At 39.0% G+C, this 132,739-nt stretch overlaps 3 protein-coding genes across 6 annotated transcripts; 2 read left to right on the plus strand and 1 right to left on the minus strand.

The window, feature by feature from the left end:
- Positions 1–9,254: 9,254 nt before the first annotated feature.
- sla1a (Src like adaptor 1a) lies at positions 9,255–18,004 on the plus strand. Its single transcript, XM_047384672.1, has 8 exons — positions 9,255–9,402; positions 9,853–9,946; positions 10,720–10,819; positions 10,983–11,069; positions 11,219–11,322; positions 13,659–13,790; positions 14,158–14,287; positions 14,758–18,004. Exons 2-8 carry the CDS (start codon positions 9,877–9,879, stop codon positions 14,957–14,959), a joined length of 825 nt encoding a protein of 274 aa, XP_047240628.1. The 5' UTR covers positions 9,255–9,402; positions 9,853–9,876; the 3' UTR covers positions 14,960–18,004.
- Positions 18,005–31,094: 13,090 nt separating this feature from the next.
- abitram (actin binding transcription modulator) lies at positions 31,095–35,988 on the plus strand. 2 transcript variants are annotated; one of them, XM_047383845.1, is made up of 8 exons: positions 31,095–31,241; positions 32,898–32,996; positions 33,240–33,334; positions 33,421–33,472; positions 34,963–35,092; positions 35,190–35,266; positions 35,346–35,415; positions 35,634–35,988. In XM_047383845.1, the coding sequence occupies exons 3-8, from the start codon at positions 33,253–33,255 to the stop codon at positions 35,763–35,765; spliced, it is 543 nt and encodes a 180-aa protein (XP_047239801.1). In that variant the 5' UTR covers positions 31,095–31,241; positions 32,898–32,996; positions 33,240–33,252; the 3' UTR covers positions 35,766–35,988. The 2 variants fall into 2 exon arrangements, with proteins under 2 accessions (XP_047239801.1, XP_047239800.1); XM_047383844.1 differs by lacking the exon at positions 32,898–32,996 and having other exon boundaries at positions 31,109–31,241.
- Positions 35,989–36,058: 70 nt separating this feature from the next.
- ctnnal1 (catenin (cadherin-associated protein), alpha-like 1) lies at positions 36,059–115,108 on the minus strand. 3 transcript variants are annotated; one of them, XM_047383842.1, is made up of 19 exons: positions 114,712–115,108; positions 67,375–67,564; positions 60,547–60,737; positions 58,957–59,076; positions 57,648–57,737; positions 57,272–57,442; positions 53,785–53,985; positions 51,182–51,268; positions 50,815–50,973; positions 49,934–50,026; positions 47,523–47,673; positions 45,492–45,529; positions 45,347–45,397; positions 44,920–45,074; positions 43,941–43,989; positions 43,334–43,390; positions 39,968–40,087; positions 38,889–38,972; positions 36,059–38,070 (listed from the first exon to the last, which is right to left on the minus strand). In XM_047383842.1, the coding sequence occupies exons 1-19, from the start codon at positions 114,805–114,807 to the stop codon at positions 37,900–37,902; spliced, it is 2,274 nt and encodes a 757-aa protein (XP_047239798.1). In that variant the 5' UTR covers positions 114,808–115,108; the 3' UTR covers positions 36,059–37,899. The 3 variants fall into 3 exon arrangements, with proteins under 3 accessions (XP_047239798.1, XP_047239797.1, XP_047239799.1); XM_047383841.1 differs by having other exon boundaries at positions 51,182–51,271; XM_047383843.1 differs by lacking the exon at positions 67,375–67,564 and having other exon boundaries at positions 51,182–51,271; positions 114,712–115,107.
- Positions 115,109–132,739: the final 17,631 nt, after the last annotated feature.

Raw genomic sequence — 132,739 nt, forward strand, 5'->3', positions numbered from 1 at the left:
GAATAGAAAATTAGATATAGGTTTGTAATTTTTCAAATCATCTCGATCAAGTGAAGGTTTTTTAAGTAAAGGTTTAATTACAACTACCTTAAAAGCCTGTGGTACATATCCATTTATTAAGGATAGATTAATCATATCTAAAATGGGGCTGGTAATCAGAAGGAACACTTCCTTAAATAATTTGGTTGGGATTGGGTCTAAAATACAAGTTGAAGGTTTAGATGAAGCTAATATTTCTGATAACTCAGGAAGCTCCACAGGATCAAAGAAGTCCAAACGCAGATCAAGTTCTACAGTTGCTTCCAATGTTTTCTCACTTGCTGAGGATGAAGTAATCATCTTTGGGAGTATTTCAAAGATTTTATTTTCAATAGAATCAATTTTATTTAAAAAGTATCCCATAATGTCATGACTGCTGAGAGCTAAGGGAATGGATGGCTCAACAGAGCTATGACTCTGTGTAAGTTTAGCAACTGTACTAAAGAGAAACCTAGGATTATTTTTGTTCTCTTCTATTAATGATAAGAAATAAGCTGTTCTGGCTTGGCGAAGTGTCTTTTTATACAACAGTAGGCTATTTTTCCAGATTAAGTTGGAATCCTCTAGGTGTGTAGAGCGTTATTTTCTCTCCAATTTTCTAAAATTGTGCTTTAAAGTACGCAGCTCTGAATTAAATCAGGGAGCCAACCTCCTATGAATAATTACCTTCTTTTTCAAGGGGGCTGCATTGTCTAATGCATCAAGCAATGATGAAGTAACACTATGAACAAGAGAATCAATTTGTGAAGGGGAAGAAACAAAATGATTGCCCTCCACTGTGTTTTTCTGTGATAATGAGGAAATTAAAAGTGGAACAGATTTTTTAATGGTTGTTACAGCATCGCCTGATAATGATCTATTATAATGAAATTTTCTTGTGGTGTACTCGGTTAAATTAAACTTAAAGGTTATTAAAGTTATTAAAAAATGGTCAGACCGGACAGGGTTATGAGAAAATATTGTTATGTCTTTACACTCAACGCCATATGTCAGCACAAAGTCCAGAGAGTGAAGACAAAGGTGGGTAGGTTTGTTAATATTTTGAGCAAAGCCAATTGAGTCTAAGATAGTATTAAAGACTATATTTAGGCTATCACTTTCAGTGTCAACATGAATGTTAAAATCCCCCACTATAATAACCTTATCTGTATTTAACACTAAATCAGATAAAAGGTCTGAAAACTGATCTACAAATTGAGAGTAAGGGCCTGGTGGATGGTACAAAACAACAAACAGAAGTGGTTTTAGTAATTTGCAATTTGGATGAGGAAAATTAAGGATTAAATATTCAAAAGAGTTGTAGCTATTGATTGGTCTGGGACAAATCAATAAATCGGACTGAAAGATGGTTGCTACTCCTCCTCGCCCAGTATATTGAGCAATGCGAAAATTTAAATAATTAGTAGGAGTTGACTCAGAAAGAGATCTTATGTTCAGTAAGCCACATTTAATTGTTTTGTTTTATTTTTTTATCTGAGTTGTGTTTATTTTTATGAGATTTTCATGATTTCCTCCTTTTAGATTATCTTTTAATCTATTCAATATTGGCCATGGGCGAGACACTGTCTTAATAGTGTAATGGGTGGGTAGCAGTACAGAAGCTGCAGAGAGGAGTGTTAAACTATGACCCTGCTTCTTGGTCTGAACCCAGGGTTGTCAGAGGTTTTAGAGAACTAATAAATTCGTCCAGATTCCTAGAAAGAAGAGCTGCTCCATCCAAAGTGGGATGGATGCCGTCTCTCCGGATCAGACCAAAAAAAAAAAGCTCTAAAAAGTTTGTCAGCAGAAAGAAGCATGAGGTGATCTAAAATTTCTTGCTGGATGGCTGTGTTTACTGTGAAGTTCAGAAAACACAGTGGACCAACACCAGCAGATAATATGGCACCTCAAATCATCACTGACTGTAGAAACTTCTCACTGGACATTAGGCAACATAGATTCTTTGATTCTCCATTTTTCCTCCGGACATTGATTTCCAAATGAAATACAAACTTCACTTTCATCTTAAAAGAGAGCAGTCCAGTTCTTTTACTCCTTTACCCAGGTTAAACGCTTCTAATGTTGTCTTTGGTTCATTTGTACATAGTGACTCTTGATGCACAGACTACTGCCTCAATCCACTGCTTGTGAAGCTTCTTGAATGGATTTTGTTTGACAACCCTCTCAAGACTAAGATTATCTTTGTTTCTGTTGGAAAAATGTATAAAAATTATCATTGTTTAGTTTAAACCAGGTTTATGTTTGAAGTTCTACTCTAGTTAAGATGATTCCTGAGATAGTTTTTTAGTGTGAAAAAGCATTTGTGGAAGGTTAAGGAATGTGGTCTGGAGTGGATCAATCCCTCGACATGACATGCTTATACCATATATGGGAATGACTACTCTGTTAAGTTGAAATCTCTGTAAGAATTGGCTGAACCAATTCCCGCTTTTTACTTGTAGGAATGTGAGTTGTAAATAAAAGGCTGGTGCAAGGATTTCTCCCTTTGTGAGAAGGAAGTCGCTGTGCTGGCAGAGGACTGTCTCACCCTTGCAAGTCAAACTTACTTGGTTCACTTGTGTCTTATTTTACACTTGTCTGTATTTATCAGCTTTCTAACTCTAACAGTTGCTAATGCACCTTTTCCTACAACACTTTTTCCTTCCACTGTACTTTCTTTGAATATGCTTGGATACAGCACTCTGTGAACAAATATCTTCTTTAGCAATGATGTAGTGGCTTTGTGGAGGGTGTTAATGATTGTCTTCTGGACATCTGTCAAGTCAGCAGTCTTCCCAATGACTAGGTAGTCTATTGACCTAGACGTAGAGCCCATTTAGAGGCTCAGGAAATCTTTGCAGGTCTTTTGAGTTTATTAGCTGATTAGACTGTGACACCATAAGTTTCCAATATTTACCTGTTTTGCAATTTTCAGATTTTCTGAGACAGTGAATTTTGGGTTTTCATTCTCAGTAAGCTATAGTCCTCAAAATTATGAAATATTTCACTCTATGTGTAATGAGTCTATATAAGTTTCACTTTCTGAAATCATTGACAAAAATATTGAACTTTGTCATGATATTTTAATTCACAGTAAAAGTTCAATTAAATTCAATTCAGTTTTATTTATATAGCGCCAATTCACAACACATGTTGTCTCAAGGCACTTCACAACAGTCAGGTACATACATTCCAATTAATCCTAACAATTGAACAGTGCAGTCGGAGTTAGCTTTTTATTCAAATTGGATAAAAAGTTTTTCTATCTAAGGAAACCCAGCAGATTGCATCCAGTCAGTGACTTGCAGCATTCACTCCTCGTGGATGAGCATGTAGAGACAGTGGACAGTCACTGGCGTTGACTTTGCAGCAATCCCTCATACTGAGCATGCATGTAGCGACAGCGGAGAGGAAAAACTCCCTTTTAACAGGAAGAAACCTCCAGCAGAACCAGGCTCAGTGTGAGCGGCCATCTGCCACGACCGACTGGGGGTTTGAGAGAGCAGAGCAGAGACACAAAAAGAACACAGAAGCACTGATCCAGGAGTACTTTCTATGGGAAGGAAAAGTAAATGTTAATGGATGTAGCTCCTTTAGTCGTTTCACCTAGAAAGAAAGAACAGATAAACTCTGAGCCAGTTTTCAAGGTTAGAGTCTGAAAGAGAGCACATATAATTAGTTACAGTAAAAGCTCAGTCAATTTCCATGTCTAGGAGAGAGAAAGGGTTAAACACTAAAAGACAGGGCTATGTGGATCATCGGTAGAGGGTGAGCATTAAGTTGTTGCCAGCAGAAGCTCGGACAATTCCCCTCTACAGAAAGGTGTCACAGGCAGACACAGAGCCAGGCCAGGTGTAGCTTCTAGGAAGAGAAAAGAGAGAACAAGGTTAAAAGCTGCAATAACAGCAAACAATGCAAAATTGGAGAGTAGTGTGAGAATGTAGCAAAGAGGGTGAAAGTGGTCGTTATGTCCTTCAGCAGCCTAAGCCTATAGCAGCATAACTACACAGATAGTTTCAGTTCAGATTATTTAGTTAAACGGCGCTTATTTACAACAATGTCGTCTCAAGGCACCCCACAAAGGGTCCCACTGATGGTCATTGTTATACTAAAAACCACAATGATTGGGATACCTCCCTCTGTCAGACTGATTATATTCATTGGAAACGAGAAGGGGTCATACAGGTAGCAGAAATGGAGGGTGTGTTTGCACCTCAACCATAACTGAGCCAGTTTAGGCTAAACCTGACTCCCCCTTACTCCAACCAACAGGGAGGGAAGAAGACGGAGGTAAAAAATAAGGAAGATAGCTCAGGATAAACTAAGCCACTCTAACTATAAGCTTTATCAAAAAGGAAAGTTTTAAGCCTAGCCTTAAAAGTAGACAGGGTGTCTGCCTCACGGACTAAAACTGGGAGCTGGTTCCACAGGAGAGGAGCCTGATAACTAAAGGATCTGCCTCCCATTCTACTTCTAGAGACACTAGGAACCACCAGTAAACCTGCAGTCTGAGAACGAAGTGCTCTGTTGGGAACATATGGAACAATCAGATCTCTGATGTATGATGGAGCTAGATCATTAAGGGCTTTATATGTAAGGAGGAGAATTTTAAATTCTATTCTGGATTTAACAGGGAGCCAATGAAGGGAAGCTAAAATAGGAGAAATATGATCTCTCTTTTTAATTTTCCTCAGAACTCTTGCTGCAGCATTTTGAATCAGCTGAAGGCTTTTAACTGCATTTTGTGGACATCCTGATAGTAACGAATTACAATAATCCAGCCTTGAAGTAACAAATGCATAGACTAGTTTTTCAGTGTCACTCCTAGATAGGATATTTCTAATTTTGGCAATGTTCCGGAGATGAAAGAAGGAAATCCTAGAAACCTGTTTAATATGGGATTTAAATGACATGTCAGTGTGTGAAATCAAAGCAATACATACCAATTTCTCTTTGAGCCCCTCCATGTCAATAAAAGGTGTTCTGCAAGGATCAATCCTTGGTCCCATCCTTTTCTACATCAACATTTATAATACAGCAAATTTTATAGTGGATTCATTCATTCATTTAGATACTGGTCCCTCCACAGATATATTAGCTCAACAACTTCAGCTAAGTTTTAGTAGACTTCAGCAGGCCCTGTTCAAATTCCATACTAAGGTCATTTGTTAAGAAAGGTGGTGTTTTAAAAAAAAACGAAAAAACAACAATGCCTTTTCAACGCACACAGATAAGCTATAGTCTTAACACTGAGAAGAAATTTGGTTTCTGCTATACAAATGTGATTCTCTTTCACTTGTGCTAAATTAACACTTGTTCAATGACTATCCTTCCCATATTTGGTTATGGTGATTTCATTTATAGAATGCCATGTGAAGACATGCTCCAAAAGCTTGATGTCCTGTGTCACTCTGCCATCTGGCTTGTAACAAATGCTAACTTCAGAACACACCGCTGCTTTCTACATTCCTCTCTTAATTGGCCATTATGGTGTTTGTATATGTTTACTTCTTTTAGTGTTTGTACTGTTTTTGTTTCCTCATCTGAGGGGCACATGAAATTTGATGGTCTGTAGCTATTGACTCTGCAGAATGTTGGCAGCCTCGGCACACTATGCGCCTAAGGATCCACTGTCCCCACTTTACACGGCCTACCACTTTGTTGCTGTTGTTTCCAAGTGCCGCCACTTAAAACTAACACTTGACTGTGGAATATGTAGTACCGAGGAGTACTACATACTACACGGCATCATATCCTGGTACCACATTGAAATTCCCTTCTTTCACAAATATTTGTAAAAGCAGTCTGCATGCTTAGGTGCTGGATTTTGTACTCCTGTAACCATAAAAAAGATTGGAACATCTAAATTCAAAGATTTGAAGGGGTGACCCAGTACTTTTGGCAACATAATGCATCATAAATATTTTCACTAGAATGCCCAACCATCTAAATTCACATTCTAGCCTCTAAACAGGTTTAAACCTAACAGTATAATTTATTATTCTTTCTAAAAACATGCTATTTTTTTCTGAATATTGCTTCTATAAAGTTTATCTTTTCAAGACAGACACTAATTAACAATCTAAACAAATAGACTTTGTTGTATTATTAGGATATGATATATTATTAGCAAGATGTAAATGAAAAAGCTTTCATCAAATGAATTGGAATCATTTTATTTGGTTTTCTTTTGGTATGTTAGGTAAGGAAGATGTACATGTATGAACGTATGATACAGTACAAGTAAATGAAGCACAGGTTATTTGAGTTTTTTTTTTTTTTTAACTAGCCACAGGAAACTTACTAAATACCACAGAAGAAACATGTTGACTGTGGATTTATTTTAATCTGACAACTTCCTTCCTGGCAGTCACACAGTCAGTCCTGGCGTTTGAAACTGGCCACTGGCAGTCAAACCACAAGGACTGTTTCTGTAGCTTCACATGCTAACCTGTTTAGTTTAGAAATAATGTGATGCACAACTCTGTCGAGTATGTCTTGGGAAAATTTGTTCTCAAAAAAGATTCTCTTTCTCTCCCTTTTTCACAGGCACACGCATAAACACATGAGTACACATAACTCACATTGAGGCCAATTAAAGGAGCTGCTCAGTGTTTTCTTGCAATAAAACCACATAAAAATGATATGCTTGAAGTATGCCTGAAGTATGGTTGTAGCAGCATTATAATGTGGGGATACGTTTCTTCAGCAGTGACAGGGAATCAGTGCATTGTTGATGGGAAATTAGATGAAGTTATAAACAGGAGAATTCTAGAAAAATAAAGTTCTAGAGGCTGCAAAACTGTCCCAGATGTTTACCTTCCAGCAGACAATAACCCAAACATATAGCCAGAGCTACAATGGAATGGTTACAACAAAACATCTTCATGTATTTGAATGGTCCCGTCATAGTTCAAACCTAAATCCAATTGAGAATATGTGATTACCAGTGCTCTCTCCATGTAATCTGACTGAGCCTGAAGTATTTTACCACAAAAGAATGGGCATAGATTTTAGCCTCTATATATGCAAAGCTGGTAGAAACATACCCCAAAACACTTGTAGCTGTATATACAGCAAGTTATGGTTGTATAAATATTGATACAGGAGGGCCGAATACAAATGTTTTCAGATTTTTACATGTAAAATATTTTAAGAGCTTGTATTTTCCCTCCATTTCAAACTTAAGGGTTACTTTGTGTCATTAATCACATAAAACTCCAATAAAATAGATTAAAATTTGTGGTGTAACTTGATGAAATGTGAAAAAATATTAGTTTACAGTTTCTTTAAGCACTTAAACTGTTACAGGCGGGGCATTTTACATTCTGACCGAATGTCATAAAAGTAGTTTTAGATACTCCTGTTGCAACCACTTCAACGGAAGCAACATCATGTCACTTACAATGACTCTGACAGTGAGGAAGATGAACAAAGGCAGAGCAGAGGACAACAATGTGGAAGCTAACAAAAGAAAAAAGTTTGTGTCTTTCGTGGAGGATTTGAGACAGGCTATGGGTGACCAGGAGGTGCTTCCAGATAGGGTGATGAGAGAGGAACTGTGGTATTGTATGAGGAAGTCTGGAATAGCAGGGAAGTATGGCAGAGTGGTGCAGGAAATGACCGAGTGCCGTAAGACAGCGGTGAGGTGTGCTGTAGGTGTGACAGAGGAGTTCAAGGTGGAAATGGGAATGCATCAAGGAGCCCGTTCTTGTTTGCTGTGGCGATGGACAGATTAACAGATGAGGATAGACACGAATCTCCACAGACTTTGATGTGTGCAGATGACACTGTGATCTGTGGTGAGAGCAGGGAACAGGTGGAGGAAAATCTAGAGAGATGGAGGAACGAAGGTTAGACAGAGCAAGCCATAATACATGTGTGTGAATGAGAGGGACCCAAGTGGAGCTGCAAATAAATGCAGTGAGGCGTCTAAACATGGTGAAGGCAACTTGGTGAAGTTCCAATTGAGCTATAAAATTGGAAATAAGGGGGATTTAATAGACTTTGAATATATTGTTGTTAGTATCACACAACCTGGTCGTAGTATTTCAGAAACTGCTGGTTTAGTTCAATTTTGTACACAACTATCTCTGAGATTGAGATTGGTCTGAATAAGAGAAAATATCCAGTGAATCACGATTGTGTTGAGTAAAATGCCCCTGTGTATGTCAAGAAATAATAGTATAATAGTAAGAGGTTATAGAAAGTCAGGGTTAGCTGAAATAACCACACCTTACAACCAAGGAATGCAGAATACCATGTATGGATGCACAATTAAAGCAAACAGACTACGGCAACAGAAGACCACACCAAAAGTGGACATTAACAGATTGGAGAAATATCCAACAGTGAGTCTCAATTTCAGCTGCGACCTCATTCTGCCTTGTATCAATGGTGGTATAATGATGTGTTATGCTTTCTTTGCCCTGTGGGCCCATTACCACTTGAGTATTATTTAAATGCTACAGCCTACCTGAATAATTTTCCTGTACCCACCTACAAATGGCTTCGTTTAGTAGGATGATGCACCATGTCACAGAGCTCAAATCATTTCAAACTGCTTTCTTGACATGACATGGTCTTCATAGTCACCAGATCTTAATCCAATCCACCAGATCTTAATCCAATCCACCTTTGGGATGTGGTGAAAGGGAAATGGAGAAACACGTCGTGGATGCTCAGCTGACAGCAACTGCAAGATGATAATGTCAATTTGGATCAAAATCTCTGAGGAATGTTTGCCATATCTTGTTGTATCTATGAAAAAGAGTTAAGCAGTGCTGAAGGCAAATTGGGTACATCACAATACTGGCAAGGTGTACCCAAATAAAAAGCCCAGCAAGTGTAAGTCTATATTTGATATTTGATAGAGAAGCTGGATTGCCTCTGGGCCCCACCAGCACAACATACTGTTTAAAGAGAAGTGTCTTCAGCCTATGACTTCTTAAATTGTACTGCATCAAACTCATGTTCAACTACAAAACATAAATTAAAGTATTGATAAATTTTTATTCTGTTCCACAAAATTTGTCGGTTTATATTTGTGATCAGTTAAAAAATTTAAACATTCTAAAACGTGTGGTTTTACTTATTCCAAACAACCACATCAGGGCGACTGCTGTGAACTGTGCTCTAGCATGTTTTCTGGTACGTCTTTACCAAACACATTTGTCTTCTCTCTTCCTCATTTCATTACAGGAAGTAAGTTTGCAGTGTTATGCAGGGCTGTCACCGCACACTACATCTCATTCTGGTAAAGTCTTGCTAACATGAAACAGCTCTAGTACCAGTTTCTACAGCTGCTACCACCGTGGCCCTGTTTGGACGATGATTTTGTATGGCCACATTTGAAACGCCTGCAATGAACTACTAATTCTATGGGTAGGGTGTCTACTTTTCACATCTCCTGCTTAGTTTGTTTACAGGCGGAGTAGTTACTTCTTGATACGATATAAAGAAACCCTGTTCAATGTAACTATCGATCAAATATGCAGGATCTGCCAAGATTTATATATATACAGAGAGAGTTTCAACTCATCATTAGGTAAATTACACAAAACATGTTGATTTTGTGGTTTGAAAGGTTGGATTTTGTAAAATGTTACTTCACTTTGCTGCTATCAGTTGACTCTACAACAAACTGGATGCTGCAATGGAAAATTCTGCCTGATAGCATCTAGCCTCAGCTTCCCCATTCTGAACTTAGAGTTTTAATGAGATTGCTAAATGGTCAGCACACAGTATGATGCAGAATTCAAAAGGCATGGCACCAGAGAAACTTTAAGCAGCAAAAAAGAAGAAAATTTGTGCATGGCTCTCTTTTAACTTCAGGCTGGAGTCTGGCCCCCCTGGAGGATGGGGAATGTGATGCGAGGCGGGAGTTCCAACAAGGTCAACACTGAAAACCCTGACAGTGCTGTGAAGGGTAAGGTCACCCCTAAATACCTCAAAATGTAGGAGGATACTTTTAAAGTCACTTTATGTAACCGAACAAAGTAACACCCTTTATTGCTGCTATCAGTTATATAGTTTGTGCAATTACAAGCAACATGAAACAATGCAAAATCTTGGTCTGTGCATGTTTTGGTTATTAGATTGTCTTATCAGTAACCAAACAGAAATAAATGCGCTAAAAATAAACGGAACGGTGAGCTATGCATTTCAAAATCTAAATTAGATTTTTTTTCATGTTTAAAAAATCAAACATCCTCATTGTCTGACACCTTGCACTAGTAAAGCAAAAGCTTCATCCCACGACATCATAGACCGTGTATGGTATAGGTGAGTATTTTCGACATCACCTTCTTGTTTCTCTCTGTTGGTAATTTTTGATTGTTATTATTTTAAACATGAAAGAAATTCTATATTCAAATCTATGCTCATCTATTTTAACAACAACAAAAGAAAACAACTTGTATTTCAATAGAAAATGTTGTATTTTAAAAGGAAATTTAAATAATCGCTCTCTTTTTGTTGGTTTTTCATTGTCAAAACATGCACGGAGCAACCCTGAAAATATTTTACATGATGTTTTTAGTTAGCCTCTGAACAAAATATGAGGGACATTTTCAAAAAAAAGTAAAAGACATTAGGGTTATTATGGGCGAACAGCTGGTAATGTATATTTTTGGTAATTAGACCTGTGCAATGGCATTAAGCTTTATTTGTAACTTCCATAAATATCCTCCCTTTTGCCAGGTTCTGATGATGACATAGTAGTTGTGATCGAGGATTACCCCTCTGTGGAAATCAGCGAGCCCATCTACAGAAAAGGGGAGAAGCTCAGAGTCATTGCACAGTATGGCTTTTGTTTTCTTTATTTCAAATTCTCAGAACATTTAAAATGGATATGCGAACATAGAGTCCGAAAAATAGTGACTTAATGTTGTAAGATCTCATTATGGAGAAGTGCTCACAAGAAAGGTCAGCTGTTAATTCCTCTTTCTGTTCACTGTGGTCAGGGAAGCTTACTGGTGGAGAGTTCGTGCTGTTGAGACAGGGAAGGAGAACTATATACCCAACAGCCATGTAGTGAGGGTTTATCATGGGTGAGTAGAACTATATGTTCCTCCTAAACTTAGTTAACATGCAATAGCTTCTTTTTTATTACAACACCTCTATCTACTTCTGTATAATGTCAGTTACAGATTGAAACAGTTTTGTGTTGTTTTGTTGATCATACTTGTTGTGTTGTCAGGTGGCTATTTGAGGGGGTGGGGAGGCAGAAAGCTGAAGAGCTGCTTCTTCTACCTGTGAACAGAGTGGGCTCCTTTCTGGTGCGGGAAAGCACTAGAGAGAGAGGTAGGAACATGTACCAATGCTGACGTTTGATGAGGATAGTATGGCTCACCACCCAAGGGTGGCATGACCTGAGTATCTACTGGTCATTTCTTTCCTACTGCTTGTCTGCACATCCATTTAGCAGGGAGGCAGTGTCCTATTGCAGCAGGAGCCTTGGGGAGATTGTGTCTATGTTACAGAGGGATTGGAAAGAGGGGAGTTCAAACATAGCATTTTACAGATTTCTGAAGGATATCACTCTAAAACATTTTAATTCACTGGATATCAAGCAAGATCACAAAAATGTAATCTTATCTTAAAAACAAAGCTATTTCCTACCTCTGACCTCACCGTCAACCTCAAGCATGTCAAGCACAACAACAGACTGACAACAGTCATTTTTTGTGTAGTTCAGTTGCTGCATTACATTGTCAAATACAAGCCTTGTATGGTTAATACATTATTTGGGGTAATTTTCTTGTATAAAGATATTTTATATAAATGTTTTTTGTTTTTTTGTTTTTAGAAAGGATAGTTTTCACTAAAGAACTTCAGGAACTTCAACTAGCCCTGAAGTGAAACACTCAAGAAGGAAGGAACTAAAAAAGGAAATTTCTAAAGAAACTTATTCATTTTCTTTTCTACATATAACAGTAAAACTGTTGTTTTAGTGGTGCTTCACTAAAAGCAAGCCACTGGCCTTTTACTTCTGCATTTTGTTTTGTGCCAACATTTTCAGTTTGACTGGATCTTAGAATCTAAACATTAGAGGTACTAAAGGGCGGATGAATGGGTGGTTGACTGTTTGTAGTTTACAGCGCTTTGGGATCCTCGGACTTAATAAAGCGCGATACAAGTACAGGAATTTTAACAATTACTGTTAAAGAAAAGAAAAAGGGCTGCACAGCGGAACAGAGGTTAGCACTTTGGTATTGATGCTAGAAACTACTGGGTTGAGTCTGCATCTTTACCGCATGCATGTGTGTGTTTCCTCCAGGTACTAAACCCTAATCCTACAAACCAAAAACATGCATAGTGGCTCTAAATTTCCCTCAAGTGCAAGCATGCGCAAACCCGCAAGAATAAGCTGGATATGAAACCTAAATGAATGGAACAAAAAATAAAATAAGTTTGAAACAAGTAAATATATTAATCATAATGAAGTAATGATAACAAAGTAATAATTATGGGAAGAAAATGCAATAATTACATTAAATGTTAAAAAACAAGTAAAAATGTATTTAGTTCCAAACTAAATAAAGGAACTGTAATAGCATGGCATTTTTCAGCATCAACTCAGTTTTGGTTTAGATAATTGAGGCAGTTGTCAAATTAAATAAAATCATCATCTGTATATTGAGAAAGAAAGTGTAGGAAATTTAACAGATTTTTCTGCATTAAACAAATAGTTTAGCATTTTTAAACAAAGTTCTGTTAGAAGGTTTTAAGCAGTTCATATAATTTGTATAATACTGATTAGTTGATTTTAGAGGCTAAAGCTAACAGCTAGTTCAAAAGTCTCTAGACTCCTTCTATGAGTCTTAAAACAACTCCAATCTCAAAAACATCATAGCGATTTAAGTGAATGTTATTTTACAGAAGCCAATGATAATTTAAACAAGTTAAGGAGGTGTGAAGTAGGTGCACCACCAACCATCATCCTGTGTAAAACATGTTCTGAGAAAAGAACATGTGAAGTGTCAGAGTAACTATCTGATATAAAATAAAGTTGTCTAAAAACTAAATGTATCGGTTAAAGTGAATGTCATTTTATGAATTTTACACAGCCCTACGATTCCCTTGAATTCATTTCATAATATCACTGATTAGAAACACTATAAGCTTTCTGTTTTAAGGATGTTTCACATAGGAAGATCGCTGGTGGCACACTGTCTCCTACCTCCATTAAATGTGTAAATAACCACGTGTAAAAATCACCCATCGCAAATTCGGCCATATTGTTTTAAATATTGAAGCTCTTTTAGGATGGTTGAAGTCGGCTGTGGTCTTTTACACTCTTGGACTAAAACCATTTGAATCAGCCATCTGGACCAACTAATCTTGATTTATACTAAATGAAGAGACCAAGAGAGTTATTAACAGTAGGTAAGATATTAACAACTCACAACCTTTTAATAACACCTCCCTTAAACAAAAAAATCCTGAATTATCCCTTTATGGTGTTACTTCATACTGTATTTTGTATCTTGGTTGAGAGCAGTTAAAAAGGCAATTAACTTGTCAAAAACATCTGTTTGCAGTAACATAGTACACAATATCATTTCTTATCATTTTGCCTTTCTTATCTTTTTGATATGTACAATTATCTACAAATTAACTCTGTGTGACATCCTCAGGTCTGTATTCGCTCTCAGTGAAGCACAGGACAGTAAAGCACTATCAAATCTTCCGACTGGACAACAGCTGGTACTACATCTCCCCGAAGCTCACTTTCCAATGCCTTGAAGATATGATCAATCATTATTCTGGTAGGCAGATGCAATTAAAACCCATGTACCAAAATGTGTTTAAATGGGGTGACTGACAATAACATTCATGCTCTCAGAATAGAAATATTTCCTATCAGTCTCAACTTTAGATACATATATACTTCCTGCACTAAAAGAACATGTTTGGAACAAAAAGGAAATTAGTGTTTGATAATCACCAGCCCTACACAAACTGTGAGACCGTACAATCTTTACGGTCAGCATGAATCCCCAATCTTTCACAGGTCGGTTTGAGTGGTATTTGCTTGAGCAATGGAGTGTGTAAAGACAGAATGCAAATAGTGCGACCTAAAATTGGTTTGTTTGTAAATGCTGCATTTTATTTCCACTCTTTCTTCCTCTTTAGACTCTGCAGATGGACTGTGCTGCACGCTAACCACTCCATGTCTATCAGGAACAGCTGAGATGTCAGATACGAACCCTGGACTGCCACCCGTGGTCATGCGACGACACTTTGATTGGAAGAAAGTAGACAGGTACAGAAGAGACATTAAAATACCATGAAACTAGTTTATTCATGTTAGGGTGAAAAAACAAATGCAGATCAAGAGTTTGATGCAGAAATGAGCTGAGGTACTTTAAGAAAAACAAAATGGACACAATGTCAAAACTGAGAACGAAAATTATGCAACACCTTTTCAATAAGCAACAAGCTTGTGACATGGCATGAAATATCTGCAAACTGCAAAATCACAAGAACGAAATGCAAATATACTTAAGAAATAACAGAACATGCAAAAAAATGCACTCATAGACATATCATTATATTCAAAAGGCATTGTGACTCTTACATAATGGAAAACTGTGGGATTGTATCTAGATCAAGAATGAAAAAAGGCAGTAAGGCAGCAAATTTTCAAAAAGTACAAAAATAAGATTACTCTGGTCGTTTCAAACATTTTATTCTAATTAAGTTTGTGGGGTTCTTTGTCTGTGGGTTTAACAGGAAACAGCTGGTCAGCACAGACAGCCACAGTGACAACATGGTGAGCTACGGAGTGAGAAACAGCATTGCTGCTTATCTGTCCTTTTCTGGCCAAGAAGATCCTCAACAGCAGCGAGCCGAACGCAGGAAGAAAAAATCTAGATCTGTGTATGCGATCCCTGAAAGTGATAATGCAAACACTGAGTATGATGAAGACTTCTAGAGACAGCACCAGTTCGATTCAAGAGAAAAATGCTTGAACTTAAAAAACGCTTAAGTGGAGAGCTGCAGAGACTCCCTGATATCTACTACAGCTTCTAAACGTCAACTGAGGAATCCTCTGGCCCAGATGTGGTCAGAGTACCTTAATCATGAAAGTAAGTTTAACAGCACTTTGCAAACTTTTGGCAGTAAGTTACATGAGTATTCACACTTGAAAGCAAATATAAAAATTAATAATGCTTTTATGTGAACAATGTGAGTGTGTGAATGGGTCTAATGTGTGGATGCTGCACATGGCTTCAATAATAAAGCCAAGCATTATTCAAATACAAAGTATTATCGGGATATCAAAATATTGTCGGGATAAATAATCTAGAATACTAGTACTGCTGGTTCAAACTATTTACCTTTGCCAGTTAGAGTTGAATGTAGAGTTGAATATACACAATGTGATCATCAGCTAAGTCACGTTGCAATGTAGGTTTTTAGGTTTTAGACCATCATGGTATTTTTAGCAAAATGTAAAATAAAAATGGATAACATGACATAATGGCATTTGTCAGAACAGAAATCAACTATTCTACCTAATATTGCAAAAATATCATATATAGTGTATTACAGATACAATAAATTTATTTTAAAAAATGCCCTTTTGCATAAGCTTAGAAATGTTTTAACTGCAAGTTCAAAACATTGGTTAAGAAGTGGGTTGCTCTCCTCTAGCTTTACCACCCTGACTGTCTCTGTTCTTTCCAATGGGAAATATTTCCAAACCTCTAAGTGAGAAAAAAAAGTAGAGGCCTTCTTTCAGCCTGCTGGTGAGCAGTGCAAAGCAAGACGTGAACTTCATTTTTCAGTGCACCATACAATCGGAGAAAACTGGCACTTTTACTGGTATCTTATTTTAAGACCTGTAGAAACAGTGTGACAGGAATTTTTTTGCATTTCTTTAAAAAAAAATGTCCATCATACCAGTAACCAGCCCATGCCTGACTGCAAATATGCATCTCTGGTATTGAATTTACATATGTGCAACTGAAATAATGCTGCTATGCCCCAAAAAAAACGTACTAAATGCTATGCTGTGAAATGCACACACTCTGTACCGATGAAGAGTCCATCATCCTGGCATCCCAAATGCATCATGTGGCTTCAACAAGAGGGCTGTTTGACCCATTTTCTAATTAATTGGAATGCATACAACTTCAGCCTGATATGCTTAGGTGTTCATTGCAGAAAAAGAAAAAAGGAAAGCAATACTGTTGTCATGGCAACAAGTAACTTAGTGGGCTTGCTTACGTAGCACTTGGTAAAGTAGAGTTGGTGTTTCTCAAAATGTGTTTCATTTCATTTGTGCGTGGACCAATGTAACAAAAAAACCTTTTTAAAAAACACCGACATACATGGCTAGCTAAGAGCCAGCAGTTTAGGGACATTCATAATTTTTTTTCTTTGATAAATAAGATGCTACGAAATCTGCAACATTATGCACCTTTATAGCAATAGAAATGATTGACTATGTTTTACACAATCAATAACATTTAACCAGATCAACTCCTGAATGGGTACCAAAATGTCATCTACTTCTTGCTTTTTATTATTGTTATGTTGTTGCCCTCTCCAACATATGTGTTGTTTATGACTGCATCAGTTTTTTTTTTTTCTTCTTGTATGATGAAATGGAGTGTTTGGCTGAAAATAACATTTGATGCAAGAGTTCCTTTTTGATCAACTGAAAGTGTTAAAAAATATTTCTTGTAGTCAAGGAAATGTACAATTACTGTTCTGCCTTAACTACAAAAGTAACCCCCAATGCCTTTACATGTATTTTTCCACTAATCCCTGAAAGGTTATTCATATAATATTGGTATTTGCATTTAAATGTCTAGCTTAGTTATCTTTTATCTTTTCAAGTTGAACAACTACTATTGTGTAGTAACTTCTATATTTAGTTGCAATACTGTAAATGTAAATGTGTGCAGTGCTTCTGTTAAATATTTGTAGCTTTTTCAACAATCTTTTTCAAATGTATTTATGTTTTTTTTAATGTGCTAAAGCAATGTTTGTCCTATATGTATAAATGAAGTTGTTTAGCTAGTGGGGTCGAATCTAAAGATACGCCGTGTCTGTGCTGCCATACTGTGAAAATAATAAGTTCCTCAGTACTATGCTGGATGATTTTTTTCAGTCAGTCAGTCAGTCAGTCAGTCAGTCAGTCATTTTCTACCGCTTATTCCATAGTGGGTCGCGGGGAAGCTGGTGCCTATCTCCAGCAGTCTATGGGCGAGAGGCAGGGTACACCCTGGACAGGTCGCCAGTCCATCACAGGGCAATTTTTCTACAAACTTTCCACTAAAATCTTCTCACTTTTAAACCCTATTTGATCAGATGATTAGCAGATGATTAGCATATGATTAGCAGAAGGACAGATGCATATCTCAGTAATAAGTATCAGCTATTACAGTGGAATTAGTTATAATGGAACAATTAAAAGTTCTCTTTTTGGAACATGATCATACTTGATCCTAAGATAATTTTCTCTTCAGCATTTTACACTTACTTGGCCATAAATGTTACTAATCATTGACACAAACGAGGCCACTATCTGTGAAGAACATTTAGGAGTGAAAAGAAAGTGCTCTAATGGTTTTGAATTGTTTTTGCCTATTTTAAGGTTAGCTATCTGTGGCTCTTTGCTCTTTGGTGTTGCACCGCGTCAAAGTTCATAAGCGGAACAAATATGCCCAAAAATGTATGGTGAGTCATACGACAGGCGGTCAGAGGAAAAGGTCATGGTAGGCATGTTGAAACACAAGTGATATTGGAACTGGCTTTCAAGATCACATATCAGTTACAAAATGAAAAAAAACATGAATTTTGCAACTCACAATTATCCCAAAATTATGTTTTCTGTCTCTAATCTTTGCAACTGTGTGGAATAATCCACTGTTTTGTCTGAATATGCTTCAAAAGCATTAAATATAAAAGTAGAAAAACAAATGAGTAAAGCAGCCAAACATCTTTGGATAAAAGTTGCTAAACCATTGTTTACTGTGTATTCCTGTGGTGTATTCCCAGTGTTTCAAGGTGAATGTTTTTGTTTTCAAGACTTGACCGAGGCAAAGAAACATCCGCCTTTCAATTTAAATCGTTCCATTTCAGGGACAAACAATATCTCAACTTTTTCTTTTTAATTGTGTTTGGTCTTGTTGCAAATGATACTTCCATTCATTTCCATGTCCAATGTCAAGATGTATATAAAAAGCGTAAAAGGAAGAAACTGAGCACAAGACAACCAATACCACAGCCGGAAGCATCCAAAGAGTGATGAGTACAGAATACCAAATCTCAATCAACAGAATGGGACCCAAGGCAAAAAACTGTGACAGCAAATGTTCAGCATCATTCAAGCATGGTGTAATCAAAAAAACTAAGGTACAAGTAAGTTTTGCTCTGGTTTGGAGAAGACTGTTATCCTGATGCACACAGGTATGCACTGGCACTGTTCTCTTCAAATAAACTCCCACTAGAATGTTTTGTATTTGCAAGTCATGTAGTTGTTCAGTAAAACAAAACAGCAGTGAATGGACGCAGCTGAAAATCTCTCCCTTGTTCACATAATCAGTCTTTGTTTTACATGTGAGGGTTTTAACTGCACAACAGTAATTGAATGGTTAAAATGTTTTTCTGAGGACATTTTGTGTCACGCCAATCAAGCTCATGTTGCTCATACACTGAGGAAAATAAAGAGTAATTGCTGTAGCTATTTTAATGCAGGTAGAACGTTTGGAAAGAGCAGTTGTTGGTTTGATCTAAAAGTAAAAATCCCATAATGTCAGTGGATATTTTGTACTAATAGATGACAAAAACAGTAAAAAGCACATAGAAACAATGCAGTTTATTACATGAGAAACGTTAAGCTCACAGGCAACCCCAGAAGGTGCCTTTTTGGTCTTCCTTCTGACTCTGCTAGAGCTATACCTCATCCTGGTTTTGTTCCTTTTCTTGAAGCCAAGATTCCACTTGCTTAATAATCCTGGTGCAAAAGGTTTTTTAAACAGCAAGATTAAAAATCCACAGGGTTTGGACAATGAAACTGAAAACCCTGTCATTTTAGTGTGGGAGGTTTCATGGCTAAATTGAACCAGCCTGGTAGCCAGTCTTCATTGATTGCACATTACACCAGTAAGAGTAGAGTGTGAAGGTTCAATTAGCAGGGTAAGAGCACAGTTTTGCTCAAAATATTGAAATGCACACAACATTATGGGTGACATACCAGAGTTCAAAAGAGGACAAATTGTTGGTGCACGTCTTGGTGGCGCATCTGTGACCAAGACAGCAAGTTTTTGTGATGTATCAAGAGTCACAGTATCCAGGGTAATGTCAGCATACCACCAAGAAGGACGAACCACATCCAACAGGATTAACTGTGGACGCAAGAGTGGGGGTGGATCAGTGATGGTTTGGGCTGCCATATCATGGCATTCCCTTGGCCCAATACTTGTGCTAGATGGGCGCGTCACTGCCAAGGACTACCGAACCATTCTTGAGGACCATGTGCATCCAATGGTTCAAACATTGTATCCTGAAGGTGGTGCCATGTATCAGGATGACAATGCACCAATACACACAGCAGGACTGGTGAAAGATTGGTTTGATGAACATGAAAGTGAAGTTGAACATCTCCCATGGCCTGCACAGTCACCAGATCTAAATATTATTGAGCCACTTTGGGGTGTTTTGGAGGAGCGAGTCAGGAAACATTTTCCTCCACCAGTATCACGTTGACCTGGCCACTATCCTGTAAGAAGAATGGCTTCAAGTCCTTCTGACCACTGTGCAGGACTTGTATATGTCATTCCCAAGACGAATTGACGCTGTATTGGCCGCAAAAGGAGGCCCTACACCATACTAATAAATTATTGTGGTCTAAAACCAGGTGTTTCAGTTTCATTGTCCAACCCCTGTATCTTGTTCACTCATTTACTTTGACAAATTTCCTCCTTTTATCCTGCGTATCTAGATGGTTGGGTAAAGTTAGAGCAATCACTCACAAGCTGCGTTTTCATTATAAAGGTGCACAAAACTGTCGATATTCTGCTAATGTTGAACAATCGCAATTTCGCAATAGCGGTGTTTCCATTAAATCAGAATTGCAATTAAAATCACACGTGAATAAGTTTGTACACGCAATAACATCATCCCCCTGCTACTTCCTGTCATCTTCTTCTTCTTTTTCGGCAGTAGTGACATCTGGTTGTTGATCATGTGACTCATGTGATGCAAAAAATGTGTGTTTCCATTGCAGTTTTGCGAAATACATCAATTTTAAACCATCTCATCCTAGTGCCAAAATGTTTTATCAAAAAACATTTCCATCGAAGTTGCCGACCTTCTATCAAGCAAATTTATTTTCATAATTACAATTTGCTCAATTTGATGGTCAATGAAAACGCAGCTAGTGCCACTCACTGTTACACATGCATGCAACATGGTCCTGTTAGAAAGGTATTTTTTGTCAAGAAAGTTGTTTTCTGTTTAAAAAAATGGGTTCATGCTCTGCTGTTACTTACTCTATGTCATCATCCATGCGTAGGAAAAATAAAAGTTTCCATTTTAGGAATGCATGGGTCCAGATTAGTTTGCTTTGAAATTTGAAAAACAGAAATCCAGAATGTGATTTAGGTTTAATTACTTCAAGATATTAAGGTTTCTACCAGTACAATATGATTGCATTTACCCTTTGATGTGGAGTTGAAGTGGATGCCAAACTAAAAGCATGAAAACAGTAAAAAGTAAAAGTCAGTTGTACTTGGATAATGTATTGGACCATTGGGAAATGTTCACTATTATAGTGTGGACTTATTTCACAGAATAAAGTCAGTTTAAAGTTGTGTTAATTTAGCTTTACACTGTTGTTAACAAAGCTAAGTTATTAGGGGTTTACTAAAGTTGCATGTATGAATCAATTTGTCATAGGGAAATTTTATTTCTCTAAAGAAAGATTTGTAAAATAAGAGTTAAATTGTGCATTCAATATGCATTATTGTGAACTGTCATTGCTATCCTTTGTGGTTTCAGCTATTTAATGCTGCTTTAGTCACAAGTTTGTGGTCTTTAAATTTTGGAATATATACCCCATGATAATTAAAATTCCTTGAGCTCCTTTTAACTTTGAGCCTCCAGTCCACTGATCAAAGTTTTGTTCCAATGCTGTCGCAGGAAGAGAGAGAATCATAAAGGCTTACACTGAACCCACACTCCCTGATGCAGGCTAATTTAAAAAAGCTGCCCTTCACCCTCACATATTTTCCTCAGAGTTGACATCCTTGCCAATCTTAATAATGTTTTCATTAATTTTACAAGCCGACTGTGTGTAATCAGTCAAGCCAAGCTCAGCACTTTCTTCCCTGTAAAAGAAAAGGATATAAGAGTTGTGTAAGCTTGTTATAAAGTCTCGTTAAATGTCTGCAACTGATTGGAGTAAAGTCAAAAAGTGTGTGCTTGTGTGTGTTGAATGGAACAATCAGTGATGCAGACCTAAACATCTGGTAGCCTAATGCCACATGCAGAGACTGTCGTCCAGTCAGCATTACTCACCTCTCACATCTGGGTGATTCCCTGTAGGTAAGATCTCTAGAAAAGACTTCAAAGAAACTGGGGGAAATTTGCCTGTCAGGCATTGTTCTGTTAATCAACATTTTCACAATTCACTGCACTACTCTAACTTCCTTAACAGTTACACCCAATGGTGTGGACTTTGACTTGATGAATTGACTCTTCATGTCAGACTTATTCACAGAATTGATGACTTGACTTGGTTATATTGGAAAAGACTTACAACTTGACTTTGACTTGAATACCAATGACTTGTGACTTGAACTGGACTTGAGTGTCTTTACTTTAATGATTTGGTGCTCTCAATAAAGTCAAACATGTATCACTCAAAATAATAGTAAAAAAGGGACTTGGTGATTTGGATACAGGAATCAGAATGAGGGCAAAGCTATGGGGATCACAATCCATCAAAAGGCACTCTGACCACTGCTTTTCCAGATACAACTTAGTACACAGTCAAGAAAAACATCTCTTCCCGCAGTCATGCAAGATATGAAAGATAATACAGGGTCTCTTTGCCAATCATTACAAATCTATGCGCACAACATAAAAAAGCACTCAGTGGGGAAAAGAGCTAAAGAATTACTGATCAAAGGTAACTAAACTAGATACCCTTAGAATGTTTTTTCTCTTACAAAAAAGGTTAGGGGTTCAAGTTTACTTTTAGATTAACAAAAGGGATTCAAATTTCAGGAAAAGTTATCCATTTCTCTTTGATATTAGAGTGGATTTAACCCCCAAAATAAGACATTTAAACTTCTCTCTGGTTTATGCTTCTTCTGTTTGAGTTAAAACCAATAAATAAACCCTGTGAACATTATGCCTCCGGGGATGAGATTAGAGAACAAAGAGACTGGATACTTCAAGGAAATGAAGAGATGGAAGAAGATTAATCTCACCAGAACTTATTTCTATTATTTGAGTTCCTAAAGTCTTACCCCATCCAACCAAGGTCCAGCTGTCCAAACCTCTGACTTCACCGCTTCAGCACTGAGAACTTTCTGGTGGGCTGTGGAACCCCCCCACATAAATATTTTTATTATCTGATCAAAAATACCTTGCTTTTCATTTTAACAGTATAGATATGTTATTTTTTAAAATGGAAAAGGTAAATTTCTGTTTTAAGTATGGTACAAAAAGGCGATAGGATGTAAATTTCCTGTCAAAACACCCTCATGCTGTGGTGTGAATCTACTTTATGCTTAGTTTGGTATGAAAATCTTATGCATGAACACATTTCACAGAGGATAAAGGATCGGTGCAAATATAACACCTTTAGTCTAAACAGTCAAAATCTGTTCCTGTTTATTGGCTGTCATTAAACAGCGATAGTGCAAATTACTCCAAATTACCATTTTTAGAATCTTGTCTGTGTTGGATGAAGGAAAAAAAAAAAAACACATGAGAACATGGCCTTTACTATTGAACTATAGGACAAGAGCCAATACACACAACCAAGTCTAAGGCCGTGCAGAGAGCCAAGGGGAAAAAAATAAACAAAAAGCAAACATTCATTAGAAATAAAAAACTGCAAAACATCCAAGTCTTTTCCAAGGAACATGGTGAGCTGATGTAATCTGCTGAGAATCTGTGTATGCTGCTACCTCTGAGCCAGAATGTCGCAGTTATAAAAAACTGTTCCAAGTAAAAGAAGAAATAAGCACATTTCCAATACTCTCTCAAAAAGTATTACCTTGCTTCTACATTTGCATTATTTGCACACATGGTATAATATGATGCAATGTTTGTTTCTCACTCAAAATAAATCAGGCCAAACTTTTCCAACATTCCTCCTATATGTTAAAATCCTATATGTTTATATACATATATATATATATATATATATATATATATATATATATATATATATATATATATATGTATGTATGTGGAGAGAGAGAGAAAGAGAGAGAGAGAGAGAAAGTCTGGTAAAGAGTGGTATCATAGAACTATAGTTGAAGGATTAAATTCGCACACTGGCATACTCTTTAACTAGAGTAGTAACAACTAAGCTATGAAGTAAAAATGAAGGAATAAGGAAACCTACTGACAAAATAGTAAAAAGGACCAAATAAGAATAAAGCTGGACCAAATAACCAATAAAATGATGCAGTGATATCACAGTTTATTTTGAATATGTATGTTTAAGAACAAAGGTTTTTTGAGGAATTTGGAATGAGCCGAAATTATCTCTGAAAGCTAACAAAAAACACAGCTTATGGGTGTTCAAACAAAAAGTTCACAATGCAAAGGAGAAGGGGCAAATAAAATGTTATTTTTAGTAAAATAATGTTTCAAAATTATTTGCTGAATTAAAAATCAAAAACATTTTGGACAACTGACTTCCCAAGGTTGTGTTAACTAGCTCTCACAGTGGCTGATTGAATGGAGTGATGGACCACTTAGATGGTGGTGAAACATGGATGTGGACTCACAATTTGGCCAGCGTGAAGATGTCACATCAGGAATTTGTGTGGGAGGTTTCATGGCTAAATTGGACCAGCCTGGTAGCCAGTCTTCATTGATTGCACATTGCACCAGTAACAGCAGAGTGTGAATGTTCAATTAGCAGGGTAAGAGCACAGTTTAGCTCAAAATATTGAAATGCGCACAACATTATGGATGACATACCAGAGTTCAAAAGAGGACAAATTGTTGGTGCATGTCTTGCTGGTGCATCTGTGACCAAGACAGCAAGTCTTTGTGATGTATCAAGAGCCACGGTATCCAGGGTAATGTCAGCATACCACCAAGAAGGACGAACCACATCCAACAGGATTAACTGTGGACGCAAGAGGAAGTTGTCTGAAAGGGATGTTCGGGTGCTAACCTGGATTGTATCCAAAAAACATAAAACCACGGCTGCCCAAATCACGGCAGAATTAAACTCTCCTGTTTCCACCAGAACTGTCCGTCGGGAGCTCCACAGGGTCAATATACCCGGCCGGGCTGCTATAGCCAAACCTTTGGTCACTCATGCCAATGCCAAACGTCGGTTTCAATGGTGCAAGGATTGCAAATCTTGGGCTGTGGACAATGTGAAACATGTATTGTTCTCTGATGAGTCCACCTTTACTGTTTTCCCCACATCTGGGAGAATTACGGTGTGGAGAAGCCCCAAAGAAGCATACCACCCATACTGTTGCATGCCCAGAGTGAAGCATGGGGGTGGATCAGTGATGGTTTGGGCTGCCATATCATAGCATTCCCTTGGCCCAATACCTGTGCTAGATGGGCACGTCACTGCCAAGGACTACCGAACCATTCTTGAGGACCATGTGCATCCAATGGTTCAAACATTGTATCCTGAAGGTGGTGCCGTGTATCAGGATGACAATGCACCAATACACACAGCAAGACTGGTGAAATATTGGTTTGATGAACATGAAAGTGAAGTTGAACATCTCCCATGGCCTGCACAGTCACCAGATCTAAATATTATTGAGCCACTTTGGGGTGTTTTGGAGGAGCGAGTCAGGAAACGTTTACCTCCACCAGTATCACGTAGTGACCTGGCCTCTATCCTGCAAGAAGAATGGCTTAAAATCCCTCTGACCACTGTGCAGGACTTGTATATGTCATTCCCAAGACGAATTGATGCTGTATTGGCCGCAAAAGGAGGCCCTACACCATACTAATAAATTACTGTGGTCTAAAACCAGGTGTTTCAGTTTTATTGTCCAACCCCTGTATATATATATATATATATATATATATATATATATACAGTACAGACCAAATGTTTGGACACACTTTCTCATTCAAAGAGTTTTCTTTATTTTCATGACTATGAATATTGTAGCTTCACACTGGAGGCATCAAAACTATGAATTAACACATGTGGAATTATATACTGATCAAACAAATGTGAAACAACTGAAAATATGTCTTATATTCTAGGTTCTTAAAGTAGCCACCTTTTGCTTTGATTACTGCTCCGTACACTCTTGGCATTCTGTTGATGAGCTTCAAAAGGAAGTCACCTGAAATGGTTTTCCAAAAGTTTTGAAGGAGTTCTCAGAGATGCTTAGCACTTGTTGGCCCTTTTGCCTTCACTCTGCGGTCCAGCTCACCCCAAACCATCTCGATTGGGTTCAGGTCCAGTGACTGTGGAGGCCAGGTCATCTGGCGCAGCACCCATCACTCTCCTTCTTGGTCAAATAGCCCTTACACAGCCTGGAGGTGTGTTTGGGGTCATTGTCCTGTTGAAAAATAAATGATGGTCCAACTAAACGCAAACCAGATGGAATAGCATGCCGCTGCAAGATGCTGTGCTAGCCATTCTGGTTCAGTATGCCTTCAATTTTGAATAAATCCCCAACAGTGTTACCAGCAAAGCACCCCCACACCATCACACCTCCTCCTCCATGCTTCACGGTGGGAACCAGGCATGTAGAGTCCATCCGTTCACCTTTTCTGCGCCCCTCAAAGACACGGTGGTTGGAACCAAAGAACTCAAACTTGGGTTTATCAGACCAAAGCACAGATTTCCACTGGTCTAATGTCCATTCCTTGTGTTCTTTAGCCCAAACAAGTCTCTTCTGCTTGTTGCCTGTCCTCAGCAGTAGTTTCCAAGTAGCTATTTTGCCATGAAGGCCTGATTCACACAGTCTCCTCTTAACAGTTGTTCTAGAGATGTGTCTGCTGCTAGAACTCTGTGTGGCATTGACCTGTTCTCTCTCTCTGAGCTGCTGTTAAGTTGCGATTGTTATGATTCTGGCACGTCTGCTCTACCCTGTCTCCCTGGCTGCAATCAGCAGATTAGATGCACCTGGTGGCTGCTGCAGTGTAGTGCAATCTGTGGAATACCAAGCACCTGTGTCTTCCCTGATATATATATACTGACTCTGACAAGCAGACGGTGCCAGATTTTTGAAAGCCATCGTGTGAGTAGATATCCAGCGTTCCTTCCTGTCTGATCATTGTTCTTGACCTTGCCTTGGTTTTTGGATTTATGCCTCTGCCTGCTCACTGTCGGACTGTTTGGATTTTGGTTGTTGACCTTGTTTCCTGCATCTGGTTTATGCCTCTACCTGCCCCTTACCTGACGCCTCTTGTTCCTATCGTTGACCCTGTTTCTGTCCTTGGATTATTGAGCCAGCCTAGCCCTCGGATTATTCAGCCTGGAGTCACTTCTTACCTGTGCTGTGGATCACCGCCTTCCGCCCACTGAGGTTTCCCCTCTGGGTTTCAAGTTCCACTCAAGACAAAAGCAGGTTAGTGGCTTTTCTGATCCCTGCAAAATCTGGAGAGACTACAAGTCACTAATCCCTCTTTCTGCCTCAGTGATTCCTGGAAGCTGTGAGGAGTGTTTCCTGTGTGACGTTTTCCTGTGGCTGAATAAACCTTTTAAACTTTCATACTGTGTCTGGCTGAATCTTGGGTCCGCCTTTTTCTGATTCATAGCAGAGATTTCTGAGGCTGGTGACTCGGATGAACTTATTGTCCGCAGCAGAGGTGACTCTTGGTCTTCCTTTCCTGGGGCGGTCCTCATGTGAGCCAGTTTCTTTGTAGCGCTTGATGGCTTTTGCGACTGCACTTGGGGACACTTTCAAATTTTTCCCAATTGTTCGGACTGACTGACCTTCATTTCTTAAAGTAATGATGGCCACTCGTTTTTCTTTCCTTAGCTGATTTTTTCTTGCCATAATACAAATTCTAACAGTCTATTCAGTAGGACTATCAGCTGTGTACTGTATCCACCTCCTGCACAACACAACTGATGGTCCCAACCCCATTTTTAAGGCTTGAAATCCCACTTATTAAACCTGACAGGGCACACCTGTGTAGTGAAAACCATTTCAGGTGACTACCTCTTGAAGCTCATCAACAGAATGCCAAGAGTGTGCGGAGCAGTAATCAAAGCAAAAGGTGGCTACTTTGAAGAACCTAGAATATAAAACATATTTTCAGTTGTTTCACACTTTTTTGTTCTGTATATAATTCTCGTGCTCGTACTCGTTCTCGTCATCTTCCGCTTTATCCGGGACCGGTTCGTGGGGGCAGCAGACTCAGCAGAGACACCCAGACATCCCTCTCCCCAGACACCTCCTCCAGCTTCTCCGGGGGGAGCCCAAGGCATTCCCAGGCCAGCCGAGAGACATAGTCCCTCCAGCATCTCCTGGGTCGTCCCCTGGGCCTCCTCCTGGTGGGATGTGCCTGGAACACCTCCCGAGGAAGGCGTCCAGGAGGCATCCGGTATAGATGCCTGAGCCACCTCAACTGGCTCCTCTCGATGTGGAGGAGCAGCGGCTCTACTCCGAGACCCTCCCAGATGGCTGAGCTCTTCGCCCTATCTCTAAGGGTGTGCCCGGCAACCCTATGGAGGAAGCTCATTTCAGCCGCTTGTATCCGGGATCTCGTTCTTTCGGTCATGACCCAAAGTTCATGGCCATAGGTGAGGGTAGGAACGTAGACCAACCGGTAAATCGAGAGTTTCGCTTTTCGGCTCAGCTCTCTCTTCACCCCAATGGACCGGCACAGTGCCCCCATTACTGCGGCAGCTGCACCGATCCGTTTGTCGATCTCCCACTCCATTCTTCCCTCACTCGTGAACAAGACCCCGAGATACTTAAACTCCTCCACTTGAGGTAGGAACTCCCCTCCAACCTGAAGAGGACAAGCCACCCTTTTCCGGTCGAGAACCATGGCCTCGGACTTGGAGGAGCTGATTCTCATCCCAGCAGCTTCACACTTGGCTGCGAACCGCCCCAGCGCATGCTGTAGGTCTTTTTGCTGGAGGGGGCCAGCAGGACCACGTCATCTGCAAAAAGAGGAGACAAAATCCTCTGGTCCCCAAACCAGACCCCCTCTGGCCCTTGGCTGCGTCTAGAAATCCTGTCCATAAAAGTTATGAACAGGACTGGTGACAAAGGGCAGCCCTGCCGGAGTCCAACATGCACCAGGAACAGGTCCGACTTAGTGCCGGCAATGCGAACCAAACTCCTGCTCCGCTTGTACAGAGACCGGATGGCCCCTGGTAAAGGGCCCCCGATTCCATACTCCTGGAGCACCCCCCACAGGGCATCACGAGGGACAAAGTTGAATGCTTTCTCCAGGTCCACAAAACACATGTGGACCGGTTGGGCAAACTCCCATGAACCCTCGAGTACCCTGTAGAGGGAATAGAGCTGGTCCAGTGTTCCACAGCCGGGACGAAAACCACACTGCTCCTCCTGAAGCCGGGGTTCAACTATCGGCCGGACTCTTCTCTCCAATACCCTGGCGTAAGCCTTACCAGGGAGGCTGAGGAGTGTGATCCCCCGGTCACCCTTCTTATGTAGGGGGACCACCACCCCAGTCTGCTAATCCAAAGTCACTGTGCTCGTCCGCCACGCAATGTTGAAGAGGTGTGTCAACCATGACAGCCCCACAACATCCAAAGACTTGAGGTACTCAGGGCGGATCTCATCCAACCCCGAAGCCCTGCCACCGCGGAGCTTTTAACCACCTCGGTGACCTCAGCCCGGGTGATGAAAGAGTCCAACCCCGAGTCCCCAGCCTCTGTTTCCACCAGGGAATGCGTGATGGCAGGATTGAGGAGATCCTTGAAGTACTCCTTCCACCGCCCGATAATGTCCCCAGTCGAGGTCAGCAGCTCCCCACCCCCACTGTAAACAGTGTTGGCGAAGCACTGCTTCCCCCTCCTGAGGCGGTATATAATTCCACATGTGTTAATTCGTAGTTTTGATGCCTAGTTTTGATGCCTCTCTCTCTTTCTATCTTGGAGAGAGAGAGAGAGAGAGAGAGAAAATTTTAAATTTCTGCTTTTTAACTATCTTGGAAGTTACTGCAGAGCCAATGTCAAAATGTCTAAAATGTTGCATGATAATACAGATAATGAAAATTTTCTATCTTCAATACCATTACTTTTAACCCTGAACCCCCTTTTTCTCCTGATTTTCCAGGCAGAGTAACATGTGATTGATGAAACTGAAAACAACACAGACGAAAAATGATCAGCAATTCAGAGTTTAGCTGGGCCCTAAACTGCAAGTAGGTGGTTAAAACGTACCTGCTGAGACTGCTTCCTTTCATCTTTCACATGTCAGATAGGACAGAAAGGGCATCAAACATGGGTGAAAAAAGCCTTTGTTCTTTAAGCTGACATTTGAGCAGCATTTCTCCAGGCTTTCTCTAGGCCATTAAACGTTTATGAGTTTTTAAAGAGGTTCAAAAAGGGACTGTCCACAAAAATCCTTTTACAAAAGAATGCAGGTTTTTCATTGTCTGGCCTTTCCTGCCTTTACAGAAAGGCTAGAAAAAACAGAAAAGCTCTGATGTGATGGATTGCAAGCTTTTGATTGACCTCCAAGCTGCTTAATATCTGTCAGAGCTGTACTGAAAGCGACCTTATCAGAGTGATAAAACTGCTCTGCAGACATAACATTTAAACTGTTCAATAGAACCAGTATAAGTTTCAGTTAAGTAAAACAGACTATTTGATATGTCATGAAATATGTCACTTAAATATGTTGTCCTAAAAATGTGCTAATTAGTTTTTTTTGCACAGTGACCCTAGAGAATAATATCTTCATGGAAAGACACAAATATAGAAAGAAAGTTTTACATTTCTAACCATTAGCCTTATTATTTATAACAAAGCTACTATTTGCAAAGTCCTCCAATTGATAACCTGTAAATCTCATAAGGGGACTGTTAAATCAAATAAAAAAGTTGCTAAAATGCCATGGTCAGTTTTTTGACTAGTGTGGTTATTTTGTTGTAAATTATAATTAAACTGAATAAAGTATACTCTTCCAACAAGCCAACTTCTCATTTGCTCTACGTCATTTGTTTTTTTTCTCTGTGTTTTTATTCTCATTTGTGCTTCTGTGATTTTCACTTTTATTTTGTATGGCTGTAATAATATGCCTAAGCTGAATGCCAGAAAACTGCATACATTTCTGGATAACTTGAAACAAAAACCTGACATCAGTGACCTGCATGTTACTATGTGGAATATTTATTTAGTGTTTTAATTAAATCCTACTGTGAAAATTCACTATTTATTGGTCTGCTATTTTTGATTACAATTGTACCATTATTTAAAAGGCAAAAACAGCTCTGGCCATTTGCTTTAAAACTTATATAGTTTTTTTTTTGTTTTTTTTTAGCATTTTACTATATACAGCTCCTCCAGATCATGTTTGTCAGACTGATTGCAACCATCAACTGTTTTACTTCTCACTGATTTTTGTTAAAACGTTGAAAACCAAATTTTATTTTTGTTCCTCTTCACAATTATGAACTGCTTTGTGTTAGTCTATCACACAAAATGCCACTAGATTACGCAGACGTTTGTGGTTGTAAGGTGACAAAACGACAAAACACATTAATATGTTAATTTTCATTCCTATAGTCCTATATTGGCCTCAAAAACACACAAACACTAGCTACTTTATTGGCCAGTGCTTCAATTATCTCATACCATAATGTCCTGAACCACGAAGACCAATTCAAAGAATGACGCTGGAAGGCGTCCATGTGAAGAGACGGACTGCTGGAGCCAAGCAGACGGACGGGAGACTGGGGAGGATTTGCAGCCTTCTTTTGCAGTAGCTGACGTGGAGCTATGTGTGCATCCTGAACACACAATCATTCACTGAAGCCTGTGCAGCTGGAGCCACTCTGCACATCTGTGTCATGGCCAGTGAATCCTGGAGGTAAGCAAAAAAGGGAGGAATATTTTGTTCAAACAAAAACAGGAGTGGTATGTGAAAAAAAAGTAAATAGTGGGTTTTTACTGAATGTGATTTAGAATTACACAAAACCCGATGACATATTTGTTGAGTGCTTTAATAGCAAGCGTTAATGACGTTATAACGTTCTATAGGACACATTTACAATGAAGCTCTTAAACTATATGGAGCATGGTCGTATTTATTGTTTATGACAGTGTTGCACATCATTAGTCCAGATCAGACTCTGTTTATGTCCATTCCACTTCATTGTGGAAATTTATTGCGAACGCCAGAGGTCTCTTTCACAGATGGAGGAGTAATGGAAAAACTCATCAGGATCGGTCAGGACAGAAAAAGTTTCATAGATTTAGAAGTGGCGAGTGGGTACACGGAAAACTCATTGTGCGGAACAAGCATCAACCAAATAGCTCCTGGGCTTGATTTCTTTCAATTATGCTACTGAGATGAAGTCATTACCAACTAATTCACCTCATACTGGCAACAGTGTCCACTGAGTGAAGGTAATGGAACATATAATACCAGATATGCCTGCTATTTTATTTCCTTGAATCCCTCAGGAGCTATATTCGTAAGATCCAGGAAAAGAAAACATTCTTTAATTTCTGCACACGTCAATCTATCCAATACCTCTGTATTGCACAATGCACCGATTGGCAGATTCAACATAGACTGAAGAGCCAAGTTGAAAGAAATATACTCTAACTTGTGGGAAATGAACAGATTTGTAAACTTTCCCTGTGAGATGATTTCATTTTTAACATAACCTTGATTGGCTTACATAAAATCAAATGCACCTGGTTCGTTATGTAAACATCTCGCAAGCATTAAGGTTTAAGGGGGTCTTCAGTAAACGGTAAAGGCTGAGTAAACCTATTTTGTTGTCCGCTTTTAGAAACATTTTGCCATCTAGTGGCCAGTGTACTGAATACTTCAGAGATGTGGAAACTCCATAGAGCATGACGGTTTGCCATAAGGGACCATGTAAAAGACCGGTTATTTAAACAAGTGATAATTCAGGTCCTTGTCATATTGTAATAATGATTCCCAGAAGGTCTGAAGCTTATAGGAATGTATCAAATCAATTGTTATGTAAAATAGGATAATGTTTTTGGTGAATGAGGAAGGAACCTAAGCAAACATGCTTGGAGCATACGAAAATACATTATTTTCTTTGCAAATAACGGTTTTGAGATTTTGGATGTTATACATCCACAATATTTAACTAGTATTAAAAATAATCCTTATGGAACACTTTTTTATTTTATTGACTTATTTTCCCTGGCTGTAAATGACATATTTTCAGATTTGAAAAACAATAAAAACGAATTTAGGAGTTAATAAATAAATAAATAATCTCATAATTGTGTCGACATAAATTGACTTAAAATATAAAATAGGCAAAAATAAATGCATAAATTAAAATAATTAATAATAATCATAATCATAATAATGTGCCGAAAATCAATATACTTCTTAATTTTGAACAACAAAAATGAAACGTAAATACGTGAAAAGACCAGTGCAGAGATTTAAGGCACAATTCCAACATTTGATATACTTAGAAACAAATACAAATGAAAAAATGTTTTTGATTTAATGAATTATCGCTTTTTAAAGAAATTGAGTCCTGCAATAGTGATGTGTGGCCACTAGAGGCATGAGAGAAGAGCAAGTAGACATGAATCACCTCAAAAGTACCAAGATCCCATCAGATAGGTGAGCAAATATTTTTGTTTTTATGAAAAGAATCTTACTGATTCGTATTTAGCTCATTTCGTCCTCTACTCTCTTTCTTTTTTTAATCATTTAAGCCAATCATAGTAAAAACCGCCGGACGGAACTGTTTTCTTTCATTCGGATACATTAAGAAGGCGGACCACTTGGGTGTCACACCGTTACCTTTCCAAAAAGCTAAGCACTTCTGAAACTAACGTGTACACGTTTTATTTTTATTGATAGTTGAATTTTTTTGATGGACTGCGTGGAAAAGAAAAACGCTGACGGAGAAGCGCCCTCCGTCATTGACCGATATTTCACACGGTGGTACAGAGCAGGTAACTATATGAATAATATTAAACAAAGAATAAACAGATTTTTTTTGTTTTGTTTTTTCAGTGATTGCCTTTGATTTTTTTTTTAGATATGAAGGGCAAACCGTGTGAGGATCACTGCGTCCTGCAACATTCAAACAGGTAACTATTGTAATCGCATGATTAGAAGTATTTGAATGTATTTATTCCAATATCTCAACTTGTGATTATTATCAATCATAAACTCATAGCATAACAACAGACCTCTTGCAATACATGGAATGTAATTAGTAATGAAGTTTCCTGTGCCCTGCAAAAGTATTCCTCTCGTTTAAACCTTTTTTCGTTTTCCCACGTTACAACCACAGAGCTCTATGTATTTCATTGAGATCGTATATAATGCACCAACATAAAAACGTTCAATCATGTGAAGTTGAACAAAATGACAGATGGTTTTCAACAACACAAAAATCTTAAAACTGTGGCGTGAGTTTGTATCGAGCCCCATCCACTCCCAAAATACTGCTAAATTAAATCCAGTACAAATAGTTTCTTTCAGATGTCACCAAAATAGTAAATGCAGTTCGTGAAGTCAGTATAAATCTGGCTCTTATGTGAAGGCCTCCGAGACCTGTTGGAGAATATTAGTGAACATACGGCATCACGAAGACCGAGGACAGGTCAGAGTTGTGAGGAGGTTTAAAGCAGAGCTCAGTTATAAAATTATATCCCACGCGTTGGACCCAGCTGCAAACCTGTTAAGATATGGCTGTCCACCTAATTTTAGAGGCTGGATAAGGGCAGTATTAGTCAGACAAGCAGCTAAGGTGCCAGTGGATACTCTGGGGGTTCTGAAGAGATCTGCCACTTACGTGGGTGAATCTATGGACAGGACAACTATCAGTTGTGCACTCTACAAACTGGCATTTTTAGAAGATTGGCAAGAACAAAGCTAGTTAGAATACTGTAGGTCTGGTTGCAGTTTGGCAAAAGCCAAATGTATGGACCACTGCAAACTCTTGGAAGAACCTAGTCAATCAAATGAGGCTAAAACTGAACTTGCACTTGCCAATAGCTATGTATGGTGGAAATCTAACTGAGCACTTCGCCTTGGGAACACCGTCCCTACCTTAGAACATGGCGGAATTGGCATCATTATGCTGTGGCACAGGAAAGATGGTCAAAGTTGATTGGCAAGATGGATGGTGCTAAATACAGGGTAATCCTAAATTATTGACTGCAAAAGACTTGAGACAAGGAGTGGGGGGGGATTAGTTTCTGGCAGATGACAAACCTAAACTTATAACCTGATTTATAACCATCAATAAATCACATTAAAACTTGTGTGTAAGAATGTGAAGATGTTCAAGAGGTATTAGTTGTTTAGCAAGGACTATATATGATGTGCATCTAATAAACTTATTTTAATTTGTCTGTTTTCCTCTATTTTCTTAAATCAGTCTGCAATTACATTTTTCTACTGACATCTAATTATACATTACATTTTTATTCCAGCTTTCCCTTATAATTATTCATTCCAGTATTCTTGTAATACAGTATAGTCCCTAGCCCATAATACTGTAAAAAAAAATAATAAATAGCATAGACAAATGGGCTTTTAGATGCGTGAAAATTCACTTTTCCTATTGCAGGTTGTGTGTTGTCACCTTGGCAGAGACCCACCCGATCCTTCAGGAAGGACGCACAGTCAAAAGCATCAATTACCAGATCAGTAATGGCTGCAGTCGTCTGAATAATAAAGTATCTGGAAAGTCCAAACGGGTAAAGTCATGAAGCTTCGGATGTTTTTGGTTGATGTGCACAGAAACGATTTTATTACCCAAATTCCTGGAATATTGTTTGCTCTTTCTTTCAACAGGGGGCGCAGTTTCTTACAGATTTTGCACCATTGTGCAGGATAACCTGCTCAGATGAGACAGAGTACACAATCTACAGGTTAGACTTTCTCTTTTTTCCCTCTGAACATATTTACTGTTTGATTCCTTCTGCATACATTTGGTTATTGTTATTTCAGCTGCATAAGGGGACGTCTTCTGGAGGTCAATGAGAACATTTTAGAAACCCCAAATCTCCTGCTAGAAAAGGTAAATTCTTAATTTCTTTACATGTTATCAGTAACCTTAGATCTTGTTGCATAGAAACCTGTAAGGTTATAGTTGATACTGCGAATGTTTCTGCTGAATATTCATGTTCTGCTTTTTTGTTTTACATAACCCTTACATTTGAGGCCTTTTTTCAGACTTTATGAAACAAAATGTTTTGGAAATGCTTCAGTTCCTCTTTTGTCATCAACTCTGAACAGCCGTCTACCGATGGATATATTGCCATCATCCTTCCAAAGTTTGAGGAAAGCAAGAGCATAACCGAGAATCTCCTGACAAGAGAACAGTTTGAGAGCGTCGTCACCAAACGCAATCTGTCACAACCTCCCTAATGGAGCATGAAGGACTAAACCGTTCTGGTAGAGTTTATTTTTTATTTGTTTGTTCCAGACAAAGATTGAGGAAGTGGACTGAATCTTCCTTCTGAAAAACACTTTTATGCAATAGAAGCTCCGTGCCTTCAGTTTTTCACATTGCCGGGTGTTCAGGATGTTTTCAACTTCATTTATGACTTTATTTTTATGTTATTCGATTATTAAAAGGATAAAAAAGGAAGCTGTTGTGAAAATACTGTAGATGAATAGTACTTGATCTTTTTTTGTGGAATATAAAAACCAAACCGTGATTTATGAAAAATATGTTTTATTTTTTTTCCTCACCATTTTATCAACCTTTCATCATCAAAACATGAGATGGTCCAAAACTAGATGTTTAACGTATTTTTTAAAAAATCTGGTGGCATTATAAAGTCCAGAATTTCCAGCTTTTCTCACATGGTAAACACATTAATTCCCAAAAGCTTACTGTACGTTATAGATTTGAGTCATTATCTCCCACTCACCCAGTACCAAAGTGATTGTTACCTTAAGAACCACACATTGACTGCTTTAAGTACCACTTTATACATTTAAACATCTCATACCCTTTAATACATATTGGCCTGTTTGGCAGCTTCACACTGATAGTCTTCATAACAAGTACACTTGAATGTTCTGTTTGATGCCCGTTCAGAACTTTTACAATACGATTCGGATTTCTCAGCAGCATGAATGACCTACTGTAGCTTTTTCCTTCTGTCTGGCCACTATCAAATGAAAAAATATCTCCTCTAATAATGCTGGAAGAGTTTTTCATTCATTCGGCATGAAACCTTTTTTTTCCTATTAACATGGCACATGGGGAATGTTCTACAGTAAATGCTATGGCAAATATACTATGTTTTTTTGTGATCCACTTGGAAAATAGATGTCATACAATTGAGGTTATGGCAGTTACACGTTACCACCATGCTTGTGCAACACATTTACAGTACGCTACAAAACAAAGGGGCTCGGGACACACAGGCACGTAGTGATGACAGATCTATGGCTGACCTAAGATTCTAGTGAAGTTCTTTCCTAAGTAACACAGGGTTCCAGTACAGCCTGGAAAAGTAGTCAATCTGCTTTTAGCATTTTTGAGGAGTGGAAAAATGTTGGATTAACCAGTTTTCTTTTCCTTTTTAAAGATAAAAATCCAATAATGCTTAAAAAACAGTGGTTTATGCATTGATTTAAATTAAAATAATATGCTTTATCTTTGATTTAACTCCTCACACCTTCATTTTATTATTTTAGCCAACAGAATTTTGGTTTTTGACTTACTGAATGCACACACTCACAAATCATAAAAAAGGGCAATTTCATTATTTTTTTTGGACTCTAAACAATGTAAAATTCAGCTGGAACTGCATATGTGGTTTTCAGAGTAATTGGTGTTAAAAAAGGCCAAACACAGCAGCAAAACTACAGCTTAAAACTATGCTTTAAATAATCTGCTTTGGTGTAGGACACTTCAGTCTGTGTTGGACATGTCCAAGAGAGCAGATTTTAATATAGTCCAGATGCCAAAAAAGAGAAAGAAGTGAGATGGCCCCAAACCACACAGACAGTTGGTAGCCAGTTTCATAATTCAGTTGTTTCAAGATTTGGAACTTATAAATGACATGACCAAACGTTATTATGTTTTCTGTAAATCTCCAGGATGTTATAACAAAAAATCATTTCAAAGTTAAGTGTGGAAATGTGTAAAAATGTTTTAATAAATGTAGAGGAACCCTGTGAATCAAATGTAAGTCACAAATATGGTTCATTTGAAGTCTCATCGTTGTGTTGGCCAACTGTCTCCATATTGTCAACTTTGATACGATTAGTGGTTCAGCTAAATAGTTAAAGTGGAGTGAATCCACCCGCTTGGACATAAAGAGCTTCGTTTTGCATTTCTTTCTTTCTTTGCACACGCTCAGAGTTATCCCCCCGCTTGTCAAAGACAATCTACTATCTGACCCGAAGGCAGCCATCTTCGCCCCACAGTCAAGTCCACCCTGTACTGGTTGGAGGGGATGACGGGATAATTTCACAGAGGTAAGGTTGGCTATGTGGTGCTCTGACAACAACAGTGGGAAAAACAAGGAGACGGTCTCCTGGATTATTTGCTCTCCAGGAGGTTGAGGCCGACCATGTGCTGCTCCAGGGATTTGACTCCGAAGCCGTTTGTGTTTTTGTTACTTAGAGCTCCCTCATCTTTGACTGGTGTGGACGCATCCTGTCGCTCTCCCCAGTCCTGCAGAGAACTGAGGCTAGTCCTCTCTGACTTGTACTGCAAATTCAACAGGATAAGGAAATAATTAGAAAGGAAGAAAAACTTTTATTTTGAGATACATTGGGTCCTTTTTTTGACTTCTCATACTAGCACAATTGAGTTCTAAGCAGATAAAGGTATTTCATTGATAAAGAGCTAAAATAAATATAAAAGGGGCTCATGTTGCTGGAGGTTAGGATTTATATGAAGCTGATTTCTTTAAAATCCACCAAAGCAAACATGTTTTTAAATGTTGGATGTGTTAGGAAAATAGTTCCTGTGCCAAACTGAGTCCAAAAATCTGGCTTGTTTAATAAAAAAATGTCTGCTTGAATTTTTTTTTTTTTAGGTCATTTCTGAAAATTAGACCATGTTGCTAAATATACAATATAAAAAGTCTTGACCTAAGCAGGTTAAATGAATTCATTTAGTATTTCCCTACAACTTCAGGCTATAACTATACTGTAGCTATTCCATTACAATGACCTTTGTCGTTTTTGCTTAGAATTTCCACACATTTTCCTTCATTTGCAGAAAGAATTAGAAACAACATCTCCAGCTGAATATAATGAAGATGAAGTAGGATTAAGAAGGGATGAAGATGACAATCTGCAGGATACTTCCCAGTAGAAAGTGAGAGTGATGGGAATGAGAGCGAGAATGAATGTGCAGAGAAAGCTATCTTTGGGGCAGCAAAAGATAAATAGAGTCATTCCTAAAGTCTTCCTTTCAGGGGAAGAGAATGGGGCTAAATTTATTTAGTAAATTTAGGAAAAAGTGTGAAAATCCAGTCAACTCATTTAACCCAGTCATTTAGGGATGAATGTGGACGTTACCTTTTTATTTAGCTTGTTGCTAACGGGGAGGAGGGAGAGGACCACAGTCATGATGTTTCTGGTTGTCTGAATGGATGAGTCCACCTGCAGACAAAGAAACAAAATTATACATCATGAAATGAAATCAGCAAACCAGGGTGATGTTTTCCCAACTGTCTGTTACAATTTTAGATAATTCAGTTCAACTTTTTTCTCATTATTGATCTCATGAGGACAGAGGTTTTGCATTAGAGAAAATACAACATATGCCATGTTGTATTAAGTATTCATTTAAACAACCCTCTGCAGCAATGGCGGCACCTTTTTCTTCTATTTCATACAAATCCATCAAGCTTGAAAACTTTTATAAGGTTGAAAATCATGTATAAAAGATTTAAGATTTAAAATAATCCTGAAAAGTTCTGGACTGCTTGACTCGGTGTGGCACAACTTAATATATAAATAAGTCATTAAATAAATATTTATATATGTGACAGTTTACATCAATTTGGAAATATGTAGATTAATAAAATAAATACAATAATTTCCAATTATTTAAATGTTTCCAAAACATTTCTTTTAAGAACTTAAATAAAATAATATGGAAACCATTAACCTTAATGTAATAATATAATTAATTTGATATTTATTCTGTCATAGTCCTGTGTTGCTGCACATTAGCAATTTATTTTAGCTCGAAACTTTAAAAATCAAAGTGAGGCTAACACTTTTAGAGAAAGGGTGATTGGTCTGCAGTTAAACTGCTGCACAGGTGAACCAATCAGATGTCAGGATATATTTTACAAGCTGTAATTACTGGTTTAAATAGTTTCTGAAAGACTGTAGCACAGGGAATATTAAATAATTAAATAAAAAATGAAATATTTATATATGATTTTACTATAAAACCAAAAATCAATTAAATTAAATGTGTAAATACTAACACATTAAAATTAATATTGATTTTCTATTTATTTAATGTATTTAGTACAGCTTTCTTAAATTATACAGGCCCTGTTTAATAGCAATGCTGTAAACTTTGTGCAACACAAAGTCAACAGAGTTGAAAAAAAAAAGTACAACAGGCGTAGTATGGTTACCTTCTGGAAGGTGGCAGTCTTGCCCTGTACAGGAGCTTTGGCCCCCATCTGCAGCTGTTGGCACAAAGCCACCAGTTTCTCCATTTCTGTGATCATCACAGACTTTTCCTCATCAACCAGCTGGAACAGCAAGAATGAAACAAAAACAGAGGAAGGGAATGAGAGAGAGCTGTCTTTCAGAATTGTGGAGATTTTGTAAAGAGAAGCAAGGGGTAATATCTGAATTTACAGTGCTCTTTCTTGGCAAATCAGGCATTATAAAAAGGATTAAAATAATACAGAAAATCAGAACTGGCTCCCCTAATCCATCTGCAACAGTCATGAACTCCTGCCTTCGACTGTTAAAGCCGTTGGGTTAATCCCTGGATCTCTGTCACAAGGGCCATGAATCTACTTCACTTACATGCCTGCAATGACCTGAAATCTCAAGATTTTTGTACTGACAAAAACACATGCCAGTTTGGCCTGAGAAGAATAATCTGTGTGAAGAAGCTCCATCAGTAACACTTAGCTTCATGTCATTTATCAGAAAACGCCAGGCGGCTTTAAGAGCTAGCCCCCCCGATTATGATTTTGTCCAGTCAAACAAATGGCATCCTTTCCTCACATCCACACGTGCACAAACATGCACACCCACATGTGCTGCTGTGACAGATGATAGTCTTTAAAGGCTGTCAAAAAGAGCCATTTAAATTAACTCGGAGGACATGGGGAAGGAGTTGGTCGAAGGCGAGAGGAAGGAAACCGCAGAGGCTGTGTTTGTTGTGGGATCTCTCCTCTCAGGAGGAACAGAGGTGTGTGACAGCCTTAATTTCCTGCTCTTGTAGTGTGATTTATAAGGTAGACCCAATAAGCAGGCATGCCAGACTGGCTGATGTGGGTGTGTGAAGGAGTGAGAGGTTACAAGCATCTCGCCTTGTTTCAAAGAAGCCATTCTCCATGTATTTGAAGTGGACTACTCTACAGAAGTATTTTGGATTATAATAGTAAAGTAAGGTTTCTTAGTACTTTTGTAATTCAAACAATTCTCCCAAAAATATTAGCTTAATTCTCTTATGCTAGTTAAATTGCTGCTGATTAGTTTTTTAATAACCGCTGTTTTGCATAAATGTCAAGGTTGAAATATTTACATTTTTGTCAATGTTTTAGGCCCAAAATTGATCCTTGTGGCACTCCAACTTTACATCCTTTAATAGAGATTGTGTTTTATTGACCCTGTACGCAACAGTCAATAACATTCATGTTTGTATTTTTATAAAATGTTCATAGCTTGTAAGAGCTTGGACAATTTTATAGTTAAAAAAACAGAAAGGAAAGATTTGAAGCGTCTGCTTGGGATCGTCTTCCATGAAAGATATAAAAACAGCTATTCCGAGGGAATGAAACATTTATACAGCTAAGCTCAAACCTATTTATACCAATGGTAGCTTTGGCCTTCAAATAATGTTTATTCCATCAAGAAGTTAGTTTCTAACAGTAAAAAAAGACATGATGAATAAAGCCTTTTAAAAGGAGTATGAATTTGATTTTTTTAAAATCAGGTTTTATACATTTTATCCACAAAAATGGCATGTCAAAAATGTGTAACCTTTTTAATAATCATTGGAAAAAAAAATTGATTGGAACAAAATGAATCAGGCCCTTCCTATGATTACTGACCAGATATTTGCATGTTTCCTTGGCTATTTTGATGATTTGTCTTTGGTGATGAGCTGCAAGCCTTTGGTTGAAAGTTTGGATGGACTCTTGCCATAACCTTAATCTCTCCACATATTCTCTGGAACTTTCAGTCAAAAGAAAGTAATAGTAGCTACCTCCAAAAGTTTCCTTTAAATTAAATCTGCAAGGGTTATGAATCATTTTGGCCATACCTCCACATTCTACATTTAATCACACATTTTACAATGTATACTTTTTGTCTTTACATATACAATAATACTGTAATAGAATTTCAGACATTCCAATAGTGGAACACATCAAGTTTTAGAGCCAAGTAAATTATGCAGTAAATGTCCTAATTAACATTTTAATTAACATTTTTTTGTTCAGAGTTTTAAAAATTAGATTGTGCAAACTATCTCAGACCGAAAGCTTCCTAAACTTAGTTAGGCTTGCAAACTTTAGCTTATGCTAACATTTTCAAGTCTTTGGTTTTCCTTCTTAGCACTTTAAAACAACATTTGAAAGTTTAAAGTCCAAATGCATCCATTATTATCTCCATCAATATTTATAAACACTCCTGCAAAAGATGGAAATCAATCTTTTACGGCAGTATCATATGACGTTTGAACATTTTCTTTACCTCTCTTATCGTTTTCCTGACTGTTCATGGTAGCAAGATAAACTTAGTTCAACCTCAGAGAATTGTTATTATTATTTAATTATAGTTATGGGTAAGTTTTGTCTAGTAGCTATTTTTTAAACCCTATTCCCTGACATGAAGATCAACACACCTGCTTTAGATGCTCTCTTGTTTTTCCCATTTTGAAGAGTTGTTATTAGAAATGGGCCCCTGTGTTATGTCATATGTATACCCTAGAAAAACTGAAAGTTACAAATTACTAATTTAAAGTTACCAGAAACTCTGATTAACTTAAAAGACTATAAATTGAAAAAAAATGTTGCAGTTAAACCCATTTCAAAGGACTTGTTAAGGTTGCCACTAAAGGGGGCAAAAGTGCTTCTTATTTGGGATATTATAGGTGGGAGATTTCTTTCTGATTGAATAAATGTGAGATTTAGATTTTAGATTTTTCAAAAATTCAAGTGTAAGATTATATGACAGCAATAAAAAAAACTTTTTATATATCTCTCCTAGAGAGCTGGAATAAATGTGGACAATGCTTTGTTTTTTTATAAAATATTTGTCATTTCTAGCTTTCCTTTAGGTATTATCATGTGAAGATAATGTTGAATCAATTGTAGAAAGTATTTTTTTTCTATAAAATGAATTATAAGACAATAGCTGCCATTTAAAAATTGCCAATAAATGGTGTGTCTAATGCGCTGGCAGTTATAATGTGGAAGAGACCTGTTGTAAATGCTGTATGGCAGTAACATCTCCAAGTGTCAAAGTCATGGTGAGCTTTAGATGTGGCACAATGTGTGGATCTAATCTTTGGAGCATTTGACTCCAGGATTATTGTGCTTGATTCCTGGAAACTGGTGGAAGGAATGTCATTCTTTGTATCCCTTATACAGTATGTAGCAGATATTACGTATTATAGAAACAGTACTGGAAGAAATGTAATACTTTAGCCAACCAAGTCACATCTTGATATTGTATGGAATGACATTTACATAAAGAAAAAAAAAAATCAACTCTCCATCGTCAATATATGATTTGCACCACGGGCCGATATTTACCTGAGACAAAAATGTGCGAAGAGATGAACAAAGCTGAAGCCCCTCTTCAGAGAGAACCTTAAAAGTAAGTTAAAGACATACATAAACATAAGAAAATATGTATCTCTTTGAACTTTGCACCAAGGAGCTTGTCAACAGCAACAAAGAAGCACAATCGCCACATCTTAAATAGCTTAGTTTTTCTTCGTTCTTCTTATCTGTATGCCTTCCTCTCCCTCCTCATTTCTTCTTCTTTTATCTCTTTTCATCCCAAACTGAATTAATTCTGTGTGATATATTGCACTGTGATTTTACAAATGACTCTGCGTTACAGGCAGTGATCTAAGCTCAATATGATACACCTTTCACAGAGCTGAATCGCCCCGTTTCTCCAACACAGCCTGGAAGCTTCTATATCACATTTCCAGCAACATTGATATATCTGTGTCATCTGCTGTCAGATCTGAAAAGGGGTTAATGAATGAATAGCTATGTGCATTTACTGACCTATTGATCTTCAGTTTGGTGAAACAACACATGCATTCATCTACAACTTCAATAAACCGAGGGAAAAAAAGAGAACAAGGGGAGGCGCACTGGGGAGATTAGTGGATGTGGATGTTATTACCTCAGCTTGATGAAAAAGATCCAGTGTTGTCTTCAACAGCCCTTCCCCTCTGAGGATTCATTAATACAAATAATGACATGGGTTAGATGGCTGGACAAGGACAAACTACATTCAGTACCATCAACAAAAAGCGTAAACAAAACACTATAATCCTAATATTGTGTCACCATTTTCAGTTCCTCAAAATATGCTTTGTAAATATTGATGGCTTGAGAATCTCATTAGCACTAAGGCTCTGAAGAGATTCATGTGGCTGCTTAGAGGAGATTTGACAATGTACAACTTTGAAATGATTAAACCAGTTCAGCAACCTCCATACCCATCACTCTAATCGTTCATCTGCACTACTTGTAAAAATTAATAAAAATGCCTTAAAGTTCATCTTTTAACATAGTAGAATGATCTCACACTATATATTTTATTTATTTTAGTGTGACTACATAGATTCAGTAGAGAAAACAATGTCATGTTAAGAAATCATTGTTTTTAAACAGAAATGAGTAGGACTTTTAACAGGAAGCATGCACCTTGGTCAGAGAAGACTAAAGCTGTTGTTTTACCATCCATGCTGGTGTTTTGAAATACACCTTTTACATTGGTCTTAACGTGAATAAAGAAATGGGGATTTTCTGGAACATAGAGTTCTGTGATGTCTTTAAAGTACAGTATGCTCGCTTTTGATGTGCCAGTGTTGTAAAACGATCCGATATACTGGAGATTAACTGGGTGGAATTCACGGTGTCCTTTTGCTTCATGACCGGGTACGTCCTGCATGAGAAGGGACGCAGGACTCTGGATAAAACTCTGTACGCAACAACCTTGTGAATGTTCTTCAACAAGGATTTGGTTTTTCTAAATGTTTCAATGCACTACTGCATTAAAAACGGTTTTTTTTAATGGATTTTCACACATCTTTTTTTAAGGGTCCCCATAAATATGAGGACTGCTGTGTATGCTGTGCAAGTGGAGTGTTCGATACCTCGTGAACAGGTACATGTTGTATGCCATGCTGGCGACGCTTTGGCTCTGCCGCACAAGGTCGTGTTCCTGCTCCTCCCATTTCTCCAACTCAGAGTCCACATCTGATGAGAGCAGACGGAGCTCCAGTCCCAGCTTGGCCATGCTTGTCTGCTCCTGCACCCACAGGGATATACACAGTGCAACAGAGGTTATTCCCAAAATGCAAATGAGCATTTTCACTAGTTTGCACACCTATATGGTCTCTAATAATCTTCCTGCCGCTTCCTCTAGTAAAAGGCAGCAAAGCCAAATTGTTGCATATTATAAAAAAAACTAAACATTATTCATTTCCAAGAGAGCATGACAAAGCCTCCTGGTGAGCAGAATGCTGCTACAACACACTAGAAGACATGATGTGATTAATTGTAGCATGCACTGAGTGCTACCTCTGCATCCAACATGACAGCCTTGGCAGTCTTCAGATTAGCTGAGTGTTTCTGCGAACAAAACAGAACACGGTGTTTTTAATAAAAAGCTAAAAATAAACTGCATCAGTAAAGCATTTATGAGAATGGATAGCGTGATACAGACCCCAGGTCTTGGAAGAGACAAATAGGGCCTTTTGTCACCTAAAAGAAGAGATTTTTTGTGATTATTTTATGTTGTAATTTTGACAAGAGATTTGAGTATGTGATATAGATACTGCTTTTACAGATGTAAAGTAATTATGGTGATGAATTCTAATCTTTTTATCGCTATCTATCTTTTACACATTTTTATTTAGCTTTATAAATTGTATTGCCTTGTTTGTAATAAAAGAGACAATGAGAAAGAATTTTTATAGTGTCCATAAAACATTTTAAGATACCATTTTAGCTTAATGACAGACATGATCCTTGACCCCTCTGAGGTAGAGTTCAAATCACATAACGTGGTTCATGTCAAAGTCTTGAACAGAGTCTTAAAAATACTTGTCCTCAATGTGCCTATGGTGAAATGTGCAGATTCTACTCAAAGTGCTTTGAAAATACATTTGCCCCTTTACAGATTCTCTTGTTTTTGCTTTTTTTAATTACCTAAATATTTCAGATCCTCAAACAAATATTTATATCAGACAAAATAAGAGTATATTCAAAAAGCAGGTTTCAAATTATAATTTTCTTCATTAATTGAAAAAAACCCAATCCGAACTAACCTCGTCCGGTGTAAAAAAGGAACTGCCCCTTGTAAATTATGAAGAGGACTATGTTTAACAGCATTTATTGTTCAGTTTTACCAGCCACACTCAAGTCGGATTACCAACTGATTAAAGAATCAAGAAATCACTGTCTGACAACATGAAGTATACTGTCTCAAAAGACAACACATAATTTCCCAATCTAAAGTCATTCAAGAACAGATAAGAAAGAAAGTAACATTTAATAGTCTGTAAAGAGGTAAAAAGCTATTTCCAAGGAATTGCAACTCAAGTGAACCACAGTGAGAGTTATTATCCTTAAATGGAGAAAACATGGTAAAGCCTACCAACATCCCTCCAAGAGCACATTGCTGACTCATCCAGGAGGTCCCAAAAGAACCCTGAAGAGCATCTAAACCACTGCAGGCCTCACTTGGCTCAGTAAAGGTCAGTGTTCATGATTCACCACTAAGAAAGGCTTAGCAAAAATCAAAGCTCCAAGGTGAAAACTAATTTTGACAAAAACACAAAACATCTTGATGAAGACTGTTGGGAAGATATTCTGTGGACTGACAAATGTTGAACTTTTTGGAAGGCGTGCCTCTCGTTACAACTTGCGTAAAACACACACAGCATTGGGGCGTCTTTGCAGCCTCAGGGTCTGGACAACTTGCTGTAATTGAAGGAATCATTAATTCGCTTGCTAGCAGAAAATCATGTGGGAGAATATTTGACCATCAGTATGTGACCTTCAGGTTTATCTGACATTGAATTCATTTGAAGATCTGAAAAATGTAACTGTGATAAAAAGCAAAACCGATGGGGAAAAACATTTTCAACTCTGAACATTTGCTTAATAAAGATAAAAACATTTAATTTTAGATCACTGCTAGAATAAATACAGACCTGCAGAGCAGAGAAGAAATTAATGCATAGAGTTTCAAGGGCTATGACGATAGCTCTTTCACAAAATACTTCCCACATTATGTGATGATTCATTTTGAAAAGATATGTTCACAATGCTTGCAATGAATCAACTTTCATTAATACTTCTGAAAGATTTCAAGGACAATCTGAGAATTTTACTTATTCAAGCTAAAAGAGAATCAAACTGCAATAGCATCAGTCGTGAGATTTAGACACTAGCGCAACCTGCAGATTTAACCAGCAGATACGCAAGACTAAAATGAGTTAAAGGTTAATCTATCATTTGATTATAGCTTAAGTTTAACTTTTATACATGTTTAACTGTATTTGAAGAGGCTATGATAGAAAAAGATGGATTAACATATAAACCCAAAAAGAAAAAATGATCTTGAATAGCCAAATTTAATTGCTTACAGATTCTGCAAATTCAAATTGAAATTCAGGTTTCTGTAATAAAGACATAGCAAACAGTACATTTGTCTGTGTTCACACTGATCGTTAATTAAAAGTGACCGCACCTCGTCTTCCTTCAAAAACGTCATTGATCTCTTTCAGCAGCAGAGCCATGTCACAGAGCTGGGAGTCCCAGGCCTCACAGAACACCTCCAGGTTTTCTTTAGCAATCTTACTGGATGGGTGAAGGGCCAATGTCTGAGCAGCTGAAATGATCTGTAAAAGAGGAGTGAAGACGTGGCACGTAAGACGAGGAAGAATCAAAAGACAAAATGCGTTGCAGCCTTCACTGTTATGGTCTGGTAATCAAAATCATCTGAATATCACCTTGATTTGTCCCAACAGGTGACTAATCAACTTTAATCTCAAAAATTCAATATTTTTCTGAACAGTGAACACACCATACCAAAGGGCTACCAAGTGAAGATTTAAAGTTGGCTATTTTCATTATTGTAAAAGTGTTTAAAATTGAAGTCAGAGGAACCACAGACGTTGTAGGATGCTATTTATTAGGAAACTATATTCTTATGAAGATATGTCTGCGGTTCATTTAGGCTGCTACTTTTATTTTACTTCTATCTTGTACTGAGCTTGCTAGATATGTAAATATTGTATCATTCAGTGCGATGAAGCCTCTTTACCTGTTCTAAATAATTAATGACGGCTCAAGGCGAGAAGGACAGAGAAAATATTTTGAATAAAATAATAGTTCTTAAAGAAAAATCTAAGTCGACCAATCAGAATTGACTGTTCAAAGCTTTACAAAATCCAGAGAACAGAATTTACCAACAAAAGTTTGATCACTGAGGATCAGCGCCAGTCAAAAGTTGGAACTCACCAACTCAGTCAAAATTGTTCAGAAGTATGTGCAAACTCAGCTAGCAAAATATCTGAAAAATATTTTACCATTTACAATCAAGTCTGCTCTCCAAATGCATCAACTGGATTTTTCAAATTAAAAAGAGCTTTTTCTACTGTTCTTATAATATGACATGCCACAAAATCTTGCGATATTCTCGCAAAGCACAATCCAACTGCAATCATTGGTAAGGCTAATTTAGCATCACAAAAGCTCCCAATACTTCTACTTTGTTTGGTAGTATTTTTGGTACCAAATATCTTGTAATATTGGTGGTAGAAACAATGGACTTGGACAAAAGGACATACCAGACACACAAAATTTGTAAGCAGATATTACCGTACATCTTGGCTACCTAACAATGACAGCTAGGTAACAACAATGGCAAAACACTAGCTAGCAACACTATAGTGGCAACCCATTCACAGTCTTCCTTACGTATTTCAAAATCTAAATATTTAAAAATAGCTACTAATCAGACTTGATCAAAGCAGAAAAAATACAATCTTTTTTTCCTAGATGTTGGAGGTGCCGGAAGATTCACATCTTCCTTCATTCACTCAAGGAATCTTGAGTGTGTTTGATCATCTTGAGTTCAATTTTTTTTAAATATTTAAACTTCATACATTAAATGTAAGTTTCTACGCTGAAAAGAGATTCTGTAAAATACAGTTTGTGATTTGGGAAACCCAGAGTTGGCCTAAGGCATAGGCAAAGTAAGGTGCTGTTTGAATTTTAACACCGACTACAGATCTAAAATCTTTATTTTTGTTTATTGAGAACAATAATACCGTTAAATTTGATTTTAAATTTAAGATTTAAAGGAACTAGCACGTTTGTGAAAGTGCAAAGAATAATTTTCACTATTTGATTGTTGTGTTAACATAGTTACAATCTGATGAGTTTAAACAGGGGCACCAAAACAATCTCTGCTGAAGGTCCAACACAACATTGGGAGAGCCCTTTAATCTATTTTAAGAACAAACTTGCAAAACAATTTAGGATTCTTAGGTTTCGTAATAATAATGTTAACATCTCGTCTTATTCTCTTAAACCCATATTGTGCATTGTCATGTCTCCATAGCTGCATGTATAGTTACACACATAACATGCACACATCCCACACATCGGTCGCCTACTGTGTTGTATCTAATTGCCAATTACCCTGTGGACCACCCCTACATTAGCCTAGACGGACACAGACGGAGATATCATCAGCCCTGGCCTGTACCGCAGCGTTATTGATTGGGCGACCCTTGAACCTAAGAGCTGAGTCATTACTGCAGAGTCGCATGGGGCCTGACATTAGCACCGTGGGACAGGGACATTCCACACTGCTGGATAATTACTGCCACAAATGGTTTTCAAGAGCAAATATAATTACATACGGGACAGGTGAACAGCATGTTCTGAATGGATTCCAGGTGGAGTAGGTACAGAGAGGAGACAGGGAAATATATCAGCTTCTTTTCCTCATCACCATCTCATTTAAAGGCTTATTTTTTTTATAATAAAAACAACATGTGACCATTTAAGTTTATAAATTAAGTGTTACATTTTTAAGAATTTTAGATATAAATTAAATATAAATATAGAGATAGAAATTTGTTATACTACCTGTGGACCAATGACATGAAAGGTCTCCTCAGCATGTATACAGGTAATCTCTAATGGCTCCGTCCCCGACACATGGCACAACAGCCGGCACGCCTGGAAACGGACAAGTGATTTACTCCAAACTAGCAATAGAACGTAAGTAAACACTATTTCAGTTCTGAAGCTTTGCAAATACAGATATAATAAATGTTTTAGTTCTTCCTACGTCATTAGGTGATTGTATGCTACTATTTAAATGCAGGGTATGACAAATTACATACAATGCTATGAAAAAATATTTAGCTTTCTTGTCAAATGTAAAGGTTTGAGATCATAAAACCAAATTTAATATCTGAAAAAGATAATTTAAATAAAAACCTAACTATTGGTTGTGCCACCTGAGTGCCGTATCCATGCTACACCATGCAGCATCCCGAATTTGGAAGTGGGTTTTGCAGACAAATTTTAATGCTGAGGAACAAGAACAAATATGGCTCTTTGGATTGTAAAGATTACTTATCACTAACTTAGAAAAACAGGGAGTTGTGGATTTTTAAAAATTCCTAAACACTCAGTTCAAAGAATGAAAAGTATGCATGACAAAAATATTTCAGATACATTTATTTTTAAGAACATTTTTAAGGGCGTCACTGGTTAGGTGCACTGTTGAGTTTATGAAAAACATTTGTTAAAAGGTACATTTAATGTAAAACGTTTTATGTATTTTTACAAGGGGTGCCAATAAATATGGAGAATATACCAGTTCTACATTGCTTGCAAGTTTTGGACCCAACCGAACTTTAATATATATTGTGAAAGTATTAAAACAATGAGTCAGACCAGTATAACACTGACTGCAACTTTCCAGTAAGAGTTTCCCCTATGCTGCTGACCCCACCCACCTCCACCAGCTGCTCCTTCTGCTCGGTGAGCATGCGCGAATACTCCGCCACTGCTTCCAGGTTGCCTTCAGCGCCAGCAGCTTTGAGGGCCCTCAGGGACAGATGCTCGCCGTTAACTTTTAGTAAGTCAGTGGTGCGGCCCACTGCAACCTTATGGAGCTGTGGTGGGGCGGGGAATCAGAGGTAAACAGTGGTGTGAGAGAAGGTAGGCTGAGACAGAGAGATGGGCAGAAGTGACAAAGTGACAGGGGTCGATGAGGTGAAGTGTGGAAATATTAAAAAAATAGAGGCCAAGCTACATGTGATGAACAGCTCACGTCTCTGTGTTTGTGAAGGTCTCTAGATGCGGAGACAGACTGCTGCTCACCTCTCGTCTCAGGTCACTGATGCTCTGGCATGTCTTCAGGACGGCCACCTCCAGCTCCTCTGTGGCCTCTTTGGCATGGACAGACTGCTGCTGCGATGACAGACACAAAGGAGGATAAATATGTGACACAAATGCAAACATGTTTATCTTATCGAGCAAAACAATGCGCTGGAAAAAAATGAAATGGCAAATCAGTGTGTTTTCAACCCAGTCTGACATTTGTAAACTATCATGTTGTTGAATACACAAAAGGCCTGAAAGATTTCAGTTTGCAATTGTGCATAATGAGTTAATTTAAACCAAAATATATAATCTACAAACACCACACAATTTTTGAAATTTCAGAGTAGTAGTTAAAAAACAAAGTTAAAGCCATCATTTACAGTCTTAAACCCGGACAGAATGATTATTTGCAAATACTGTCCTTTTATCATATAAGCACTGCAGTACCCCGGTCTTTTCAAGTCTCCACACGACCTTCAATTATGGGGATTAGATGAGGCACTACAGTACAATTATGCAGCTGCAGGCTCTCTGTGCACAATGCCAAAAGTTTACAAAGAAAAGAAACTGTGGCAAAAAAAAAAAACTCATCGTGTTTCAAAAGTCTGTCGCTTATTGAGGCCAAGGAGATTTCTGCTGAAAGCAACGGGAAACTACGTGCCATTTCCATGTTGGCTCATTGAGCTTTGCTAAGAAAAAAAAACCATTATTATTCAGGTGGGTTATTATGCCCTGTTGTTACAGGAGAAATGAGAAAAGAGAAAGCGAGGAGGCTAATGAAAAGTGCGTGAAAGGATGCTGTGCTTCTGTTGTTTTCAGTCTGCAGGCTGCACAGATAAAGAGCTGCCATTGGAAAATATGTGTGAAAAAATTTTAATAAAGCATCTGCACTTTGTTGTTTTTTTATTGCCGAAAGGATTAAATAATAAATAACAGAATACTTGAATCATTCCTCCTATTGGGGATCTAAACAAGACTGGGCATGAAAAAAAAATGGCCAGTTTAAAACCTTAATCTAAGAGAGTATAGAGGATGAAAACGTAGTTAAATTGTCCTTTTTGATTTTTGAATGGGTGTGCATTTAACTGTTAATTCTGTCAATAATTTAAAAACCAAAATGATCATTAAGTTGTAGAAGAAGAAAAAACCTGTGTTGTTTAAATGTAAATGACATAATCTAGATATAAAACAGGTTGATCCTGTAATAGGAAAAAGTGGCTCATGGATTTTTTTCATACATATGCAGACCTTTCAAGAATATGTGGGAACCCTTTCTTATTTATTGAAAAATATAAATAATATTTGAGCACCGCTAAGTATGTAAAAATTATTATTAATGAAGACAGCTTAGAATTTTCCATTCCTAAAGGCTGAGGTGTGCAAATTGTTTGCTTTTGTTCTTGTTTACCAGAAACACGGTATTGTCAGCTTGAAAGCTGATAGAAAACTCATTATGGTTCAACATGTGCGTCAACTCTGCTGCTTGTCATCACTGCAATGTCAACAACATAGAAAAAGGTCTCATAATATACACATTTCTGTGAGTTACCTACAGCAGCACTATATATTGAACATCATCAATTAATTTATGAATAGATGATGGAAAATGTAAGAGTTCATATTATTTGTCTAACAAACAATACATCATACAGTGATCACCATCCCTGGTGTGTGTGAAAGTGTTAATGAAATAATCTTTTGTAGCAAAAGCAAATTCTAAAAATGAAACATTTGGAATAATCTAAACTCTAATTTGAATACGTTTATACAGCTGGAAATGAAATCCCACGCAAACAACTATTTGGTTGTTTTTTGTTGGGGTTTTTTTGCAAAATTGTTGAGAACTAATTTGCTCACTCCGCAGCTTATTTCTAAATAGAAATTTAATGTGTAACCCATGACTTCCTGTTTCCTTGAAATACGTCTTGATGTGATAAAGAGGCCAAATTCTACAGGAAAGGCTCTTGTGACATGACCCTGTAGTGCATTTCTCCATTGGTAGTTACAGTAGGGACCACTGTCATATGTACACTCATTGAGTGTAACCAGAACTTGTCTATTGTCTGGTGTTGATTTGTGTTGTAACTGGAATAGATAAGCATGTCAGCAAACACTAAAAGGCTTACAGTGTTGTGAAAAGTACTTGCTCCTTATCCAAACCAATCTGGCCTTAACTGTGATTACACACAAGGTTTGTAATCAATTTCACTAGCGACACCAATGCCTGATTATTGTTAGACCCATAAAATCAAGTAATCACGTAAATAGAACCTGTCTGACACTGCGAAGTAGGCTCAAAGATCTCAAAAGCAACACATCATGCCCCGATTCCAAAGAAATTTCAGGTCAGATGAGAAATAAACAAGGAATCACAGTAAGAGTTATTATCCACAATTAGAGAAAACATAGAACAGTGGTGAACCTTCGCAGGAGTGGGTGGCCTCTTCTCCGATTGAATGCATTTGTTTTGATTTTTCATTCATCAAATCAATAATTACACAAGCGTCTTACGGCTGGGAAACTCTGTATTTTCCTCACTAGGTTTCTTGTGTTTTTTCTAATGCTTCTGCAGGTATGAATGCAAGCCCACGCCAACGTACCGCCTCAATCCAGGCATGCACCATCTGCTGGGTGTCCTGGCGGGCCAGCTGACACACGCTGAGGATGGCCTGCCGCTGCTCATGACTGGTGTAGGGCGAATCGGTGAAGTCTTCGGTGCGCTCCACCAGAGCCTCCAGCTGACCGATTACAATCTGCGGCATTGAAGACTGCAGGTTCTCTCGAAGGCACTCCACACTACACTGCAGGGTCGGAGAGGGGAGCAGGGTTTGTATAATGGAGCACTTGTGTGAAATATGAGCAGGAGACACCACATTTTTAAAACCCATATCTTGAGGGGAAGAAAATCAACCATTGCACACTTATAGTTGTTAAAAAAAACAAGACTCTTAAGCTAATGCATTTTTTTTCCCCTTTTTTGTTTTTTTTTCTTCAACAAAGAACTGATTTTAAGAGTACCTACTTATGTGCTGAATGATGATCAGTTTACATAACTTTTTACTAAAGTTACTCATTAAAACGTCATGAGCCCTGAATTAAAAGCAACAGCCATTCCAAGGTCTGTCATTAAAATACTTTCCTCTTCTTTTCCTCTTTTAGGAGATGCCCTCAAAGTGTTTTTATGCAGGTTCGTTTCTTTCATCTGCCAGCGGTAAGAGCAGATTAGTAAGCGTGATGGAGGGGGTTGAGGTGATATTGAGTGTATTAACAGAATTACAAAGTAAGAACACGTACTTCACAGTTTTGACGGGCTAAAGCACATCTGATGCTTTGACAATTAAAGTGACTGCAGGAGCAGGTATTCTGCAACTGTAATCAGCCTTGAGGTTTTTCATATTTTGTAACTTTCCAACCACAAACTTCAAAGTATTTTATTTCAATTTGATGTTATAAAATGTTTTATTAAGCAAAAATCTGAAAACTCTGGCAAGCATTTGTATTGACATTCCCTGACAAACAACTCTGTAAAACCAGTTTTGCACAGCTAGAGATTGAAACCTTTTCCCATTACTCTTTGCCACATAGCTCAACCTCAGACTGGATGCAGAGAATCTGTGCGCATCAAATTTGAAGTCTTGTCAAATATTCACAATTAGCTTTAAAGCTTAACTTTGACAGAACCATTTTAACATACAGAAATGCTCTGATTTAAACCACTCCATTGTAGCTCCCGTGCTGTTTAGGGTTGTTGTCTTGCTAAAAGGTGAATTTCCGCTGCAGCCATCAGGTTTTCTTCCAGGATCCTATGGCTTGTGGTAAAGGACTTCTTATGGCTTTTATTCAACAACCTTGGCTATATATGCCACACACTTTTAACACATAACATATAATATTATGTGAAAATAACCCTTTTACCATTTAAACCCTTTAAACCATGGGCAGTTTATGGTCTTGTGGGCTCCTGGACACGGATTTATAAGAAGTCTTTCATATGTAACCCTGGTCATCCATATGTTTTCATCAAGGAGGGGTCTGAAAATATGCTTCCCCAGGAGAACATTTTGAAAAATACTCACTTAAATGATAGATCCTGATTAATTTTGAGGATGTAAATGGACAACATTCAGGCAGGAGATGGACAAACCCAATGTGAGCCTATACAGTAGATTCTTTGGGCAGAGCTCCAGGCTTCTCAGCTCTCTGAACTCTTAGGCCCCTGGGCCTGCTAGACAAGTTCAGCAATCCATCCCTGGTTTTAACATGTCACTTCACTCCCTGCCTATTGCTCTTAGTGTGCGTTTACAACAACAGCTACTAAAGTTGTAAAAATGCCAGAAGTAATTCACTTTCTATTGACAAGAGTGACAGAAATGACTAAAGTGACGGTAACACTTTATCTGAAGGGGATGACATAAGGGAGTCATGAACGTGTCAGAAACATGACATGAATCATGAATATGTATGATGAACATTAATGACACTTTTAATGGTCATGACTGTTGTCATTCAGTGTCATTTGTTTTTTGTAATGTCTGCATCCCAAAACGTGTGAGCTTTTACATTTTTTTTATCATCCTCGTCATAAAATCAGACCAGTACACAAAATTCTATCCACACCATCCGTGGCTTCATCGATGAAGAGTGAAAACATGCCACTCTCTAGCTTTTCAGATAGAGTTCTTTAAAACTCTGGTAAAATACCATGTGTGATTAATTTTATTGTTCTGGCTGGGCTGTGGTCCAGATAATTAACGTTAATAGTGGCACAGTAACGTCCATGGAAACACAACTGGTACCGTACCGAGTAGAGCAAAACCAAGCAGAGTGGAGCTGCCTTGCCTAAATAAACCAGTGGAAAAGGGGCTGTAGCAAACATGCTGCCTTAGAACAGACAAGTGTGTGAGGGTGAGTTGTTCCTCCACCAACTTCTTGCATAAACTGACGACTGGAGGAATGATGGTAAATGACAGATCTAGCTCAGCTGCTTTATGATTCGCGCCATTACCGAACTTTTCTTCCGCTAGGTTGACAGAGCTTTGGCACCAGCTCCCAATGGGTTTTCCGTTTCCACCCACTGGCTCTTTCCAAGCCCAGTGCCATTTATTCTCTGTGTCTTTACTGACATCTTTAGTGTCTTCCCCTAGCTTCATTAACTTGCGGTCAATGCTCGGTGCGTGTTCCCAGTATGAGCAACAGTGACATTCAACGGCACGCGGACCAACTGCTGCATCTGAATCAAAGTTCTGCCAAGACCCAAGTGTCGCCCCCACCCTATTTCTGATTAGCTAGTATGCCTATCTAGTATGACTGGCAGTAAAAGCTGCGCCTCTGTTAGATCCAGAGGAATGTCTGTTTAATCTCTGAGCAAACCCCCTTTTTTTCCCTCACAACAGCGAGTCGGAGTGGTGTCAGCCCTGCATTACTTCTACTCTTTTATAAAGGCTAATTTTGTGGGGCCACAACTAATAGGTCTCCAGTTGACAGATTTTCCCACCTGAGCTGTGGATCTCTACAGCTCCTCCAGCGTTGCCACGGCCACTAGGTTTCTTCCCTAATTGCTCACCTTGAACAGCCTGTCAATTAGGGTGGACACTTATGTCTTGGTCAGTTAGCAGTTGTGCCATTTCTTATAATTTTCAAATGATAGATTGAACAACGCTCTGTATAATGTTGATGTTGAAAGCCTTTCATATTGTTTTATAACCTACGTTATTAAAATTTTCTCCACAACTTTATTCCTGACCCATCTGTTGTGTTCTTTGGTCTTCACAATGCTTTGATCAGTGATATTCTCCAACAAGCATCTGATGCCTTTACAGAACAGCTTGTTTATACTGAGACTTCTGAGGTCAATCAGCTGTGCCAGATTTTATTTAAGGGCAACACAGTAAAGTGGTGAGGATATAAATGCTTGCCACACTTAGTTTTTGTAAATAATTCATAAAACCATTGACCCCACCCCTCCACACACACACACTTGCAAGTCACTGTGTAATTCAACAGAGGATAGTGACTTAGTTTTACAAGATAGCAGATATCTGTCGAGCAGCGTGAGGCTCATTTCTTTAAAACAGAATGTTATTCTACCTTGAAGTCTTTGATGCTGTTGTAGATACTAGTAGGGAGGACCTTGTTCTCCCCACAGCTCCGTGCCTCAGTGACTATCTCGATGACCTGCTCCAGGGCACAGCGCATTCGGTGGAACACGGCGTCTTTGTTGATCCTCGCCGACTCACAGTCCGGGTGCCTGAGGCAAGTCTGCGGAGGGAGTTGGATGTGAAATGTCAACCCCTGTAACCTCTTCTTATCTCCTTCTTTTTTTTCTTTTACTTAGTGTGTCTTGACTCAATTACTGCACAGATCCAAACATGTTGGAAACCTTGAAATTGAAGATGCTGTAGAGAGAGGCTTCAATTTTTAAGCTGGAGAAGATCAATAACAAACAGCCCGAGGTCAGTTTTACCTTGGAGGCTGTGAGGAGCATCATGGTGCATTTCTCCAGCACCGCTCGGGCTGCTGCCATTCTCGCCTTCTTCTTCTCGTCTTTCAAGTCCTATAACATACACACACACACACAATGTAAACTGATGCCTTTACTTTAGTAAGGACTACTTACAACTCTCAGGGTGTCAAAGGGACATAAAGCATAAAAAAGTATCATGCTTGGCCACCCAGATATAATCTGGATTTGTGTGCAGATTACACATGTGCTGCTTTGTGGGTTATTTTAAAAAAAGAGACACTACCAGAATATAAAAAGAAAATCTGTTTATGTCACTCTGGATTTATTCTACATGGAGATATGCAGATTGAATTCTGCAGACACAGGATTTGAAAATGGCAGCTGAATGAACTCCTCTGCAGGCACTTTGCCACAGATTACAAAGATGATGTGATTATCTGTCATTATTTTTGCTTCTCTGCTCATCTGGTTTCAATAGCTGAAGATGCTTTTTCTTTGAGAAAAAACACATGTTTTTTAATGTGTGAACACGGGGAATGTATGAGTGGGAGTAAATAAGACAAAAAAGTGGCGAATCAGGAGAGGAAGCATTAGCAGCGACGTGATGTGCGTATCAAAACCTGAGCCCCAGATGAAATTCAGACAGACGGATGGCGGATCCTCCCTCCATGTGTGAATATCGCAGCTGCTGCATTTCACATTGACTTCTGCAGGCAAAGCATTTTAGCTGCAGAATCTATTCATCAAAGTGGGATAGGCAGTCCTCTGACAATGCAAAGTTTAGACCCCCTAAAGTTGGAAGGTGTTTTTGAAGCTCTGACTGCGTGTTTTGTTTTGCAAATATGCTGCAATATGGCTGAAAGAATGCTCTGAAAGAAAGCACAGGTCAGCTCGTTTCGAGACTGAATCGTGATGTAAATATTCTTTGAGGAATGTGAGTCACAACTGACCTATGCATTCCTTCTAAAGCCCGGTGAGGCAAATAAATATAGATAAGTATAAAAACATTGCAGAAAGAAGCAAGGCCTGAAGAAGCCTTCTCATTCAATGTTCAGGTATTTTTGAAATATGTAAATATTTTATGGTTGGATTATTGATTCGCCCAGAGTTTGCTGCACTTCATTGTGCAGCTACTGCAGTGTTCAAAGTCCAGTGTTGCGGCCTTTTCTCCGAGATCTGAATTTAAGCACGGTTTGGTGCAGAGAAAATACATGTGGAAACTAAAAGATTTTCAGTCTTAAAGTACTTTATAGATGTTTTTCTCAGTAAAAGAACATTTATGTAATCTAATAATTGCATTGGTACTCACGTTCTGTCTGTCTCCTGTGAGGTGAGCAAACTCCACCATCTCGTTGCCAAATTGGCTGAATATCTGCACAAACTCCTGGAAGGTGCTGACTTTTTCCAGTTTGTCAAGTGTTACAAGAACCTGAAATGAGCGAGATGATCAAAGAGGTGAGATGAATAGCTCATATGTCATTGTGAGCAGATGCAATTTCAAAACAGTGGAGGACATTTAAGCAATGTTCACACAGGAAATTATCTCTGCAAGATTAAATGTTGGGCAATGGCTGTGCAACATATAGTACATTACAAATGTCTAAATAGCCATTGAACATATTTCACATTTTGTCACATTACAACCACAAAACTTGGTTGCAAATTAGAAGGAAAAAGATCCATGTGTTTTAACATTTTTCGCCAATAGAAATATGAGAAGCACTGTACAGTCATAAATAAAGTTGTGGAAAGTTTAAAGCAGGGTGAGCTAAAACAAAAATGAGATCCCAAGCTTAGTATGTTGCATAGGGAACTGTTCAAACTGGTTATTACTGGTTATTTAATTTCCCTTTGGAAATAAAACACGCTAAACATAAAGCATGTCTCCAAGTCCAGATGTTGAGAGCCTCTTTCCTCCAACATTTAAATGCATCTCTGATCCAACACACCTGAATTAAATAGCTGAATTACTTCACCAGCATGTCATCAAGTTCTGCAGAGGCCTGGTAATAAGCCCTCAATTGGATTCAGGAATCTTGGACAAAGTGTGCATCTAAAAGTAGCAGGATAATGGAGCTCAACAAATGGAGTAGGAAACCCTTGGATTAGAGCAAAGCATATTCATGTGAAAATCTGTAGCAAGCCTTGGAAATTGATGTTTCTATATGTGACATACTGCAAAAGACTTGCAGCTATAATACAAATCATGCATCATTTTCCCTCCATTTTAGAATTATGCAGAACTTTGTACTGAGTTATCACATAAAATCCTGAAAAAACATTAAAATAAGTGGCTGTATCCTGAAAATTTGAAAAATGTGCAAGAGCTCTCTTGTAAGGGACTCCATTATATTTACATTGTTGCCATTGATTGTTGATATCATCACAGAGATACAACCCTAAATAAAGTATTCAAGTTAAGCAGCCAAAAAGCTGCATTTTGGTTAATAAAAGACTGTGTAAGCTTGTAATTTGGTTGTGGAGGATGTGCTAGCTGGCAGCACCAATGCAGTAGCAGCTTTTATCTGTGCTGTATAAAGAGGAGGAAGAGATCTAATTGTGTTTGCCAGTAATGGAGAACAGAGGGCTGTCGACTGTCTGTCCGAACAAGGCAAACCAGTCATGATTAGGCCCCTGTTTCCATTCTTGGCCCGGTCTGACACAACATCCATCTCACACTGTCTGACTAAGAGCATAGCCAGGTACGAGGGACAGATGTGGTCTCTGGCTGGGTGTTTTATGTGCTGCTTCCCCCCAATTACATCCAGAGTACTCTTTCAGAGGGGGCCGCTCTTTACTTATGGGGAAATTAAAGGACTTGGGACCGAATTTCCTTGTGTATGTGGATGAGTTTATTGATGTTGTTCAAGGTAGTGCTCCTCATTTTAGGCTGCTTTACCTTGTTGCGTGATCTGATTATCTGTTTGATGACGATGCGATCAGCAAGGACCAGAACTTTAGTGACTGACGAGAGGAGCAGGCGGGCAGCCTTTACCATCCCAGTCCTATCACTGAACACGGTGACACGCCCCCCGTCTGTCTGGAGCTGCATGGCTGATCCTACATCTGTCAGCTGGGCTATAGCATCACCTAGAAAACAATAACAGAGAGGCCATATTAATAAAATAAAATAGTCCTTTGTGCTTCTCAGTAAAGTAGAATATCTGGGAGTCAGACCTCCTGACTATAGACTCTGGGACATTGATCTCCAAATGAAAATATTCTAAAATTCTTATATAATTTCTCTGTTTTCTAAAATGTTTAATATAATAAAGTAGACTGAAGGTAGGGTGCAAAAAAGTAATTGGCAAGAAAAAATGCACGTTCCCAGAATTTCTTTTTTTGGATCACGGTTAGATACCGTGCATAATTATATTTTACATAATTCCCAGAAAGAAACATGTATTTCCTGTTGAAAGACCCCTCAGTTCCCTTTGGTACAATCAGATCAACCTGATTGTGTTACAAATGAATAATTCCTAAAATGAATCACACAGTCAAACTGAGCTATAATTTGACTGTTACCTCAACAAATTCAGACGAAAGGACATACTAGTTGAGATAAAAGGTCAATGCTTTTGCTGGCTCATCAGGAGGCATGCTAAAACACAAATTTATTTTGAGGTACAGAAGGATTTTGCATCTTCATAATTGTGCACTGCTATAGGACATGGTAAAATCAAGGAAACATTTCAACTTGAAAACTAAAATGTAACTTTTGAGTTGTAAAATGTGATATTCTTCCATCATTCCTTATCAAGACTGTGCTGCAAGACATGATTTATAGGTTGATGCAGTAGCACTTTCAGACTGCTAACTCATGAAGCCAGTCAAGCCAAGAATTGGTCATCATAAATAACTTCAGAACTAAGCTGACATGCTGTCTCTAAGGAAGCAAAAATTGAATATAAAGAAGCTGAGAATACTTTTTTTTTTTTTTTTAATACAAGGCAATGTCTTTTTTTCATTGTGGAAGCAAAAACAAGATCCTGCTGAGAGTTTCAAACATCACATCTGGCCTGAGAAAGCGTTAAGATCTGCAGGAAATAAAACTGCTTTGTTTTTCCTGATATCGTGAGTTCTGGATCTGAAATAGGAAGCAAAATTCAGGAGCCTCCACATTTAAGTGAGCTGGCATGATGATGATGTAAGTGGTTGTCAATAGTTAAGCTTTTTAGTAATTTCTCTGACTTTAGATATGAACAAGCTTAGGAGAGTAGCTATTTTCATGTTGCCATTACCTGACTTACAAAGAACAACATTTATAGCTGTCTTTTTTCCTAATGTTATGTTCTCTTGCCTTTCCCATTTTGAAGATTAGTTAAGAGAAACTGACCTCGTTGTCATGTCATATTTATACCCAAGGAGAAAGGAAGTCATGGATTATAAATTGAAAATTCCTCAACACTGATGAAATAACAAAATAATAAGTATGTATTTAAATATATACTGTTACATTTAATTTATAGAAATTGTACCACTAATTGTGGAACCAAAGCTTTTGTAAAACTGTGAGATTATGTTTTTTCTAAAAAAAGAAAAGACCTTCTGCATCTTTATTAGCAGTATAGAGAGTGCTATATAAATTAATATTTATTTTTTGTTTATAATGTGGCTTTTTCTTTATTCTACCAATCCTCACTACTGTGCCTACATTTAAGGTGTGTTTAATTGGTACTCTGAAGTCTGAATTTCCAAAATTCTGAGTCAGAAACTACTGGAACACCCCCTTCCCCCTTTCCAGATTTAAAACTCCGATTTGGAAAGACTGAGGTACTGACACATATTGAACTGTGAAACATCTCTTTGACAACATGTTCATTTGGTGCCTGAAGGCATAGAAAGATGAGAAGTACAGTTATTAGCCTGTTTTGCTAACTGTCGTTAGCCTGAATGCTTAACATAACATTGAGCAAACCATATTGGTTTTGTAACTTGCAGTTTGAACATAGTTTAGTTGGATTTAATGTCTTTCCCAGGTCCAAATCCAGAATACCAGGATTAACATAATGCAGCCTTAGTTCTGAGTCATTTCTCTAGGAGCTAAAACCAATGCAGTTATGTGAGACAACATTGTTATGTAATGCTATGCCAGTCTTCCGCTCCCCACCTCTGGGAGTACATTTACAATAACAGTGCTAACTTGATGCTAAAAATTCAAAGCTGCAGAAAAGCTGCCAAATATGCCAATATACTCAAATGTATAAATAGGCAATCAGGGATTCACTGTTTCCCCCTTTTTATTTAACTTTTTCTTATTTTATTCTCAAAGAAAGGAAAACACTAGATGCTTCCATTAAGAAGAAAACAGATTTACAATCAGACTTAGGAGGTGAGTCAGAAAAGGAAAGAGCTCTGATAGTAGGAGGATAAGAACAGGAAGATATCACGTCAGGCAACTCGATTCTCGTTTTGGTTCGGCTGGTCCTTTTTAGGGAGCAACCCAGAAAAAATTATTGTATCTGACAGGCTGCTATTCAGAGCCAGCTCCGTTAACAAGTTAAACTTTGTGGCCGTGTTCGTAGGAGATTCTGCCCAGGTCCCATGACTGTGCTTTGGTAGTGAGCATAGCCAGAGTCAACTCTTTGCTCTCCATTTGTAGAATATAAGGGCTTAATAAATATAAAACAAAGCAAACCAAGAAGCTCTTAGTTATAATCTGTCTTCAATCAAAATGTGTGTCAGGTGTGATGACATTTACATATTCTCCATTTAACAGAGTTAAAATTTAAAATTAAACTCATTAATTTGGACATTTCTGTAATGTGTCATAGTTTAGTAGAAAGTGAAGTCTTAGAAACAAGATGCCATTCACCAAAAACGGACAAACTTCTACTTCACACCTTACCTGTTGATGTCAAAGATACCTATTCATATCTTTCACAAACATCACTGCTCAGTGTTAAAGAGAAGGTAATGTTATTGAAGAGTGAATATTTTTAGAGATAGTATGTTTTTGTATGTATGACCTGGTTTCTGGTGTCAAGCAAGCTTTTAAAATTGCTAAAATCTACCATAAGCACTTGCTAAAAGAAAGCTTCTACACTAAGAAACAAAAATTAGTCTGTTTAGGAATATTTTTCTTATAACAAACAACACAGACTGTTATATTGTGTACATTATTAGAACTTAGCCATCACTCTTATTAAGGTAACACAGTTTTGAAACTAGTTGCCGAGCTATGAGTGCCATATCTGTTAAGCATCCAACTGCAGGCTTAATTATTATTTAAAGAATGTCTGTCTGTCTGTCTGTCTGTCTGTCTGTCTGTCTGTCTGTCTGTCTGTCTGTCTGTCTGCAAAAACTGGTGTTTACAGAACTGGCAGCACCCCAAAAATATTAGTTGTACTTTACAAATTTGAGAATTTCCATTAAGAACACAAACAGAATATCATTTGTTTTTTTGTTTTCTTTTTTCATTCTTGTTCATGTCAAAGCCATTGCTTGCTGTTCAAGTTTTGGTCCAACAAAGCTTGTTGTTCAAGCTTTGATTTACCTTGAAAATGTTTTAAATCAACCAATTGGTCTGTTAGGTAATGCTTCCAAATACAATGAACACATGAGTAAGGTGTGCTGTTTCCATCAAAATAAGGAATTATTTTTATTTAATTTTAGAATTGAACTGTTTACTAATACAAAACAACTTTTTTTTGCTGTTTTATTGGTAACAAATACTGTGTATAATACTCTATAGTCGCAAATTTACCTTTTGGCTGATTAAAAGGACTGTTACAGGTCAGTTAACTGACTTTTATTCATTTATTCTAACCTGTGAAAGGTAGGTCATTTATCAAAGATTATTTGTTGAATATGTATGGCAATATCTAAAACTGTTTTTGGAATTAACCATTTGTCAGCATTAATATTTTTTTTTGTTTTAAATAAAAAATATTACATTATGTTATACATTTTTGTTCATAATATGTATGTAAATTTCATGCTCTGGTATATCATCTTGTACCAGTCTATGCCTCATTGCATTAAGGAAACATCGAACACTGAAAGAACTCCAAATTGTTATGCACTCACAATCAGTATTTGCAATACATTTATCTTAATCAAAAAAAGACAGAAACTGACACAATTTTAAGGTATGAATGAGTTTAACAAATATCCAGGACACCCCCCCCCCCCCCCCCTAACTAGCTCTTCTCTCCCTGCTGAATGCATAAAATATAAAACAAAGAACAAAGCTTATTCCTTTTGATCACAGAAGATGTTTAGAAAAAAAAAACAGTCAGACAACAAGAAATTATAATGAAGAAAGTTTTTTTAGGACCAACCCAAAGGCAGAACACTGAATGCATAATTGTGTGAGAAAAAAAGTGAAAACTGGAGTACATTAGTCACAGCAAGTAGAAAACATGCATGCATTTACACATGCATGAACAATCAGCTTCACCTTTGCACACACAGTTTCACAAGAACATTTTCTCATCAGCCGACTCTCCTCCTCCCAACAGCAGCCTCTTTGTCAGAGTTTTAGCCATCAATACAAAACAGCAGCATGAGAGGATTAAATGCTTTACTACACTACCCTCTTCCCCCAGCATTAAACTATTGTTATAATGTTGTGCTTAAATTCTTTAGCCAGTGTGACACTGCTTCCAATCTGCCCACAAACTGCAAGCAATGTCACACTGTTTCTAGTTTGTGGGCAGATAAAAAAAAAAAAAACAGGTACACCGAAAGTTGCAATCGCGAGAACCTTGAAACATCTTCTAGAGTTGTTATCACAGAATACAAAAATATTTTAAAAAAAGAGAGAAAAAAGCTTCTGTGTATACAACAGCTGGGTTTGATTTCAATTATGAACTCAGTGAAGTTCACACAGAGTTGCCCTGTGCATGTGTCAGCTGATCTATTAATATGAATAAATAAATTAATACGTCATCACAGAAAAGTAACGCAGCAGAACATTGTACATTCCACAGCACTGTTCTCAGTATACATGTACTATTGGGGAAACAGGACTATTTTATTCACACAAGATGCTTCAAGCCCATCCATAAATATGGATTTTTTTACTCTGACTTGCTGATCCCTACATGACATTAACTTTTCTTCTACAGTTTGCAAACAATGTTTAAGTCAGTACATAGCAACACCTTGCTCATGTAATTTTAGCGGGTCTGCGAGTTATTATTAAAATATTCTTTTATCAATTAACACACTTTTAAGGGAAAGTTCTCTGTAAAACATCAGGCTTTGATGCAATCAAAGTTTAAACAAAACGTTTCTGAGCCAATCACTGTGTTATTTTGTAGACATGCAGAAAGTATTGACAATTACTTTGAAGACATTTTTGAAGAAACAGCATCAAAACACTGAGTTGTTGACGAGATTCGGGGTTCTTTTTAATGACTTTGCAGCACGTAAAAACACAGGGCTTACAGACTCATACACCGCTGCTCCGGTCGCCGTCTCTACCCACCCCACACACACAATAATACCGACGTCACTCCTTCACTCTTGATTCTCAGCTACGGCAGCACACAGCGCCACCTCTGTCCGGAGGAGTAATGTCAACATCTTCCATACACACACACGAAACATACCCCCCACACACTGAGCATCTAATCACATATAGTTCAGGCATTTCCTGCAACAGTACATTCAAACGTTATACACACACAAGTGGTGTTGGACTAGGAGTAAGCACAGTACAGGTGTTTACCGCTATTACTTCGGCGACACCCCTGACTACGGTAACCGTAATGCTGCAAGCGGTGCGGCTTTGTAGTTTACCAGTCGTACTGAAACATTTTGACAGAGCGCCGTGTACAACCAGTATGGATCAACCAATTAACCAATTGATCCATATATAAGGCGCTCCGGATTACAAGGCGCACTGTCATTTTTTGAAAAAATTAAAGGTTTTTAAGTGTGCCTTATAGTGCGGAAAATACGGTACTACTTAGTACTTCCAGTGTGTGAATAAACTCTTTCTTATATTTAAATAAACTTTTTTTGGCTGATCAGCCTTATTCATTTATGGTGCAAAATCTGACAATCTCTGCCTCCCATACATATGAACCTGTGGGTTCTGATGAGACAAGCTCAAATGCATCTTTGATTGTTTTATAAAAGCTCTACTTAAGAAGAATCATCCAATGCAAATCTTTACTTTTTTTTCCAATTTAAATCTAACAGGTTGATAGATATTTCTCTAGATAACAACCAGTGTTCAATAACCTTCAATTAAAGCCCATTATCCGTGTAAGGACAGATTAATTTCCTATTCTACACAACACCCTTGGGTGCTGCAGCCATTTTTTTCTACCCTTTATCCCCAACTCAATAACCACAATGTCTTTAGAGCACTCTGGAGGTCTTCTGGTTTAATACTGGGTGACAGCTCAGCTGTCCAGACTAATCGAAATGTGCTAAAATTTGATAACACTGTGAAGCCTGAAGGTGACGTGTCTGATGCTTTATGAAATGGTCACAGTTTGGCTAACAAAACACTGATGAGCAAGTCTCAGCTTATACTGACTGGTTAGCTCTGCACAAGCTAGAAAGGTACAAATATCATAAAGTCTTTTTTGTGCCTGCAACAAAAAGATATAGACACATCTAAAAAGATACTTTCTTAGTATTTTTTTTCTTGCACAGCAAAATTTAATCTCGAAACAAAACAGAAAAACGCTCACTTTTGTATCAAGTATAAATTCAGAATTTAGGTAATATGTAAACCACCAGCAAGGTGCAGTTAAATGAGTCCTACCTGCTCTGCGTGCCTCAAAGCATGCCTGACCCATTTCATCCTTCAGTTCCTGGTTTTCTGAGGCAATGGCCTCCCCAACGGCAACAAAACGCCCCACTGCCACGCTCACTGCCTGACCCACGCGATGAATTGCTGCCAAGGTCCGCTCAGACTTTTTTGGCCTTTCTTTATGGTTAATCAGCGTAGTGATCTGCAGAAATTTTAGGAGAAAGATTAAAAAAATCAATTTTCATCAAATAAACATTATTCTTGAACAGCTCAATGGTGCAAGATTTTGGCAGTCCCAAAGGACAACTACTTGTCATTTACATTATAGCAGATTGCGAAGAAGGAAGACAGGAAGAACACCAAGAAGGAAAGTCAGAAAGGAAGAAAACAAGGAATGAAAGACAATAAGTAAAGACTGAAGGAAACAAGAAAGGACACAAAGAGGGAATGAAGGCAGGACATGGAAGGTAGACAGAACACAAGGAAGAATGGTAAAAAGAAGAGAAAATCGAAGGAAGGAAGGAAAGAAGGAAGGAAGGACGGAAGGAAGGAAGGAAAGAAAGACATGAGGGAGGGACAAACAAAGAAAGCATATAAGATAGAAAAAGGAAAATAAAAACAAAAAAGGAAGGAAGGAAGAACTTGTGACTATGTGACAGGCAATAATATCTAGAAATACAAATATTTTCCAAACTTCTGTTTTCCTCTTCCATACTTAACTAGATCTGAAAAATATTTTTATCAAATTCCCAACCTTTCCACACTGTAGAGCCATCTAAAAATCACTGCTAAACAGTTTGTCTTCCAATAAAATACAGATTAATACAAAAACGTCCCATCATCACAAACTAATGACTTTAGTTTTCTCATGATGACAACATATTTTTCTTTTAACTTTGGATAATTTTTTTTTTTCTTCCAGCAGCTGTTCTTAGCCTTCTTGTGTAACAGAAATGTAAAACTCTATCTGTTGGTAAAGTTTCATGCTGGGAAAAAGATTAGGATTTAGGAAGTTTACACATGAGCAATTACATCACATTGTATTTTAAAAGAGAAACAGCTAAAATGGCAGATAGGTTTTCTGGGTCTCCTATACAGTGCAGTCTAATCCTGGACACACACACTGGAAACACACTCACATATGTCTTTTTAGCGATAGGTGTTAGTTTTAAATAGATAAAGTCAGTCGTTAAATATTTATCGGCTGCTTCTTCTCCTCTCCAGCTGTTGTTATTGTGAGTCTGAATGAATGTATGTGATGAATCATTTAGATCAGGAGGAGGTGGGTGGTTATTTTAATTGGCACATGACTGTAGGTGGTCCACGAGGGGCATCTGTGACAGCTATCTGTACAGAACAATATATTTAAAAGGCTGCTCCTTGTTGGACCCTAATATGTCTGGTGGAATTTCCTGTTTTATGACTTATTATTGTCTTAAAAAATCAAAGTTACCAAAAATAATAAAATTTTACATCACACTGTTCATATTGGTAAAACTGAGCAGTTTCAGAGAAGCAAGAGATTTCTCAGGTCATGTGCAAACAAAGTAACTCTCTCCCATTTATAATTATGCACTGTCGGTCAGCTGGGCATAGGAGAGTAATTCCTTTAATTTAGGAAAAACCAGCGGTGTCGCAGAGTTAAAGTGCGCAACACCGTTGTGCGAAAGGGTCGCAGTGACTAATTGAAAGTAAAGCATTCAGATCTGTGAGAAACGCTACAACAAGCATGTAAGCATGTGTTCCAGTGAATTAAACAGCCCAGTTCTGATTTGGTATTGTAGCACATAGCATTGGCGATTAAGCCAACATTAACTTGTCAGACTCCTGAACTTACTTGGTAAAAAAGCTAATTATGGGGATGAATAACTAGTACTCTGAGAAATGACTGCTTTTCTTGTTGCCCTATAAATAAATGTGGCTGGTATTAAAATCATTCACCATTGTGTACATTTCTTCTGCTAGTCAATCTTAAGTGGGGAGATAGTCTCTCACGCACTGTGGTTCTCTCTGCCTATTGTTGTCATGTCTGGTTGAAGCTGTAGGAAAGATTTAACATAAATGTGGCGTCCTCTGTCTGAATGACTGTCTCACAAATTGGCAAAATCATTTATATGGCATACCTCAGGTCTGAAAAGGGCTTCGATAAAATGATTCCCTTGTTAAAACACCACTTTTACTACTTATAACTAAAACTGCACCCTTGTACATATGTGTAGGAGAGGAAAAGAGAGTAACTGAAGAAACTGCTGTAATAAACGACTTTCATTCTCTTTTGGTCTAAAAACCTTTCTGTCAGTACATATCTGGTGGTCTCTAAAGATCGCCAACAAGGTAACAGAAGTTATTACATGTCGAACAGCTTTTAATGCTTTTAGTTCTATGTTCTGTAGTAACATCACAACAGATCCTGAAGTGCACATTAGGCCCTTCTTGTAATGTAATATGTAAAAATAAAGAAATGTTAAAAAAGCAACACGTTAAATCAATGTTTTAGTAGAATAGCTTGAGGATGCATGCAAGCTCAGTCTCATTTCAAAGTGTTACCCTTACTCTTATCCCTAGATTCTAGATGCACTGGACCTTCATTTAAAGGTAATGGAAAAATGGTAATAGAGTGTATTCCGCTTCTCGCCCAATGAGTGATGGAGATAGGAATCAGACCCCCTCTCAGCACCCTGCAAAAACAGGTGGGTATAGACAATTGATGGATGGATGTCACCCACAACAAGAAACAGAAGGTACTCGCCTTTTAAACAAAAGTAAGACCTGGCAGGTTTTTGCAATATATAAAATGTGTTCTTCTGTTTTTGCAACATTGGCTATTACTGCACCAATAAAAAGGATATTGACACTGTCTGGAGTAAATGCACAAAATTATACCTGAGAGATAAAAGCAAGAAATTATGTTAGGAATAACCTTTATTAAAATGACTCGTAGCTGTTTTTCCCATTTATACCATAGCAATATAAAGAATAACTTCTAATGTTTCCCTTTTGTTAGAATAGGATAAGAATGCTCATCGACACGCAGTACAAGGATAAATGGCCCAAGGGTTGTCATAAATGACCTGAGGCTGGGACACTGGTTTTGATAGTGGAGCAGCGATGTAATTGGTTTGATTAGAAAGCAAAGCACACTTACATTAAGGATGGACACCCGCTACTACACAATGTAACAGATAGACACCACAATGGTGACACATAGTCTACTGATAATCACTGAGGAAGTGCACATCCATTGCATTGGAGTGCCAAATATAAAACTACATGTGACCTTCTATCGGGGCTCTTTCGTCATCCTTTCCCAGACGGCGACAGTCCGAGACGGGAGCCTCAGCGCTGATCTCTGTAATCATTCTTCTGCCTAAATTTAGATTAAAGGAGCTAAAAGTTAGAAACTGTTTGAGAGTCGTTCCTTTAAGAGTCTTTAGATAGAGTGTGTGATTTCTTCTGGGGACCAAGGACCGGAGGAGCTCCGAGACGTCTGACCGCCAACAGGGTGCAGTAGCTCGGACAAATAGTAAAATATTTTAGTACTGAATGCATTTATCCATCCGTGCATGCATGCCTGAAGGCATAACCAGAATGCCAAATTTGAGATGTATGGGAATGTTTGAACATGAAGCAAACCCCACACCAGGAGGAGGAAGAAGAAAATGAGAAGACACAGAAAAAGTGACACAGTAAGGCAATAAAAGAAAAAATAAGTCAAACCAATTGGCACCTGAGTACTGATCTCTGTACAGTAGTGGTCCCTATCCATTGTCCTTCATGCCAACTGCCCTGCATGTTTTAGATGTGTTTTACTGTTTCTCTGCTTTAGCTCATCTTAATGAATATAAATGTCTCATGTACAGCTTATCTGAATCGTGTGGATAAAACTAATAGCGGCCGTGATTTTTTTGTGGACTTTTATTGGGGACTTTATTGTGTTGTAGACAGCTTCTAGTGTTTTAGAAGCTGTTCCAAAAATATCAGTTTTATTCTGGTTTCTGTGTTTCTTCGTTCAATTTCTACTTTTGGTTACCAAAAAACACTTTTTGCATGAGGTTGACCTTTGCAAAGGCAGCAGGAAATCTATTTTATGTAAAGCAGCCATGGTGGGGTAGATGTAACCTAATGGGTGGTGGGTATGAAGTAATAGAGAGAGGAAAGAATATCTTCCAAAGTGAGAGCAGAAAGCAAGCACTCAGTGGGATTTTCTCCGTCAGGGATTAACTAGATTTGGTACATTTACCAGCCGTGCAAACAGGAACAGAGTCGGGTGGAGAAAACATAATATTGATACAGTGCCATCACACGGGGGGGTGGGGGGGTGTTTGTGCATGCATCAGTGGAATTTGTGGAAAGGTGAAAAGTGCACATTCCTGTTACAGATGTCAGTGAAGAAAAACAAGTTTACAATGGCTAAGTTTAAATGTTGAGTTCAGAAAAAAAAGTCCCACTGAACCTTTGATCACTTTAAGAACTCAGGCTTCAGGTGCACAATCACACTTTGAAAAGACAAAAAACATTACAATAACGGAGACTGTTAACTTTGAAACATGGATGAGAGTAATGTGTGATTTATTTTCTGAAGTTTAGAATTACAAATGTTTCATACACCAAAAATATACAATAAACCTTGTTGCTTCACGATTGCATTGTAAATAAGCATTTATCAAGGTCTTTAACTTTTCTAATCTAGGTTTAAAGCCTGAAAAATGTCAGATCTCAACACCTTTTCTAGTAACCTCCACATTCCCTCCTTCTACTTTGACATTCAACCAGTCAATACCTAACAATTCAGCTCTCATCTCTTTGTTCTGCCTAATAAGGCAGACAATTACAAAGCAATAAGAAACATTCTCACTGTGCCTCACTGTGAATAACAATACGCTAACCAAGTCCACCCGCTGGTTAGCAGGAAATTTAGGCCAACACCTCAAGGACACAGTGGCTGACAATAAATCTGAGGGTAACAAAAGGTGGAAACATTTGTGGCCACCTCCCATTGCTACAGATTAAGTTTCACTGAATGGCCATGCTGGGAGAAAGTTTGATGTTATCGGAATCCTTCTGTCCTGCAGCCCAGTTTTTTTTCTACCGTTCTCTTTCTTAATTTTTAAATGCATAGAATGTGATGGTGAAAAAAGATTTTTTTTCTGAACATATAATTTCTAAGCCTTTTTATCTCTGATGTTGTGTCAGTTTTGTCATTTGAGAACTGCAAAGAATCCCTCTTCCAACAAGAGCCAGCAAGAAAAAAACTGCATGAGCTGAACTGAGAGGCCCACTGGGACTTTTATTAAACACACATTGCAGATGTTCATTACAATAATTGCTTGTTTGGCGAGTTCTGTGCTGGCCTACATGTTTGTCTCATTTGTTTCACTGATTGCCGTTAAGCCCTACTTGGCCTGCAGACAGAATCAGCGAGTAGGGCACAGTGAGCTTTACTTTTCAAGAGCAGAGCAACTAAAGTAAAATTCTAAAGAACTGGAAGGACATTTAGGCCTTTTCATACGTTAGAATGTGGGAATGTCAAGAAACGTAACACTACTTCATTCATCTAAGCTGACACGATGACAAATCTTTTGTCATTGTTGCATCTTTGCAAGGGATATACAGTACAAAGATGTCGGGTGTTGATGTTCAGCTTCATCAGTCCAGACTGAGTACAGTGTTTCTGTTTTATCCTGTTGACCATTCAAAATCTGCTTGTTATGTAACAAGGGAAATTTGGAAAAGATGGCCACCTTTTGGAAATCTCAGAATACAGGAGAAGGATCTACATTCATTTACATTCTGTTTTTGTAATGCTGGCTATGGTAATCATAATAATCTAATATAACATGCTAAAGCTAGTTTAAAAGGCTAACTGTAATAGTTTCTCTTACTTTAAAGGGGTCATATCATGCAAAATCCACTTTTTTAGCTCTTAAACACTTTTTCTGTGTATTGGGAGTCTCTGAAAGTCTAGAAAATTTGAATTTAGTCACGCCAGATCCTGCAATGATTTATTTAGATGCCTTTTGGGTCATCATTTGTCAGTCTGTTCAGATTTTCCATTTTCTATTATGTTTCGTTCTCTATTATGTCACAGTATTTTCTGTAGAACTTCTAAGATGGTCATGGACGTCCAGCTAACCAAGTCAGCCATATTTTTTCTCGCAGTATTCTTGTATTTCAAGTATGCCAAAGCAGCAAGCGCGAAAATCTAAATGTTCTATTGTCGGGGTATTAACCCACACCAGGCATTACACCGTCCCCCATGATCAGAACCTCTTCGGAGTGCCTGGTTAAATTTTATTTTTCATGGAAACGTGGTGACGTTTCCCTGCTTTAACACACCTGATTTAAATGATTGCAGCTCAGCAAAAGCCTGTTAATCAAGCATCGCTGTTGTTTGTTGGATTTGATAGCTTACAGCTACAATATTAGTTTTAGTGCTGTTGTTCTCATGCATTAGTAAACGTAGCACATTGTCGGTGCAATGATTTTGAATATATTTCTTGTTTTTTAGACATTTGTTGATATTTATTGAGGGCAAGTAAAGTAATGGAATCTTGTATGGCTCCGCTGCCTGTAGGGGGGGTGGGGTGTGAAGGACCTCATTTGCATTTAAAAAGACCGCAGCAAAACGAGACAGTCAAAAAGGAAGCTTAAAAAATTAACGCCAAATTCAAACCAAAGCAATGCAGTTCCACTTTATACAGACCACATCTGAATTGATGATTTAAATAGGAAAAGGAAGGATTTAAAAGCATGGTATGTCCCCTTTAAGTATAGGTAAATATGGAGCTAAATTGGGGCCATAAAGTTTGTTCAAAAGAAAAAAAATTTGAACCTGAAAGATAAAAGTTTGTTCAAAAGAAAAAAACTTTAACCTGAAAGTTTGAAAAAAAAGATGTGAAACTGGAAAAAAAAAAGTTCAAAACTATTTTTGAGATTTAAGGTTGTTTTTTCGCACTTGCAGATTTTATTTTTTTATGGTTGTATGTGTGTTGCCCTGCGATGGACTGGCGACCTGTCCAGGGTGTACCCTGCCTTTCGCCCATAGACTGCTGGAGATAGGCACCAGCTTCCTCGTGACCCACTATGGAATAAGCGGTAGAAAATGACTGACTGACTTCAAACTTCTAGCCCTGTTTTGGAGTGGGGGGCGGGGCCTCAGATCACAGGGTTGTGGAATCATGACTGACAGCTCAACACAGCGGCTGAACAACATATTACCAGCTGTTGCATTCAGGGACCGTGGGAGCTGGAATTATCTGTAACACATCATCGATATTCTACATGTATGTGATTGGTTTTGAAGAGATAACATGCTTCACCGATAGAAGCAGCTTACGTAAATACATGATGCGAATCTCAGAGGAGAAAATATGATCTTGACAGATTTGCACAGCATTTTAAGTCCACGTAGGAGATTTCCCATGCTCTCCACTTAAAGCAGAAGAACCGCCAGATTGAGCAGTGGGAGTATTCGACCAGAGCTTAGCCGGCTTTAAAATTATATTCCTTTATAACGTTTTTTATTTGATTGCTTTCTGTTTTGCCCTGTGATGGGCAGGTGATCTGTCCAGGGTGTACCCTGCCTCTCGTCCAATGAATGCTGAAGATAGGTACCAGCCCGTCTCAGCCATGTGAGGGGAAGAATGGAAGATGTCTGTGCGTGTTCACCCCACATAAATGCCATTCTCTGCTGCTAGTGCTTCAACTAGTAATGTGACCTGCCAACACAGAGGACATTCAAAATCCAATAAAATCTAAATTAAGCACTCTGCAAACTGCAGAAAGAAGTGCAACATTTTGTGAGTTGTGTAAAATTTGAAGATTAGAAAAAAATCCGCATATCAAAGCTATACAAAAATTTTGGTTGGTGCCTCTCTTTTGTTTGGGCTTAAAATTTTGCAGCAGTTTGGGAATGAAATAATTAAGCTCCTGTGTGTGAATGCAAAAGATGGAGCAAAGAGAATAAAATGAGACGGTTAATGCCTTCCTCATGCTTGCTGAAAAGACCAAACTCTCAGTGTTGTCTTTTTAGAACAATCTTGTTCTTCTGTTTGATAAGAAAAAATCCCCACTTGTCATTGTAGACAACTATCAAATGGCTTAATTAAACACAAAAAGGAATGCTTTCAGATCTCAATTCAGCCTGTTACAGTAAAAAGGGATCATTGTTGAACCCAAAGAATGACATTCAGGAAAATAAATGGTGAAGCCGATTTTAAGGTATTTATTTCTCTGCCAAAGGAAGAAAATAACATGACTATAAAAGGAGACACAGAGAATGCTTGTCTCAACCGTGTAGGTTTCTCCAGAACGGTTCCCAGACAGTATTTACATCTCTTAATCTGAACTTGGTGGTAAAAGCCAAGTTTCTGTTCAACCTTTATTCATGCAAGAAGGAGATACGTGACTAGCTGTTCACCAGGGGCCGTGTGTGTGGGAGACTAAACAAAAAGCGTGAAGAAAGTTGCTCTGAACATGCACTTTAATAGGAGAGCAAATTCCCAGCAAATTGGCCGCAAGGAGAATGGAGGTCAATCCTGCGCTGGTCGATAACCAGACTCTAGAATTTAAGAAGATGAAAAAAGGGGAAAAAATACGTTGGTGAGAGCAGATGTTGTGAATATGTGTAGTGAGAAGGAGAATAAAAAAGAGCTTCTACTGTTTTCCTTTCTTTACGTTGTTTTTTGTCACTGAAACTTTCATTTTCTTTCTTTTTAATATTGGGCAAGCTTCATCCTCCTCTTCACTGTGCTGTTGATGATTTAAGTTTATCCAAAGAGCTAAGCTGCTGCAGTACAGTACAGTGTGATACAGCAGCAGCTTGCAGTATTTAAGCTGCATTCTTCGGGGAACAGGTTAAAACCATGTGTGCAGGAGAGTGGAAAAATATATAGTTCAACAATACCTCACCGTTTAAAAGTGTATAGCAGGCTTTAAAAACCCTTTTATTCTAACTTTAGCTGCAAAATGCACTGCAGATGCTGACAAACAACAAACTGAGCAATTGGCCAAAATTAACAAAGCCAGTTTTCTGAAGACCAATTGGTAATTATCACAAAAAAGCTTTAGTTCAACTTATCAGGCCAGTAGCCAATTAACAGAAATATTCTGCAGCAATAAGTCGTGCTCTCAAATTAAGGAACTGCTCATTTCCTCCTCATTTAGCCACTCATAAACAATGGAAACAGTTGTAGAGCCAAAAAAGTGTATAGAGACCTTATTACATTAAAGCATAGCTACAGCTCACTGTAGCTCCAATCTATTCCACATCCATGTGTCACGTGTCACGGCACGTGTGCAGCTGTCTGGAAATGAAACTGATGTGTCAGTCAGTTAACTTGTATTGAGCAATAAAAAATACCAAACTACTGCTTCTTTTAGTAATCACATTTGAGATATATTTAGGTCATGGAAAGTTTTCTTTTAAAATAAAAGCTTTGTTCATAACAAATCATTTACCAATCAGCAATCAGTCTTGGTATAACTATTATTTTTAGATTGCAGCATGGACCTGCATGTACAAAGGTTTAATTGGAGTTATGATTATTACACATTTTTCATGGCCTTTGTGATTTATTTTAAAGTGTTTAGATAACCCTAACTTACAAACCTTACTTTTATACCTGCGAATAATTGCAAGGTTAGACTTTATGGTAAACACATACCACATGTACAGGTCCTTCTCAAAATATTAGCATATTGTGATAAAGTTCATTATTTTCCATAATGTCATGATGAAAATTTAACATTCATATATTTTAGATTCATTGCACACTAACTGAAATATTTCAGGTCTTTTATTGTCTTAATACGGATGATTTTGGCATACAGCTCATGAAAACCCAAAATTCCTATCTCACAAAATTAGCATATCATTAAAAGGGTCTCTAAACGAGCTATGAACCTAATCATCTGAATCAACGAGTTAACTCTAAACACCTGCAAAAGATTCCTGAGGCCTTTAAAACTCCCAGCCTGGTTCATCACTCAAAACCCCAATCATGGGTAAGACTGCCGACCTGACTGCTGTCCAGAAGGCCACTATTGACACCCTCAAGCAAGAGGGTAAGACACAGAAAGAAATGTCTGAACGAATAGGCTGTTCCCAGAGTGCTGTATCAAGGCACCTCAGTGGGAAGTCTGTGGGAAGGAAAAAGTGTGGCCGAAAACGCTGCACGACGAGAAGAGGTGACCGGACCCTGAGGAAGATTGTGGAGAAGACCTTGGGGGACCTGCGGAAGCAGTGGACTGAGTCTGGAGTAGAAACATCCAGAGCCACCGTGCACAGTCGTGTGCAGGAAATGGGCTACAGGTGTCGCATTCCCCAGGTCAAGCCACTTTTGAACCAGAAACAGCGGCAGAAGCGCCTGACCTGGGCTACAGAGAAGCAGCACTGGACTGTTGCTCAGTGGTCCAAAGTACTTTTTTCGGATGAAAGCAAATTCTGCATGTCATTTGGAAATCAAGGTGCCAGAGTCTGGAGGAAGACTGGGGAGAAGGAAATGCCAAAATGCCAGAGGTCCAGTGTCAAGTACCCACAGTCAGTGATGGTCTGGGGTGCTGTGTCAGCTGCTGGTGTTGGTCCACTGTGTTTTATCAAGGGCAGGGTCAATGCAGCTAGCTATCAGGAGATTTTGGAGCACTTCATGCTTCCATCTGCTGAAAAGCTTTATGGAGATGAAGATTTCATTTTTCAGCACGACCTGGCACCTGCTCACAGTGCCAAAACCACTGGTAAATGGTTTACTGACCATGGTATCACTGTGCTCAATTGGCCTGCCAACTCTCCTGACCTGAACCCCATAGAGAATCTGTGGGATATTGTGAAGAGAACGTTGAGAGACTCAAGACCCAACACTCTGGATGAGCTAAAGGCCGCTATTGAAGCATCCTGGGCCTCCATAAGACCTCAGCAGTGCCACAGGCTGATTGCCTCCATGCCACGCCGCATTGAAGCAGTCATTTCTGCAAAAGGATTCCCGACCAAGTATTGAGTGCATAACTGTACATGATTATTTGAAGGTTGACGTTTTTTGTATTAAAAACACTTTTCTTTTATTGGTCGGATGAAATATGCTAATTTTGTGAGATAGGAATTTTGGGTTTTCATGAGCTGTATGCCAAAATCATCTGTATTAAGACAATAAAAGACCTGAAATATTTCAGTTAGTGTGCAATGAATCTAAAATATATGAATGTTAAATTTTCATCATGACATTATGGAAAATAATGAACTTTATCACAATATGCTAATATTTTGAGAAGGACCTGTATTTATTTAAAAGTTTCTTCAGGCATAAACAACAATAAAAAGCACTTCATTTTTATTTATAAGATGAAAGTTTAGATACCAACAAATGAACAAATATTTTAAAAAACTTGTAATCCAATTTTATTTCTTCCTACTCTTTTTCTGCCAAGAAAAGTTTTTATACTCAGTACATTGGGCCATTTTTTTACTTTCTTGTGAGGCTACCAATTTAACTCTTTGCTTTTTAAATATCTGAAATCAGCTCATCTAGAGGTTAGTCATAAATCCCAAATCAAGTGAGCAGTATACTTCACATTTGAGGGGTATTGCCTTCCAGTTTTCTCAGTCCTTTACATTCATTTTGAAACATAAAATGCTAACATTCACAATGCATTTTTAGAAATCATTTTTGAGCTTTAAATATGGAACCTGGAAAAAAAAAACAGAAACAGGAAGGAAGGAGAGAGGGGGCATGAGAAAGAAGATCACAAGGGAGAAAGGAAAGGAAAGAGGGACGGATAACACAGTTAAGGAATGAAGGAAACAATGAACAATTGCAGGAAGGAAGTATACAGAAAAGGAAGGTAGGATACAAGGAAGGAAGTACGGAAATAGTTGCACATGGATGGAAATAAATGAAACGGAAGGAAGACAGAAAAAATTAAAGAAGGACACAAAATGGGAAAGAAGGAATAAAAAATATGATACAAGGAAGAATCAAAGGAAAAAAAGACAGAAAGAAAGAAACAAATAAAGAGTGAAAGAGACAAAGAAAGAAGGAAGCTGAAACACAATGATTAAATGACAGAAGAAATGACACAAGGTGAGAGAGAAGTAAGGGCTCAAGGTATAAAGGAAGGAAAAGAGTTAGAGATGAAGATAGAAAAGGTTACAAAGCCTCTTCCAAGGTTTAGGGACTTCAGCGAGTTACAGTGAGAGACATTACCTAAAAATGAGAAAAACAAGAGTGGCTAGATGACCAAAATTACTCCATTAGCACATCAATTACTCATATAAGAAGTTACTAAAGAACTAAACAACATATAGGACTCCACAGACCTTATTTTCCTCAGTTAAGGTCAAAGTTCAGGATTAAACAATAAGTCAGAAACATGGCAAAATGGAATTCATGAAGTTTCAATTCCAAAAGAAAAGCTGACCAAAAAGAACACAAAGGCCTGTACATTTACCAAAGACATCTCGATGATCCCCAAATGTTTCTGGAAAATATTCTGGATTGAGGAGACAAAAGCAGACCTATTTGGAAGGTGTACGTTGCATTAAATCAAGGATTAAAGTAACACAACATTGTACCAACCACCAAATATGATGGTGGTAGAGTGATGTTCTGGGGCTGCTTTGCTTCTTTCTGACCTGGACAACTTTTTGTAATTGATAGAACCATGAATTCTGCTCTCGAGCAGAGTTTCCGATTATCAGTTCATGACCTTAAGCTCAAGCACAGTTGGATCTTACTTTTTTTGGCACCTTCTCTGCAAACCAACATAAAAAACTTGTGTCACTTTTGCCTGCTCTTTATCCTTTAAACATCCTTTTAGTGAACTGATCCGAAACAGTTATTATCAATTAAGCAATATTCCAAAGTTGAGATCATGGTGGTCAAAAAATGAACGCGGAATGGTATCGCATGCTTTTGTCTTATCTTGTTTGGACTAATAAACCAGTCTTTTTACTTGTCTTTGCAAATCCACTAGATCGCCTTCAGACCGTACAGAATGTGACAGCAAAACTCTTAACGAGAACCAACAGAAGAGAACACATTACTCCTGTTCTGGCCTCCCTGCACTGGCTTTCTGTACATTATAGGATATACTTGAAAACATTGATCGTGACATTCAGGGCATTTCATGGCCAAGCTCCTGAATACATTTAGAACTTATTGGAGCCTTACAGTTCCTCTTCGACTTCAAGGTCATTTGACTAGAGGTTGTAGGTGATACCATGGACTCATTGTAAAACTTGTAGAGAAGGGGCTTTTCAAGCCGTGGCCCCTGAGGCTCTGGGGCTCTCTCCTACGGTCCCTGCGCTGCATTAACTTCACTGACTCTTTTAAAAAGCAGTTAAAGTCATTTTTATTGTAATAGAAGTATATTCTTATTTTTATGTTTTTGTTATTGTGAGGAACCACTATAAATTTTACTTACTTACCAAAATATACTGGGCCAGGATTTTTATGTACTGCTTTGTGTTTGTGTTGATGGCTTCCATTTCAATTCTTTAAAAAGAATATGCTCAAATAAAATGGCAAATACCTATAACTCTAAAAGAGTTGTTGTTATAGTAGATAACAACACTATTAACTACTGTTTTTTGAATATTCATTTTGTTTTATTTAATCTACAGTATAGGTTTCAAATCTGTTACGTTTTCTTATGTGTCCGACTGCATGGTGGCTTACTGAGCCAGTTCCTTTGGGTCCGGGCCATGGGCGGGGACTATAAACATAATCGGTGAGGAAGTGAGGGAAATGTGACAAAAGCCTACAAATCAGACAACGAGCACATGACATGAACTTTAGTCCACTCGCTCGTGTAGGCCAACAGACATGCAACCAATGAGACAGACAAGCATGTGTGGACACTGATGCAGGCAGACAGAGCGAGGTGGGGGTGTAATAAGGCTTTCTGATACACACGAGGGAAAGAGGAAGAACAAGAATCAAGACGATCTGAACGGAATACAGGGGCAGCAGCTGAATGACTTTTGATTCCTAACAGACTGTACCCTCACTGGATATGTATGAGAAAAGGGCAGTGCTTGGCCTTCCAGCTTGGGTTCAGCAATCACAGCTGACATTTGAATTTGTGTAAGGGCGAACAGACTCCACAGCAAACATCAGCTAAAAAGGGTTGGCTGAGAATAATAACTAGCCGCATCCCAGGGTGCACAAGCAACTACTCAAGAGGAACAATAGACACAGAAGTATCATTTCTCTTCATTGAGTGTGCATGAGATTCTACTCAGGAACAGGAAGAAGAATTACTTGCTGCTGCTGATTTATCTACTGACTACACAATACTTGCTCACTGTTTTTGAAAGTCCACTTTTATTTTGACGAACAAAGTAAATCTTCAAAAAGTATGATTATTTCTCACATACAAAATGAATGTCTTTGGTAGCATTGTAACTAAAGCAAATGTGAATACAAAATCTGTACAGGCATGTGTTAAAAGAGGTTAAAAATGCTCTATGATGTCAGTGTGCCTTCTGTCATTTTCTGACAACGAAAAAAGCAGCGTATTCACACCAGTAGGCAGGCATGCTAAAAGAAAATCAGTGTGTTATGATTTGCAGCCGACGTTTCGGATATAGAATGAAACGCCATGAACATCAGGTTCATTCTGAGTAAAACCTTATGATGGACGATTACTTTAAAACCTATCATCAAAACTGTAGCTAAGCATTGTGCTTTTAAGAGCAAATGTTCAACATTGTTTTGGAAATGTATTCAGGTCTTGGATGTGGTCATATGTAGGTTTTAATAGGAATGCAGAGGGAAAACTGCAGGATAAAAAAAAAGCTTTATAACAACCCCTTTATGCATAGACTCCCCAACTAACGTAACATGTTTATTGCTGTGAAATGAAATCAAGCACCCAATGAAAACCCACAAAAACCATATAAACTAATTATATGTTTTAATAAAGAAAATGTGCTGATACCTTTAGGTGATTTTTGGATATTCTTAGCAGAGCTGAGCAAGAGGTATAGGTTTTATATGACAAGATAATAATGAAAATTACAATTCATCCATGTGATAATGACTGTGTTAATTCTCACTAAGAATTTTCTGTGCAGCACATATTGCAGCCTGGGCAAGGTCCCAAATATTTATGTAAAGTCCTCATTACAAGGAAACACAGTCCAGTCAGTAGAAATTTTCTTGGCTAAGCTTCAACAACCAGATATGTAAATAACATAATTTTGTATAAGAGTGTATCTTGAGACTTTTGTCTGTCTTCTGGAAAACAAGCTCATAGCAGCCAGTTTCAATGCTTACAGGGTTCTAGAGAAAATCTCTGTGGGCTGCATGTCATGTTGGACTTGTTTGGAAGGTTAAATAGAGTTTTTAGTACCTTGCTTCTAACATGCCATCGCCAAGATGATCATATGAGCAAAACGCTGTAAAAAGAAGATCAAACTTGCCACAGAAACACACTGCTTGCATTCACAAGAACACAATATGTCTTTTCATTACTCTTTGCTCACGTAATTCTCTGGATAGAAGGTAGGAGGGAGACAGTGAGATAGACAGAGACAAAGAGAAAGTCAAGGAAGGGGTCAGCCAGCAGAGAGAAGATGTACCTTCAGCACAGTGCAAATGCTGGGTCAGATTCACTTTCACTATGTTAACTATTTAACTGCTATTTCTTAAGGGTAAGGTAAAGTAAGGTAAGTTTATTTATATAGCGCTTTTCAGTAACGAGGCACTCAAAGCACTGTACATACAATTACAATACAATCACAAAGCAAATAAACACAGATACAGACACAGAAAAACAAATCAAATGATAAAATCAAACAACAGAGGTAATTTAAAAAAGTAAAATAAAATAAAAATAAAGAGAATAGAATGATGGACAAGAAAATGAAAGGAAAATTGGACTGAAAACGCAACTAATCATGCCTAAATGGCACAGTCAAAGGCCACTCTAAACAAATATGTTTTTAATCTTGATTTAAAGCAATTTAGGATTTCGGCGCTTTTACAGTTATCTGGGAGTTTATTTCAGATTAGTGGAGCATAAGAACTAAAAGCTGCTTCTCCATGTTTGGTTCTGGTTCTGGGTATGCAGAGTAGATTTGAGCCAGAAGACCTGAGAGGTCTGGATGGTTAATACACTGACAACAAGTCTGTAATGTATTTTGGTGCTAAGCCATTCAGTGATTTATAGACTAACAGAAGTATTTTAAAGTCTATTCTCTGAGCTACAGGGAACCAGTGTAAGGACTTTAGAACCGGGGTGATGTGGTCCACTTTCTTAGTTCTGGTGAGGACGCGGGCAGCAGCGTTCTGGATCAACTGCAGCTGTCTGATCGACTTTTTAGGCAGACCTGTGAAGACACCGTTGCACTAATCAATTCTACTAAAGATTAACGCATGAATTAGTTTTTCAAGGTCCTGCTGAGACCTTTGTCCTTTAATCCTGGAGATGTTCTTTAGGTGATAGAAGGCTGACCTTGTTACTGTCTTTATGTGCCTCTGAAGGTTCAGGTCTGAGTCCATCACTACACCCAGGTTTCGAGCCTGATTGATGGTTTCTAGCTGTATTAACTGAAGCTGTGCTAACTTTTAAACGCTCTTCCTTTGGTCCAAAGATTATTACTTCAGTTTTGTTTTGTTTCAGCTGAAGAATATTTAGGCCCATCCATGATACCATGATACTCCATGTTCTCTGCTGAAGGTCGAAGCTGCTGGCGGATTATTTACTGAATAGAAGAGATTAGATGTGAGACGACTGGCTCCTGGCTTGTTTAAGCAGAAACCATCTTGCATGAAGAGTTGTCTTTTTTCCCAAAAAATATCAAAGTTGTCGATGAAGTTCAAAGGTGTGGTGGCACGTTTTTTTCAACCATTTATTAATCATCAGAAGTCTGGAAAAAACCGCATCTCCACAGAAAATTGGTGCAAAGGGTCTGCTGAGAAACACCTTGATATTGAGACCTCCAACAATATTGAGAAGACGAGTGAAATCCTCCTTCAGTCTTTCTGATTTTTTCTTAGCCACGTCATCCATGGCTCCACAGTGTATAAGGTTTTCTAGAGACGGACGCTTTTCTGTGATTGCAAGAATATTCTCTGAGATATCAGAGACCACGTTACTGGTAACAATCATAACTTCTGTGTATTTCTTGTTGCAGAAATTTTTAATCCCATCCACAGCTGTGTTGCCCACTATTAGGGTTCTTGGTCTGGTGGGGTACTTTTTCTCTGGCAATTTAGGAGAAGACTGTTTAGAATAAAGGTTGATCTCAAACCTTTTATTGTTCTCAAAAGATGGATAATTTTCCTGGTTTTCATTCTGTAGTGGGGAAAATCTGCTTTGGAGGATGAATTAAATTATTTCCAGCTGTCTCACTCCTATCAGTTGTTGTGACAGCAGCTCACTGTTGAAGTCTCCTTCTCCCAGGGGAAACAGGGGCATTTCTCTGTAATTCTGGCCATTCTAATTTATTTAATTGCTGAGATCTTCCAGTGAGTTGTCCACCTTGATGTTTTGGGCACGCGCCTAAAACATGCCAGGGGGGTCTGCCGGTAGGTTTATTCTCAGTGTTCTGATTGCCGGCTTTTCTTACATGACTCAGAAGGACATTTTGTCAGACCTTCTGGTTCTTTTTCCTATTACAGTTTTTAATCATGCCACTACAGACCACCGAACAGTGTGCATCATATTGTTTCTCTGTTAATGAATTCAGGTTTGGGCAAACTGGCTGAGTTACAACAGTGCTTTGAATATAATGGAGAATACCATTAGGATTTACTGAATAAAGCACTTGAATGAGCACATTAATTAAGAATAATCCAATGTTTTCGATGCAGATTACATTCAAAAATAAAATAAAACGTATGCCTCTTTATATAAATCCAATACATTTGTTAAGTTAGAAAATAAAACCTTTCTCGGTCTGATAAATATGTTCATGATGCTCCTTGTGCAACAATACAACTGTAAAGAGGAATGCAGCAATTTTAGAGTCAATTAGTTCTGGCAGCGTGCACTGAGGCAGATAAGACAGGACAAAATAACAACAAAATAGATTTCAAGGTTGGCACAGAGAAGACAAACCAATAAACTCGTCTCAAATCTTCCAAGATACCATTCCCTGTCAAATGAACAACTATAATCCCACTTATTGTCTGGTTTCACAGCTTGGCATCAACCCTCCATGCTCTGCCACAGTTGGAAGGCCTAGAGCCTTCCTGAAACCTCCCAGGGATGGGTATTCAAATAAAGGGATGGAAGGATGGCAGAGTGATTTCAGATTAAATTTTTGAGATTGTTGTATTGAAGAACCTTTTATCTCCGGGACTGTGCAAGAAAACTGGCTTGCCATTTGTGTGCCAGAGTTTAGTACTGTTTCTATCCTAGAAGAAAAGCAGAGAGGCCTGGTTGCTACCAACTTCTTCATTACTGCTGTCTTAAAATAAGGGGAAATTTATTAAATCTTAAGTGGACACTACAGCTCTCCAGCGCTCTCCAGAGTCACTGTGACCCGAGTTTGTGATGGCTTAGTAGTGATGAGCTCTATCAGACTGAACATAAATAAAGAATGTATTAATCTTTTATTTGTAATAGCTATACAACTTAATAATCATGTGCTCAGAAAGCTTACCTGATTTTCAAGCAAATGCATTTCTACATAACTAAAATAAAATCTATAAAATGTTCGACCACAGTGACCTGGTAATGACGATGACACACCATCTTTCCTGAAAGCAAAGCACTGCCACAGTGTAATCAGTCAGGACGATATGAGGTACAGGAAGCTTACAGGAAGCAGAAACAGATAAGAAAGAACGATAAACCTTGGAGAAAAACAGAGGGGCAGCTATGATGGAGAGATAGGCAGGTAGGCAGCGAACAGAATAAATAAAAAGAGATGGCAGACATCTGAGACTAACAATAACAAAACACATATCTGACAAGGAAATACAGCAAAACAGGTCTTTATCAACAAAGTTGGATTCATCTAAAAACTTTTTAATTAAAGAGAAACACCTTGTATGAACAAGATATGAAAGTCAGAGTGAACATGACCTCAAATACCTAGGTCTTTGCTGAAAAGTAACCAAATACAACATGGCTGATAATAAAATGTTGCTTTGCTAAACAAAAACATTAATAGACTATTGAAGGTAATTAAAGATCAATCAAACGTCCAGAGACCTGTCATCAAGTTTTTTTTTGGTCAGCTCTGATTAGTGACTAGCAGCTCAATTAGTGAAACATTTTTATTTCTTGCATAAAATGCATAAAAACTAAAATCTCTTTTAGAACTCAATAGAGTGTACTTTAATTAAACAGATGACAAATAACTCTCTTTATAGCACAAATTATCCAAAAACATATCTATCAGTAATAGGCTAACCAAAGGAAGCATTAAACAATGTACTTTATGTAAGCTTTCGATAAGATGAACTTGATTAAAAATGTTTTGATATTATTACAGCATTCTCTCAAATTTTTTGTGTGCTCACAATCATTTTAAAGGCTTAGGAGTTGAAACAGTTTGTTGTTGTGTGGACACTTTCTACACTAGATTAAGGAGCAAAACAGTGCAGCAGAAAAAAGCAACTTTCAAAACATTCTTTTTGGGTCCCATTGTGCCTGTTGTTCTATTGCTGCCTGGAAATCGAGGCTCCGTCTGCCAGAGATAGTTTCCTATTCTAAACAATAATGAAATAATAATAATAAAGTATCAAATTAATCAAACATTAATTAAATAAACTTTGAAAAATTGCTGTAAGCCAATCATAGTTCATAAGAGACCAAAGAGGAAAATGTCTAAAAAACTAAGCACAATTTATGATTTAAAAGCTTGTAGAACCTCCTTTAGCAGCAATAATTTGAAATTGAAGCAGTTTTTGGTCGACTTGTCTTTATATAACTCCGCGTCATTGCTTGCATGGCCTAATTTCTGCCAAGCTTGACAGATGACCTCACATGTGACTCTAGATTACTTATACAAAAGAGTCCATGGTCCACTCAATGACCTCAAGGGTCCCAGGTCCTGTGGCTGCTGGATAACCACAAATTATCACCCATCCATGTTGATGTGCTACATTTGTTTTGTTGTTTTTTTTAAGAAATGTTGTTGTGCTTTATGAACAGTCATGTCTACTTTTTTTAGATCTGTCCAAAAGACATTGTTAAAGACGTCTCGCGGTTCATTCAGATATAGCTTTGCTAATACAAGTCATACTGCCACATTGATTTTAGACAGAATAGGGCAACCCTTTTAGACAACACAAACTTGTTCATTTCTTTTCCTCACTGCACTCATAGAGCTCAACATTTAACTAGACTGTGACATTTAGCTCAGTATTTTGTGCAGTGCAATAACTGTCCTCTTCTGAGAAGATTGTCAACTCTACTGAATGTTTTCCAGTTGACAATAATCTTTCTCACTGGGAATAGACATATAACCTTTCCTGGGTTAACATCCAGCAACAGTTTTCTTTTTAAGATCATCGCTGATGCCTTTCCTCCTCCGGAGTGTGTTAACATACGTTGGTCTGGGCAAGTCACCTACAAAAACTTATCCTTTTATAATATGAGGTCCGACTGGTGCAGAAAAGGGGGTCTTAGTTTTTGACACACAGCCTTACCCATTTGTTTTTTTTTTTTTTTATATATAATAATGTGATGTATTCCATTTTGGGTAATGTTGAAAAGGTTAGATGTAAATACTTTTAGTACCTTGTAAAAACCGCTAAGAATATAATGTATGAAAAACAGTTCAGAAGTTAATTATAAGTTAAATCACAGTTTAAAAAAGTCATCTTATCAAAACTTATGGAAACCGAAAGCAGAATCTGAACAGCCAGACTATAACTGGCAGATATGCATCCAAGAAAATTTTTGTACCATCCCTGTATGGGTCAGCAGGGCAATGCAGATAAAATGCAACTCCCTTGAAAATTTATGCTGTCACACATTTCTCCAGTAATGACCTCCTTCTTATATAGAAGACCAACTAATTTTAGGGAGATGTTATCATTTTACCTGAGATGGATCGCAATTAATAAGGGTATCAAGAAAGAGTTCACTTATAATCGTTCGTTCGTCGTCTTCCGCTTATCCAGGACCGGGTCGCGGGGGCAGCAGACTCAGCAGAGACGCCCAGACGTCCCTCTTTCCAGACACCTCCTCCAGCTCCTCCAGGGGGAGCCCGAGGCGTTCCCAGGCCAGCCGAGAGACACAGTCCCTCCAGCGTGTCCTGGGCCGTCCCCTGGGCCTCCTCCCGGTGGGACGTGCCTGGAACACCTCCCGAGGAAGGCGTCCAGGAGGCATCCGGTATAGATGCCCGAGCCACCTCAACTGGCTCCTCTCAATGTGGAGGAGCAGCGGCTCTACTCCGAGCTCCTCCCGGATGGCCGAGCTCCTCACCCTATCTCTAAGGGAGTGCCCGGCCACCCTACGGAGGAAGCTCATTTCAGCCGCTTGTATCCGTGATCTCGTTCTTTCGGTCATGACCCAAAGTTCATGGCCATAGGTGAGGGTAGGAACGTAGACCGACCAGTAAATTGAGAGCTTTGCTTTTCGGCTCAGCTCTCTCTTCACCACAATGGACCAGCACAGCGCCCCCATTACTGTGGCAGCTGCACCGATCCATCTGTCCATCTCCCGCTCCATTCTTCCCTCACTCGTGAACAAGAACCCGAGATACTTAAACTCCTCCACTTGAGGCAGGAACTCCCCTCCAACCTGAAGAGGACAAGCCACCCTTTTCCGGTCGAGTACCATGGCCTCGGACTTGGAGGAGCTGATCCTCATCCCAGCCGCTTCACACTCGGCTGCGAACCGCCACAGCGCATGCTGTAGGTCTTGGCTAGAGGGGGCCAGCAGGACCACGTCATCCGCAAAAAGAAGAGACAAAATCCACTGGTCCCCAAACCAGACCCCCTCCGGCCCTTGGCTGCGTCTAGAAATCCTGTCCATAAAAGTTATGAACAGGACCGGCGACAAAGGGCAGCCCTGCCGGAGTCCAACATGCACTGGGAACAGGTCCGACTTAGTGCCGGCAATGCGGACCAAACTCCTGCTTCGCTCGTACAGGGACCGGATGGCCCCTAATAAAGGACCCCCGATTCCATACTCCTGGAGCACCCCTCACAGGGCATCACGAGGGACACAGTCGAATGCCTTCTCCAGGTCCACAAAACACATGTGAACCGGTTGGGCAAACTCCCATGAACCCTCGAGCACCCTGTAGAGGGTATAGAGCTGGTCCAGTGTTCCACGGCTGGGACGAAAACCACACTGCTCCTCCTGAAGCCAAGGTTCGACTATCGGTCGGACTCTCCTCTCCAATACCCTGGCGTAGGCCTTACCAGGGAGGCTGAGGAGTGTGATCCCTGTAGTTGGAACACACCCTCCGGTCCCCCTTCTTATAAAGGGGGACCACCACCCCAGTCTGCCAGTCCAGAGGCACTGTCCCCGACCGCCACGCAATGTTGAAGAGGCGTGTCAACCATGACAGCCCTACAACATCCAGAGACTTGAGGTACTCAGGGCGGATCTCATCCACCCCCGAAGCCTTGCCACCGCGGAGCTTTTTAACCACCTCGGTGACTTCAGCCTGGGTGATGAAAGAGTCCAACCCCGAGTCCCCAGCCTCTGTTTCCACCACGGAATGCGTGATGGCAGGATTGAGGAGATCCTCGAAGTACTCCTTCCACCGCCCGATAATGTCCTCAGTCGAGGTCAGCAGTCTCCCGCCCCCACTATAAACAGTGTTGGCAAAGCACTGCTTCCCCCTCCTGAGGCGCCGGACGGTTTGCCAGAATCGCTTCGAGGCCAACCGGTAGTCCTTCTCCATGGCCTCACCGAACTCTTCCCAGGCCCGAGTTTTTGCCTCTGCCACAGCCCGGGCCGCAGCACGCTTGGCCTCACGGTACCCGTCAGCCGCCTCAGGAGTCCCACAAGCCAACCACAGCCGATAGGACTCCTTCTTCAGCTTAACAGCATCCCTTACTGCCGGTGTCCACCACCGGGTTCTGGGATTGCCGCCACGACAGGCACCGCAGACCTTACGGCCGCAGCTATGGGCAGCAGCATCGACAATAGATGCAGAGAACATGGTCCACTCGGACTCTATGTCTCCAACATCCCCCGGGATCTGGTCGAAGCTCTCCCGGAGGTGGGAGTTGAATACATCCCTGGCCGAGGGCTCCGCCAGGCGTTCCCAGCAGACCCTCACTATGCGCTTGGGCCTGCCGAGTCTGTCCGGCTTTCTCCTCCTCCAGCGGATCCAACTCACCACCAGGTGATGATCAGTGGACAGCTCAGCCCCTCTCTTCACCCGAGTGTCCAAAACATGCGGCCGAAGGTCTGATGATACGACAACAAAGTCGATCATCGACCTCCTGCCTAGGGTGTCCTGGTGCCAAGTGCACTGATGGACACCCTTATGTTTGAACATGGTGTTCGTTATGGACAATCCGTGACTAGCACAGAAGTCCAATAACAAAACACCACTCGAATTCAGATCGGGGAGGCCATTCCTCCCGATCACGCCTCTCCAGGTGTCACTTATAATCAGTAATTCAATTCAAAAGGTAAAACATGTAATACAGAGTGATTAATTTTAAGCATTTATTTTTGGGTAATTCTGATGATTTGAACGATTACAACTAATAAACACCCAAAATTCACACGATCAGAAAATTAGAGTTTTAGATAGGAATGATAAAAAAAAGAGGATTTTAAATAAAGAATTTTCAGCAAACTAAAAAAATAAAAAATACTATGTCTATGTCTATGTACAGAATAGTATATACACTCCATACTTGCTGGGTCTCCTTTTCATGGATTAGTGCACCAATACATTATAAAATGGAGGTGATCATGCTCTGGCGCAGTGGAGGTGTTAAGGACACCCAGGTTGCTTTAATAGTGCCCCTCAGGTCATCCGCATTGTTGGTTATGGAGTCTCTCATCTTACTCCTGACAATACAACACGCATTGTGAATCTGCCCCAAACTCTTGAATGGGTTTTGCTTCAGAACCTTCTCAAAGCAGCACTTATCACTCAACCACTCAACTTTTTATTAATTTGGTTGTTGGATACCACACTCTGTAAACAGCTATCTTCTTTAACGATGACCTCCTCTGGCTCAAACGCCTTGCTATGGGTCTCGATAGCTCATTACAGATCATGCTTTCATTCAGAGTTTTACTTTTTTAATTGAATTACTTCAATAATTAACCTTTTGATTGTATACTAAATAATTGGGCTGCAACTTTATATCATAGCAAGTAGGCAAGAAGTGAATTTTATTTTAAAAACCAACTTTAGTATAGTAATTTGTATGCCAGCATGGCCTGTTATGGGTTTGTGTAACAAGAAGAAACTTTGCATTTAATGAATAACAACAAAGATCCTCAAGTCTCAAGGTTAGTGGTGCTGTGCAGTGTTTATCTGTGTAGGAAACCCATAAAAAGTCGGGCATGAAAAAAAGTTGAATTATTTAAATCAGTTTCACCTTGTAAGATGAAAGAAACAAGGAAAACAGGTAAATTAAAAGATTAAAACAAGCTGTATCAAATCCCTCAGAAAGCTTTGGTTGAAGCAACCACAAAGTGACCTTGAGCTTTCCACTTTGATCTTATGGTCCTATCAGACTCCGAACCTTGAATGCTCCCCACTACGTTTTTCTTTGTGCTACTGTAACTTAATATAAGCGCACGTGAAAGGGAAACAGTGGTTTCTGATGAGACATGGCTGTATTCTTCATTCAGCTCCTGTATGATCTCGGAGAGTGATGATTACCTGTGTGACCTTCAAACAGGCAAAAGTGTAAATCAAAGAAACCCAACCATGTCAAGTTAACTATGCAGCATCCCTGACACTAAACTACAAGTACGGTTTAAGACCATAGCAACACTGGTTTTGCATCATCTGCTTTGTTTGTAATAGAAGCTTTACAAAGCAGTATCCTGAGGACAAAATAGTGATGACCGTTCAGAATTTTGTGGCTGATTTAGCTCGTTTTTTTAAGCTTTGAACAGCTAAGTTGCAATTTTATCCATTTCTAGTTTGTCTAAAGTATAAAGCAATATAGGAACAGCTTTTAAACTATTTTCATCAAAAGCAACAGTTAAAACAGTCCCTGTAAAACACAGTTTTGCTAATATTTTATAGCAAAGACAAAATAATTGCAGAGTTGGCATCTTATGTTAGCAAATAGTGTGGTTAGCATTGGTACCGGTACTAAAACTGCAATCTCACTGTGTTTTGTAGTTGCTAAGGCTGCCAACATTACCAAATCCCGCTTGTTTTATGACGTACTGAACCTCAAAACTCAAAAAGGTGAAAAAGAGCAACTTTGCTGTCCTCCATTAGGCTTCCTGTTATCTGTTGTAAGTCTTGCTCTCCCTCACACTCTGATAGCCCAAAACATTTTCTTTTGTATAGCTTATTCCATTTCTGTGCATATTTGTAGCTTATTTTTAAACACCTTACTGATACAGAAAATAGGTAACTTTGAGTCTTTTAGTAACAACTTCCACATAAGGAAAACTTGCTGTCAACTTGATCAGGCATACGATCAGAGCTGAGCAAGCTGAAAATCAGAATCAGCTTTATTGGCCAGGTTTGTGCAAATTTTACTGCAGTTCCACTTTGCTTTCAATGTACAGACATTTTAGATATAAATATATAATGAACATGATTGATTTAGTGCAAATCCCAGCAGAGTAGCTGGGATTTCTTGGTGCATCTCCACTAAAACACTATGCTGAAGAGATGCAATAACTACTGCCGACCAGTCCAAATCATTCTTAACACAGCATAACATGATGGAGGTACAAACAACACATGTACATCATTGGCAACTCCCCCTACCCCTCGAAATCATAAGCTAGTTGCCTCCATGTTGAGTCGTGTTTAACAACTGGGTGATTTTGGAACGTTATCAACAGAATAACCACAAAACTAAAAATCAACCAAGAAAATACACTGATGGGCAATTACAAGTAATGGACAAATAATAATGTGCAGTGAAACAGTGTTTGAAAGCAGCCAAACCAGGCTGTGTGAAAGCTTCCTTCACAGACTGCATGCTCTGCAGGAAAAAAGTAACACTTTGAACCTCAATGGTTTGCCTCTCAACTAATATTATCTACTCCTGTGAATCAAGAAGCAAAAAAAAAAAAGAAAACTGATTTGATTTTGTTTGCAACACACTGATTGAAGATATTTTAGAAAATCCATGCAGAAATCCTGCTATATTTAAATCCTTTCTCTTTTTAGACTGAAGACTAAAAGGATAAAAGAAAGGAAATTAGAAAAAGTCACATTGCCACAAACTTTCACCACAGCGAGGACAATCCTCTGTAAGAACAACAAAATGGACTTCTAAGAAAGTGGAGTTACTCAAGGATTTGGAATTTTAGAAAAAGAAAAGGTACTATAAAAATGGAGGAATCAGGTTTCAGTTTTTTAAAGGTGGAAAAAACATCAGAACCCTGAATGTAGAGAAATTATAGCAAACCAGGAAGTGTCTGCAAGAGTGGTAAAAACTAAAAAGAGTATGCCTCAGAGTCTCACCCTTTGGGACTTTGACTTTTGACCCTCGCCTTAATACCCCCATAAATAATACAGAGACATGTTTTTAGAGTCTACGCACACACTAATACACATTGTAGGAACTTGAAACATGACCTCTGGAAGGAATGCAGACCCCCAGACTTCTGACAGCATAATAGCCTGTGTTGTGGCACACACACAGGCTTTCAAACACATTTATGGCCTAAGGAACATACTTTCACTACATGACACATACCATACTTTCACTGGCCGAATTTCAATAAGGGCACTAAATAAACAAGAAGTGACCCCTACAAACTCTTGCAAATGTATACATATATCATCTTTCTCAGACAAATTACGTTTTTTTATCTTCAGTAACTCCTTCCAGCAGTTCAGGCAACAGATCCAGTGAAATATCCTGAACAACTGCAACTTTACTTATAGTAGCTAGGCAACTTTAACGTATTTATAGGTTTTGGCACTACCTGTGTGTCTTTGAGCACACACTGGGCTGTGTTTCCTGGCTGACTGGCCCCAGCTGTCACCCAATGGCTCCAGTCATCAACAAGCAGTGATGAGATAAGGATACCTACATCATATTAAAAAGGCATGGTGTAAAGCATTTTCAGTTTGCTGATAAGAGCAGTTTCACAGGAGGTGAATGTGCTCAATCTGGGTTTCATAAACTTTACTTTAAATAGTAAAAGGTTCTGACTAGATTTGTCAGCACCACTGGCTTTCAATACAAGATGATTTATGCAAATAAAATTAACAAGCAGAGCCATATGTGTGCCTTCGAGTATTTACACCCTTGGAACTTTTTCACATGTTATCACATTACAACCACTCACCTAAATAAATTGTAAGAGCTTTTTATAGGACTGAGTAACCAAATTTCAAAAGTTTCAATCACTCAGAAAGATGTTAAGAATGCCACCATCATGATCATTTTTGGGTACTCTCTGCCAAAGAAAGGGTCATGTAAATCTGCTTCAAATACGTTTTTTCTTTCTCACTTTAATTTCTGTTCTTCCTGCTGCTCCTCAGAATAGGTGCAGGGCTGAGGATTGTCTCTCAGTTTACAGGATGGAGAAAAGGTAAGTGATTCAAAGAGAAAATGTAAAGCTGTGCTACTGAGTTCTGAGCAAACCTGTAGCCTCTGGCTAAGATTTCGCAGGGACGCATAATTAATCATGGGACACGGGGATAGGGGACTCTGTGGAAAAGTTGAGATTAAAAGCAGGGCGAGGGGTGGTGGGGGTTTGAGAAGAGATGGAGAGAAACTATAAGGCTGAAGATAAAACCAAAGCTAGAGCGTAAGATGTGTGTGACAGGAAAACAAACTCAGGAAATTGAGCAGAGGAACTCAGGAGGGACAGAAGGCATACAGAAAAGGTACTGCAACATCTTACATCTTACACTTCCTAGAAGCAACTCCCTAAAGTCACTTTACAAAGGGAAAGACTCCTGTACAGCTACTTAAAGTTGCTCTCAGTTAAAGTGATTGTATTACACAAGGTCAAAAGTGGACCCCTGACAATCAAATGTGTGATGCAGGTTTTTCTTCTTCGATGGATTAAAACCATGCACGTTAAAAATTTCAACGATACCTTATTATTACTAGCGCAGTGAGACTTTGTTTCACAATATCTTGAAATATAATAAAATGCAGCAATATTTCTCTTCGAACCGCAGTCTGTCTGGCACATCAACTATTTGATGTGTCTGTCTGAGCTATTATTATGTAAGCCAAATATGATGGTAAGTACTCTACGGCATGTTGCTGTTGTTTGGGTTCATGCCAATTAAGATTCCAGATAATGAGCAGCCCATCTAGCTCCTAAAAAAAAGCTACGATTTATTGTTTCAATTTTAACAAGGTTGTATTGCAAAACTAGCAATACAACTTTTATAACTTTTCTTGTGTCACTAAACATATTACAGGCAAACACAGGGCCTTAATGCATGGTGCTAAAATAGTTAGCTAACATTTTTTGCAGACCAAGCAGTTCCTCACCATATGCATATTGCATACATATATATATTGTGATAACCATAAGTTTACGTTATAGTGTGCAGCCCTAAAGTGCCCAATCATTTACACCATGCTGTATCTATGTTTGCAGAAAGAAATTAGGTAGCTCTTGAGTTGTTGTCTTCTAAAATTTGCAAAGTCAACTGCTTGTTACGATGGCTAACAACACTCAGTTACGTAATCATTGAAGAAGTTCCAACCACTTTTAAGCCGTGACAGCATTTTCATTACCTGGAAGAGACCCACAGAACCTTGAAAGACTGACAAACATGATGTGAATTGTTTGTAAAACACTCTAAGAACACCCCGACTGGCTAACCGTCAACCGTTAACGATGCAAAAACTAGCATCTGGTTCGCAGATTTCGAACCATGCTAAACTAAAGGGCTCTTTTACTGTTTTCAGGGAGTCTGGACAAGGTATGGGAAATTAACAATGTTAGGGTATACCACAGTTTTCAAAAGTACCTATTTATGAACCACTACAATTTTACATTGCTGTCCACCCTGCTTCTTGTCTGCTTACTTTCACAAATTAACACTAGTGTTGCAAAAATGTATCTTAAAAAAAATAAGAACAAATGCGCCTGAGGGTTCTTGATAGTGGTTGAACTGAACAGAAAATTAAGCAATTATAGTAACCTACTCATCAAAAATAGTCCTATCCTTTGAATTTCATATTTAGGAGTTCGTCCGATTGTATGGCAGCCTCACTTCTATCAGTCTGCCCCAGTGCAGCTGTGGCTACCACTTTCAGTGTATGAATGGGTGAATGACTTGATGGTAATGTAAAGCGCTTTGGAGTCTTTGGACTTGATAACGTGCCATACAAGTGCCATTAATTTACCATTTATGGATTTTAAAACTTGAGTTTTTCATTTTGATGATTTCATTATTTTCAATAACAAACAGAAAAAAAATCATATTTTTAGGATTTGCATTGCCTATCATACCAATCGAGAAAAATTTGCTTGATTTTGATCACAGGCCAATCAATTGGTGCATTAATTAAAAAAGCAAGTATAAAGGTACCTGCCAAGAAGTTTTTTATGAACTATTTGCAATGGTAGACAGAGAGACGTTTTTTTTTTTGCACCCTTTATTTTTGTTATTTTTTCATGCCCTACCGCTACACCAAGCACCCTGCCTATGGTAGATAGAGAGATATACACGTAATTCCAAATATTTAAGCTAGAGAAGTTAAGAAAATGTTTGGTATTCTAAGTTCTGTGTCCTTCACACTGTTTTTGTTCCGACATGTCAAAACTAATTTCTTTAAGAAATCTATTATAAAGAGGGGAGAGGTTCGAAGATACTTGAAGAAAGCAATTAACACATGCAAAATCCCCCTGTGGTAAAGCCTGCCATGTTTCTGCAGACTTAGAGGACCCATGGGATAGCCTTGGGGTGAATTTAAAATATTTCTTCTTCAAATGGTCCTAAAAGACCTTTTCACTTTTAAAACTGATTTAACATTTATAATCAAAGCCAAATCACTTTTTTACTAATATCATAGCTGATATTACTAATATCATAGGTTATACAGTTTTGCACAGCGTTCATCCACCAATTACCAGCACCGTGAACAAGTGGTCCTGGTCTATTTCATGTTCCCGACACAAGAATTATCATTGTGCTGAGCAAAGAGAGCGTGAACAGAAAAGCTGTGGGAGACGAACAGCTGCCTGCCAAAGAGATTTGTGTTTACCTGGGGTTGTCCAGGCAGCAGACAGTATGGATATGCCATGTAGAATCCCCTCCGATTTCAAGTTCATACTTACACCATTAAAAATGAGTGGCCCTTTCTTGTTTACTCATCTGTGTCCACATAATTGTTAGTTTTCTCTCTGTCATCATTTAGTGGTTAAGAAGTAGACCAGATAAAAACAAAAACATATGGGTGCGTGAGACCCATGTACGGATGCTACAGTCCTTGACGCAGCAGTCACAGGTTCGAGTCCCAGCCCGTTGACCTTTGCTGCATGTCTTCCCCTCTCTCTCTCCACCCCAATTCCTATTGGTCAGCTTACAAAATAAAGTCCATAAGTGCCACAAAACTTAAAATAAAAAACACAACAGTAAATAAGAAATAACTTTTGTTACAGATTTGTCCACAGATATGTCTGTAGCATTAGCAATTGATTTTAGGTATGGGCCAGTTACCATTGTTATTGTGTAGCAAAGTTTTAAAAAGTTTCCAATATGCAAAAAGTTTCCATTATAATTTCCTACAGTTTCAATTACTTTTAATGAGACACCAAAGAAAGTACAGGAGTGATGGCAGTTTTTTCTCTGTCTGTATAGAGCATAGAGCAGCTGCACGTTGCCAGGCAGCTGACTGAAAAAAGGCTGCAACACCTTTCCTTTGTTTTACAAGAAAGAGATTCAACTATTTGGAAATACAGTGTATCCTACAGTGGGCAATCAACTGCAGACTCGCTATCTTAGCAGAAAGCCTGAGTGATTAGCTAGCTAATATCAGCTTGATGTGCTACTATGTAAAGAGCACAACTAAAAAAGAGATAAAATTCTGAAAAATAAACAATAATTTGCTTACTCTATAATAATTATTATGTTCTATTATTTTAGGAGCTATGGGAATAACCACTGATTTCATGTTTTACAAAAGCACAGTTTAATCATGCCATACTTTTTTATGTTTATATACATTGTGCAAATATCATGAAAGCATTGGATTTTAACTCATGTGATCATACCCTTAGCATCACATACAGGTCCAGGCCTAGTTTAAGTTTTATTGAATATTTCAAATAACAGATGCTCTGCTAAGACAACTATATTGCTCTCTTTCTGCTATGTGCAGAGACTTAATGCTAACAACTCTATTCATTCATGGATCACTTTATTAGATACACCTTGACAGAACCGGCTAGACACCTTTTGCCTTCAGAACTGCATCCTTTTGTTTGGCATCGGTTTACCAAGGTTTTGGAAATATATCCATGATGCGACTCTTCCTTTCCACGTCTCTTACAGCCTCTATTAGATTGGGAGCTGGTGGCTGTGGAGGCTGTTGTAGTATTGGGAACTCATTGTCATGTTCAAGAAACCAGTTTGAGATGATTTGAGCAGAGCTTTGTGACCCGGTATATTATCCTGCTGGAAGTAGCCATCAGAGGATGGGTAGATTGTGGTTATAGAGGGATGGACATGGTCAGCAATAAGAGTCAGCTTTTAAACAGTGCTCTGATAATAAGAGGCCTTTAGGGAGCCAAGAAAATATCCCTATCACAATAAACACGACCACCACCAGCTTGAACTCTTTGTGAAGGGCAAGATAGATCTATTCTTTTCTGGTTTACACCAATTTTGAGACTACCATCTAAATGTCGCAGCTAAAATTAAGACTCATCGGACGAGACGTTTTTCCTGTCAGTTATTGTCTTATTTTGGTAATCCTGTGCAAATTATTTTCTGTTCTTAGCTGACATGAGTGACACCCAGTGTGACGTTGTGCTATTGTAGCCCATCTGCTTTATGGTTCAAACTGTAGTGTGTTCAGGGGTGGTATTTTGCATAATTGGTTGTAACAAGTTGTTATTTGAGCTACTGTTGTCTTTCTGTCATCTCAAAACAATCTGCCCAATCTCCTCTGATCTCTGACATCAACAAGGCATTTTAGTCCACACATCTGTCATTCAATGGATATTTTTCTTTTTTTTGGCCATTCTCTGCAATCCATTTGAGATGGTTGTAAGTGAAATACCCCTTAGATCAGCAATTTGTGAAATACTCGGACCCGCCCTTTTTGAACCAACACCTTAAGCTTGACATCTTCGTGAAATCTAGATACTTAAATAAAAAGAGGTTGCTGCCAAGCAATTGTCTGCTTTTTGCTTTTTTTTTTAAACAAGCAATTTAAAATGTTTGCCAAATAAATTGGCCAGGGAGGGAAAGTTTAGCCTTGCATTACTTCCGATCTCTATGTTTGCATCTGTTTCAATCTAATACTGTAGGTCTTAGTGAGACTCGGTAGCACTAAACATCATGCTACGTTAGGCACCATATCGCTGCTAGTTGAGCTCTCCATCTGTGCTCTACCACTTATGAGATATCTCATCATCATAAAACAACAATATACTGTAAATACAAGCTAGTAATGGGCCGGATCTCTACGGAGATAATAGTAGCCTGGATTTTTTTCCTTTAGTGGCAGAGATTTGAGTGCCTAGAAGAAGCTGAACAAATTCAGCTAAAGAAACAATATGACTACAGGCCACCACACCATCATTTCCATTAAACAAAGAGTAGAGGGCCCTTAAGCCAGTTAGTACAGGTAATTCCAGTTGTTCAATCAATACTTAATCAGCCTTTGGGGTATAGGTATACATTTTTGTGAGGAGTCTTTCACTAAAACAATTAAAAAACAACATTCTCTGTTAGTTCCAGCCTTTAAATAACCTAAATAGCAGAGAGTGAAAGAGTTGGGTTTTTTTTTTTAACAATCTTGCTAACTCTCTAGTGTCTCTTAGTGATTGATTTCCTTTTTCTGGGTTATTTGGAGGCCATGTGCAATCACTCAATCAAATGCGTAAAAACAAAATACACAGTTTTCTCATCTGGAAGTAAATCGTCTGATGAAAGGTCATCAGCCCAACATCTGAGGCAGACCCTTTTATAGGAACTTTAATAAAACAGAGCTTTGTAATGACTCTCATGATACCAATAGTGAGAAGCTTTCAAGAAAGGCGACAAGGGTTAAACACTGGTCATTTAAGCTTCCCTCTACATAGAAGAAAGAAAAGGAATGTGGGCATTAGAAGGAAATGAAAAATAATGAAAAGATATAAAATAAATCTCTGAATTGTCATTAGCTGGTGAATGTTCCCCTTTTACCAGACAACAGGAGTAGTTAGGCTGAATTACATCTAAATTCAATTTTTTTAAAAGATCACAGATTATTCAATATAAGTCAAGCTCTTAGCTATTGATGATTAACGTTTAAGCTTAGAATAAGAGAAGAGGTAACACAACAGGAAACCATTTTACAGTCTGTTAAGGGAGACGATTGATGTCTATGGAAGTGATAAACCTACTCATACTTTGCATTATAATAGCCATAAGATGAAGAGCTCCTTCGATTTTGTTGTGGAAAATTCTTTTAATGCTTTGACCTTCTTTTTACCCATCTCACCTATGACCTCTGTGTTTGGTTACTTAGAGGAGATGGGTTCTAAATTCATTATCAGAAGAGTTTATGAATAACACTCCCTGAAGTGTTGTATCTCAAGGGATGGTAGATGGGTGCCCTCATAAATACCTCTGACCTGGGGAGGGGTCTAGGGGCTATATTTCCAAACTCTTTTAAGTTGAGATAACACCCACATACTGGTATAAATACTGTCTGTAAATTCTGTTCGTTGCTCTGCTTCTCTCACTCGCTCAGTGACAGGGTCTTCGAACGCTGTATGCCTTTGAATAAACTTATAAAGAGAAAGTCCGGTCTTTCTCTTGTTAATGAGTTGTCTTCTCTCCCACTTTGATTAGAAAATCCACAACAATATTTATTGGCAACCCTGGTAAAAAATCTGAAAATAAAATTCCTTTTTTTATTGCAGCAGAACAATCTGAAACTTAATCATTTGATGCTCCCTTACCATCCTTATTAATGTGTATTGGCAAGATAAACTTGGGTCCTTGTCTGACCTTGTTTGTCACATTTTGGTAGTTTATACTTAATCAGAATCAGAATCACCCAGGCTGAAGTCACCGAGGTGGTTAAAAAGCTCCGTGGTGGCAGGGCTTCGGGGTTGGATGAGATCCGCACTGAGTACCTCAAGTCTCTGGATGTTGTTGGGTTGTCATGGTTGACACGCCTCTTCAACATTGCGTGGCGGACGGGGACAGTGCCTTTGGATTGGCAGACTGGGGTGGTGGTCCCCCTACACAAGAAGGGTGACCGGAGGGTGTGTTCCAACTACAGGGGGATCACACTCCTCAGCCTCCCTGGTAAGGCCTACGCCAGGGTATTGGAGAGGAGAGTCCGGCCGAAAGTCGAACCCCGGCATCAAGAGGAGCAGTGTGGTTTTCGTCCCGGCCGTGGAACACTGGTCCAGCTCTATACCCTCTACAGGGTACTCGAGGGTTCATGGGAGTTTGCCCAACCGGTCCACATGTGTTTTGTGGACCTGGAGAAAGCATTCAACTTTGTCCCTCGTGATGCCCTGTGAGGGGTGCTCCAGGAGTATGGAATCGGGGGCCCTTTACCAGGGGCCATCCTGTCTCTGTACAAGCGGAGCAGGAGTTTGGTTCGCATTGCCGGCACTAAGTCGGACCTGTTCCTGGTGCATGTTGGACTCCAGCAGGGCTGCCCTTTTTCACCGGTCCTGTTCATAACTTTTATGGACAGGATTTCTAGGGACAGCCAAGAGGGGGTCTGGTTTGGGGACAAGAGGATTTTGTCTCTTCTTTTTGCAGCTGACGTGGTCCTGCTGACCCCCTCTAGCCAAGACCTACAGCATGCACTGGGGCGGTTCACAGCCGAGTGTGAAGCGGCTGGGATGAAGATCAGCTCCTCCAAGTCCGAGGCCATGGTTCTCGACCGGAAAAGGGTGGCTTGTCCTCTTCAGGTTGGAGGGGAGTTCCTGCCTCAAGTGGAGGAGTTTAAGTATCTCGGGGTCTTGTTCACGAGTGAGTGAAGAATGGAGCAGGAGATCGACAGACGGATCGGTGCGGCTGCCACAGTAATGGGGGCGCTGTGCCGGTCCATTGTGGTGAAGAGAGAGCTGAGCCGAAAAGCGGAGCTCTCGATTTACTGGTCGGTCTACGTTCCTACCCTCACCTATGGCCATGAACTTTGGGTCATGACCGAAAGAACGAGATCCCGGATACAAGCGGCGGAAATGAGCTTCCTCCGTAGGGTGGCCGGGCACTCCCTTAGAGATAGGGTGAGGAGCTCGGCCATCCGGGAGGGACTCAGAGTAGAGCCACTACTCCTCCAGATTGAGAGGAGCCAGTTGAGGTGGCTCGGGCATCTATACCGGATGCCTCCTGGACGCCTTCCTCGGGAGGTGTTCCAGGCACATCCCACCAGGAGGAGGCCCAGGGAACGACCCAGGACACGCTGGAGGGACTATGTCTCTCGGCTGGCTTGGGAACGCCTTGGGCTCCCCCCGGAGGAGCTGGAGGAGGTGTCTGGGGAGAGGGACGTCTGGGCGTCTCTGCTGAGTCTGCTGCCCCCGCGACCCGGTCCCGGATAAAGCGGAAGACGACGAGTACGAGTACGAGAATCAGAATCAGAATCGGCTTTATTGCCAAGTTGGTACATACAAACAAGGAATTTGACTCCGGTACACTTTGCTCTTTGGTTTTGTTTTGCATTACAGAATATACATATTTACAATGTACAATATACACATATATAATAAAAAGGTGCATTTGCAACATCTGTATGCTGTTGTTTTGTACTCTATTGAATGTTCAACAGAGAAACAGCCTGGGGGAAGAAACTGTCTCTAGTTTTAGCAAACAGTGCTGTGTAGCGGCGGCCTGAAGGTAAAGCTCTGAACAGTTTATGTGCAGGGTGTGTGGGGTCTGCAGAGATTTTAGCAGCTCTTTTCCTGACCCTAGACCTGTATAAGTCCTGGATGGAGGGAAGGTCAGCCCTGATTATTCTCTCTGCATTCCTGATTATTCGTTGCAGTCTGGACCTGTCCTGTTTTGTGGATGAGCCAAACCACACTGAGATGGATGAAGACAGGACAGATTGAATGATGGCAGTGTAGAAGATGACCAGCAGCTCCTGTGGAAGGTTGAAGTTCTTGAGTTGCCTCAGGAAGTACAGTCTCTGCTGGGCCTTCCTTCGAACAGTGTATGTGTGAAGACCATCTCAGGTCCTCAGAGATGGTGGTTCCTAAGAACCTGAAGTGGTCCACAGCCGACACGGTGTTGTTGAGGATGGTGAGGGGGGGTGTATGGGGTTGGGGTTCTCCGAAAGTCCACCACCATTTCCACAGTCTTGAGTGGGTTGAGTTCAAGGTAGTTCTGACTGCACCAGTGTACCAGCCGATCCACCTGCTGTCTGTATGCAGACTCATCACCATCCTGGATCAGTCAAATGACAGTGGTGTCGTCTGCAAACTTAAGGAGTTTCACGGATGAGTCCGATGAGGTGCAGTCATTTGTGTACAGGGAGAAGAGGAGTGGGGATAGAACACACCCCTGGGGGGAACCAGTACTTATTGACCTGGTTCGGGAGAAGATGCTCCCCAGTCTCACCTGCTGCTGTCGGTCTGTCAGGAAGTTGTTGATCTACTGACAAGTGGAGGCTGGGACATTGAGCTGGATGAGCTTCTGGTGGAGGATGTCTGGTATGATGGTGTTGAAGGCCGAGCTGAAGTCTACAAACAGGATCCTGGCATACGTCCCTGGGTGGTCGAGGTGTTGCAGGATGAAGTGTAGACCTAAGTTAACAGCATCATCTGCCGACCTGCTTGCTCAGTAACCAAATTGCAGGGGGTCCATCAGGGGGCCTGTGATGTCTTTCAGGTGCTTCAACACCAGCTGCTCAAAGGATTTCATGACCACAGACGTCAGGGCTACAGGCCTGTAGTCATTTAATCCTAGGATGGTGGGTTTCTTGGGCACCGGGATGATGGTGGATCGTTTGAGGCAGGAGGGGACCTCACATTTCTCCAGTGATTTGTTGAAGATCCTTGTGAAGATCGGAGCGAGTTGATTTGCACAGGCTTTCAGGTATGATGGGGAGACGTTATCAGGTCCTCCAGCTTTCTTTGCTTTCATGCGCTGAAAGAGCCTATTTACATCTTCCTTGGAGATCTTTAGTACAGGCAGAGGATCTGAAGGTAGGGGGTTGGTTGTTTTACGGGTCAAATTTGTTCCTGAATGGGATGTGGAGGGGATGATTTGAGGTGTGAATAGCTTCTTGTCATGTCTGCAGTAGAAGCCATTCAGACGGTTGGCCAGGAGACGACTCTGTTCAGGGGCTCCTATAGGCAGTCAGGTTTCTCAGACCGATCCATACAGCTGAAGTGTCACCAGTAGAAAGGCTGTTCTTCAGCTTCTCACTGTAGCTTCTCTTGGCTGCTTTGATCTCCTTTGTTAGTCTGTTCCTGGCCTGCCTGTACCGCGCCCAATCTCCACTGCTGTGAGCTTCTTCCTTTTCCCTGCGCAGATTCTTGAGGTGTGGAGTAAACCATGGCTTGTTATCCCCAAAGGTGCAGAAGGTCTTGGTCTGCACACACATGTCCTCACAGAAACTGATGTATGATGTCACCACATCAGTTAGTTGGTTTAGGTCAGTGGCTGAGGTTTCAAAAACAGCCCCGTCTGTCCGTGCATTCAAAGCAGGCCTGTAGCATCTGCTTTGATTCCTCAGTCCACTTCTTAACAGTGTGAACCTTGGATTTGGAAGCTCGTAGTCTCTGTCTGTAGGTTGGGATGAGGTGGATTAGATAATGATCCGAAAAACCCAGAGCAGCCCCGGTAACAGCATGATATGAGTCCTTTAAAGCTGTGTAACAATGGTCCAGTGTGTTTTGTCTCTGGTGGGACACTTAATATGCTGTCTGTATTTGGGGAGTTCATGGGAGAGGTTTGCTCTGTTAAAATCTCCCAGTATTATGATGAAAGAGTCAGTGTATGTTTTCTCCACATCTGTAATCAGCTCAGCAAGATGTTTTTCCGCGGCAGAGGTGCAGCCATGCGGTGGAAAATATGAGCCAATTATTATAAATGAGGAAAACTCTCGGTGAATAAAACGGTTTAGAGATTATGGAAAATGACTCCAGATCCGGACTACATGTTTTTCCCAGCACTTTTACGTCTCTGCACCAACCTTCATTTATATAAGAGCAGATTCCGCCTCCTCGCCTCTTCCCCGATAGCTCCGCGCTGCGATCCGCTCTGAACAGCTGGAAGTCCGGCAACAGCAGTGCGCGGTCCGGGATGTTTTCACTCAGCCATGTCTTGGTGAAGCAGAGAACCGCTGATCCGCGGAGGTCCGTGTTTTTACCGGTGAGAAGAAGCAGCTCGTCCATCTTGTTGTTTAGATACCGGACATTTGCCAGGTGGATTGAAGGCAGTGGTGTGCGAAGTCCTCTTTTACCAGCGCGCCAGCACGGTTTCCCGTCCGACGCTTTCGGCGCAGTATCCCGTATAGTGCCGCAGCTCCGCTTGCCAGGAGCTCAGTGAACTTCGGATCAATGAAAGATAGTGAAAAAATCCCAAGAGAGGACTCTCTGATGTTGAGAAGTTCCTCTCTACTGAATGAGACCACAGGATTGTGGCCAGACACCACAGTACTGTGGCTCGTAAAACATAAATTATTGACATTTAATTACTGATCTCACTGTAGATATGGTCAGGATTAGGTGCATACAGTGTTTCTAGCACATTACATTTCAAAATTCCAAACTCAAACCTTAGTTAGCCATTTTAGAGTACAAACATTAACCATGAATTTATGACATTTATTTCTACAGGGGTAAGTAGGGATAGGCAACATGGACTTAAATGTTTATCACAATACTCTAGTTTGGTCATGGTCTTTTAGCAATACATCATAAACAATATGATAATTAGAGCTGAAATAATTAATCAGATTAATCATGATTAACTGATTACTGAAATAATCGTCAACTAATTTAGTAATCAAAAAATCGTTAAATGGAGCTTACAGATTCTAAAACATGCCTTTTACTGAAAGAACAACCCACTCAGAGCCATAATTAAGCCAAAACTGTACAACACAATATGTACATTTTGCATTTGAGAAGAAAAACATTCTTTGTCTATAAAATGCTCCATCCATAACTCCTCAAGTGGCATAGTTTAGCTTTACTTGGGTTCAATTCTGTAAAGAATCTAGTGCTAAGGATTTGAATATGAAAAACACAGGGAGTATTGAAGATGGATGGATGAATGAATGGACCCATTTCTTCCATCATCTCCACCATTTACCCGTCATGCAATTCTTCAATTCCCGAACCGGGAAATTAATTTACTGGTGTTAAACTGTTTGAGCCTTTCATTGTTGTCAGTAATTGTTGATTACACGAGGGTCTCAAACAAAACCAACATGACATATAGTCTGACACAAACAACCAATTAAACAGCTATTCTAGTAATGGTTTGGTCGTTTGACTATACGGTACAAGGGTTTAGTCATGTGCCTCCTGTAATTTACCATCATTCATTTTTTAGAAGCCACTAGCATAAATAAAAACAAAACAGTGTTAAACAATCGACAGTCTAGCATATCAGTGATCACAGTTGAGTTGACGGATTCTTATCTTTGTTTCTCGAACAGAGTGAGTAATAGCATGCTGCTTTGCAAAATTGGACTTATGCAAGGCATTTACTTGTTTCTTGCAAATAACAGTGATGAATACATTCTATTTGTTTGAGGAAAAAACAGGGAAGTTTTTCCTGATCTCAAACAGTAGCTAAAAACAGACGTGGAGCTGAATTGTACCAGCAGGTGTCACTTGGCTCAGCTCATAGCTGTTCATCTATAATGTCAGTATGATCTGCAGTTGAGCTTAAATATCAGTACAACAAAACTAGCATAACTTACACCGCAGTGGGCAAATACCCATTGCATAGATTAAAAAAAAAACACAAGAGGAACCCCTCCTCCTTTACCCACAGATTCTAGTACATTCAATATAGGCTTATTGTGACCAATATTCTCATAAGGTTAGTAAATTTTGGTTTGTGAATGCACATGCTGTGCTGCACACGCTGTAATCCTTTCATTCCAGGGACTCATTTGTCTTCATTATCGTCATTGAGGCTTGAGGAAAATGACCTGTTATAGTTCATGGCAACAGTACTGCCTCTGAGCCTGGGTATAAAAATTAACTTTAGCTCTACCTGGAAATTTGTCATGTCACTGTACCACAGGGCCAGGGATATTATGACCTTGTATAGCACTGTGCAAAAGTATTAGTACATCTTAATTACATAATATTCTTCTGTTAGAGCAGTGAAAAGTAGTGCATAATTGTAAAGTGCAGTGAAAGGTGTTTGTACACAGTTTTGACTCAAGGGGGATGAATACAAAAGCATGCCTCACTTTGTATTTTGTATCCTTTTCTTTCACTTCACAATACAGTACTTTATGTTGATCTATCCCATATTAAGTGCATGTTATTTATATTACAAGATGATCAAAAAACAAAAAAACAAATTAAATGATACAGATATTTTTAAAAAATATATAAAATAATATTTAAAAGATGTAATGGAAAAGCATGTTCGAATAAGAACATCTTCAGCTACTTTTTATTACAGGTATTAATACTTTTGAGAGGAGGTATTAGGCTTCCACAGAGTAAATTATTAATATTTCCACAGGAAGAGCAAGGGAACGTGACTGACAACCATGCTTACAGTCCTCAGAATTCTTTTTTTTATCAGCAAGGCGTTCAATGCAAAACGTGCAACTTAGCTTTTATTTAAGTGAAAACACACAGTTACAAAAGAGAGATATAAAAAAAGCATTTTCTATTCACCCACAGCCCTCTTTAGCACATCAGAAAAGAATACTGCATGTGCTACAGCACGACGAAGTCGATGCTAACAGACTTGGACAGGGAACGGATTTTCCTGGCCCAATTATAACAGCAAACCTCGGAGCTTAGTCCTGAAGAAAAATGATGGCGACAAGAGGGCTGTGTAACCACAAGACTTCGTTGTCACACATATTTAAATTAGCGCTCCCGCTGAACTGATCAAAGTCTCAAACATCCATTCCCACACAATTTGTTGATTTTTTTTGCCCAAGAACGACACCTTTGCACGAGGACCACCTTGTCTGCACACAGGCTGGGCTGCAAGGCTTTTATTAATAAGACCTACCTTGATTATAAAAGCTGAGAACAAAGCCGCTAGTTCACCAACCATCACATGAAAACAGGGGTCAGATCTCAAGGAAAAACACACCACATTATTGCTAATTGCTTTCCAGCGTTGTTATAGACCACATCACAGGTGGGACACACACAGAACTGTAGACATGCTCTCTGTGTGATGTCCAGTTCATTTCTGACCACCACCAGAGCAATTTGTTTTCTTTATCAGGCCCCTCAAAGAAAATCTGCAGTTGAAAGTGAAGAAAATCACACCTGGAAGAGCAACTTTCTAGCTGAGAAAAGCAGCTTTGATAACTGCATAAAAAGAAACCTTAAAAAGAAATAATCTTTTTCTTCCTTAAAATGACAGAAAAGCAATCAGGTGGTCCACTAAAAAAAACAGGAAACTAAGACTAAAAGAACACTTTGTAAATGATGCTGACATGCAGCACCCTAAAATGTACAAACCACGAATCAGTATGACAGGTGAACACGCAGGCATGAAAAGAAAGACGTGGGTGGGACAGCATGCAGTGACTGTGTATATATGAAAAGTGCAAGACAGGGACACTCCCAGGCCTGTAATTACAGCCTGGTGGGAGTGAAGCTGATAACTGAGGCCTGGGCACATCAACAAGACAGGGAGGGGAGAGTTTTTTTCCTTCTCACTAGTTATCCATTGACCTATACTACATATATGTGGAACAAAAAAAATATACAGTTTCTTTGGAAGTGTGCAACACGATGCCCACATAACGATTTTATTTCACTTTAATAAATTCAATTAATGAGACCACCTCTAATGTAGTACAGCTTCTCAGAAATGTCACTTAACTATCATCATTTGGTTACTATTAACCATCAAATGTGGTAATTGTATTAATAAAGCATGTTTAAGCAGATGTCTTAGATGTGTATTCTAGTATTTAATTTCTATGTACGTGTAAAACCCAACTAAAACACTGAATAATATGCTAATTGCAAAAACCTTTTAAAAACTACATTTTTTTTTTTGTTTCTTGAAAAAGCATAACAACTTTATGTGTTTTTCCAATGTAAAGGTTATAGGAACATCTGTTGCGCCCAAATTGCAATATGTGATGCACACTAGGCATCAGTTAGTATGAAATGCTCAGAGTATGATAAGAATGAGGACAAACACCACACCTTCACTGTATAACGGTGTTTGGACAAAAAAACGACACCAAAAGGTATCGCAGCCCAAATTATTTAATTAAAAACACTGTTGAAGTTATTTAGTTCAGCTATGTGCACAGGTAGCTAGTCTGCAACCGACTACTTAAACCCTTTAGACATTGCCCAGGTACAGTTTTAAACAGCATTACATTAATATATATGTGATGGGTGGTGCTCCTTTAGTTTCCACAGCATGATTGCCTGTGTTTTTCTACAACTAGAAAAATGTCCAAACAGCTGAATCTATCATTCTTGTTGGTGATAAAGAAATTGCAGTAGGCCCCTTTCTGCCAGCTGACCGGTGGTCCAATACAACAGGAATACTCATCAATTCTGAAGTTGATAGTCTTTGGAAAGGTGATTTCTTTTCATTGCATTTCAAAGCTCTGTTGCTATGGGGACATGTCTCACAGTGAGAACAGAAAAATACAATTAGGAAGACTGTCCTTGAGGCACACTATTTAACAGGACTGTGATATTCTGAATGCCATTGCAGCATACAACACATTCCTTATTTGTGTTCTCCAAAGCTGAGCCAGTCTGTCTCAGCAGGAAAGAGTTTACACACCACAGCATTCATCATTTTAAACATTCTTTAACCATAACTATCTACAACTTTTTCAGGATCTGCACTTATTTCCTAAGTCTCAAACCTTTTAGTTTTCTTTCACATGTTCTCATGAATGACTGAAAGTCTAAAGGAACATCCTACACCCTCTTAATGGATGTGCTTTTCTGATAACCAACCCATCCATTCAGCAATAGATTGCTTTATCTCTTAAATGAGCCAGTGCAATGAGAGCGAGGAAGCTATTTGGCAAAGCAGAAGAGGGGGCAGGATGAGTCTCATGGACACTGCTTGCGTGCCCACCATTCTTCCATCCACTCTGTATGCCCAACAGCGAGGTGCCTCTCTTTCTTTTCTACTGTCTTTCACTGAGAACAACAGTGCTTTTAAATGCCTCTGTCCCTTTGGCCTCCCACACCAGAAGAGAACTTGAGCATTTTTGGGATTAGTGGTTATTTCATGAAACAGTTGTTCCTGGGAACAACTTTTTAAAATACACAACTTTAAAAAAAACCAACATATTTACAAATCATAAACCATTCTTTAAGGCTGAAAGTAAGAGAAAAATCAGCTTTCAAAGTTACACACAGGTGGGGGGCTGCATTTAATAACATCCTAAACCAGCTGATCACACATAAAATCAGCTTTTTAGATGCACAAACATTTTCCCCAAGACACACAAAACAAAACCATGAAACAGCGTGTTTGGTTCAGAAATTTATTGACGGTCCTTAAGCGACCCACCATGTGCAGGAAGCAGGTATAGAGCAGCTGCCCTTAACCAGAATGCCTGCGTCGGGTAAAATGGGGGGAAGACCCCACTGAATCAGCAGAGCACATTATCCAACCTAAAACTAACTTCACCGTGGTTAAAGGTCTGTGGTTTTGCTCTTTACAGTGCTTGTCCTTGTTACTGGCATGGCTTAGACAAAAACGTCCTCATGAAACCCAGAAAAGTAACTTCTTCAGGCAAACTTTTAAGCATTACCAGTCCAGACAATGGCATCTTTCCAGTGGAAAAGGGCCATATGTTAAGAGACTCCCAGATGTCTATTAACGCTGTTTTAAACAACCAGTGATACTTCCTAAACATTCCTAATCAGCTGATCTCTAATCAGCACCAGCAGCTGGAAAACAGAAGTCAAGCACAGCTTTTAGATTAAGATTTAATAAAACAACCAGCCAAGAAGGCTATTACACTTTTCCCTTACAAGAAAGATACATTTGGCTATCTGGAAATATTTATGGTCGAAATAGCCTTGGTTATAGAAACAAATAAAGAGTAACCTATCACTCTTACTAAAGGAATAGTTCAGAATTTTTGAACTACCATTTATCATAAATCCAGATCAGTTGGCCGTGAAGGCTAAAGTTTACATCTAGTCCGAGAAGGACCAAGATCAAAGATGGCTTGTACCATCGTCAAAATCAATTCAGCTCAGTTTAATTCAGTTTTATTTATATCATACCAATTCACAACAAACTCTAATCTCAAAAATGTCATAGCAGTTTATGTAAATACTATTTTATAAAACTTTAAACCATCAACTTGTTTGCAATGCATAGGTATTTACACAGAATCCAATGATCTAATATAATAGAGGGTCTGATAAAAAAGCAAAGTGATGTAAAAAGCAAATATTTTACAGCTGTTTTGGTGAACACTAATTTATATTTTTAAACTGCCTAATAATCAACAGCTTCTGTGTAAATAACTTTCCGATGCAAACAGAATGACAAATAATACCATAATTAAGGTACATGAAATAGCATTCTCATAAACTATTAGGACATCTTTGATAATGGAGTTTTAAGAAGGTAGAACTTCAATTTGGCCTCTCTTGAACCAGCTGTGAATTCTACCGGGTAGGATATGAACTAGTTATAACTGTTCAACTGAACCTCACCTACAACTACTACTGGAAAACTAAGAGCAGCATGCCGACTGCAGGCTGGCCACCCGAGCAGATAGCCTGACTAAATAGTCTGACTAATTAAAACTTGTTTACATTGATGGTAAACAAGTGTATTATTCTTTGCAATAAAGGCATTAAAATCACTAATAAATTGAGCAGATGTATAGTATACCATGTTTTTGGCTTAAGCCTAAAGTAAAAATAACAACTGATAAATGTTAGTGATGAGATTATTATTTTCACATTGTTTAAATTATTTGAATATTTTAGCAGCAGCACAAATAAGTGTTGCTCTTTTGTCTTAAACAAAAGCAATGGGATCATGTTACAAGTGTTTTGTTTTAAAGGGGAGATATCATGCTTTTAAATTCTTCCTTTTCACACTTTCATTCAGTTGTGCTCTGTATAAAGAGGAACTGCAATGCTTTGGTCTGAACTCCTTTTTATTGTAGCTCCACAGGTACCTCTTTTACCCCTGTTCTGAGGTCCGTCTGGGAGTAACTCGTTTTGGTGCCGTCTCTTTAAATGCTACTGAGGCACTTCACACCCCGCGCCACTCGATGTCAAGAAGTGCGGCACTTTGACCCGCTCTGCCATTTTTGTAGTTTGATTACAATCATCTAGCACCGCAGAAACAAGACAAAAATAGCAAAAACAAAGCAAAACAGCTTATGTAATAATACTATTCAAAACACACACTCAAAACAATGGCCAGGACATCATATCAACACAAAACAATTCATGTCTAAAATAAAGTTTGCTGTCATGTTAGCGTTATTTTCAGCTTACTGCTTTGCTGTGTATGTCATTTCCATAGACAGAAGAAATTGACCGCTAAATCAGATGAAGTCTTTCAGCAAATCCTTCTTGATACTGGTGGAGGTTGCGGAAGGCACTTCCGTGAAAAATAAAATGTAACCAGGCACTTTGAAGAGATACTGATGCTGGGGGACTGTGTAATGAATTGTTTGATACACCCAACAACCGAACCAAACGTATCCTTTTTCAGCGTAGCCATACATAAGCTTGGACTACAAAATGGCAGCAAGACATAAATATAATGGATACGCGGAATTTATCATCTGGAATCCATGACCTTATTTAGCTGTTCCGCAGCAAATATTGTGGCGTAACAGATGAGAACGAAAGCTGAACTGGCTGAAAAATCTGTCCCAAACCGATAGACATCTCTGCAACACCCGGAGAGAATAAATGCAACTTTTCTGCACTCCCACAGACTCCAAGTACACAACAAAATATATTTAAATGCTTAAAAAAGTGGATTTTGCATAAATATGTTCTCTTTAAGTGTTTGTGTTATTACAGTGAATATGTGGTATTTTTACTCAATGTTATTGTATCTTGAGAAACTCATCCCAGCCCATACCTAGTTCCTATTCTAAAACTAGCTGGACAGCAGAGAAGGAAAAGACAGCTTCTCTTCCCTCAGTGGAAGCACTGAGGAGTAAAAAACACAGTATTGGGTATTTACAGTGTCATAACAACTGACATCCTAAAGTCTCGAAGCTGCGTTTAAACGCAACCCCAGAGGAAAACACACGCAGTCAGATATATATTTCCTATATAAACCACGAAGGTTAGTATCTAAAATTATTGTTTCATAAACAGGTTAGGATTTTGTTGCCCTCTAGCTGCATTGTTAATTAACTCGTTGACCTAAGTTCCATGGAACAACAGAGTTGTTGAGAGAGTGCAGAGCCTTTAAGTGGGCCTTTCATTTTCTTGTGTTTATTGTAAAACAAAACACGTGCTCCGAGAAGTGGGAGTCACGTCACGGTCCAGCTCTGGACCTGGAACTTCTGGGGAAACTCTTCTGGACTTTGATTCGTAATTCCCAAGCAGAGTCCGGGGCTCAGAAAGAAATAAAAATAAAAAAAACCGTTTTGCAGAGAGGGAATTGGGACCATAATCCCTTTATGGAAGTTTTAACTGCTTTGCTATTTGTTATAACTTGACTTCTCCATTTAGTGTATTTTAAGGCAAACCTTAAGTATCCATGTGTTTCATATAAGAGTTTCAAAACATTCAAGAATTAATACTTTGTCAAACCAACTAGTTTAGTTGTGGACAGATAAGATTAGCGATCATATTACCACAGTACTGGGTCCTTGCAGTGTCATAACAACTGAGCTCCTAAAGTATCGGGGCTGCGTATAAAACACACGCAGTCAGAACACAAACAGGTAAACACAAGAGCCCCTCCAGCACAGCTGTGTGAAAAGTTACAAAGCCTCCGAAAATGCTCACCTGCGACACCAAGGGAATAAGCGTCTGCTCCACGGAGCGAGTTTTGATTTCCAGGCCGGAATCAAAGTTACTGTTGCCGCACGGAGATGAAGCCATTCCCGCCGAGCTTTCTTTCTCGTCCTCTTTCTCTGGCTCGCCAACACTCAATCACGACGCACGGAGGGACACTTTCTGACTTCGCTATTTTTTCTGCTGCTTTAAGCAGCTGCAAAGCCGCTGACGAAGACTCGAGATTTAAACACAGAGTTTTTTTTTTTTTTCCTCACTTCGTCACACAGTCGGTAATCGAGCGGTTCTCCGCACACGCACACTGCCCTAATCCCCCTCCGGCTCGGTGGTTGCGCCGCTGCGCCCGCTAATGTCCATGTAGTTTACTCAGCTACGGTAGGGAGCGGACTGCAGCACACCACTGTGGGCAACCACATTCACACATAAGCACGCAAACACTGCATGAACACACTTTGAGGTTCCCACTGCTGGCTGTTTTCATTGATACCGTGCTACTTGAGATTGAGCACCGTAAACATCTTTTTCTGCTTTCATGTTCTTACATAAAGGGAAAATAACAAAAAAACTTGAGTTTTTACTATAATAACGTCAAAGGGCCCACATTGCAGCCTTAACTGTACAATAAAAATGATTTGTTGTCACATTTAGGTGTTAAAGTGATATTTTAATGTTTGTTTGATACTCAGCATGGAAAGGAATGAACTTTGATTTAAATAGCATAGAGACTTAGGTATAAATACAGAAATGGAGTATGGAAAAATTTTTGCATTTCCAGACCTTATTTCCTAATTCGTTGTCTAAAAGTTGTATCTTTCCTTCCTTCCTACCTCCCTCAATGCCTCATCTCTAATTATATAGCTGAAGACACAATTTGTTCACAAAAACAACAGCAGAGCCTGGCTGTCTGTGACTTGACAAGAACATGACATTTGACTCTGAAGTTTTAATGAAACCCCTGTATTTTTAGTATTAGATGCATGTACCTACATCTGCTTGCCTACACAGCAATTTTTTCTTTAAAATTTGAAACAAATACCTTCGGTTGAGGGTCAGAATGTGGATGGAACAGTAAATCAGGAGCTTTACATTTCGCCTTAGCTCTTTCTTCACTTCAACAGACAGTAGCAGTGTCCACATTATACTGCAGATAGGGCCGCGACTGCTAAAACATCCTCTTTTTCATCCTACCATCACTCAGAAACAACACACAAAGATTCCTGAACTCTGTTTCGGACTGAGATTTGAAGAGTGACAGAGCACAATAACAGAAAGAACTTGTAATCCTATCGCTTGGGACATCGAAGCATACCTCTGCAGTCACATTGGGGTGGTTGCTGGCTCCTTGGGCTTGAAAAATTATCTGGAACCCCCCTCAACCTGGCCCCATACACGTGGTGAGGAACATAGATGTTTGGTGCCATGCAAGCTGGGTGGCAGAGTGGGGGCCTGGTCATGCTACATCTCAGTGGAATTATCTGTCTTATTTAGACGTTAGGACCTGACTCCATTTTAGATGCGTTTAGGCTGCACAGATAAAGAACAAAGCGTTTCTCCAAATGATGTCCTACTGCCCTTCTTTTGTGACCCTGTGACATGTGTCCACGATATAAAATTATGTAATGTGTATGTATTTCAGTTCAAGTAACCATATTTTCAAACTCTCATTGGGTCCTGGAGCTTTTTTTAACTTTACAAGCAGAGTCATTGGTTGACACCTTGTGAGCAATATGTCATAGTGTGAACACAGCAGACGGCAAAGAGCACATATGGGTTGGAAGCATTGTGACACTAAGAGTGGTGGTTTCCTTTGCTGCCCAGCTAATAGAGGTGGTCTTAGACCCTCAGACTGCGTCAGTGGTGGACACAGTCACCATGTGTGGGTGTGCTAGAGGGCTGTCACTCATAGACCAAGGCAGTATTTATTTAAAACCACACACTCAAGCTATAGTTTCACCTTGTTTACACTGGTTTCACTCCAGTAACGCAAAGGCATGTACACACATACAGTGCCTCATTATAAAGGTATGCGAGCAATTGAGTGAACATGGGTGTGCTCTGTTGTGATAAATGGCTCTACTACCACTTCTAGATGATATCTGAATGTTTTCTTTTTATTATCTACACCCGGGCTCTCTACCAATTGATACACTGATAACAAACCCAACTTTAGCTACTTGCACTCTGCTGTATTAACTTGAGCTGGCATGAGTCGGTCTGGTCAGAGTAGATATATCGAAGTGGTAGACTAAGATAAGAAATGTGATGATCCTGTGACGCTGCTGCAGAAAATAGTTTAGTTAAGAACCTGACAAGCTGATTCCTCAAACATCCTGTGTTGTCATTGGGTGAAACAGACGTATTTTTATTAACAGTGTCTAATTTGTTTTGCAGTTTTCAATATTTGCTCCTCTGTCTGTAATCTCCTGTAGGTACTCAGCATTTTCAATGTTTACCTCAAACTCCACACAACCGACTGAGTCCCTTTTGTGTATTCTCAACCACACAGTCCAAGGGTATTACTCATTAAAAAGGAGCTGCTTATGCATGGTGTGACTGCATTGCTAACAGCAGCTACAATCTCTTTCCCTGTGTGTGTGCTTTAGAAGTGCTTACTTCCCTTTCTCTCTCGATCATCCCTTTTTTGTTGTACCTCTCCTGGGATACGAGCGGTTGAGCCTAAAGAGATAGTTATTTTGCATATTGGAAGATGTGAAATGAGTGCTTCAGTTCTACATTGGATAAGAAGATTAAAATTAGGAATGCAAAATGGCACATTTCAAATAGCTGCAATATTAGAGAAAAAGAGCAGTTCCAGGAGGGGCTCGGAGTAGAGCCGCTGCTCCTCCACATCAAGAGGAGCCAGTTGAGGATGCCTCCTGGACGCCTTCCTCGGGAGGTGTTCCAGGCACATCCCACCGGGAGGAGGCCCAGGGGACGTCCCAGGACACGCTCGAGGGACTACAGGGGTTGGACAATGAAACTGCAACACGTGTCATTTTAGTGTGGGAGGTTTCATGGCTAAATTGGACCAGCCTGGTAGCTAGTCTTCATTGATTGCACATTGCACCAGTAAGAGCAGAGTGTTAAGGTTAAATTATCAGGGTAAGAGCACAGTTTCGCTCAAAATATTGAAATGCACACAACATTATGAGTGACATACCAGAGTTCAAAAGAGGACAAATTGTTGGTGCACGTCTTGCTGGCGCATCTGTGACCAAGACAGCAAGTCTTTGTGATGTATCAAGAGCCACGGTATCCAGGGTAATGTCAGCATACCACCAAGAAGGACGAACCACATCCAACAGGATTAACTGTGGACGCAAGAGGAAGCTGTCTGAAAGGGATGTTTGGGTGCTAACCCAGATTGTATCCAAAAAACATAAAACCACGGCTGCCCAAATCATGGCAGAATTAAATGTGCACCTCAACTCTCCTGTTTCCACCAGAACTGTCCGTCGGGAGCTCCACAGGGTCAATATACACGGCCGGGCTGCTATAGCCAAACCTTTGGTCACTCATGACAATGCCAAACGTCGGTTTCAATGGTGCAAGGAGCGCAAATCTTGGGCTGTGGACAATATGAAACATGTATTGTTCTCTGATGAGTCCACCTTTACTGTTTTCCCCACATCCGAGAGAGTTACGGTGTGGAGAAGCCCCAAAGAAGCATACCACCCAGAATGTTGCATGCCCAGATTGAAGCATGGGGGTGGATCAGTGTTGGTTTGGGCTGCAATATCATGGCATTCCCTTGGCCCAATACTTGTGCTAGATGGGCGCGTCACTGCCAAGGACTACCCCACCATTCTTGAGGACCATGTGGATCCAATGGTTCAAACATTGTATCCTGAAAACGGTGCCATGTATCAGGATGACAATGCACCAATACACACAGCAAGACTGGTGAAAGATTGGTTTGATGAACATGAAAGTGAAGTTGAACATCTCCCATGGCCTGCACAGTCACCAGATCTAAATATTATTGAGCCACTTTGGGGTGTTTTGGAGGAGCGAGTCAGGAAACGTTTTCCTCCACCAGTATCACGTAGTGACCTGGCCACTATCCTGCAAGAAGAATGGCTTAAAATCCCTCTGACCACTGTGCAGGACTTGTATATGTCATTCCCAAGATGAATTGACGCTGTATTGGCCGCAAAAGGAGGCCCTACACCATACTAATAAATTATTGTGGTCTAAAACCAGGTGTTTCAGTTTCATTGTCCAACCCCTGTATGTCTCTCGGCTGGCCTGGGAAGGCCTTGGACTCCCCCCGGAGGAGCTGGAGGAGGTGACTGGGGAGAGGGACGTCTGGGTGTCTCTGCTGAGTCTGCTGCCCCCGCGACCCGACGAGTATGAGCAGTTTATGTCTGTTAAAATGGGTTTAAATGTGCCCATTGTTTACAGTTGCAGTTAAATCATTGGCTTGAATGTCTTAAAAATTTATTTTTAAACTGTTCCTCATCTAAGGAAAGTGATCATGCATGAAGCAACGTCCAATAATTAAAAACGAACTGGATCTGCAAGGTGGTTGTTCATTTGATCTAACCAACAAAGGATCAAAATTATATGCACAGGCTGATATATTTACATGTGCTGATACTGATATTTGATTAAACGTCCCTTAACTATGCACATTTCTAGCCATCAACAAGTCTCTAGCATAATTGTGCCTGGATATTTCATCACTCTTCTTGAAAGAAATTATACAGTTTGCTTGACTTCTGGCCATGGACTATGGCAGAAATAGGTTTGAGGTCAGGATTTTATAAGATTAATGTTTGTTTGCTGTATCCCTTCCAAAACCAGTTTTGATGTGTGTTTGAGATCATGTCCTAGATAATCACCTAAATATGACCAAGTTTCAACTCTCAGGCTGTTGATTTGAGGAAACGTTCAAGAATCTGGAGGCGATTCAAAATCTTTATTTTCTATCCATCCATTGGTATTAACCAGTAACATTAGCAGCAAAATAGTGATCATTATGATGCCGTCCCCCTCATGTTTGACAGGAGGTAAAATGTTCTTAGATTTAAAAAGCCTTACTTTGACTTTTTCAAATATGGCTCTTGTTATTGTGGCCAAACAGCTCAGTCTTTATCTCGTCTTTCCATAAAACTATTCTCGAGAAGACATTTGGCTTGTCCATATAGGTAACCACCTATATCAATATAAAATGTGCCTAATTGTAGAGAGTAACACTGGTGTTCCAGTATTTTACACTATATCGTAGGCTTGACCCTTCTTGGTTCCAAATTTCACTTATCTGGAAGCAGTTTTCTTTTATTTAAAACTGTTGGACAGATTGGAAAGATGGTTAAAACAACAAAAATGTAGCTATCTGGGCATATAGTCACGAGATGTCAAAATCAAGATTTCATATAGGAACACTGTATCAGCTATTAAGCATAGTGGTGGTAGCATCATACTGATGGGTCAATGGTACTGGTATATATTACACAAAGTAAATGAAAATTGAAAGTAGGACTTTCCCCAAATTCTCCAACTTCTTCTCAAAACAAACACGTCACAACAGGACAACGAACCCAAACAGTTTAAAAAATTTTTTGGAAATAATGCAGTAGGTTAAGATTAATTTCTGGACTGGTCCTGGCCTCAACCCATAATTGACAAACTCAAGGTTACATATATGTATTTTCTTGCCAGTATGTAAAAAAAACAACAGATTACTTGTATGTTGTATTGTCATTCTACCCTGGAAAAATAATGTTCAAATAAATACCTAAAAATTCAGAATTGACTTGACATTCATGACCCTGATTAGTAGATAAAAACTGTATATGATGATAAGTTTCTTAGTACATATTTATACAGTATAAGGCTATGTAGTTATCATTTCAGTGATGTTCATATCAGTGCAAACCTTCACCTCAGGAAAAGACCATATACAGATTCTTCTATTCAGTTGAATTTGTTTGCATATTCACTCAGAAAACATCTATGTGTGTCAGACTGCCCTTGTCTGAGACCTCCAGCTGAACTCACTCTCTTAGCCCATTACAGTGACCAGAGAAGACCCCTGTGAAAGAGAGGAGTTCAAACAGAAGTGAGGTGCCACAGTAGATATTTATTAGGCTCAACAGGGCTTTTACTCGCTGATCTTAAACTGTTGTATACATTTTTTGATATTTTAATTCCAAGAATATGATCTCAAACTGCTTAACCCAGTCAGGCCAATGTCTAGTTGTACATTTATGGTTAAAAAAGAAATTAGGTGATTTCCCACGAGGGAGCATTTCTTTGCAAAGGTAGGTTAGGTTAACCCTACCTGGTTGGTCTTTGTCTTGATACAAGGTCTACAACATGGCCCCATGTGTTTTTGTTATTTTTAAGCTATTCATGTGTGGGCCTTTTGGTGTGCTTCACTTTTTTTTTTTTTTTGCTTTGTAAATCAAGAGCATTTGAGCAAAAACAGAAAATTTTTTTAAATTAAAAACAAAACATGTTTCAATCATACGGAAACTTGTGTGTCATCCACAATGAAGTGTGATACCATACTTAAAAGAAAAGATCTGACCCACAGGGTACACATAAAAAGTCTAAGAATAGACTCCTGAGGAACACCACAAGAGAGATGAGCTTTAATAATGAAGTGTCAACCAGCCTGGCAATAAAAGTTCAGTTGCGTAGTTAATATTTACACACTGATCCTTTAATCCCAACAATGTGCTCTCAATAAGAAATAGGAACGCTATAGCCTATTATATCAAAAGCAGCACTAAGTTTAAAAAAACTGAGATTAATACATTCAAATGAAAAGCAAAGTTAAGGCAGCAGTGCTGTCAAGGGTAGGTCATCTGTCATTCCTTTTCAGCTGTCGTCTTGTCAAGAGGGCTCTCTATAGAACTAGAGAAATTTAATTACATGTAAACAAAACTGACAATGGCAAAGTGCATTGCAGACATTCATCTTAGAGAGCCTGGAATTCTCTTTATCTGCATTTCTTTTGTTATATAATCACACACATCTCACATAGGCTCATTAGAATTCAGATTTTATTTTTATGACAGCTGTTGCCAGTTTAAAATAGCAGCAGATGTAAACACGGCGGGATATGTGAATATTTTTCAAAGTAACAAGCATTTTTTGAAGGAACAATGGCATGCCATAAACTAATTTAATCATTAACTTATTTTAATGTCGATCATCTGAACTTTACTTGCCAGGGAAGTAAAAATACAAAGCAACGTTATCTGTATGACCCTGCCAACTCCTATTATTATAGTATGTTGTGCTGGATATTTAAACAGACACTATCACCATGGAGTAAAGATATGTTGACTAAATATCTCAGCGTATCTTTATTTTCTTTTTTCCTGGCAGTAAACAGAGGTAGGATTTTCCCACCTATAAAAAAACTCCACTTCTCCTGCAGTGACTTGTTACATTTGATCATATTAATCCGACGTTACATAAGCAGCTAGATGATGAACACAGCACCAAAATAAAAAAGAAACTTTCCAGCTATTGGTTTGCTCCTGCTCCTGACATAAGAGCTAAACACTGTAGATGCATTTGTCGTCCCACTCTGCACAGTCTGTCCAAATGTTGTTTCACTGAGACTGAGGGAAGAGGGACAATGGCAAGGCAAACAGAGGCTATTTTCTACCTGAGAGCTGGTGACAGGAGCCTGTTTTGTCTTTGTCACGCAGATATAGACTGCAAGTCAGCACAGTCAGAAGTGAGCCAGAAGAGGCTCAGGCACACATCCCCTACTCCACCATTTTGCTCTCTTCAAGTTTTTTTTAAAATTCTTTTTTCTCTCTCCAAGTTTTGGTGACTCCGGTATTTAGGATAACACTCAAGGCTTTAAAGTCACAATAAATATAGCAATTGTGCCAGTCCAACCTATGAAATTCAGAAACTATATGATACCTTATTTTGATTATTTAATTTCTTCCTGTTTATTTTTGTAAGACAGTAAGCCTGCCTGGAAGCTAGCTCAGCTGCGATCCTCAATCGTGTCTCAGAGAGGGAGGAACACACTTAAACAGCAGTGTATGTGTACTATGGTATAATTTTTACATAAGACAAAAATGTCCTTTGTCATCCATTTCAGGATTTACCAGTATTTAAGCACTTTTCTTTTTTTTCAAAGGCATCTTGTTATTATGATGTGATCTGTATTTTTCAATAATTAAAGGGCAAATAATTGATACAGTGTAATGCTTCAGGCTTTCAGGGAGCGTTCTCTAGTTAAAATATAATTGAAATTTTTCCAAGCAACGCTCTAACTACTAATGAGCCCTTTTGTTTTCTGGCTTAGTTAAGAATCAAATAAACCCAAATCTAATTCTGCAGACTATCAAGAACTCAGTGACATCATGATGACATCATCATCAATGTTGTGTTTCTATGGTTTAAGAGACACAATATTCATTTTGTAGGTAGAAATTAACTGCTGGAGTTCTCACAGACTTTGAAGAAATACAATTTAAAGTGGCTCAAATCCTTAGACTCTAAGGAGTTACAGGCTTTCTTTTTTGTTTTGTGACTATTTTGTGCCACCTACTGGACTTTACTGAGCAGTGCAGCTTCAAATCAACATCATTGCCTGTATGTTAACATCAACATGCAGGTGCATCTAAATAAACTAGAATATCATTGAAAAGTTAACCTAAATCTTTTATTGTAGCTTATTTATGGCCCAGCCATGGGATTAGCTGCTGGCTTGACATTTCTCCAGCCAACAGTCCCTGGCACCCTTCAGGAGGAGGGTAGGCAGCAAAAGGTCATTGCTAAAGAAGCTGGCTGTTCACAGTGTATTGTACCCAAGCATATTCATTTAAAGTTGAGTGGTAGGAAAAGGTTTACAAGCAAGGTTAACAAGCAAGGTTCATAAGCACAGCCATGAGAGGATTGTAAAGCAACATCTATTCAAGAGTTTGGGGGGCATTTACAAGGAGTGGACTGAGTCCAGAGTCAGAGCTCCAGGACCCACCCCAAACATAAAATAATTAAATTAATGCACATTTTGCATTTCCTGGTCCAAACACCAGGAAGAAAAGTGGAGAGGCACAGAATCTAAGTTGTTTGAGGTTGAGAATGAAGTTTCCACAGTCAGTGATGATTTGGGAGCCATGTCATCCGCTAGTGAAGGTCCACCTGCTTTTATCAAATCCAACATCAGCACAGCCATCTACCAGGAAATTTTAGTGGTAAATGGGAGTGGACTGGTTGGTGCCTTGATGTCCTCATGAGATTGTCAGCCTCAGCTGTACAGCAGCCAGCAGCCTCCGGAGTTTTTCCAACCTTTTATACTCTTTATGTAATATTACAAGCCAAACTGAAGCTTTTACAAAATCGGAGGAATTGTGATGCAGCAAGTTCACATCTTTGACATTTGGGTTGACTTTCCACAAAAATCCATGTCTCTTTCTAATAACTACTTCTTGATTTATAGCTGTTTTCCTTCTCATACAATGAATTTGTCTATTAATGCCTTTGAAAAGTAGTTAAATAATTAGAAAAACAATTATTGTGGTTTGAGTGAATCAGTTTTGAGATTAATTTTTAAGTTAACTCACTTTTTTGGAAATTTGAAATAATTATTAACAGTGCCTAAGTTGTTAAAAAAGTTATTTCTTGTTTGAGAAGATTTGTTTTGTTTAATTCAGTCCTTGGGGAAATAGAAAAATGCTCCCAAAAACATACACGTTTCCAGTAGTATTACTAAATCACTAAATTGTTTAGTTTATAGTTTTATTAAATATTACTTACTGTTGATTAAAGAGTCGGGAGTAATTGGAAAATCAATTATTTTAAGAAAATGTATTTTGTTAATTTGATATAATAGTGTAAGAGAATTTGATAGAAAATAAGATGGCACTTGACCCGGGCAAATCTTTGGAAAATGTAATAAAAAAAACAATACATGCTTTGTCTCCATGAAGACGTTAATATTAAAATACATATTTAGAACAATATAATGTTTAAACATTCACCTGAGTTTACTGCTGGGTTGTATGCAGCCCTTATCTGATCTGCTGGTTGATGAATAATTAATAAATAATAATCACCCATAAATGACCCATTTGAAAGACTAATAATAACATGTCTATATAGGACTTTAGAGTTTTTGTAGTTTATATAAAATATTGACTTTTTTTTTGTTTCAGTGTCTGAATAAATAAAGGGACAAATGGCATGTAGAAAAATAAATATATTCCTGACCAATTTCTTATGTCTCCTTAACATGCTTTTTACAAGAGCAATAAATAACTCCAATAGATCACTTTGATGCTGTGTGCACACACACAAAGAAGAAAAATGGAACTGTATTATCTCCAGACAAAATATGACAATTTCATCACTGTTTGTGAATTTCTGAACCAGTTAAACTCCTATCTTTGTGTAGGTGCCCCTTGTTTTTCAAAGTTTAGGAAAGGCCACGTGTGTCATTTTATTTATTTAGTCCCTCAGTCTTTAAACACTGAGCTTTATTCAATTCAATTCAGTTCAGTTCAGTTCAGTTCAATTCAATTCAATTCAATTCAATTCAGTTCATTTCAGTTCAATTCAATTCAATTCAATTCAATTCAATTCAATTCAATTCAATTCAATTCAACTCAATTCAATTCAATTCAATTCAATTAAAAAATACTTTATTCATTCCAAAGGGAAATTAATTGTTGTTGTAGCTCATGTTAGGCAGGTTTCTTCAAAGAGCCGTTATAGATGCTGATGGCTGTGGGCAGGAAGGATCTCCTGTAGCGGTCTGTCTAACAGCAGATCTGAAGAAGCCTCTGACTGAAGACTTTCTGATGTTGTACAACAATCTCATAAAGAGGATGCTCAGGGTTCTCCATATATTTTCCATTATAGATGTACAGGGGTTGGACAATGAAACTGAAACACCTGTCATTTTAGTGTGGGGGGTTTCATGGCTAAATTGACCAGCCTGGTAGCTAGTCTTCATTGATTGCACATTGCACCAGTAAGAGCAGAGTGTGAAGGTTCAATTAGCAGGGTAAGAGCACAGTTTAGCTCAAAATATTGAAATGCACACAACATTATGAGTGACATACCAGAGTTCAAAAGAGGACAAATTGTTGGTGCACGTCTTGCTGGCACATCTGTGACCAAGACAGCAAGTCTTTGTGATGTATCAAGAGCCACGGTATCCAGGGTAATGTCAGCATACCACCAAGAAGGACGAACCACATCCAACAGGATTAACTGTGGACGCAAGAGGAAGCTGTCTGAAAGGGATGTTCGGGTGCTAACCCGGATTGTATCCAAAAAACATAAAACCACGGCTGCCCAAATCACGGCAGAATTAAATGTGCTCCTCAACTCTCCTGTTTCCACCAGAACTGTCCATCGGGAGCTCCAGAGGGTCAATATACACGGCCGGGCTGCTATAGCCAAACCTTTGGTCACTCATGCCAATGCTAAACGTCGGTTTCAATGGTGCAAGGAGCGCAAATCTTGGGCTGTGGACAATGTGAAACATGTATTGTTCTCTGATGAGTCCACCTTTACTGTTTTCCCCACATCCGGGAGAGTTACGGTGTGGAGAAGCCCCAAAGAAGACGAATTGACAATGGCCTGTATTGGCCGTAAAAGGAGGCCCTACACCATACTAATAAATTATTGTGGTCTAAAACCAGGTGTTTCAGTTTCATTGTCCAACCCCTGTACATCTCTACTGTAGGCTATATGTATGAGTATGTACAGTATATCATTATTTACATGGATACATATTACATGATACATACAGGTCCTTCTCAAAATATTAGCATATTGTGATAAAGTTCATTATTTTCCATAATGTAATGATGAAAATTTAACATTCATATATTTTAGATTCATTGCACACTAACTGAAATATTTCAGGTCTTTTATTGTCTTAATACGGATGATTTTGGCATACAGCTCATGAAAACCCAAAATTCCTATCTCACAAAATTAGCATATTTCATCCGACCAAAAAAAGAAAAGCGTTTTTAATACAAAAAACGTCAACCTTCAAATAATCATGTACAGTTATGCACTCAATACTTGGTTGGGAATCCTTTTGCAGAAATGACTGCTTCAATGCGGCGTGGCATGGAGGCAATCAGCCTGTGGCACTGCTGAGGTCTTATGGAGGCCCAGGATGCTTCGATAGCGGCCTTTAGCTCATCCAGAGTGTTGGGTCTTGAGTCTCTCAACGTTCTCTTCACAATATCCCACAGATTCTCTATGGGGTTCAGGTCAGGAGAGTTGGCAGGCCAATTGAGCACAGTGATACCATGGTCAGTAAACCATTTACCAGTGGTTTTGGCACTGTGAGCAGGTGCCAGGTCGTGCTGAAAAATGAAATCTTCATCTCCATAAAGCTTTTCAGCAGATGGAAGCATGAAGTGCTCCAAAATCTCCTGATAGCTAGCTGGATTGACCCTGCCCTTGATAAAACACAGTGGACCAACACCAGCAGCTGACACGGCACCCCAGACCATCACTGACTGTGGGTACTTGACACTGGACTTCTGGCATTTTGGCATTTCCTTCTCCCCAGTCTTCCTCCAGACTCTGGCACCTTGATTTCCGAATGACATGCAGAATTTGCTTTCATCCGGAAAAAGTACTTTGGACCACTGAGCAACAGTCCAGTGCTGCTTCTCTGTAGCCCAGGTCAGGCGCTTCTGCCGCTGTTTCTGGTTCAAAAGTGGCTTGACCTGGGGAATGCGGCACCTGTAGCCCATTTCCTGCACACGCCTGTGCACGGTGGCTCTGGATGTTTCTACTCCAGACTCAGTCCACTGCTTCCGCAGGTCCCCCAAGGTCTGGAATCGGCCCTTCTCCACAATCTTCCTCAGGGTCCGGTCACCTCTTCTCGTTGTGTAGCGTTTTCTGCCACACTTTTTCCTTCCCACAGACTTCCCACTGAGGTGCCTTGATACAGCACTCTGGGAACAGCCTATTCGTTCAGGTATTTCTTTCTGTGTCTTACCCTCTTGCTTGAGGGTGTCAATAGTGGCCTTCTGGACAGCAGTCAGGTCGGCAGTCTTACCCATGATTGGGGTTTTGAGTGATGAACCAGGCTGGGAGTTTTAAAGGCCTCAGGAATCTTTTGCAGGTGTTTATAGTTAACTCGTTGAATCAGATGATTAGGTTCATAGCTCGTTTAGAGACCCTTTTAATGATATGCTAATTTTGTGAGATAGGAATTTTGGGTTTTCATGAGCTGTATGCCACAATCATCCGTATTAAGACAATAAAAGACCTGAAATATTTCCATTAGTGTGCAATTAATCTAAAATATATGAATGTTAAATTTTCATCATGACATTATGGAAAATAATGAACTTTATCACAATATGCTAATATTTTGAGAAGGACCTGTAGAGGCCTGGAAATGCATAAGACAACAGGAGGCAATCAAAACAATTAAAGAGGGACGATTAAACTGATAGCTCAGCAACAGGATAGGGAGAATGTATACAGATTGACAAATGAAATAAAAAGAAGGGCCAGAAATAAATCCTCATGAGGACACATGGACTGCAAGGAGATAAGTGAAACTAACAATAGCGGGAGGACGAGTGACACTAAACTACACCCTAAATTACAGCAGAAGAGAGTGAGAAATGGGGCGGCTCTTCTGTCCACACATCAAAGTGTTCCTAAGTAAGACGCTGATAATCATGTAGTAATGTATAGATTAAATGCGAAAAGGAGTGATATAACCCAGCTGGGAATAAATTAAAATATCTAAGGATTGAGACAATGCTTCTGGGGACAAACTATAATCTCTAAGGAGTGAGAAGACACTGATGGAGACACGCTGTAATGTTACAGACTATAAATAAAAATCAAGAGGGAACGAAACATCGTAACAATTGAAAATTAAAACACTAAAAGGTGTGACACAATGCCACCATGGACATATTAAAATCTAGAGGGAGTGGGACAATGTTTCTGGGAAAAAATAAAATCTACAGGGATTTAGACAACCAGCTGTGTATGAATTAAAATCCTTAAGGATGACAGCAAGAGACAGTGAGATAAAGGGCAGCTGTGGTTCCCTAAGGTGAAGCTGTTGGGCCACAGACCAAACAATTGGTGGCTTGATCCTCAAACCCTCCTGTGTGTAAAAATGTCTTTGGGCAGGACTATGAGACTCAGGTGGCATCGACTGCAGACTTGGACAAGGCTGACACAATAAGGTGGTTAAAAAAAGCCGTCTAGAAAAGGGACTTCCAACTTCTGACGAGCCAAGTAATGGGACAATGGGAGCATAGAGTGCACGATCCTTACTGAGAAATTCATTAACCTAACTTAACTAACTCAAAACCCGAAAACATCTGGATAAAAAGTGTTGGGTACTCTAGTTAAAACAAAAATGCCCAGAAGATCTAAGAAATATGTTTCAAGCGAACCCAGTAAGTTGAATGAATACACTTATTGTTTTTCTTTTATTTACTTGTTGTAAAAATGTGCTTCTTTCTATATCCACCCCCGCGCTGGATACAGAAAGAGCACATCGGTGCAAAGCCCCCTAATGCAGCACCACCACACCGCTTTGAGGTCAAATTCGCAAGTTATTGTACCAATGAAAATATACTCAAGTGTCCTGGATTTTCAAGAAAATAAGATATACTTCAACAATGACTATGTTCCATAAATACAATGGAGAAGAACAGAATATGTGGCAGAGAAAGTGGTGCTCATTCCGAGACACTCTCCTTGACCAAATTTAGCAACATGCTTGGAAAACTAACACAAAGATTAAGTACCAAGGGAGGAGCACAGACCAAAAGTAAGCAGCCAATCCTGGCATTGAGATGCCAGGATGTAAGCAGGTAAGTAGTGTACTGCTTTTGGGGAGAGCATCACACAAGATGTAAATTTAGGATTATAGAGCTTCTAAAAGTAATGGAGAACAATGGTTCTTTTCTATCAAGATGACGTCTTATTGAGGGCCTATAAAAGTAGATGTAAGTCGGGTCATTTTAAATGCAAAGCGAATTGAAATCTACATACTGTCAAGAGGGCACACTTCCAGTTTGTAGAAGACCCCATCCCTCACCAAACACAGCTAACACATTGGTTATGTTCCTTGAAGTCAACATGATACATGTGTGTTTTTGTTTTACATTGTTCATTCTTAGGATAATGGTTTTGTTTCCTTATCATTTTTCAAGGGTGTACTTTTCTTTCTTTTTATATGTACAGAGGTACAAATTACAATGCTTGTATAATGCAGAGTGTAAAGTCAACTAAAGTAATATGTTATAATGTGAATGGGTTGGGGAATCCCATGGAGAGGAACATATTTATGTCTAAATTAAAAAAAGAAGGCATAGAAGTCGCCCTTCAACAGGAAACCCATTTATCACATTCAGAACATGGAAAACTTAGGAAATAGATATTTAGGCAGTTTTCATCCTCTCATACTCAGGGATCTAATAGAGGTGTAGCAGACTTAATTTTGAGTGTATTCAAGAGAGAAAGGATAAGGAATGGAGGTTTGTGGTAGTCAAAGGATATTTGGAAGGTATGTTAACTACATTTAGTAATGTATATGCCTCCTCAGGATCAGAGTTGAAATTTTATTAACATATTTTTGAACTGATCACAGTAGAAGCATAAGGAGTTTTGATTATGGAAGAAGATCTAAACATTCAACTTAATCTATCCTTAGATTCATAAAATCTCCGCACACCTTGAGAGTAAACAAAACAACAAATATAAATAACTTAATTACAGAGGAATTGGGACCTCAAAATACTATTTTTTCATGTTTCAAAAAGACTTAAACAGAGTGCTCGACTGTGAGATGGGAGTGACGGATGTAGTATTTAGAAGTGAAAAAGGAAACACACATGAGAGACTAAATACAAGTATTTTGTACCCCCTCAGAGACCAAATGAGAGAGTATATAACAAATGATTTAGTCCAAAATGATGACAAAGAAGACACCCAAATATTCTGGGATGCTTTATAAGCAGTCTTGCTAAGAAAGCATAGACGTCATAGCGCCAACCTATAAAGAACAAGAAATTAGCAATTGAAGAAACTTCAATCACAATTACAAATTATGTAAAATGCCCATAAAAATGTATACAAATAAATCCCTGAAAAGGAACATACAAAATGTTGGGGTTTTCTCCTGTGGGCCTGGGTTTCAAGGTTAGACCCAAACTTTCACCTTTTTGTTTGTGAAGTAAAAATTGAAACAACTCTCTCTCCTAAGACCACGGCGAAGAGAGTAAAAATTATGCTAGGAAACTCAACCGCAGATGACTGGTTCCAGGTTATTACTGGGGTATCAGGAACAAATAATAACTGGTTATTGATAGTAGAGCAAGCAGCTAACATGACTAAAAGAGATTGTGTTGTGTGTATGGGTCCCAGGTCTTTGTTACAAGTAATTCTAGTGTGATACCACATGACTGGCGTAATAGAAAGCGTAGGGCTGCAGCTTGGCAGACTGAGGGAGACCCTACGTACATCGATGCTATAGGTGTACCTCGAGGGGTGCCAGATTCATATAAATTGGCTGATCAAGTAGCTGCAGGATTTGAATCAAGTATCTGTTGGTGGTGTACAATGAACAAAAATGTAGGATCAATTATATCCACTACAATGTTCAAAAACTAGGAAATTGGACACAAAGTGGGTTTGAAGCTGTCCATGACCAATTGGCTTCCACTTCCCTGATGGCATTCCAGAATAGAATTGCTTTGGACATGTTGTGCAATTTTTGGAGAACAATGCTGCACATTCATACCTAACAACACTGCTGCTGATGGCAGCCTCACCAAAGCCATGGAAGGTTTGAGATCTTTAAATGGCAAAATGAAGGAGCATTCTGGAGTAGACACCTCGCTGTGGGACTCCTGGCTGGATGTGTTTTGGGAAGTATAAAGTTTTAGTATCATCAGTAATAATTTCCTTTGGAGTGTTTGCTGTAATTTTGACATTGTGTGGATGTTGTTGTATTCCCTGTTTTCGTTCTGTTCTTAACCGTCTCATCACCACAGCTATTTTTCCTATGGAAGACAGAGTTACCCAGCTCTATCCATTACTTAAACATCAGGATGATGAGGATGATGAAGATCTGACGGACCACTTTTCTGACCTGTACCCAGATCTATCTCTATATGATTCTGTGGTTTAAATGTTAGTAAGTGCCTCTGAGTGTAATTATATTTGTATTCATGAAAAATGATCTTACAGTTAAAAATCCAAAAGAAGTGGGTGTTTAAGTGATATGAGAAATGATATGAGCAAATATAAGATAAACAGGGGGGAAATGTTGGAATAATTGTATATAGTTTTATCTTATATTTTTTCTTTTTCTATTAACTTTACTATTTGATCTTTATAACCTTTCATGTATGTGTGAGTAAGGATGTGATTAGTTGTTTGCAGACAAGGATCAAAGGTGAAGCGGGGAAAGAAGCAGTCACAGTTGAGGATGTCATAAAGATGGTGGCTGATTGTGCTGAACAAAGGACACACAGATCTTAAGATGGGGGAGACTGTGGAAGTGTGCTATTACAAGATAATGGTGTATATGACCTGTTTACGTTGCAGCTGTTTATTCCACCCTTTAGAGCGGCAACGTTCATGTAACTAGAGGACCACCCTAAAGATAATAAAAAGAGAGGATCGGACAGATGTGTTTTGAGAGCGGTAGGAGATTTGTTACTGAAACACATCTCTGTCCGTTCTCCTCGCAGCGAGTAAGAAACTAATTATTTGTCTTTCTCTTCTTTTTGTGATGTTATAAGTATTCTAGGTTGATTAAACCTGACTCAAAAGATGAAAAATGAAATAAATGGTATTTTTTTGAGCAAAATAAAGAAAAACATGGTATTTCTACAGAATGTTTTTTATTTTTATGTATATATCTATTTGCCTGTTGTTTACACGCACACCAGGCAAGTAGCATTTTGGCTTTAGGGCCATTCTCATGGTAATTTTGTTTGATGAATTTGGCTTTCATTTCTATTTGGTTCTCATATCAATTAAGGTCTGTCTTATGAAAAGTAGTTGTTTTAAAATG

Source organism: Girardinichthys multiradiatus, chromosome 13 (genome assembly GCF_021462225.1).
Source record: "Girardinichthys multiradiatus isolate DD_20200921_A chromosome 13, DD_fGirMul_XY1, whole genome shotgun sequence".
NCBI classification, from domain to species: Eukaryota; Metazoa; Chordata; class Actinopteri; order Cyprinodontiformes; family Goodeidae; genus Girardinichthys; species Girardinichthys multiradiatus.

Bases quoted from the DNA above. Each gene is read 5' to 3' on its own strand.
- ctnnal1 (XM_047383841.1), bottom strand. From the start codon at position 114,807: ATGGCTTCATCTCCGTGCGGCAACAGTAACTTTGATTCCGGCCTGGAA. The intron at 45,398-45,491 runs GTCTGTATCACG...TTTTGTTCGCAG, and splicing joins TGTCTCTTCCAAGACCTGGG to AAACACTCAGCTAATCTGAA. The intron at 43,391-43,940 runs GTAATAACATCC...CTTACTTTTAAG, and splicing joins ATCTTTTTCATCAAGCTGAG to GTTCTCTCTGAAGAGGGGCT.
- sla1a (XM_047384672.1), top strand. From the start codon at position 9,877: ATGGGGAATGTGATGCGAGGCGGGAGTTCCAACAAGGTCAACACTGAA. The intron at 9,947-10,719 runs GTAAGGTCACCC...CCCTTTTGCCAG, and splicing joins CCCTGACAGTGCTGTGAAGG to GTTCTGATGATGACATAGTA. The intron at 11,323-13,658 runs GTAGGAACATGT...TGACATCCTCAG, and splicing joins GGAAAGCACTAGAGAGAGAG to GTCTGTATTCGCTCTCAGTG.
- abitram (XM_047383845.1), top strand. From the start codon at position 33,253: ATGGACTGCGTGGAAAAGAAAAACGCTGACGGAGAAGCGCCCTCCGTC. The intron at 33,473-34,962 runs GTAACTATTGTA...TTCCTATTGCAG, and splicing joins GTCCTGCAACATTCAAACAG to GTTGTGTGTTGTCACCTTGG. The intron at 35,093-35,189 runs GTAAAGTCATGA...TTCTTTCAACAG, and splicing joins TATCTGGAAAGTCCAAACGG to GGGGCGCAGTTTCTTACAGA.